At 32.7% G+C, this 144,179-nt stretch overlaps 1 protein-coding gene across 1 annotated transcript; it reads right to left on the bottom strand.

Annotated features, from left to right (window-relative positions):
- Positions 1 to 76,448: 76,448 nt before the first annotated feature.
- On the bottom strand, positions 76,449 to 127,589 carry LOC129216765 (protein sidekick-like). The gene is made up of 26 exons (XM_054850982.1): positions 127,508 to 127,589; positions 122,422 to 122,694; positions 120,981 to 121,265; positions 117,985 to 118,090; positions 111,852 to 112,057; positions 109,888 to 110,166; positions 109,688 to 109,807; positions 108,432 to 108,587; positions 107,745 to 108,026; positions 106,331 to 106,474; positions 105,113 to 105,298; positions 102,175 to 102,245; positions 99,835 to 100,069; positions 99,634 to 99,749; positions 98,159 to 98,369; positions 97,754 to 97,852; positions 97,218 to 97,409; positions 95,135 to 95,505; positions 92,922 to 94,836; positions 90,074 to 90,226; positions 88,513 to 88,638; positions 86,827 to 87,000; positions 85,152 to 85,295; positions 84,900 to 85,041; positions 83,098 to 83,224; positions 76,449 to 76,953 (listed from the first exon to the last, which is right to left on the bottom strand). The coding sequence occupies exons 1-26, from the start codon at positions 127,587 to 127,589 to the stop codon at positions 76,708 to 76,710; spliced, it is 6,441 nt and encodes a 2,146-aa protein (XP_054706957.1). The 3' UTR covers positions 76,449 to 76,707.
- Positions 127,590 to 144,179: the final 16,590 nt, after the last annotated feature.

Below are 144,179 nucleotides of genomic sequence, written 5' to 3'. Positions count from 1 at the left end.
TGTTTCGTTCAAAGGTAGAAGCAATTTTCACCCGTCATACCTTGACGGGCGACTTTCTAGTTTTAAGAGAATATTTAACATTTTAGGCGAAATTCAGGCAATTTACGTGCGAAAACAAACTGTGAGGGCAATAGGGCTCTTGCACTTCTGTTAGAAATTGAAACGCTGAGTATACGTAAAAAATGTTTTCACCAATATGTAACAAGAAGAAGACATTAAATACGCTGTTATCTAAACTATATATTTTGGGGCCGAATTGAAAACTTTAAGAGAAAATAACCGACTCAAATTCTTGTAGTTTTAAACTTCTACTTCCGACTCCAACTCCGCAGCCCTGTTTAAAAATGCAAAAGTTTTAACAGCCATGACATGTGGCAAAGGATTTTGTGAGATACGAAGTAGGTCTGCGGTTTGTCGTTGCTTAGAATAGTTCCTTTTTGTTCAACCAATGAAATGGACTAGATTATTTTTGAGGAAAACTTCACTTTGCGATTTTCTCTATATATTATATTGAAAGAGTTAAGAAAGTTTTCTGGTTTATACAAACTGTTTTACATCCTGGTTTTAAAGTGGTCAAGGAGTATTTAAACATTCTGATTTACAGTAGAACCTCATTAATACAGACTAGTTGGGAATCCAGGTCTTCCGAAGTAATGAAAGAACAGATTAAACAGAATATTCAACAAGTTGAGCCAAAGTATGGGGGGAAGCGGGGAATATGGGGGGAAGCGGGTTAAAGTGAAATAGCAGGGCAAAGTGAAATGTTCAAATATTTACTCTGCTTTTAGCGCCACCTTCCTAGTGATAATTTAACTACGTAGTAACACATGAAGTCAAGAAAACATTACCTCTCAAAATCAAAGACTATGATAATACAAGCAATTTTCAAAAATTGATCCTCATACTCTGCCGTGTGCAGGTAAACGGCAGTATCTGTAGAAATGAGTTTTCGATATATTCGAAGAAACGCGTCTTGGATTCAACACTAAAAATCGAGAAATGTTGGAATTAGACGTATTTTTCGCGCCTTTTTTTCAGAGGAAACCAAATAGCTTGTGCAATAAAGATAACGTACAATAGATGACAAAAATGCAGAAAAATGAAAAGTTTGCAGTTACTGCCCTTTACCTGCACACGGCAGTATTGTAACATTTCGTTGTAAGTCAAAAATTATTTTTGTTATTATTAAATGATAAAGTTATTGTTATTAATATTTTAAATATTAACTGAGAGCAACTAATATAAGGTGCAGTATTTATTTGGTAAATATTAAGCTTAGTTGTATTTCAAATGCTTTGAGCAGTTACTCAATGCATATGGGGCAAAGTAGATAGGGCAAAGTGAAGTAGTCCATCTCATTTACTTATTCAATTTTTAATAAAATCATTTACGTCTTAGTTAATAAGTTGTTCCATTCGCATTATTTCATTTAAAACTTTCCTATTTGTTCATTCATTCATTCCTTTATTTTTTTCTTCATTCGCTATTTTATTCATTCATTTAATTTTTCTCATGCATTAACTTATTTAGTTATTTATTTATTCGTTTACTAGCAAAAATACCCGGCGTTGCCTTGGTCAGTAATAATTATGAGAAAAAATCGTTACTCGCTTTTGTTTTCTGGTTTAAGTGAAAGAATTTAAAACACATCTTTTTGACATGGTTAAAAATCGAGTTTCTTCCTTTCCCATAAAAGTAAAATAGCAATAAGTATAAAGAACAAAATAGTACTGATTGAGAAACGAAAGCACTATATTTAAACATATACAAATTTCCAAAACATGAAATTATTCTTCTCATGTTTAAAAAGATTAATCTGTTGATCCTTTTTTTTTTAACATGGAGTCTAAAACCTTCTCTGTATTGCTATTGAAGTTGCTCGTAATCCCTTTATACTTGCTTTATTTATTTTGGGAAATTTCAATCATTGTGGGCTCTTGGTGCGATTTTACCGAATTTACGGGAATCGTTTTGGGATACCTTCGATGATGCTCCCTCCTTCTTTCCTTAGTTTGTAAAACGATATGATATTCATTTTCGTTACAAAGATATTATTGCCAGGTGCTGAGATACTTTTGGTCACCATAAAATGGCGTTAAAGAGTTTCATCCGAAATGTTTCCAAAATAAGTAGTAAAATTTGGAGATTGTTTGAAATTGTGCAAAAAGGAAAATTAATGGAAGTTTTTGTGCTGTTTATGGATTTGCCTAATTTAGTTGCTGGATTATTTAACACAGTAAAAAAGGTTTTTTAAAGATTCTTTGATTGGCGATATTTTGTTTACATGGTGAAAGCTGAGAAACATTATGACGTGGTCTTCGGCTTCAAAAACAGCGACGTTGAAAAAAACTGCCAAATGCATCAGCTACGGAAATCTTTTTGCAAAGATTTTGGCGATCTGCTGATTGGTTGGATAATGAGTAAGTGTTCAATCAGCATAAATAATAATAAAAACCATTAATTACATTAAAGTTCCGTTTAAATGGAAAATGATCAGCCAAATCATATATTATTTGACAATCTTGTGCAAAAATCTTACTTCAAGATTTGACTTGAGAAAAGCCTTGAACAGTCACGAAAAGCAAGATAGTCAACAATACAACAATTGTCGCTATCGACAGGGAGTTGAAATGATACACTAAATACTGTACTGAGTTGAGGAAAGCCTTCGAACATGGAACTAAAAAGCTCATAACTCGTTTTTTATTCTACTTAGAAATTTCGAATAGGTGCCATCTTTAGCAGAAAAATCAGAGCTTTCGATGAACATATAATGTAAATATGTGCAAGTATTTTTTCATCCCTATATTAGAGAATTTGTACGAAACTTGTATTTTATTGCTCCCCTACAGGGGCGTAGCTAGACCCGACTTTCGGGGGGGGGTTTCTTCTTATATATATATATATATATATATATATATATATATATATATATATATATATATATATATATATATATATATATATATATACATTTTTTTAGTATTAAAGAAATGAGAGGGACGTGTATCTTACATACTTTGGAAAGGGGTGACCCTATTCCGATTCTTGTGTCAAACAAAACAAAAGCAAGGAATTTTTTGTTTTTTTAATGTTGTGGAAAATTCAACTTTTTTTTCTTTTTCCTTTAATTTAAAGTGAAATTTTCTAGCATTCTCTTGTCAAAACCAGTCTTTCCAAATCAAGGGGAAGTCAAATATCTGATGAGCGTGTTCCGTTCATTTCAGTGTGACTGCTTAATTTAGAGGCTAACACACATCTACAAAAGCTGGCATCCCTGAAAGCTAATAGATACTTCCATTTCTGCCTGTAAATTGGATGTTTGACTTTCAATCTCATCGGTGGTCAGACTATAAAGACTATTTTTACTAACTTGGTTTGCACTAAAAGTATGAAATAAAATAAAAAAAGACTTCTTGAATTATAACCCACAAAAAATAAAATTGCTTTTCATATCGTTATATTTATATGTTGCTTTTTATGTATTTACATTTATGCTAAATCTAAAGCAGTTAATAAAATTTGAGTAAAAAAAGTTAGGGAAGAAATATAGGCGGTAGAAAGTTATTCGCTCAAATGCATACCATCTGTTCTCCTCTCAAGTCTTTATTTTTAATTTTATTAGCCGCTTTAGAATTTACATAAATATCTATTTGAGAGTGCAACAGCAATTTTCGGGTATTATAAGCAGAAGTCTTTCTTTCTTTTTTTTTCTACTTTTTAATCCGAACCAAGCTAATAGAAATAATCTAGATTCATCTCGTTTTTAAACATTTTATTCATGTAATGCTATGCAGTTTTTCTTTTGAATTAAAATAAAACTACCTTCAGAAGGGTTCGATGGGACTGATGTTGCTTCGCAGACTGTACTTCGTTTTCTTCAGACGACGTTAACTTTCTCTTTATAGAGCAATCCTTTTCGTCATTTTAATTTTTTTTTTTTTTTTTGGTTGAAAAAAGCTTGTTATCGGTCTTGCTCGCTTCATTATGCAACAACTTTCACTTAGAATGTACTATTTTAAACAGACTGTACGTTTCCAAAAGAATATGCAGTAAATACTGGATGAAAAATCAATGTGATTGCTAAGGATACTCTGGTTAGCAAAGGTCGTTTTGACTATGACCTATGACACACACGAGATCAGACCAACAAAAACCTCTATCGTCTCGAATTCCGGTTAAGCTACCATTTTCGGATTCAAAGCAAAATGATCTTTAAAGCAGCAAACAAAAACAGTTTCTTCAACTCAGAAACAGAGGAATTGTCTTCAAGAGCTGAGGAGGCAGTGGAAAAAAGGGAGAAATGCGTTCCACGAATAGGCTTTCCAGGAAGATTAACCAAAGGACAGTCGTTTCGCGCACTTTCTTGGAAGAAGAGTAAAGGGGTGAAATTCACAGGTTTGAAATGTTAAGATGAACATATCAATTTCATGTTTAAAGATCATTCAAGTTAAAAACCATTTCGCTCTGTTATCCGGATTAGTACTGTTCTTTGGTAGCTCTCTTTCTCAAAATTGTGATTCCTTAGAAAACCGAAATGATAGGAGTGAAAAGAAAGTATAAGTTTTTTTCAAGTGATGAAAAAAGGAAAATTGTAGAATACTGACCAAGTTAGATTTGCTGCAATTGCTAACCTCAAGAGCATAAATAATGAATCCAAAAAAAAAAAAATCAGGGACCAAAAAGCAATAAAAGACTTCTTCTTGAAAAAGATATGCTTAAAGTTTCTTTTACTGTCAAAATGATTCCTTAAACTCTCAATAAAGCACTAAATAATGTAATAATAGAATAAATACCTAACAAAACTAATAAAGAGGAATTTTAATCAAGAGCCCACGTTGTCTTTAGTATCGATTTCAAATTTTCACCATCATATTTCAAATTTCTATAAAAAGTCTCTTAAAGCACCCGTATTTCAAAACGTCTTTATCTCGATTTTTTTCTTTAATGTGAAATTCGAAATATACAGATTCGACTGTATGCAATATTCCCACTGCGCGGCTCATAAAATTAAACATATTTAACAATTTGCAGAATCAATGACAAACAAAGGCTGCATATACGTGGATTTAACAAATCAATCTCATTTCTAAAGCGAAGTGTCAACTTTCACTCAATTATCAAAAAATTGTCGCAGCTGAGGAAGGCGTCTTTATGCTTGAGGGTCACACATGGAGCAGATTTTCAATGGCATTGGAGGGGGGGGGCGAAATGAATTTTTGACCTTTGTTACTCAGGAAAAAGTCGTTTTGATTTTTTTTCTTTTTCTTCTTTTTTTTCTTTCTCTTCCCTCTTTTTCTCTTTTTTTTTTTTTTGAGACTAACGTTTCGGGGGGGGGTTGTCCCCAAACCCCCCCCTTAGCTACGCCCCTGCTCCCCTAAGGGGGGTTTTGCCACCATAACGGGACGAAAACTACCCTATGTGTTATTCTGATGCATAAGCTATATTATTGTAAAGTTTCATCAAAATCCGTTCAGTAGTTTTTGCGTGAAAGAGTAACAAACATCCGTCATCCATACATCCATACAGACAAACTTTCGCATATATAATAGTAGTAAGATTGCTTCATTTTATTTTCATTTTTCCATTCATTCTTTTATTCACACATTTTTATTGTATCAAAAATATCTTTTAACAATCGAATCTTTACTAATAATAAAGCTGAAAGTCTCTCTGTCCGGATCTCTCTCTGTACGTCAGGACCTCTGTGGTGCACATAGCGCCTAGACCGTTCGGCCGATTTTCGTGAAATTTGGCACAAAGTTAGTTTGTAGCATGGGGGTGTGCACCTCGAAGCGATTTTTCGAAAATTCGATATGGTTCTTTTTCTATTCCAATTTTAAGAACAAAATTATCATAAGATGGACGAGTAAATCACGAAATTATCATAACGTGGAACCGTAACATGGGTACAAGCCAATTGGCGAGAAAATTCACCATACAATATTTGTAAATGTACAGGAAAACCAAAAGACCTTTTAATTTTTCTATTACGGGCAAAGCCGTGCGGGTACCACTAGTAGAAAATATTTCATTAGAAAAATATTTTATCTCTCTCTTTGCCTCATGAAAAAAAGAAAGGATAATTTTCCACCTTTTTTAAAGGTACTAATTTACTGTCAAAAACAAAAAAAAAATGTTTCAGCGCAAGTTATATTATAAAATATAGTGTTCTTTCTTTATGTACCGTAATTTTCAAAACAAATTTCCAATTTGTTCAGTTTGAAAAAAGTAAGTGATCTTAACCATTTCACTTTGCCCCACATTCCTCTACATAAACAAGCTATCGCAATCAGTAAAAATTGTATTTTGAATTCAATAGAATGAAATATATACGCCATTCGACGTCGCCGGCGTGACGGTACAGGCCTACAAGACATAATTGCGTACAAAAAGACACTCTCCTTTTATTTATTGGAGTGTTCACATCTAAATGGCGGTTCGGATTAAGCGAAGTCCGGTTTAATAGGATCCGAATTAATGAAGATTTACTAAACTTTTGTAGTTTTTCTGATTGAACTCTTTTTGATCGTCATCTCCTCAAAAGAGATAATTCTACATGATTGTAGCTGATCATAATGGGGTCGTTTCCAAAATTTTAAAAGTGTTTTTTTTTTCTGAAAGAGCATGCTTAAAAACATAGCATTTGACCATTTTTTAAGTAATTTAACTAAGTTTAATATTTTTTTAAAAATATATATTTTTAATCCGTGTGCTTTCATTGTTTATGCTTTTGCCTGATGACATCACAAATAATGAAGTGCCGTTCATTGATGTCATTCGTAGAGCGCAATATTTAATTCGCATCTTAACTCAAGTGTACTGGCAACGATATGGTTGATAGCAAGAGTAGAGCGCAATTATTTAATTCGCTTCTTGATTATCATAACCACGCCTTATTTTCAAAATCGAACAAATTAAAAGAATAATTAAAAATTGAGCGTTAAGCGTTGGGAAGATGAAAAAAAAATTTCTCTCTCCATGTTTTTTTTTTTTTCTTATTCTATTAATTTCAGTGATTAAAAGTAATACTTTTGACTGAAGGAAACTACTCCATCATACACATGTTTCGGGTTTGTAAGGAATTCCAGCAAAAATTTACATTAAACATTGATTACTTTATATTACCTAATTAGATACAGGTATGAGTAAAAACTATCTTTTGTTATTTTACTGACAAAAGTAAAGTAATTCAACTTCTACTTTAAAAATTCCGCGCAAAAATTACTAACCATTTAAAGCTGCTAATTATTATTTTTCAAGTGTTTTTGTTGCATCTTATTGTTTTCAATATTATTTAATTGATTTTTCACGAAAGTTAAACAAGGTAATTAAAGTCAAACAATTCACATGTCATATTGATGCTCAACTAAAATTAATTTTTCTCGAAATATTTTGCTAATGAGAGATTAATTGCACATAATTATGAAGCATCTTTAATCTTAAAGCTATTCTTGGTGCCAGTATTTTAGTTTTTCTTTCCATTTAGTTTTTGTTTCTTGACGTCGCCAAGAACTTAATTAATGCCTTTTTAAGTGGATACTTTTTTTCTCTATTGTATGTCTTGCATAAATGAAATAGATTGGGTTTGTTAAGAAGGAAATAAAACTCAGAAGTTCAACATTCTAGAGCAAGAACCCGTCACGAGTCATTAATTGCGACTGCGTACTGGGCAATTAAATTTTGAAAGAAATAAAAGATGTAAAAATGTCATGCGATTCGCCTAAATATTTATAGCAGTCATTGACAGTTAATTCAATAAAAAAGTGGTATAGCGTAAAAGCACAAATAGTATCTCTAGCTTGCTTTTCTCCCCCTTTTAACCCCCGACACACAAAGAAAGGGGGTTATAAGATGACGTGTCTGCGTATTTGTGTATCTGTGTGTCTGTCTGTGGTACTATAGCGCCTAAATGGATGGACCGATTTTGAAAAAAAAAGAAATTTGTTCGAAAGCAGAGTTGACCGAAAGTGTTCTTAGCTAGGTTGCGTCTTTGGATGACATTAATTAACGAAGATATTAATTAAAATCCTCTAAAAGTTTTTTCGCGATTTTTGCAGTGAAAACGTAGTTATAAATTTTAAAATTTAATACCAAAATAAAGATAATTTTTTTCCGCCTCTGATAGAATGTGTTTGGAACTTCCATGTTACTTAGAATTCGAATTATAACGCTTTTTAAAGCGCATTTAATAACGGCTAAGCCTTTATTCACGCAATTGATAACCGAATTCATTGTTGGCCGAAACGGAAAGAAAACCCGATGATTTAAAATTTTTATCTGTTGCCAGTTTCTATTTAACAGAAATGAAATACTTGACATTGATTTTTAATAATATAAGGCTTTTAAAAGGTTTTTCAATTTTTCCTCTTGATTCGACGGTTGCGACTCAGTCGGGAGGTTTAAAAATTTTTAATTTTATCGTTGCTAGTTCAAGCTTGCTTTCGCGTATAACTAGGGGAAGGGGGGTAAGTAAAATAGTTGGACAAAGTGAATCGGTAAAATATTTTTGCAATTTTCAGCGCCATATATCTAGACATACAGGGTGTCCTGAAATAGACTATTTTCAAAAATTTAAAGCATAAAAACAGTTAATGATTTTTAAAAAAATTGAAGAAAATTAATGTGATGGGCCGTAAATATTTTACCCCATAAGTTCCAAATTTTAGTTCAAAAATTTGTTTTTCAGAAAGTAAGTCCGTAAATCAAAAAGGAAAAATTGAAATTCACCGAATTTTCCTCCGATTGCGACCAGTGATTGTATTGGAATTGTAATCGACGGTAGGCATTTTGAAAATATTGTTGTCGTTGTTGTTCATTAAAAACATTTTTTTTTTTAAGTATGATGTAATTTTCCAGCTTTCTTCGATTTAAAGGGTTACTATCTGCGATGCCATCTATTGGAACACTTCTGAACTAAACTTTTCAACTCGGGGGTAGAAAAAGCTTACACCACACCATACAAATTTCCAGCAGGAATATTTTTTTTAATCAGTAACCATTTTCCTGTCCTAAATTTTTTAAAACAGTCAGTTTATTTCAGGACACCCTTTATTTTAGCAACGTTATTAAGCACTGTATTAGTTTTTGCTAAGGGGTCATTCATTAATTACGTAAGGATGATTTGGGCAATTTTTGACCCCAATGTAAGGGTGCGTAAGATTTTTCGAACCCCTCCCCCCTATTCCTACGTAAAATTCTATTTCGTTTTTCAAAAAAAAAAAAAAAACGAACCTTATATCACTGGAATCGTTATTGAATTAATTTACTATTTTTAAATAAACCTTTTTGTGTAAAAAATATTTACAAAAATTTTGGAATCTAGACCGTTTTTTCGGCTTTTTTTTTCTTGATGCGATACTAATTAAAAATAAAACATGCAATATGTAGTGTGATTCTTTTATTATATTTCACACAATTCTTTCTCTCTAAAACAAGTAAAAAAATAACTCATCCTAATACGTTTTTTACCTTCCAGACGCAAATGGCATAGATCCCTGCCAAACCACTTGACCGCGCGATTTCTAATGTAAAATATCAATTTGGAAAATGTTACGTATTTGTGGGTTTTACCCCCCACCCCTAGTAAGGTTATGTAGAGATTTTTGCAACTCCCTCTCCCCCTCGAGACCTTTACGTAATTAATGAATGTGGCCCCTAATATTGTTATTGATATTATCAAAGGCCAAATGAATTCTGTAAATGTGTTTTCTTTACCGACAGTGTTTCGATGGAAGAAAGCAGCCTGTCAGGCTATGCTGATATGTTTTCGTTACCAGCGAATGCAAAAAAGGAATGCATAAACAGAATTATCCGTTGAGAAAACGGTGCTTACTATGAAAGGTAAGTGAGCCAAAGTTAAGTTTTGATAATTTTCTGTTCAGCTGAACTCTTTTATGCAATTTGTTTACATTATTTGGTAACATCAGGTATCAAGTTTAGTTATATTTGTGATTCATTTTTTCGTTATAAAATTTTAAAAACTGTAGCTTTGGAGCCCGCAGCGTTCCAAAGGTGACCCTGGTATTGAAAACAATTTTAAAATGTGAAATTTTAGGAACGAATGCTTCGACAAATATTATCTGAAGGGCTGAAGGAAACATTTCAGAACTCGGAAATATTCAGCAGAATCGCAGATGAAATAAAGTACATAACGAACAAAGTCCGAAGAAAAAAAAATATCCTCTTATTTCAGCATATTGGATGAAATACTAAGACAATGTGTTTGACTTGCATTGAATCCAGTTCAACAGGAATATGAAAAATATATCGTTATTGTTTTGACAACAAACGACATCGCATCAAAAAATGGCAAATTACGATATTTGAATTAACTTAGAAAAAATGCATCCTTTCGAAATAGAACATTCATGACAACTACGCCATTTTACATTGAACTGGACAACACTAACATGCAGACGACACACGCAAAAAAAATTGAGAGAGAGAGAGAACACTCAAGGGGGCGGGGGGTGGTGCAGCATTATATATCCATGAACTCACGTGGTGGAACAATCAACATTCGAAATCTTAATCATATATGCAAAGCAACAAGAAATGTTGCCACACACGAAAACTTTAGAAAACCTCTCATGGTTATCACATGAAGGAACTAACCAAAACCCAATCCAGTTCAAATTAATGAATCGCTCGAAAGACGTCACTACCGATTCAATGTTTTTTATTTACATCGGAGCAATTTGTCCGAACCGATCTGGATCTGCATGAGACTAAAACATATTTTTAAAAGAATAACAGCAGGTTATTTTAAATTCCTTTTAAATTACGAGCTTTCCAACCAAACCAAGCTCGAAGCATTGAAATGCATTTTTCGTGGAGAAAAAGCGGTTTAAAAAACGAATTAAAACTTAATGTTTCTCGCTCCCAACAATGAATTTTAACAATGGAAAAAAGATAAAATTAAAATTTTTGAGCTTCGATAACTAAACACTTATAACTTTTTTTCTAGTGGATTTAGGTTATTGGACCTTGGGCACGCTGACAATTTCTTCAATAGGAGTATTTTTTAAAGACCATTCCAACCATATTAAATTTTTAAAAAATGGACCATCCGTTCGCGTAGAAAGAGCCCTTTACTACGAAAATGCGTTTTTAATTAATATCTCCGTTAATTAGCGTTCGATTTCAAAAATTTTTATTGATGACACTAAAACTCGGCAATAGCTACCGAACAAAAACAGAATGAAGGAAATTGGTTCACAAACAGAAGAGAAATCGGTACCGAAAGAAAACTGCTTGCCTATTAATATATAAAGATAATTTCATAATATCTTTTAAATTTTCACCTGAATTATACAAAAACTAAAAGTCAGTTATTTAATTATTAATACGAAACGAATACAGAAATTTGTAAAAATTTTCAAAGTTGGTAACATGCGCACACAAAAAAGAAAAAAAAGAAAGAAAGTGAAAGAAAATGGAATGCATAAAAAGCTATTGTTCTAATATACTTACTTCCAACGAAATAACATGGAAGAATGAACAAATTATATTTGGAATTCAAATTATTTCTAAATGTCAAAAATATTATAGTGACCTAAAATATTAAAAATAAATTTAATATAAGAATTGTAGTATTTTTAAATCAATGACTTATTGGGAGTGAGGTACTATGATTAAAGTTCATATATATATCTCATGTTTATACTTGGGGAAAACTTTAGAAACACTCAATATTCTTCTTAACAGTGTGCTGGGAAAAGGATTTTTCATTTTTCTGCGATGTATGCCTGCTTCTTTAGACAACTAATAATATAAAACTCTTTTCAAAGTGATAGCTCTCTTAATAACTAATTAATAATAAAGCTTTTGTCATAACTGTTAATATATTCACTTTTTTAGGATACTTTTTGGTTCAAATACAAAACATCGACATAACATCGAACGCAACACATCGATGATAAAAAACCATAGATCCTCTAACATCGATGTCGATATCGCACCACTACTGGTTAGTCACTTAATAGTTAAAATAGTGGACATCGAATTTATAAGACAGCATTTGTAAAAAAAAAAAAAAAATCACTATATAAAACATCTCTTTTAAGTGAGAAGAAAAACACTACTTTTTAATTCAAGTAAGAAGTTTTTAATTTCTCTTCGACAAGTAAGAATCGTAATTTTTCGCAATGGACGGAAACTGCCTCCGCAAAGGCGGAAATGAAGTTCGATTCTGCCGATGCGGAAGATCAGGGATTTTCGTGAGGCGAACACTAATTCGACGACTCCGGTCAATGTTCTAAAAAACTTACAAAACGAGTAGAATGTTTGCTCTATGTAGTTCCAGAGTTGTCTTGACGGATTAGAAGGGTTTTAGCGAGTTTAGTATCAAAAATGATTCTTCAAAACTATGACGTCATCAGGGGCGGATACAGAAAGTCATTTTAGGGGGGGTATGCTGAAGAATGCCGCCCCCCCCCACATAAACGAACCTACGCTTTTGGATGCGAAAAATTTCCGAAACTGCTTGGAGGTCAAGAAAAAACACCAAATCCGCCCGGAATTTAACGCACCTATTGGGGACAAACGATGCAAATTAATTTCATAAGCAATGAAACGAAATAGTAGTCCAAATATTTACTTTAAAAAATAAATAATGAATTGAAAAGATAATCATTACATTTTATGCATAAAGTGCTTGAACACAAAGTGGACGGATACTATTGTCGGCGGTTTAGGGAGAGGGGGTGTATAACCCCCAGACCCTCCCCTTGTATCCACCACTGGACATCACAGATAAATTTGGAAGGAATTGATCTCAATCTGGTCTAAAACATGGGTGCAGTATTAACTAAATGCACAAGAAGCCAGTTCCATGGGCAACCGAGCCCTTCTAGTAGACGGGCAAGCGTATGAAAAGCGCATTCACGCAAACAACTTTTGCCCGAATCTGATAGGATGAAAAGAGCGCTGTATCCTCTTAAGTTACTTTTTTACCAGTTTACTTCATGCTTCGCACTTTCAATGGCGCTTTGGACCTGTGTATCTAGTTATACTGCATCTATGGTGGAAAACCGCTGCCAAAAGCCGGTTTTATTTCATACTTGAACCGAAGAGCTGTTATAAAAACGTGCGGGCATCATAGTATTCATGGCTAGAAATTGATGGCTTAATTAACTCTCATTTTTGATCTTACAGACTTACATAACGTAAAATCGAAATACCGCATAGATTAATTTGAGTTTGAAAGGAAAATGAAAAAAAAAAGGAAGCTCAATTCATTTCAAAAACCGCTTAAAACAAGCTTTTTTTATTTGTAAATAATTAGACTGCACTGATTATTTAAAATACAACAGAAAAAAAGAAGTTGTTCACCAAAGGTTGTTCAAACAAAACTCTTTTGGGAAAAATAGGTGGACGGAGAGTGCAATGTTATTTGAAGAGTGATTTATCAAAAGAGAACATATCCACTTTTAAAAAAAACACGTGTTTTGGCATTTTCTATGTCTTTCAGATGGTCTTAATCAAACCCCCTAGTCTCCGGAAGTCCAAACCTATCAAATCCTAGTTTATTGAAGGGTCAAGTTTTCAATTTGTCAATTTTAGGTAACAAATCAGTTCTCTACATGTTTTGCAGATCGTAGCAAACAAAAGAGAACATATCCCAATTGAATGTGTTGAACGAAAACTGGGTATTTTTTTCAAAGGAGCATATATCCAAAATCTCAAAGATGCTACCTGTTGTTTTAGCTTCGAATTAGGAAAGGGATAAAACATCCGGGCGGTAGTAGTGTGATAAATAGAAAAGACAAAGTTTGCTATAGTTATACTGTATTCAAAACCTTCTTCGGCAAACGAGTAATCAGTTAAGCCAGTCTACAGGGTGTACCAAAAGTGACAAACTAGCCATACGACTTTTAATTTTGTTAAATATCAGATCCAAAAAATTGCACAACCTTGATTTTTATGTTGAAATTCATTCCAAATTCAGCCCTAATTTTTGACACAAACATTTTTACTTTCTTCTATATCTAATATTTCCGATCCGATTCCGAGTCACAACTGATTACAACTGTATTTATGTCGAAGTCTGCATACTAAGTGCCTTGCCTCCATTACTTTTTATACCGATAGATGGCAGCACCATCACCGGATCGAACAGTTAATAAGAATTTAGAACTAGTCCAGGAGCTAATAGCTACCTGGTGCTTGCACCCCCAGAGATATCGTTTCACTTGGAGGACATTGAGACCATGAGCATATTTAACGTCGCCCAGTCCCCTTTAATGACGACGGTGGATCTTCGACCATCGAGGTTCGAACTCAGGACCCTCCGGCCCCGAATTCGACACTCTACCGATCGAGCTACCACGGCCCTATATCTAATATATAGAAGAAAGTATTGGATTCGTGCAAATTTTCGAATTTCGAATTTTGACGGATTCGAACGTTTTGATGTGTGCTGAGTCCATTTCGACTATTTTTGGAAAATGTCTGTGTGTGTGTGTGTGATCAGTTTTTTGTGACCGCTCTACAGCAAAAAATACCGCATGAAATCGAACGAAATTTGGTACACATATGTGCCTCTATGTGAACTTGTGCCCATTGGTTTTTGGCGCGAATTCCTCCAAGGGGGGTGGAGCAATGGGATGTTTTTTGAGTTACGCGTGCTTGCTATTCCTCAGGAAGTAAATGGCAGAATCAAACAAAATTTGGTCCATATGTTGCCATTAACAGGAACAGGTGCTGATTCAATTTTGGTGTCAATAACTCAAACGGGAGTTGAGCTATGGAACGTTTTTTGTCGTCAATTGTCACTGCTGTATCTCAAGAAATGATGAACGGAATGAAAGAAAAATTTATCGGCACGTAGCCCTTAGTGGGTATAAGAGCTGAATTTATTTTGGTGTCAACAGCTAGAAAGGGGGGTAGCGCAATCGCCCGTTCCTTTTTTCCATTGTGAGTGCCCTATCTCAAGAAGTAATGCTACGTTCTGGTTGAAATTTGGAATATATGTGAATCCATATGTAAACAGGCTTTGGTTCAATTTTCGCGCCAAGAGGTGCTGATTTATTTTTATTATCATTATTTTTTAGCGAATAACAATAGCTTTATTAATGCAACAATAAGAAAGATAAATCGCAATAGATTATCGTCTGCTTATTTCTCGTGACTTGAATTGTATGGAAATGATCGGAAATATTATCTCAATGATTTAAAATTTTTAACGGTTGCCATCTTATGTTTGTTAACAAATAAAATATTTGTAATTAATTCAAGCAAGGCTTTTAAAATAACTTTCAATTTTCGCTCTTTGCTTTGCTTTTGCAATAATTCATACATTGGGATTGTCGTCAAGTGTTTTTGCATGTGTAATTTTGTTTTTGTTGGGAATATTGCTTCCTCGTCAAGCATGGGGAGGGATCAGAAAAAAAAAGAAAAATATAGAAGAAAGTTTCGTGATGGCCACTACATACTAGTTAGTTTATGCTTTTGGTGGGATTTCTCTGTCCATGCAACATTGCGTGTAGTGATTGCAAGACCAGCATACGTTATACCGAATACCGGTATTTTGAGCTATTTTGCAATTTCGTAATACCGGTATTTGCAGAAATAAAATACCGGTATTTTCGGTATCAGCTGAAAATAAAAAAATATCTGTCAATTTAAGAGTTTTCAAATAAACTTATTAGATGTTTGCTGTGATTTTAAAGGTACACACCTTTTTCGATGAGACAGTACCAAATGTAAAAAATTGGCTTCAAAATCACGAATTATTAGAATATCATTAGATAAAAGTTTGTCGTGCGTTTATGTACACCACATTTTAATTTTTTAACTATCCCTGTTTGCTCACTTGCTTTTTCAAGCGTAATTACGAATGCATTTGTGCTATGAATAATTTTATTCCAACCATAAATTACCACAATATTTTATGACACATATTTTTTTAATATTTGATTCAACTATACTGAATTTTGAAAAAAGCTTTTCCTTTTTAGTATAACAAATGCTGATTTGCTGTCACCGATATTGGGTGTGCTTTTCTCTTTAACTTTTTAGATGTATACTTGGAGGGAAAACACTTAGCAGTTATATAGTTTCATAGTTCAAAATTAACATAGAGGAAAGTCATAATCAACTGGCAAATATTTTCATATGTGTACACAAATGTACAGAATTTTAAAAGGAAAACCAAAAAGAGAAACTAACAAAAAAGATCAAGTTAAGTTCATCATAAATTTCAAACCAAAGGGGTAATAAATCACAAACACAAGCCTATCTTGATCAAGAGAGAATTGTTGAAGGTGATGTTAATATTGGAAATTGTCTCGAGAAGGGAAATTACAATTGGTGTATTAAAAAATATATATACACTATACACAATGGAAAAGAAACAAACTCTCACAAAATGTGATTTATCCAAACTCAATAGGCAAGAGACCAAATTATTTAAAGATTGAGGACTCCGAGGCAATTAGAGGAGATGGAATGCGCATTATTAGAAGTACCGTTGACCAGCGGGAAATCAGAAAGAGTATTTTCAACTACAGGTACTAAAACGAGTTCCAGGCTAATGACAATTTAACATATGCCTTTTATCATTGATTTCTAATTATAACATTTTTTCCTTCATTTTATAATTTGTTTCCTCATTTTATAATTTTTTTCAAAATATTGTCTTAAAACATGTACTTTTTACACAAAATTATGAAATATTTCAAAGAAACAATGTGTTATTGATCATTTATTGAGAAATTCCGAATACCGGTAGTAATACCGGTGTTCCGGTATCACGTTTTAAAAATACCGAATACCGGTACTGCATATTTGGTCCAGTATTTTGCAATCCCTAATTGCATATATCACTTATTGTAATATGCACAGTAAATTGGAAAATATGATTTTTTAAATCCGGTACATCATTTGTGCTCATCCTGTAACTCCTATACCCGAGCATTTCAAAAGTTTTAATTCTATCCAATCGGATCACATTTTCTACAATGAGAGATTACAAAGTTCCGAAAATATATCCTTATCAGACCTTTTATCCCTGACAATAATATCATCCTATTCCTTAATTGCTTATAGATAGCAATTATCTTAACTTCGTAACAAACGTTAACAATTAGGAATTGGAAAAGTTTAATTGCAGCAATAAAACTAATTTCAGACAGTTACATAGCTTTTGGAAATGAGAAACGGGAAATTTAATTCTAGACTCCTGTAAATTGCTTCCTTTATTGTGCGAGTTCGGAAACTAAACTAACGGATATTTCACATGTCGTATGAACTTACATGTGATAACATAAGAATATTTATCAAATTCCTTATTTGGCCAACTTTAAGTTCTTAAATTGAATAATAATTTAAAAATGACTTCTTCTAAAGAAACTGAAAGTTGAAAATATTATATTTTTATGAATCATGGGGGGAGGGGGGTAATGGAAGACTGCTGTTTAACTGTCTTACCAGGATTTCATATGAGGTAGTGAGAAGCAAAGGGATGCAAGTGGCAAAATTAAAAATTTGGAGATAACCAGTACAAATGAACCAGTACAAATGGTAGGTGAACCTCTCCTCTGTCTTAGGGCAAGAGATTGTACTAGTAGCCCTGGTAGGTGCAGCTGCACAGCATGATTTAGAAAAAAAATTCAATTAAAGCCTACCTAAGATCTGATCTTTAAGTTTCGTTTTTCTCGAAACTTAAAATAGTCCACTTGCATTCCTTTGCTTCTCACTGCCTCATGTGATAGTGCACCAATAAAAAATACCTAGATAAGTAGCAATTAAAAGACCGTAGTGAAACATGTTTCTGGATGCATAAATTATCTACCCTCGTGTCCCCATTGTTGAAATATGAAGTCTTCGGAAATTTTGAAAAAGTCGCCAGATTTAGCGAGTTTCGGTGAGTAATGGAAGACATATTTTGCACGCTTTGCAGATGGATGACTTGTCTCATGCAGACGGTGAAATCGTTGGTGAAATATTGGTACCTTCAGTTTCCAGCCTAGTCTTTAAATTTGGCCCTTTTCTTGAAAGCAAGAAAAAGGCGCAGCAAAGAAGTTCGGGGGGGGGGGGGGGAATCTAAACAATCAAATGTCTATGAAATGAAGAAATACTTTTGCGCAAAAAGTAAAATAAATATAACAACGCTAAATCGTACAAATTTGTAATGAACTGCATACAGTTAGTTCACTTCAAAGTGCGGTTTAACGTAGTAGTACATTCTTTTACTGTCTGACCACGGATTGAATGGAAAGGCTAACTTCCGGTTTAAAGGCGGAAATGGACGCATCTATTAGTTTTTAGGGATGTCAGCTTTTGCAGATGTATGTTAGCCTCAGAATCTCATTCAAATGAGCGGAACACGGGCATCAAATTTTTACTTTTCCCCCTCCTCCAGATAGACTTATCTTAACTGGACGTTTGCCAATTCTATACAATTCGTGGTTGGACAATACCTCAAATTCTGTAAAAGCACTTTTTTTTAGCGAGGCTGTAATTTCAGTGAATTTCGCGAGCCCGTCGTAATCGTGAAAATTTAAGCATCGTGAAGTATTTTTTTATGGGTAAAAGTCGCTTTGTTTCTGAAAATCGCGCAATTTTCAGTTCGCTAAATCATATTTCTTCATTTTCGAGAAAATCGCAGCTCGTAAAAATGAATACCTTTCCAGTATCTGATTTTTTGCCCATATTGCCAATCCTAATGGTAATATAAATGTTTGTAAGTGCCGTTTTGATCAACCTTTCTTCCGAAGAAAATTCTGACTTGTTTTTACCAAACACCACCTTTTTTCTTTCCCCTTCAGGAGAAATTTCTGGCAGCGCTTGTGTTCGAGAATGCAATCAAAAACTATTTATGGGAACAAATCTTCGTTTCAAAATGTGTTTGTCTTACTTTTAGGGATTTTATTTATTTATTTTTCAATTTGTTAAAACCTTTATTTTTTTGTTAAAAATAATAATCATTCAGTCGTGTCGAATGTATTAAACAATAGTTAAGTTAAACTAAAGCTAACATAATTTCAGAATTAAACAAACAGAATAATATCTTTGATTTTTGTGCCTTTGTTTTAAATATGTGTACCATAGGACGGGGGAGAAGCAACTTTTAGTTAAAGCTATAACAAATTAAACGTTTGAATTTTGTGCACGTGGGGATTTTTCTATTTTATTGCAAACATAATTTTGATGTCCTAATATTTTTTTTTCATTCATTCATCGTTTTTACTTTTGTTCTCGTTTAGCTTTTCTTTTATTTTCATAAAGTAACGCTGATGCAGATGAAAAACTTCTCTTCATTGCCTGATACAAACAGCTATTAATTTTTTGCTGTTGCCAAAAAAATGCAAAATATGTTTTTATTTAAACTATTTCACATATATAAAGATGAAAAAAAAATGTTTGAAGCATTATTTCTTCAAAATAAGTTATTATTACTGCTTCCTTTTTTAATTATATAGCATAATATTTACGTTTATATTATGCAAGGCGTTTCAACTTCAATACATTTCTCCGTTAAAAAAAAATAACCTCCGTATTTAATTTCAAAAACCTGCTGCGTTTCAGAAACAAAAATAAAAATATTTCATTTTAAATAGATGATTATGGGGTACTTATTCTTTTTAATGACGATAACTGTTACCATTATTAAAAAAAATAAAAGGAAGAAAGGAAAAAACATTAGAAAACCGAACTCCTTTTTTTTCTATTTCAACAATAAGTTTCATCTTAACAATACTGTATATTATGTATCTTGCTGCTATTCCCATGCGTATTTAACATAGACTAAATGTTCATTATTTTAGAGTTATTTTTGTTTTATGTTTAGCTCTTACTCGGTTTTTAAAAATGGTATTTTTCTCAAGGGAAGCAATTAAAAGCTTATGGACAGAAAATTCTATCTTATTGGTAAATAAGTTATTGTGTACTTTAAAATACATAATAACTATTTATCAATATTTCATTGTGTTTCCTTTTGAAAACACTATTCCAGAAATAAAGAAAAGTCATAATTATCGTTTTAATTGCGTCAAAATCGTGAATAGTTTTCCCTCCTAATGCAATACTTTTTTGGACGTCAGCATAAGAAATTTTAAAACGTGCATCAGTTAATTTTGTTGTTTCAATTTTTCTTTTTACTCAAAGTCTTATACTTTTATTTTGCCATTTTTTTTTTCTTTCTGAGAGTATGTTATAGCAAATGTGGTTGAATGAAGTATTACCCCTTCTGCAATTTTACTGTTTTTGAGCTTTTTACTCCTAAATTCCTGCTTACATTGTTTATGATTTGAGTAATGTTCCTTCTCAGGAATTAGTATATTAACAAATTGCTGAAAATAACACTATAAATATCTATATGCATACACAACAAGCCGATTGTTGTAGGACAGCACTAGAATGCACTTCATGCCTGCCAAGATTTTCCCTTATCATTTCAAATTTTGCATACTTTAAGTAAAGTAATGTTCCTCGTCAGTAAATAGTTTGCGGTTAAGATACTGAAAATAACACTAGAAATATCTATCTTCATACGCAACATGCCGATTGTTGGAGGACACCATTTGCATGCCATGAATTTTCCTTACCATTTTTAATTTTTCATACTCTGAGTTAGTTAGCTAATGTTCTTTGTCAGGAATTGGTATGCAATGAAGTTACTGAAAATAACGCTGTAAATATCTGTATGAATACACAACACGCCAATTGTTGCACGACAGCACTAGAATCTTTCATGTCTGCCTTTTTCCTTATCAATTCAAATTTTGCATACTTTGAGTAAAGTAAGGTTCCTTGTCAATAATTGGTTTGCGGTTAAGATACTGAAAATAACGCTACAAATATCTATCTGCATACACAACATGCCGATTGTTGGAGATCAACATTTACATGCCAAGAATTTTCCTTACCATTTTTAATTTTTCATACTCTGAGCTAACTAATGTTCTTTGTCAGTAGTTGGTATGTAAAGAAGTTACTGAAAATAACACTGTAAATATCTATATGCATGCACAACACGCCAAGACTAAATATATCTGCATACACCAACATGCAGATTGTTGCAGGTTAACATTTGCGTGGCAAGATATTTCCTTATTATTTCTAACTTAGTCAAGTTTGAGTAATGTTTCTTGCCAGTAACTTATACATAATTAAGGTACAGAAAATAGCACTACTGTTTGCTCACACAGCACGCTAATTGTTGACAGACAGTGCTTGTATGCCAAGAAGTTTCCACGTCATTTCTAATTCTGTATATTTTATATAATGTTCCTTGCCAGTTCGATTGCAGCAAAACACTTGAATGGCTACCTTATCATTCCAAATTTTACATACTTAAGTTAATGTTTCTTGTCAGTAACTGGCATATAATTAATTTTCTAAAAATAGTATTGTGAGTTTCTATCAGCATACACAATACGCCAATTGTTCCGTAACAACATTTGCATGCAAGGACTCTTCCTTATCAGTATATTTTTCATACCATGAGTTAATTAATGTTCCTTGTTGGTAATTGCAATTGGCTACTTAATATGTAGAAAAGTTACAGTGTTATGCTGAAAATAACATTGTAAATATCTATCTACAGACACAATATGCCGATTGATGCAGGACACGACTTGCATGCCACTAGTTTTCCGCATTAGTTTTAATTTTGTATACTTTTCGTAATATTCCTTGTCAATAATTGATATGTAATTGAGATAATGAAAATAACTCTACAAATATCTATTTGCATACACAACACGCCGGTTTTTGCAAAACAAAAATTTCATGCCCAAAAGCTTCCTTGTCATTTCCAATTTTGCATACTTTAAGTAATGTTCTTTGTCATTAATTTTATGTTGTTGATAATAACTATGGAAACGTTTATTTGCGTACACAACACCGTAATGGGATCGTTTACAAAATTTTAAAAGTATTTTTTTCTGAAAGAGCATGCTTAAAAATGTAGGATCTGACCATTTTTTAAATAATTCGCTTAAGTTTCATATTTTTAAAAAAAATTCTTAAATCGGAGCGTTTTCATTGTTTACAGCTTCTTCCGATGACATCACAAATGATGAAATGCCATTCAGTGTTGCCATTCACGGTGCAAAATATTTAATTCGCATCTTTACTCACGTGTATTGGCAACGATTGCGTTGATAGCAAGCGTAGAGCGCAATGTTTAATTCGCTTCTTAATGCTTGCAAGACAGCACTTGCAAGTCAACAATTTTTCCTCGTCGTTTCAAATTTTGTATAATGTTCTTTGTCAAAAGCTGATATGTAATTTGAAGTCAAGTTGCTTGTCAGTAGTTGATATGTTACTGAAAAAAAACTTTATAAGTGTCTGTTTGAGTGTTTCTTGTCATTTCTAGTGTTCAAGCCAGAATTACTCTAGCAACAATTTTGATTTATAAAAAATGCAACCAATTGGAATACCGATACATTTTTTTTTTTACATCCCGTTACTTTTTCACAAACGAAAATCTCTTTTAAAGTCCACGCCGCATTTTGCACCATTCCTGCATCCTCGTCCCAAATCAACCTTTTTCTTTCATTGATAAATTGCTTTCTTTTTGCTACCATAATTTTTGACTTCATTCATAAATCTTAACATTTTCATCATATTGCAACTAAAATGAGACATTTTTCGTTCTTTCAAAAGTATTTTTCATAAATATAATTTCCATACGGCGCATGACGAATAAAATAGATTTCACGTAAAATAATACTTATTGAAACAGAGAATATTTGATGCTGAAACAAACGCTGATTTTCTGAAATCTTTAGATGGAAGCTTAAATTTTTCTATATACTTGCCTCCGAGTTCGTAACTTAATTTCAACTCAAAATCAAACGGACGGCAAATTGAATTTTGCATAGCAAGAGACTTAGTAAATGAAATTCTTCCCATTTGCTTTAGTAGAGCCCTATTTCACTTCTGTTCACAATAAAGATAGAACAGAACATTAAACCTATAACGTATAATATATGTGAAATTTAAGGCTCTTAGATTTTCTATGAGTAGAAATATAATTATTTCAAGTACTGTAAAAGCACTTATTTTCGCGAGGCGTAATTTTCTCGCGAGTATGAAGATATCGCTGACTTCGTGGGCTGAAAATTTCGCGAATTTTATATGAACTTAACCGAAAGTTGGTTACATATATGGGTCATTTTCCAGAAAATGTAACTTTTGAACGCAAATATTTTTAAATTTAGAAAAACCTTGGAGGTGTTTTTTTTTTCTTTCTTTCTTTCTTCGTTCTTACATGAAAGTTTTACCTACAAAAAGTAACCAAAAACATTGGCCCAGCTAAGTTCCAATTATTTTACTCATAAATTAAAAACTAAAAAAAAATGCTTTGTTCACGGAAATAAAAAAAAAGAAAGAAACTCTTCATGTTTAAAAATCGTTGCCAATTTAATATCAAAGTAGTAATTTTGTTAACTGTGCAAACAACGAGCAATTTTAATGACTAGTAGGAATCTAATATTAAGCTCTCTTAATTAAAGTACGGCTTAATTTTTGCTTTTCCTTTTAGTTCAAATGTGTGTAAAAAATAGAATTAGTAAATTTGAGAATATACTGGCAATTCGTTATTTTGGTAGAATGCCTAATATTGATATATTTTCCCTCCATCATTTATTTTCACCTCAGAAATAATGACATTGATAAGGTCTGTCACGGAGGTGAGGAATTTTCCATTAATATAGGCCTAACTAAAGGATACATTTTCCAGGGAAATATTTTTTTTTCTTCGTTGCTACAATCTGCACATGTTGAACATGTTTTCACATGTTCACTTTTTTTTACTTCCTTTTACAAAACAGGAAGTATTGTATTCGCAAAAAAATATCACTCAAAAACCGGCCTTAATTTCCATTTTTCTCACCCACGAATGAATGTTGAGTTTTTTTTTAGACCCGACCACACGTGGATATATGCCTAGGAACCTACAGACACCCGAAATATCCATTTTGATGACCCCCAAGTTAATTACAACGAATTTTCTCGTGACGTCTGTATGTAAATATGTATGTGTGTATGTATCTCGCATAACTCAAAAACGGTATATCCTAGAAAGTTGAAATTTGGTACGTAGACTCCTAGTGAGGCCTAGTTGTGCACCTTCTCTTTTGGTTGCATTCAGATGTTTCTAAGGCGATCTTTTGCCCCTTTTTGGGGGGAAACATTGTTAATTTCGATGTAAACTCAAGTGGTGTTATACTTTGTCGGACATTTGGCGATATATCACCAGTCTTTTGATCGCCATGTTTTGTTGCCAACTTGGCGACCAATTTGGCGGTGTTTCTTTTTTTTTTAATTTTAAATTTGGTTTCAATTTGGCCACTGTTGGTGATCTTTAGAGAGTAAACAATTGAATCACATTAAAATTGCCAATAATGGGGAAATGACATTAAATTGGAGTAAAAGGAAGTCATGTGATGCACACATCAGCTCGTTTTACATTAATTTACATCCCTGAGATTCAAGTTCACGGAGGCGAGAGTTCACAATAACCACACCTAGTTTTTTAAACAAAATATATATATCTTGTTGTTCGACAAAAATGTCACAACTTCTTTATGGCTCAAAATTAATACGGGGGCTTCCTTGTATCATGGAAAATAAAATGTGATGTCATTACTGCCACACGTTAATGAGAAATGGCGTTTTGTGTTTAGGTAACGGAGGTGGGAATTAAGTGTGTGACACATTGAGAAGGAATAGATGGATAGAGTGCAACCCTACTATCCCGATACAGCAACAGTACCATGTGACTTGGGGAGCAATTTCGAGTTGACCGTAACCGCTGAAGAAGTTTTCATTAGCTGAAGCCATGCATGATAACAACCTTTAACTGTAGAAGGGAAAAAATAGATTTATAGTAATAGTGCAGTATTCTAGCATTGTAAACTGTGAGGAAAAAGCCACACCAGGAGGTCCAGTAACATTTCCCTAGCATGTACGAATGTTTTTTACTTCTAAATAAAGAAAAAATAACATTTATATGCATTCAACGAGTAAATTTCCCACAATTGCTTACAATTTTTAAATTTTTTTACTTATTGTACCTATAACAGTTATAAAACATTGTATATCTTGAGTGCAAATGACATTTTAGTTCCATAAAAACACTTTTTACTTAACTAGTAATTATTTTAACGGCTCTTAAGCATTTTGTGTATATTTGCTTTGTTGGCGAGAATCTTCTCGCCAAGCTCCTGTGAACAGCAGATGCGCAAGAATAAAGATTTGCTATTTTTATGCTTCAATTTAAATACTAGTATGCCTGCGTATGAAATCATTTCAAAACATTGATTACAATACATATGAATCCATTAATTTTCAGTCAATAACAGAACACTTTAAACTATTTGTACATGCCCGTCATTTCAGGGAATAAACATCAAAATACATGAAAAATGCAATTACATTATGTTTTAAAATCCGGAAAGAAGTGGGGAGAGGGAGTTTGAATGATAGGCCTGTATTTGTATCCGTTATGGAGCAATCACGATTGCTTATTGCTTTCATTTGACTGTTTTTGACGTTCCTATCATTTTTCCCACCGCCACCCTCCGCAACATCACCGTCGACCGGGTCCTCACGATGCTGCACCTCTAGCGAAAACCGTCTCCAGGTTTCGTCAATATCCTACACTTAAACGCATACATACACGCACCTTACACACATATACATATGTACACCTACACACACATACATACACCTACACACATACACAAACACATACACACACAAACACAGACACACACTCACATACACACAACTATTCACACACTCATGCCTGCACACAGATACAAACACATATGCCTACAAACACTTACACATACCCCCACACACACATACACACAACTACCCACACACTTATGCCTGCACACAGACACAAACACACATGCCTACACGCACACATACCCCCCCCCCCCCCTACACACAAACACACACGCTACATATACACACACACTCGTGATTGCGAAAAACATAATTTGAATTCAAGATGACAAAATTCAAATTAATTTTTTATTTATTTATTTATTATTATGCGGTAAAGGAGTTGGAGTCAGAGTTGCTCTGAGTTGTAGCTCCGACTTCATAATAAGCGCCGTCGCGTCGTTTGAAAAATATTTAATGCCAAAAGAGGGATTGCGTGCCAAAACGCGACAACTTCCCAGCCAAACAAGTCACCTGACCTGGGAAAAATTAGGTCCCAAGCTTATTTCACTGAGACATTTGCTATGGCTCCCTCCATTAGTATTCCTTCTCAATGGTGTGACATGATTCCTTATCCTACTAAAACGAACTAAAACACAATATTAAACAATTAAATGTACCTAAACAATTAGTATTTGGGACACTTATAATAGGGATATGACACTTGTAATAGGAATAATAAATATATATGTACTTTTAATTAAACAAGTTATTAAGCAACCTAAACAGTCACGCCAAGTGTGACATGCCACGGGGGTGAGAATTCACATGTTGTGAACCAAAAATGTGTTAAAATAAAAATTATTATTAAAAAAATTGTTGGAAGGTATAAATAGATTTTTTTTTGATGGAATTAAAAAGCATTGTTAAATGAATTGTTCATTAAAGTTTTTACAGTGAAAGGCGTCTGGCAGAAAAATGACACTTTTTGAAGAATGACCCATGCATCAAATTGAAATATTTCACGAAGCTTCGGTTTTCACAACTACGACCGGCTCGCGAAAATTAAAGCCTCCAGAAAACAAATGCTTTTACAGCAACTAAACAATCAAAAGTTACTTTATACAACACTTCAAGTCCCCCCTCCCCCCTTTTGTTTCTTTCTTTTAAAAAAGTAGACCATGGCAACCACATTACATTTTTATCTAGTGCAAGGCATATCCATAAATGAAGAAAAGGAGGTTAGGATCCGATAATAAAGATGATCTAGAAAATTACCAGTCATAATATGACAGGTGTACATTACCATTCCATTCCATCTGTAGAAACCAGAAACCCAATGAGTAGGATCCTATCTCAATTTGTGATTGCGAAAAACATAATTTGAACTCAAAACGTCAAAATTTACTTTTTTTCGATCTTTTCTTTTGTTTTATCTAAGCGCCTATATCACCAATCTGACGCCAAATTTGCTTTCTTATTTTTGTCGTCAACTTAGCAATTTATTGCCAAGTTATAGACAAAACTTGGCGAACATAAGACTTGGCGATGCATCGCCAAGTGGTATTAAAGAAAAGTAGAGAAGAGAACGTTGCGCGGTTATATGAAGCGATATACTGGAGCTATATGGGAGAACATACAAATACCCTAAATAAAACATACAACAACTAAGTTAAGCCTAGCATCAAATGTGGTAATAAAGTTTTAATTTTTGCTCTTCAAGGGAAGATTGACACTCTGGAAAACGTTCAGACAGAGTTCTTGAGATAATTACCGGAGTGGTCAAAACGAATCATATAGCTGCTATGCAAAGCTGTACTTCAAAAAAAAAAAAAAAACCTCCTACTTGGCCACAGCGACTAAGAACATTTTAATCTTTTACGGCCTATTGTCTTTAAGTTATGTGAGAAACGTACGCGCGTACAAACGTCACGAGAAAACTCGTGATAATTAAACCGGGGATGGTCGGAATGTACATTTTAGTTAACCTTTCGTTCGTAAGTGCACAATCACATGCAGACGGGTCGAAAGGGAAAATGAAATAGTCAACATTCTTTAAGGCGCGAGTGAAATGAAAAATAACGACAACATTTGAGGGGTAAAAAAGTTGCGAAAATACAATACTTTCTGAACTTTGTTCGAGAAAGTATAAAGGATTACGTACCGCTATCGAATTTTCACAACCTTGAGTTACACGTCAAATATTTTTGACAAATATATATTAAAATTAAAAAACTTTCTGCAATTAAAACATGAGTCTTAACTAAAATTATTTTTATCGTTGCATACTTCCTTTTTTATTTTGATTTTATGTTGAATATTTGAAAAAATATTGGACATTGAACTCGAGGTTCAGAAAATTCTGATTTAATGTCGACATAACCCCATTTTCCTCTGATGTGGAACAAATATTTCACCTAACATGTTCTTTGAACTTCAAACTGCTCAAAAAAAAGTTCTGCTTTCGTTACATGTAAGTTTTTAATGAAACCATGAAACATTGTATTAAACTGAAAAAAAAAAGACTTCAAAGATTAAAATCTGTTTGAAAAAAAACTTCTCAATTTTAACATGATTTCCATTAATATTACTCGTACTTATGCTCAAATATAACTACGAGTAATTACTATATTTAATTTCCAAAAAACTAGAATCAACTGAATACTTTTACTAATTAAGCAAGAAAATCTTCATTAAGATCTAAGTAGTTACCTTTTTTTGTGCATTTAAAAATCAGAAAATAATTTTTAAAATCCTTATGGAAGTGCAAATATTTATTTTTTCTTAACTGCATTCGTGACGGATAGTAATTTAATACCTTTTCTTCAGGATAGCATTTTAATTCTTAATTACAGTGGGCGTTTTAAATTAGCAAACAATGTATCTTTTGACGAAAAAAGAATCTTCAGTTTTAATTTTAACGTTCCTTCCCTATCTGCTTTTTTTTCTCCAAACACTTTCGTAAAAATATTGCTTGTTCTAAAATTATTCAAGTGTATTGTGTTGAAAAGAACCAGCATTGAGAAACATTGAGATAACATTGATACGTTCGTATAAGGAAGTATAATTTAGTTTCTGATTGTGGAGCTAATTAATTTTCCTCATTAAAGGTTTATGCATTGTATTCGTTTTCCTTTTAGTTCACTACTCATGTTAGTGTGAAAGAATAGCAATTAATATTTTTTCCCCTTCAATATTGAGTTACTTAAAACAGATGTTTTCCACCTTTTCAGCTAGACCCTTTGAACCTTGCTGTGAGGGATCTTTGAGGTCACGACGCTGCCTCTCACTCTGCTACCATATTTGGTCGGTATAAGTTGCAAAATCGAAATTTGAAACTGGTAATTGAATGAAAATACAGATTGGGTCGTATACACAGTTTACACAAAACTTTTTTTTAACATCGTGTTTATTAAAATCAAATACGAATTAATTCAAGGTAATCAAGGATTTAGGTGGGAGGTTGGTCCCAATCACTTTCATTTCATCAATGAAAGGGCTGCTACGTTTTGTCCTTGACAGGTATTTATACCATTTTTTGTAATGGTGAGAAAGTGCACTGCCGTATGCAGGTCAACGGCAGTATCTGCAGAAATGAGTTTTCGAGATATTTGAAGAAATGTGTGTGGATTCAATATTAACCATCGGAAAATCTTGGAATTAGACTTTTTGTGTGTTTTTTTTTTTTTTTTTTTTTTTTTTTTTTTTTTTTTTCAGCGGGAACCAAATAAGCGAGCTTGTAAAATAAAGCTAACGTACAATAGATGACAAAAATGCAAAAAATAAATAAATAAATTAATTAATTAATTAATTAAAAGTTTTGCAGTTATTGCCCTTTACCTGCACACGGCTTTGCACTTCAAGGCACTTCCAATCCTTGCTCGATATTTTGACTTCATGTGTGCCAATGCTAAAAATCCAGAATTTCAGATGTATATGGATGAAAACCGAACTAAAAGCTTCAAAATAAAAAATGGCAATGTTGAAAATATTTACATGTGAATGCAAAATTAGGTTAATTATGTTTCGTTTTACTTTTCTACGTTGTTTTTTAAAACATTCACACATCACTTGAAAGATTTTTCAACTCACGGTGAAATTAAATGTAGCTAATTTTACTTCACGACATCTATTCCAAACGTATTGTCTCCAAGCAGCATAGTTGGTAGACCAGAAGAATCCCTCGTTGTAGGGCGTGTTCAAATTTCTGCAAGAGCCCTGAAGCGCATTTTTTTAAGACATAACTTACAAGTATCTTCATCTCATTAGTAGCTTAGTTTAAAAAATGTACAGCTCTATAATTTCATCAGCACACGGTAACGAACGCCAATGACTGAAAGGTCTTGGGTTTTTGACAGCGAGATCAGGGTCACATTTTCGTTTCAGTTTGACATCGACAATATCCCTCAAATACCTTTTCTTGCAGTTTAAGTCAGTTTTTGAAACTTCGATATCGAATCGAAGTTTCAAAAGATTGAAAGAATTTTTGCCGATCGAGTTCTGGCAAAGGTAATAACAGTTGGTTTCTCAAAAACAGTTAAAGTTTTACGAATGATTCATTAAATGTTCCTTTTTCACACTCCGAATTTTGAAGGGGTTATAAAACTAGGCTTTGAATCGGTAGATGCGTATTTAGGGAAGAAGTAAGATGTTGATTTATATGAAAAACTTTATACTCGCGATCATTAATGCCAAAACGAAGTCCTAAGTCCAACTTCAAACCTCTGCTGTTATTTTTACACAGAATTTTTTGAAACACAGTAACAAATTAATTGCGTTCTTTTTTACACACTAAACTTAAGATCGGCGATTTCAAATTTAGATTACACTAACATTTGAGTTTTTTATTCAATTCTTGAACACACTAATTTTTGTGCACCTTTTGGAAACTTTTTGCATACTTCCAGAGATACACATACCATCAGTTGAGAAAAACTGTGGTAGATGCATTTACTTTAGATTGATTTGACCCTCTTGCGATGCTCACAGCTAAGAAAAAATCATTTCGTCACAATATTAACTAAAGTAACATCAATTACAAATCGAATATTCTTTTCAGTAATAGAAAAACAACTGAACTAAATACAAACTTGCAAAAAATATCGACATGTGTATGATTATGCTGCAAGTTAAAACAATAATTTTCTTCTAGCCTTAAGCAATTAGATTTTGAGTGGTCGAAAAGCAACATAAAAAAAATCATAAATTGAAATCAGAACATAAAATTTTCAACCCTATTTTTTCCTCTAATTTAAAGTAAGATAGTTTCATATCCATAAAATAAATAATAGAGCGAAAAAAATACGAATTTCTGACAAAAGGGGAAAAAACCTTTTTTTTTTCTCCGTAGTTTCATCGTCAGCTTTTAATCTATTTTGTTACTGAATCTTTCTTTTGCTACTTTTTATACTTTTTCTTACACACTCCACAAAGAAGAAAGGAAATCCTATCCAAGTTCTCCTATGAAAAGAAAAGCCGCGAAACAAGAAGAGAAAGAGGGAAAAAAAAAAGTCGAGTTTTTAAGGTGGTGTGGGTAAAAACGTGAAAGAATTTCCTATCTTAGAACGGGGGAAGGCGCAAATCAAGTGAAAGGACTAGCAAAAGTTACTGAATTCTCAACCGAAGTTTATATACTGTTATGAACCTGTTTATTTTCGGATTGCTGCAAGAAAGATCTAAGCTAAGGAAAAGTTGAAAATGATTTTCCACTTCTGTTTTGAAAAATTTTGCTCTGTTAGATTTCAAACGTGTACCAATATTTTCTCAGATCGTAGAAATATGTTTCGGTACATAGTCGGAAATATTAGGACAATATTCCTTGTGCAACATTTTTTTTTTTTTTTTTTTTTTTTGAGGTTTGACTTTCTTAAACAATAAGAAGGTTTAAAATTTCTCATTTTATGTGTTTTGGTTAGGTAAATTAAAATGATTTCACCTTTAATTTAGCTTTTTATGTATGGAATTATACGCTTCATTGGATGCAAACATTCTTTAGGGCGTTTTTACTTGTGCATTTTTTTAACTCTTAAAGATATTTGGATTGTTTTAAAATGATATACTTTGGAATTAAAGTATGAAAAATAGCTCAACTCTTCGTATAGCTTTACAAACATGCTTTTTTATTAGAAAAATTTACTTTGACCCTTCTCGAAACCATTTTAAAGAAATTTGTCGAGTGATCAACATAAGTGTACGGGTAGCGCATAGCTTAAAAACGATAATTCGCATTAAATTAAAATTTTGTATACATCGGATACGGATTCATCCAATATTTTGTTGTTCCTTTTTTGAAGCAATTGGGTACTCCCAAAGTGTTCTTTATTTGGTCTAATCTGTTCTATTCTGTACTTCAGTGCAATAAAGTAACAATAGTAAACAACAAAATTAAGCACAAATTAGCAAATTGGTTGCAGATACACGTTTCAGGATTTCAAATATTTCCTTTTTCGATTGAGTTTTCATCTTAAAGCTTACACTTCATTGAAAAGGGGGTTCCTTCAAACCCCGAAACACGTGTCTGTAATCAATTTGTTAATTTGTGCTTGATTACGTTGTCTACGATTTTCAAATGCATTTTTTAGTTTTATATTGATTTGTGCACCTTCAGTCAACTAAGAAACCCGCGGTTTGAACGAAAAGCTCATTCTCAGCACGTACGCCCCAAACTGAAATTTTTGGGTGGATGGAAATGCTCAATTTGATGAATGGATCCCAAAATTTTGCCGAATGAAACTCCAATTTTTATCGAATAGATCTACCCATTTCGCCGAATGATGACAATTTTGCCCAATCATTAGACAAAATTTGCCGAATGAGGACGCTTTTGGAAGATTATTGGGACTTCCCATTACCTCCCATCGCACAGTGCGGCAGCGTATTGGACAAAAGTGGAAACAGCGACCTTTTTTCTTTTTTTGACTTGTTTTATTGAGCAATCACGATTGCTTATTGTTCTCACTTGACTGTTTTTGGCGTCCTATCATTTTATTTTCCCACCGCCACCCTCCGCACCATCACCGTCGGTCGGCTCCTCACGATGCTGCTCCTATAGCGAAAGCCGTCTCTAGGTTGCATCCATGTCCTACACACACGCGCACACATACACAACTACACACACACAAACACATACACCTGCACTCACATACACAAACACATACACACCCGCATACATAGACACGTACACACACAAACATACACACACATACACACAACTACCCACACATTCATGCCTGCACACAGACACAATCACATATGCCTACATACACATACCCCCCCCCACACACACACATTCATACACACAACTACCCACACACTTATGCCAGCGCACAAACACACATGCCTACATACACATACCTCTACACACAAACACACATACCCTCCACACACAAAGACACACGCCTACACACACTCGTAAATGCGAAAAACATAATTTGAATTCAAGATGTCAAAATTCAAATTATTTTATTTTTTATTAATGCTTTCATATTGACCTCAGTGAAAAGGAATTTGAGCTTATAATCCGATAACATAAAAACAAATGGATAGAAATCATGTTTGAACAAGTAGCAGATCTCATTTCTCTATCAGTGAAACAAGTTTAATTTAGTGGGCTCTTATTTCCTGTTGAGGACACATCGACAATTTTTATAAATTTTTCATATTCCATTTAGTATGGAAGGCATCAAAGAAGTAAGATCCCTTTTTCCATTAATATCTTTGAAAAAAACTTTTTCGTTAATATCTTTAAATAACGTTTTAAAAAATACTTCAGATAAATATTTTTCAATTTTGACCCAAAGCATTCTGCGTTTCTGACATATTTGGATTTAATAATAGTCATACATCATAAATATACAAATATTTCCTGCTTTAGTCTGCTTTGAATAGTTCTGGGTGGTTCTCCAAAAACCTAACATTTTCCAATCACTTTTTTTTTTTTTTTTTTGAATAAAAATGCTGAAAAAAAACTGAAGAAATGTATATTTACTATTTGATAAGAACTTATTAAGAGAAAAATAGAGGTAACTTACTTTAACTATGCAAAAATAATAAATATAACAAAATCCCGTCAAAAACGACTTTTGTCCACTTCGACCGAAAGAGCGCCGCACTGCGCATCGGGGCGCCCATGACGGACATGACCTGAACTAAAAAAACTCGGTGTCCGACACCGGTAACTGGCTTGGCACTTAACAAGTTAGAGAAATTTTGTAACTTTGAGAGTCTTAGGTGCTGTTATTGTTATTTATTATATGTGGTATTATTGATAAAACCATATCCAGTATCAATTATTAAAAATATGCATTATTTAATAAGCGAACAAGAAAGTTAGTGGTATTTACATCATATATTTTTTGAAAATACACGGATTTTACTAATGTAATCTTCTTAGTTTATCTTTCAACTTAATAAATTCCGACAAATGCTAGGAGCTGCAAGCACTTTTCCAACTAAAACAATAATTCTGCTTTTGAAATGCTGCATAAAGCAAAAACTTGCACCGTTTTATTCAGTCAAAGGAAGCCTTCGTGTTCATAACTTGAGGCAAAAATCAACTAATATATTGAATAATTCATTCTTGAGAATAACTTACTTTTTCTTCTTTACATTGCAAAAGCTAAATATCGAACAGGACTAATCATTCACAAAAGAATTCTCATTCTTTGCAGCTGAATAATCAATCGATATAGAAATATTTTCCTAATTATCCCTTTTATGCATCAGCAGTTCGCAAAATTCTTCCTCCACCAACGTTCTAAATTTCTTAACGAAATAATCTATTTAAATGAGTCGAATGTGCTCTCAGAACAGAAAAATTGTGTTTCTCATTATTACAGTGGTACTTGTAACAATTTATTAATGACGTGAAATTAGAATAGGAAGTAATTAAATTATTTCCCAGAATGGTGTTTCAAACAGTGTACATGTTTTGGCTCCATTAAATGGCAAGTCGGTTTCATATTTTGAGCATTTCTGTCGGAAACAGGTTTCGAATATCCTGAAATTTGATATTTGTTAAATTGTACTTAGAGGCTGTTCATGTGAATGATGTATCATTTTTTTCTACAAATTCGACCCCCTCACCTCCACCCAGTGTCACTTAACCTCACCCTTCCATACCTCTTAACTTAACCCTTGTCCAGGGGCACCCTGAACTTAAATTTTTGGAAAGGCACAAATTCTCAATTTACCGAATGGAACTCCAAATTTTTCCAAATAATGAGAATTTTGCCGAATGATGATAATTACGCCAAACCATTAGACAAAATTTGACTAATAAGGAAACTTTTGGGAGGTCACAGTCACGACCTTTGAGACGCATCTGCCCTTCCCCTTTTTCGAAATTCAAGTTGTTTTTCATTTGCACATTGTTATTAAAAATTGTGATATCACACTTCCTGATATCCCCTCCCTTTCTTTGTAACAAATTGTCACAATTTCTAGACCCCCCCCCCCCTCTTAAATCATGACATCAATGGTGGAGGACCCCATACGTTAGAACCTGCTATTTAAGTTAATAAAAGACAAAACTACTGCGAAGCATGTTTCAATCGAGTTTTAATTGTTCTTGGTTTTTTAGCTGTTTTAATATTTTATCGAATGTTTTCTTTAAAATGCTCACATATTTATAAAATACACATATTTATATATATATATATTTTTTGTATGTAATGTATGTAATTTACGTTTGCTATTACAGCAGTGCATAACGTCTAGAAATAGTCGTAATACCTATCCTTTTGCTATGTACAAATACAATATCAGTGTTTTACTTTCTGTGTAAAAAAATATAAGTTAGCAACACTAGAAAGGTAATCCTATAATCCAATAATTTTGAAGTTGATATTTAGAAGCTACTCTTTCGCGGGCATTTTTTCCAAATAAAGTCCTAAAATGCAAGTGTAGGCTATCTTTGAAAACGTCAACAAAAGGAATGGCGCTCGAATCTCCCTCCCGGAAACTTTTCGGAATTGAAGCTCTAAAAAGACAATTTCAGGCGATCTTTGCTGATGTTAGGAGGAGAATGGAGGCTTATTCCACCAGAACATTTTACAAAAGTGAAATCTAAAAGACGTAATTGTGGACATATCTGGTAGTGTTAGGGGAAAAAATGAAATCATTGACTTTCTCCGGCAATTTTTTGAAACTGAGGTTCCGAAAAGCGCCATTTGCAACGAAATTTGATGATGTTAGTGGGAGGGGACTCCGACTTGCTGTAGGGATACATTCCTTTTGCTATTTTAAGCTAACTGAGATCGAAGTAAAAAATATATTAGTATTTTTATTTGAAAATGATTTCTTGAAAATGTTATGCAACAAACCAGTTTGCAGACTGTTGCTATTAGTTTAAGAAAGTTATAAAACAAGCATATGGAACGGCTACAAAAAGTTCGATAAACTATCAAGTCAGCTGTGTAATTTTTTTATTAGTAGCCCTTTATACATGTATTCGAACCAATTGGTAATCAGGTTTTTAAAAAATGCAAAGAGAGTCAGTGAGATTTAAAGAAAAAAAGAAGCGTGGAGTCGGAGTCGGCATGGTTTCTTACGACTCCGACTCCTTTACTCCAAAATCAATCCGACTCCGACTCCACAGCCCTGGTAGTAAGTTCTGAAAAAATCAACCGCACCCTTCTTGAAAAAGTTCGAGATCCGTCCTTAGCTCAAAAATACCCTAAATGGTTTTAACTGTTATGTCCTAGTTTTGGATAACTATAACATTTTTTTAAGTTCTTTTTCTTCAGTTTATTTATAAAATAACGCTTCTAAGATAAAAGTGGGGCAGTTAAAATAGAGAAGTTCTTGATACATCAAAGTTACTCTGATTAACTACAGCCTCCCCCCCCCCTCCCCTCGTGACAATGATACAAATGACTCTCGCTCTAAAACCGCAATCCCGGCAAGACACAACAATGCAAGATCATCAATTTCATAACTCATCCATCTTATATGATGTAGAATTCCTTAGACAACAGTTGACACTTCAACTTCTACGCCATAGGTAAACTCAACGCTTCCTGACATTTCGACAGGAAAAGCTTTCACTGTCTCTAATCCTGTAACATGTCTTTGTTGTGTGGCGTGAGCATACTTACCAAGCGTTATCACTTTGTCTTCATCAGCTGAAACTTGATATTTGAAGCATTTACAACCCTTTATTATTCAACCATCAAAAATAGGAATTTGCATACAGAAAGCTATTTTTATTTTTAACTAACAATTGTTTCGTTGATGTTAGAGTCAACATTTAAGGCGTTATATTGCAGTGGGCAAGCAAATGTCAGCATATGTCTGCAGAAATGAGTTTTCCAGATATTTGAAGAAACGCATTTTTGATTCAATACTAACAATAGGAACATGCTGGAATCTTAGAGCAGGAATTAAAATGGAGAGATCAAGTCCAATCATTGGCTTAGTAAAAGCTGACCCAAGGACCCCAAGTCACGTGACTCAACATCCACGAATGGTTGGCACGTTTTTCGTGAAACAAGCGAAAGAAACCCGATTACTTCCAATGTTTTGCTCTATCACGTGTCTTGGGGTCTGGTTTTCATGAATGAAAGTCTTCACTCCTTCCATTTTATCTTTTCTCAATGACTGGAATTAGACGTTCTTTTCACGGGTCATTCCATAGAAATGTCAACCCCTGCCTCAGAATTTTTTTGTACACAAAGCCCTAATCGTGACCTATTATTTCATTCAGCATACTTTTTAGTACATAAATCCAGTAACAGTTTTCAAAAATTTAATTCGGTGTTTTTCTTCTGGCTCTAAACGTGCGAGGTTGTAGAAAAGGCTAAGCATACGCAAAAAAACATGCGTCTAAGTTTTCTTACGTAATGTAAATATTTTTGCAAATGTTTAAAAGAACTATGTTTATTCTAGGCCATAAGTAAAAATAGGTCTAAAGTTTGGGAAGCCCTGCTCTAAGGGCTTCCCAAACTTTATCACAACAACTCATCCGTACCCTGAAATGTTATTTTCGAAACTATTTCTAAATCTAGGGAACGTAACGTCATACTTGGCAGGGTATCATCCGGTAAGGATAAAAAATTATGTAGAAGCCATTTTATCAAATTATAATTGCACATCGAGGGAATTAATTATCAAATATGTCAGCGCGAGAATGTCTCAAAAATTGCCGTAAAAATTTTCATCACCAAAAAAAGAGGGAAAGGAGGACGTTTTCCCTTCCTCCTTTAAAAAAAATTCTTTTATTAAAATTCATGGTGGAAAACAAAAAAAAAAAAATTAAATGAACACAATAATGGTTGACTTACACCGGACTAGTTCCCTTATCCTTGACTGCGTGTGTGTGTGTCTGCCTGTCTGTCTGCGTGTTGGGCACAGTCAAACCACTCGTTTTTGCATTACTTTCAAAATGAAGACTTACCAACTGAATAAAAAGTTTAATAAATTATTAAAAAATGTGTTAACATTGTGTACGCGTGTTTAGGATAAAAGGGATACTTATTTTTCCAAACCAGATAACGTATTGAGGTTCCGACAAGAAACTACCTGAAAGACGTTCCCTCCCCCCCCCCCCTCCTTTCAGTGCAGTTATTTTTCATGAGCCGCTCACCCCTTCCCCACCTGCAAAAAAGAAGATGTGCAGTCAACCACAATTCAATGCTCCATAATTGGTCTCCAAGACGTGTACTCAACATTGCTCAAAGAAAATTGGACAACAAGGAAATATTTAAAATATTAAACAGCACAAAAGAGTAATATTCAGGCACTACTCATTACGCCGTCCATGTGACAGCATAATTCCAAAACCCAAATAAAGATGATACGGAAGAATGTGCTCGAAAGTAAAGTCTTCCATAAATTTCCCGCGAAATTCATTACCCAGTGCCTCGAGATCAAATTTCAAGGCTGATACTTGAAATCATTTGCAACGGTGTCTGAGGCAAGTTGTTAGCTTAAGTATCTCGTAAATTTCGGGACGCCTTCATTATTTATCCGAAACCAACGGGTCTGGTTTCAAAAGCAAAATGTTACTTAGTATTTGCTAATTAACGTGGAGTAAATTAGTTGTACATAGCTTAGAGTCTTTATATACATTCTAGAGTGTTTACTAGTTAAGGAAAGTGAATTGCTGCGGTAATGGAATTGGGAATAAATTTCGTTGATACTTTATGTGGAGTAAATAAATTGGGTTGCATGTGGTAAAATGAGATTGACTTCTTTTATACTCTCCGAAAATGAGTTTTATTCTCTTTTTTTTTAAATTTATTATTACAACAACTTTTAAAATCAGAACAAATAAATTTCTGAAACGTACTGGTACTACAATTTTAGTGCTAGTACTAGTAAAGTGCGACTCAAGTCATTTAAACCAACTTTCCTAGAAAAATATACGTGTTTCAACCCTCACATTTATGACAAAGTTAGATAAGGATAAGAAGTCCTTTGACTGACTTGAGCCGCACTTTTCCCCGTTTATGGAGTCATTTTCTTGGAATAATTGAAAACTACAGGAATGCTTAAATATTCTACTTTCTGACCCAGAAAAGTTATTTTGTCCTTTTGAGTGCATTATGAAAAGTGCTTAGTATTTCTTTAAAAAAAATCTGTTATTTAAATTTATTATTGCAACAACTTTTTTAATAAAAACAAATAAATTTCTAAAATTTACTAGTACTACAATGCTTGTAAGTTTTGTATTATTTACCAGTACATAAATAGTCAAAACCAAAATAGTTCAGGACCGTTTTTTCTTTGCTTGTCAGCCAATGTTTTTAGTAACTTTTGGAGATTTTTTGAGTTATCAATAAAGCTTTTGTGGAATGAACGCTAGTTAATGGATGTGTTAACAAAAAGCACCCCTTTTTTAAGTCCTAAAACGATCTTTCTACACGAAGAAATCATCCTATCATTCCAAGTTTGGTATGGTTCGAAAACCCATGAAAACTTAACCCCTTTGAAATTTTGCACATAGATCAGAAGTCAAAATTACTCAAATTTACTAGAAAAAGACTTACGAGCATTTTTAAGTTTGCGAAGCTGATACTATAAACATAAGAAACATAACCATAAAAAACTTATGAAAAAGGATAAAGTTTTAAACGAGAACTTAATGAATGATTCGGGTGAATTGATTCAGGAATGATTCGAGGATTCGGGAATGATTCGGGAATGATTCGAGAATGATTCAGGTTTCACCACATCTTGAAATGACATTTTATTTCCCTAAGTTCTTGATAAGCAGTTTTTTCATTCATGTTTTGTAGGTGCTACTATAGAAATGCGCCCAACCAAATCCTTAACTATTGAACAGAACTTTTCTCTCCCATTATTTTTTGCTTCTAAAAATTCAATCAATTTTTAACGAAATAAGAAAGAATCGCTGCCATTTACGTAGCAAAACATATGAAGGACTGTCCTTTGATCTGATGCGACGAAATAGAAAAAGTGGACGCTGAAGGGAGAAGGTAAAGTAGAACAAAATCCACTTTCTGTTTACAACACCCCAGAGACGAATTTCCGCGAGGATTCGATTTCATTCCATCATTTTTTATCACAGCTACTGGTTCTAAAGCACACTTTAATTTTAAAACTCCTTGCACGTGCACATGTGTATAACCGAATGGGAGTGGCTTTGATCCCAGTGAACTCCAATTCCCATGTGAGGCAGTGAGAAGCAAAGGGATGTAAGTGGACACTTTCAAGTTTTGAGTAAAACAACTTTAAAGATAACATCCTGGGTAGTTTTCATTCATTTTTTTTTTTTCGAAATCATACTGTACAGCAGCATGTACCAGAGCTACAATTTGTACTGGTTACTTCCAAATTTTTAATTTTGCCACTTACATCCCTTTGCTCCTCACTGCCTCGTGTGTTCTGCATATTCAGAGCTCACAAATATTTAACTATGGTAAAACTACGAAACTAAACTCCCTGTGGGACACCTCCCCCCCCCCTACTTCTCCTTCGGGATTAAATTTTAACTTTCCAGAACTTGCGCCAAAATGAGTGGCAATCAGAGAACTCGTGCGCGAGAATTTTTCTCTCAACACCCAGTACCTCGAAAAAATGTTTTAAAAAATATTTTAGTGCAAAATATTCCATTAACAATTTATTTTAAACGCCAAGCGTTATACAAAATAATAGAATTTGATGAAAAAAAGAAGTATTTAATGGAAAAAAAATGAAAAAGTTATCCTGTTGATGTGTGTATTTCGGTATTTAGCTCCCTGCACAAGTCCTGGTGGATTTTCGGGAAGGAGTAAGTTGACCATTAAAAGCAATCAATATTATTTCTTGGTAGAAAAAGAAAATGTATATTCAATTCACAAATACAGATACTTTTATTGACACTTCCCCCCCCCTTTTTTTTTTTTCTTTTTGAGCAATGACGAATTGATAAATAAAGGGTGTCCCAAAATTAACGCAAGATTTGAATTTGCCGCCATTTTTGCAATAAATGGTTGGCAACCCTGAAAAAAGAACAATTTGACAGCTGAGAGTTTAGGGTAATCAAAAATGGAGCGTTATACGATACAATAACGCGCTTTCATTATTGAAAAATTGTTTCAAAAATAATGAAAGTTGCGGCTGGTCAAGCAGTTACTGTTATTGGCGCTCGGTATCGCAACACGGTAATGCACGGGTGGTTGTGGGCTTGTTGACATGGACCTTTGAATTCAAATAACCCCATAAGAAGAAATTTAAAAATGTTAAATCACACGATCTAGGGTGCCAATTCTGATCACCGAAATGAGAGAGTACGCGACTAGGAAATGCCTTATGCAATTATTGAAATGTTTCACTCTCTCTAGCTGTATGGTACAATAACACCCCATTATTACTAACCCTAAACTCTCAACTGTCAAATTGTTCTTTTTTCATGGCTGACAACAATTTATGGAAAAAATGGTGGCAAATTCAAATCTTGCGTTAATTTTGGGACACCCTTTATAACTCCAACATTATTTTATATTAAAAAAACGAGTTCTTTTGTAAAATCTCTTTTTTCTTTCAGTAGAAACACCTGTATCGATGAACTTAAATTACAAAACTTCTTCTGAATACAAAATTTCCAAATTACTAATTCCCATCATTTAAGATTGCAAAGAAATAAAAATACTACAACGGTATCAGCTGTAAAAAAATCTTTATTATAAGTTCGCGGGTGTAGCAAATTAATCATAATTATTATATCTTCATAACCGAATGGTAATTACCTTTTTTACAATGGATTATGTACATGCTTCGTATTACCTAATCTGAAAAAAATCACCAGTCGTAATATGACGGGGGCGAATTTCTTTTTCATTTCATTTATAGAAACGAGAAACTTAAAGACTAGGGTCCTAATTACATTTCCTGATTGCGAAAAACATACGTCAAAATTCAAATGATTGCCAGGTGCTGGATGCTTTTTTGTTTCCGTTTTCTTTTTCTTTCTTTAAAATCACTTTGAATAGTAGCACCTATCGTAGTGTCCCACCAATATCTCTTGCCACAACGAGATTGGTGTTTCACCTACCTTTTTTTTTTTTTTTCATTTTCGTCCATTTGTTTCTTGTTGTCTCTATGTCTTGACTATTAGCAGACTATGTCTTGACTATACTACTAGATGAACTAAGTAGAACAGCTGCTCCGCAGTTCTTGGTTGAACATTTTCTAAATAAAAGAAAAATCTGAAAAAGACAAAAAACTGCATTGTTATATATTTTATGATACATATTGTCACGTAGATTAAGTACACACTACACTGTACAGATGAAAGCAAGTTTATTCTAACCAAGCGAGTTATCAGGCTACAAAGTCGCAACCGCCCACTCTCAGCTCGAGAGAGGGTTTTTATACAGAACTGAGGAACATTCTAGAACAATTAAGACTGTTTACATAATTCTAATTTACATATTTCTACAACTTATAGAAAGGAAAAGACGTAAAAGAGGAAGGGAACCAAAGACACACCTGAGGCTCGAACTCATAAGCTTTGGGTAATCAGTCCAGCGCGCTAACCATTCGGCCAGCCTGGCGCTCTCCTTGTAGTGCGAATTACAATAATATTGCTATTAATTTTTTTTTAATTGACTTATTTTCAAAAGCAAGCTGCAAAAGCTGTAAAATTAAAAACAACAACGTTTTATTCTACAAAACGTGCAGATTACTGCAGACACGTATTTCGGCTATACAGGGAACGCTTTTTTCAATACAAAAAAAAAGTGAGCTTACGGATGAAATAAGCTTTTAGTAACCTTTTCATCCATACGCTCATTTCTTTTGCATTGAAAAAGGCGTCGCTTGTAACGCCGAAATACGAGCGTTTTATTGTACACAAGATGCAGATTACTGCAGACACGTATTTCGGCGTTACAATGAACGCCTTTTTCAATGCAAAATAAGTGAGTTTATGGGTGAAATAAGCTTTTAGTAACCTTTTCATCCATAAGCTCACGTCTTTTGCATTGAAAAAGGCGTTCCTTGTAACGCCGAAACACGTGTTTGCAGTAATCTGCAAGTTTTGTACAAAAAGACGTTGTTTTTAATTTCATTTTTCTGCAAAAAGGTATTCATTCATTTCTGTAAAAGCTGGTTAACTGAAAAATTATTGAATTTATTATGGGCTCTCAGTGACTTTCTAAGTGTTTTCCTTCGAATCTCCCTTCCAAAAACTTTTCGGAGTTTAAGTTTCAAAAAGGCAAGTAAAGACGATCTTTAACGATGTTAAGAGGATCAGAAGTTTTCATTCCTTCCCCCGAGCATTTTACCCAAAGCGCCCAAAATTTAAGTTATAAAAACACAATTGTAGAAATCTCGGTTAACGTTAGGGGAAAGAATGGGTTCATTGACTATCCTCTGGAATTTTTCCGAAACGGAAATTTCAAAAAGCGTAATTTTAGACGACCATTAAAAATGCTGGAGGGAGGTTCTTTCGAAACATTCCCCTGGAATTATTACAAAACAGAAACTCCAAAATAAATTTTAGAATACCTCTTTCAACAGGAAAAGAAAGGAATAATTTCGGAGACCTCCTTGACTAAAGCTCAATATTTCAGTTGTTTTACAGAAAAATACTGCCCCCCCCCCCCCCCCACACGAGCAAGCATGTATAAACCAAATATGTGGTTAGAGGTCAGTTACAATATCAACCGCCCCCTCCTTGAAAACTTTCTCGATCCGTCCTTGCTCAACGTATTGCTAAACTTGCTCAAATTGTTGCTTAATTTTATTACAAATTTGCGTTATTAAATCAAAAATCTTGAAAACGTTTTAAACTTTGCTATGAGTACGAAGGAAAGTGCATATAATATGTTTTTGAATGTAATTTGATGGTTAAATCTGAAATCCTTTAGTAATAAAAAGTATAAAGCATCCTTATTCAACCTATCACAGCAAAAAATGCTCAAAAAAAATGCTTCTATATTTATCAAAATTAAAGCAAATTTTTCACACTAAATTACATTATGCTATTTATCTAGGAAAAGAAAACATTTTAGTTTCAGAAATATTTGAGCCATTTGGCGACGACTTAGTCGCCAAACGTGCCGTTATTCTTATAATGTTTGTGTGATTTGACGCAAAATCTGATTCAAATAAACGGTAAAATTTGCATTTTTGGGAAATAGTAAACAAAAATTGAATTATTTTAAGATTCAAAACTAAAATATCTAGCTATATAAACCTAATATCGATGAATTTCTTACGTAATTTGATGTTTACAAGAAGACGATTGTGCTAATGCAAAACCAACACTTTGCAAAATCAAGTTTAAGAACTTAAAATCTTCCAAGTGTTGAACATCCGTCAGCATCGGAAATTTAAACACGAGGTGTAAAAGATTCCTTCGTCAACATGTAAGTCTCAAATCTCATTCTCTTTAATTAGAAATAGAAGATTGTTTTTTCAACTAACATTCTTGCTTAATGAGATTGCTTTACGTTTTTCAAATGCAAAGCGGTATCCATTTCAATACCGCTTTAAGTGCAAATATTTAATGTTTGATTTTGTAGTGAAATTGATGTGTTAATATGTTAGACTTTGAAATCAAATACTATAAAGCTTAATCATCATGCTACGGGGGAAGGGGGGGGTCGGAGGGGGGTCCGCCCCGGGTGTCACTCGGTGGGATTGCAAAGGGATTTGCTTTTGAAAAAAGTTGAAATGCCATTTTAAGACTACAAATTTGAAAATTTTCCGGGGGCAAAACCCTCGACCCCCTTTTTCCTCCACACGTCATACAGAGAAGACTATACTCGGGATTATGTTCATATCGCCAGTTCTTATACCTAGTATGATTACACCAAAAAACGGAACCCTGTTATCTTTCTCTGTGTTTGAGATACATTTTAAAATAATTAAATGGCCATCAATTTTGTACACCCATTACTTTTTTGAGCTCTCGACGGAATGCACATTTGCTTCTAGGGAAAAACGTTCATAGTTTTTATTTGCTTTATGAACATTAAACCTTCAAAATTTCGTCATGTCACAAATGTATAGTTGTTTTTAAAAATTGTATAAATTTCATGTTTACATAGAATTTTAATTTTTTTTTTTTTTTTTCGTTTTTCTTGGGGAGGAGGGGGGACACCACAAATTACCACCCCGGATATCACCCATAATAATTATTCTACTGTATACATACTGTATATTGAACTTAATTATTCGTGGCTGTATTTCATTTCCAAGTCCAACAGATTTGCACTTACGTTGCAAAGCGCACATCCAGTTCAATACAGTCATTGGTGCAAATTTTTAATTTTTGATTTCATGGTGGCATAGCAGTGCTAATATGTTAGACTTTGAAATGAAATTCAGTGAAACTTACAAATTATTTACATATTGTGTATAGTAAACTTCATCACACGTGGCTGTATTTCATTTGTAAGTCCAGCATAATTAGCACTTGCGTTGCAAAGCGCACATCCAGTTCAATACTGTCATACGTGCAAATTTCTAATTTTTAGTTCCATGGTGGTATTGCAGTGCTAATATGTTAGACTTTGAAATCAATTACAATAAAACTTATTAATCATATATACATTAGTGTGGTTCAAAAAAAAAAAAAAACAATTTTCGAGCTTAATAATTCGTGGCTGTATTTCATTTCCAAGTCCAACAGATTTTGCACTTACGTTGCAAAGTGCACATCCAGTTAAATACAGCCATTGGTGCAAATTTTTAATTTTTGATTTCATGGTGGCATAGCATTGCTAATATGTTAGACTTTGTCCAGGACACAGTCCCGGACACTCCTATTTTTTTTAGACTTACTAATAGTATTATGCTGGAAAAGTTTTAGCTTCTTGCTCAAATTTTAAGAGGGTGCTCAATGACTCCTTAATTTAACATTAGCCATAGAAAAGAAAATGCCACATAGGCCGTAGCCGGGTTTCTATGTTAAATTTGCCCTTGCGGCGTTTTGGCTCGCACTTGGGGGATCATTTTGGTGTCGAATAAAAATAATTTAGCCAAATTTGCAGCTCTTTATGTCAAACCACATTCGAGTTTTTCAAAAATAAACCTGTTTTTCGATTTTAATTTTTTTTTTCATAGTAAAATTCAAAATTAATGAATGGTAATTTTTTTCCCTTATTCTTAGGAATAAATTACATGAAAAATTGAACTAAGAAGAATCATTTGTAATGAGGGATGAAAGAACAAGTTTCTCTAGAGCGTTATTCAATCGTAAAACGCAAGAATATTCTCAATATAAATGCCGCAGACGACAAGTTACGAAAGAAATAATGGTTTAGTTTGAAAATACAAACAATTTTAATTCAGCAGACCAATTCTTGCTGACTTAGTTCAAACGGTATTTTTTTTCTTTTTTTTTTTTTTTTTTTTTTTTTGGTAATAAAAATATTTAAACTTGTTTAAACGCAAAATTATGAAAAAAATGATCACTTTTTAATTTTTTTCCCATTGTTACACCACTTCAAAAAATTCGAAAAAATTCCTGAGTGTAGATGAGTATAAAAGAGATTTTCTGACAAAATTTGGTGAGTGACACTTTTTAGAAAGTCATTGAAAAAAATATTTAAATTTTATTTCCGTCGCCAAAAATCGGCTTTTCGTTTGAAAATTATGACTATTACAATTTTTCATGCAATTCATTCCTAAGAATAAGGAAAAAAATTACCATTCATTAATTTTGAATTTTACTATGAAAAAAAATTAAAATCGAAAAAAACAGGTTTTTTTTTTTTTTTTTTTTGAAAAACTCGTATGTGGTTTGAGATACAGAGCTGAAAATTTGACTAAATTATTTTTATTCGACACCAAAATGATCCCCCAAGTGCGAGTCAAAACGACCGCATGGGCAAATTTAACATAGAAACTCCCCCCCCCGGCTACGACCTTTAGAAACATTAAATTTCCCTACTGTTTTTTTTTTTTTTTTTTTTGTAAATAATTATTTTATTGCTATGTATATGGATAATACCCGTGTACATTATAATATGTAGCATTGTTTTTTCAGTTCAATGTATTTTTTAACCCCCTTCCCTCCTTATACTTTTGAAGTTTGGGGGAGAGGAGTGAGCTACCTCTTTCAGTTAAAATAGGAAGCTAAAATTATTCCAGTATATTACTATCCACAAGTCTAAAAATATTGAGGGGTGGCCTGTTATCTTTTAGAAACTTTTTTTTACGTGTAATTTTGAACCACCCTAACATACATGTTGTATATATTAAACTTCATCACTCGTGGCTGTATTTCATTTCAAAGTCCAACATGTTAGCATTTCAATGCCACCATAAAATTAAGAATTAGAAATTGCCCTTATGACGGTAGTGCACTGGATGTACGTTAGGGGTAACTAAGGAGCCTTGACCATAAGGGAGGCTTGACCCATCCTTCAATTTTTGTATTTAAAAATATTTTAGCTGTTTCTCACTAGATGGCAGTCAAAGATAGTGATGTGATCAGGCATCCATCTTGATTTTATTCATCTAGCTTTTAGGTGTGTGGAGATATTCAGAAAAGTGAGTTTTTGAACCTAAAATGTAAGAATTTTGAGCATAATTTGTAAGACCTTTTCAGCAAATGTAATTAATTTATATTTTTGCAAATGGGATTTTCTAAATACTATAATATTGAACTTTTATTATAACTATCAAGTTTGTTCCTTGAATTAGGCTTAACCTCACCATGTGCTATTCTGTACAAAATGGGTAGGTGGGGAGGCTTGACCCACTGGGTCAAGGCTTCCTTATTTAAACAGTTTAGGAATTCTAGAAATACTGTTTATCAAAAGCAATTTATAATTACAATAGTTACTTTATGGGAACAATATATATGATTATTATATATTTTGTATTACAAAAAAACCAAGACATTGATTGTTGAAAGTCTTGAAGTGGAAGAAAACCAACAAGGTCAAGAATTTTAACCGACACACCAGTAAAAAGATCAGCTGAGATTGAACATGAAGAAAGACAAAAGCGAAAAAATAAAAATATTCAGAAGAACAAATTTCCAAGGGTAAAGAAAGTAAAAAAAGAAATTATCACTACTGACACAGAGGAATCCAATATTGATACACCTTCTAGCTGCACTGAAGAAGAAATAGAAGATTTTATAGTAAAAAATAATAAATTTGAAGTTGGCGACTTTGCTGTTGTAAAATTTACAACAAAAAGAAATTTGTATTATTTTGTTGGGCGGGTTACACGAGTATTGATACTAAATGATGAGTATGAAGTCACCTTCTTACGACGATGTGAACAATCATTTAGTTTTATTTATCCTGAAAACAATGATTCATCTGTTGTATATTTTACAGATATAACTAAACTGCCATGTCCTATATCTTCTGGTTATACTGAAAGAGTAGCCACGAAAGTTCAATTTAATTTTGATTTTTCCCAATTTATGCCATTTAATGTCACATCTTGTACATTTTGATGTATGCAAATTAAATAAAATATATTGAAAATAAATAGGGGTTAAGTCTGTTTACTTGATTCTATGGACAGTATTCTTTATTATTTTTTAAATATAATTCGTAAAATATTATAAGTGTCATATTCTAAATATTACTATATACATGATCTTAAAAATAATTTCTGAACATTCAATCATCATGCTAAAACATGTTTACTTAATATTTACATAATTAATAAAAGAATATTTTCTATTTCTCATTTTACAATTATATATCATTGCCCGGGTCTAGCCTCCCATACCATGGGTCAAGCTCCCTTAATAAGGGAGGTTTGACCCGCTAACCTAAGTTTTAAAAAATATTAATTTTAGAAAAGAAAAAATGTATTATTTACATTATCACAAATATATTCCTGTTGCCAATAGAATGTCCTTCAATATGTGCTATCATATGATATTTAAATTTTCAAAATAAAATTTACAAAAATGTTTATCTGAAAACGTGGTCAAGGCTCCCCAGGTTCCCCTACATATATATTTTGTGACAAATAACGGTATAATTTCAATGTTCCTGACGTCATTATAATTTATAAAGTCTTATTTTATTATAGTTGTGGCCAAATGCCTTAATAATGTCCATGAATAGATCAGTTTTGCACAATTTAGCATAAAAAGTATATAATGTATTCATTTTATCCGTTTTTAAAAGCAGAGAGCGATACTTTCACCTCTAATTTCCACATTACAGAATTTGAAAGCATGTAAATATTGGTTATAATTAGAATTTGACTAACGAGGAAATATTAGTCATACTAATACATAATTGAAATTTGTCTATTTAATCTTGTTTGCTGCTGTAATTTCGTCAAATCCATACTTACTACTAGAATAATCACAAAGAAAGAGTATAATTAAGATTAACGCATAATCAGAAATCACAGATACACATATATAGCTTAGTCGGAAATGTTTGCCTTTAGGAATGTTATCCAGAAATGTAAATATTTATAACAGCCCTCGAGTATCTTTAGGATTCTGTGCAACTGTTTTGATGAACGGCGAAACTTTTATGTTGACTGAAATACAATTTTGAATTGAATATTGGTTTAATTGAAACAGTAATATGTAAACTCTAGTACAAACCATAGGTGTTAAATAGCATACAATACCATTATTATTTAATGTTGTCTAAATACAAAGTGCCATTCAACGTCAACCACTTGATACATTCCCATCGCGGGACAGTTCAATATGATTACTAATTGAGTACCATACAGTAGGAATTACTACACGAAATCAGGACAGAAATCTGCTCCGTGTCGCCTATTGGCTGATATGAAATCAGCCGGTATGCTTCAGCCTGAGCTAATTAATTGTTAAGGAGCAGCAAAGCACTGGTTTTGAACTTCCAATCATTCGAACTGCCTTATTATCCGAAAGCTCTCTCTCGCTTTAAAAATTTTGTGAGCAAAATGGAAACCCCCCCCCCCCTTCTATTTGTCACTGATCAGTGTATGTTAAGAGCAGTAGAAATAAAAAATGAACTTAGGGTGAAATTAACAAATTGAGAACACCAAAAAAATTTTAAATAATTTTTAAAAACTTAAATGTGCTCAATATTTTTTTTTTCACTTTCCACTACTGAACTACTCTCCCATTAAAATAAATAAATACCTTTGTGCAGAATAGTAAAGTCAGACCAAACAACGTAAGTAGAAGCACAAATTTGTAAATTACAGCAGACACGTGTTTCGGCGTTACAGGGAACGCCTTTTTCAATGCAAAAAATAATGAGCTTATGGATGAAAAGACATCCGACAAAAGGCTTGTCGGATGTCTTTTCATCCATAAGCTCATTATTTTTTGCATTGAAAAAGGCGTTCCCTGTAACGCCGAAACACGTGTCTGCTGTAATTTACAAATTTGTGCTTCTACTTACGTTGTTTGGTCTGACTTTACTACTCTCCCATTCACCAGCGCAGTCATAATCTACCTATTTCGAAATAAGGGGGGGGGGGTGATTATAATATTTTCTATATATGGAATAAAAACTGGGATTGGCAATTTGTATTCTGAAAGATTGACACCCTTCGCTGCTATCCACAACTGAATTAGTTAGAAAGATGCATTTCCTGTGTTAAAAAGTCACTACGCATGAAAGAGCATGTTTGAACTATTTTAGTGTGTTCAGGAGTATCCCATACATTGCCTGTCCAATCATCCGAATTTTTGCTTACCTGAATTAGAGCCTACAACTGCATTTTTAGGACTTCAATTCCAAAAATTTCGGTTCTGAGCATCACTAAAAGTTTCTAAAATTGCGTTTTTGAAGCTCTAATATAAAAAAAGCGACTGGGGAAAATTCCTGAATTTCATCCTTCCCCTTCAAGCTACCAAATGTAGCATAAAAACATTGTGTTTTCGAAAATATACCCTTAAATTTAAAAAAATTTCCGGAGAAGGACCTCCAATCCTCCCTTTCTCCTATTAACCACCAAAGAGTCTAAAAATGCGTTTCTAACAAAAATTTTCGGGGAAGAGCCTGCAAACACTCTTACTTATGCGTGAATATTAAACAGCTCAATCAACAAACAAATCCATAACTATCTTCAAATTTTATTTACAAACTAGCTGCGTCGCCCGGCTTTGCACGGTCCACCTCGAAAATAAAAGTTATCTCAAGTGACGCGAGTTCAACACTCAGGCTTGAACCAAAAAAAAAAAAGTCAGTGAAATTTTGCGGCAGATTGCGGAAAAACCCCAAAAAGTAAACATTTTAAATCCCCTGATTACAGGAAAAGCCTCAAAACAAAAACAAGAATTTTACCTGTTCATATTCCAGAAAAAAAATGGCAACAGATCTTTTATCTCAATGATTTTCTTCACCCGCTATTCGCAACTCCAGCGCTCGAATACGCTACCTTGCGGTGATTTATAAAACTGCCGGGAAAACTAAAACATTGCCACGTTGCGTTCCACGTATGTCTGCTGACGTAAACACAGGCAGTTTGTTCTGAGTATTTATTAACGCAATCGATGTGTCTTCGTTTGCTTTCAGCTACGGAAATTAATTCGCCCCTTAGTAGTATTCTCGAGCTTCTCAAAATAATGTTAGTTTTCATTATTTCCTTCTAAAATATGGAAATGGTGAAAGCGAAAATTGTGGATTAACAAACTTGGATAACGTCATACAAGGTAAAAAATTTTATTGTTTTGTATGAATTTGTAAGAATACGGTTTTTTTTTATTTTTTAATCTTAAATTAATTAAACTAACCATATTTTACAGCAACATTTAGTTGGAATGGACAGTATGCAAAATATTTTCTTGAATATATTATCGTAGAACAAAATGAAAAATGTTTAACCGAGAAAGAATTTACTTTATTCCTTTTATTTTCAGCTGAAATGGTTCGCCAAATTTGTTTAGGGTTATAGTTTTAGTATTGTGCGAGCAAAGTAGCCTTGGCGAGATTTCGCGTTTTTAGTTAAACCATTTTTAATTTTTATCATGAGTGGAATAAAATGGTAGTAAGATTACAGAATTCGATAAGTAAAAAGAAATAATGGTCAATCAACTGAAAAGAAAACTACCACCATATGTCCGTGAGAATTTTGTTGATGATTTGCATAACATGACATAATTAAATCGTAACTCAGAAATTAGAAAAATCGAAACAGAAAAATTTTTAATTAACCGATTCGGGAATTTGAGAGAAATAACTCAGATAAAAATGCAAAACAATAAGCACTAGCCAAGCAAGGCAAAAAAGTATCTACTTTCGATAATAATTTGTAATGTCATATTGAATTTTCTAGCATTAATTGTTATTCTTGTCAGGCCACAATTATTATTTAGTTTTATCAGAAATTGATAAATATCGAATTCAACATCGTGGAAATAGCTGCTTAGAACTACGAACTACGTAGTTTGCATTAATCTTTGACGTTTAGTAATGCTTCTTGAATTCTCATTTCTTTCTACGTGGGCCAGAATATTCACAAGACTTTGAAAACTAATTTAAAAAGAATAAAGCGAAAAAATCACACATACGAACAAAAATCACAACACTTTTAGCATTTTCTTCGTTACCACATGCGTTTGTTTTAGTTTTTTCGTCTGCCATTAGACAGTGCCCCCTATAGTTCGTTGGAGTTGCGAATACATTTTAATAAAAGCGTTGTTGCGGAAAGTTGAGATGAAGCACCGAATAATAATTTGAATGGAGGAAAGCCTTCGAAAAATAGGGATTTTATGTCGAAATCCAAGCTTCATAATTAAGTTTTTAATTGATATCTCCGCTAATTATTATCCGAGGATTATGTTAAATAGCCAAACATGAAGACGGGATGATTACGAATCCATCGATACCTGGTTCGATGGTCAGTTCACTGTCGTTCGGGAGAAGCTTGGACATACATAGATACGCTCAGTTTTTAATTATATAAGAGATGCAATTTTTGTATTTCATTATGCTCGGTACGAAAACTGGTGGAAAGAGATGCTATCCTTGATGCTGCAAAGTACAATTGAAGCACCTGCATTAGCTACTGAAAATACTTCTCGAGTCCTCTAACGAATCAAAAGTTGAAGGGTTTAGTTTGGATAATAGATCCAAAATTTTAGTAAAAATTCTTCCTTTTTTTTCTGTCGGTACTCGAAACACTTGTAACTTTCATTCAAATTCTTTGAATAATACACAATATTCGGGTAAAAATTAAAAAAACATTATGCTTCAGTTTTTAAAATAGTTTTTAAATTTTATTTTCATTCTTCGCCCCCTCCCTCCCTCTATAATATATTGCTCATTGCCCCTCCCAACGGGATCGTCTGGATCCGCCACTGTATAGAATTCAAGTATATCTTTATAGTTACACTGGGATGCTGCGTAATATTTATTCAGAAGATTTATGCAGCGACAAATTAATCTTTCAACAAGATACTTCTTCCTTGCCACATTTCGAAATCAAGTTTTACGTTAGCCGTAAAAGAGTTGATATAGTTTCGGTATCCGTAGACTGAATACGAAAACTTTGGTAGACTGAAAGAGGGATTTTGGTTTTAGAGATTGAATAGGTAACTCTCCCCATGGTCAATCCGATCAGAATTCTGGACTTCGTCCAAAGAAAAGGGTTCAAGACCTAGTTCCTGTTGCTGCATTGAAGAGAGCGTAGAATAGTATCATTAGCGATGAATGTGAACAGCTGATACAGGGGTGCCCACCCTCCTAAAACAAAGGGCGTACCATCTAAATATCGCGAAAACTCCTCCTCAAAAGCAAGAGTCCCATAAAATTGAGAAAAACTCCCTTAAAAACACCCCATCCCCCATAAAAATTTCAATGGCGCAATCTGCACCATGACCCCCACCCCCCTTAGGTGGGGCACCCGTGGCTGATAGAAACTGAAAGGATAAGAGCTGTGATTCTCGTAAAAGGTGACGTGACAAAGAATTGATACATTCTTTGCTTGATTATTTTTTTTTTATGTTCCAATTTTTTGACTGTATATAAATCGTCATCACAGACAACTTTTATATTTTTCTGATTAAGATAAATTTAAGTTCAATATATTTGAAATGCCATGTGCACTTTAAAGTCTACGAAAGGTCACATGTTCATTTAAATACCGACCATTTGCTTACCTTTCGTTAGATTCAACTTTTTCCAGAAAAGAGGCAAGTATTCTATTATTTTGAATTTGGCTTGTATTATTTTGACAACATTTATTCTTAGATATTGATTTTTGAATTTTCACTATCACAGTACAAACAAAAACTAGACAGTACTTCTAAAAACAAAATAATATGCATTAAATGTTCGTTATGTTCACAATAAAAAATCGAATATTTGGGGGAACGGCTTTCTCCGTGCCCCCCCCCCCGCCCATGGCACTGGTTACATAAGCCTCACCTCACTATTTGCAGGACTGACACAGACTATCTTTCAGGATGATGGAATCTGTATCCCCTCCCCCCTCCCCACCATGAACCATGATCGGTACGAACCTACGCTTTTGGGTACGAAATTTTTCTGAAACTGCTTAGGCGCCAATAAAATGCACCAAATCGGCCAGGAATAGGGCACTTAATAAGGCACAAACGTTGTTTTCATAAGCAATGAAAAGAGGTATTTCAAATATTTACTTTCGAAAATAATTTAAAAATTGAAAAGACGACTGAAATCGTTTTCATTTTTTTTCATATAGTGTTTTGAGCATAACAAGAACCAATACTGTTGTCGACGGTTCAGAGGAGGGGGGGGGGTCATGATCCCCATGACCTAAAAGCTAAGAGAAAACTCGTCGACAATGAAAAAAATTTCTCACTATATATTGGTGACTAAGTTCAGGTATTAAAACAACTCTAAAGTCTGGAACTAAAAAAATAGCCAGAAAATAAAAGCACAAAATATCTTTATTTTAACTCTGGCTTGCTTTTTTATTGCAGCTTACTTAAAACTAATAATGCGTTTGAAAAAAAATCTGAAAGCTCTTCTAGTTCTTTACAAATTTGAATATTTTTCTACTGTTTTCTCCTTGCGTAAAATATAGCTCTGATGCTAGTCGTTAAATATTATTCATTTTGGATCTGTATTCCAATAGCAAATGATATCAATTTTTAACAGCAGGACCCAATTAGTCTTTGACATCTCTAGAAGAGAAAGAGCCCAAAAACGATAATTATTATGGTCCGATTTTTTTTTTCCCCACTTTTAGTAATTATCACTCATAACTGACTCATAAAGAATACAAAAAAAAATTCGTAGATCGTTTAAATACTCTTTTTATTTCGCCTCGCTTGAAGTGTTGAATTTTATTCGTTTTTTATTTCCGGCACTTTTATTTGTATCCACCCAAATTAATGACAAAAGCGAACAAAGTTCGTGAACTTTTATCCTCCATGAAAGGATTTTCTTGTTTAAAATTTTGATACAGTAAACCTACATCAATTCGGACCCTATTAAACCGGATTTTGTTTTATCCGGGCAGTCATTTAGATGTATTATATATTCTTTACTAATAATAAAGCTGAAAATCTGTGTTTATGGATGTCTGTTACGTGCATAGCGCCTAGACCGTAAGACCGGCTTTCATGAAATTTGGCACAGAATTAGTTCGTAGCATGGGGTGAGCACCTCGAAACGATTTTTTTTTTTTTTTGAAAATTCGATTTTGTTCTTTTTTCTATTCCAATTTTAAGACGATTTTACCGAGTAAATTATCGTAACATGGACGAGTAAATAACCATTACGAGGACGAGCAAACTACAACACCATAGGCGAGCAAATGAACATAGCAAATTGGCGACAAATTCATCATCCATTATTTGTAAAAATACAGGCGAACCAAATGACCTTTTAATTTTTCTTCTTCGAGCAAAGCCGTGCGGGTACCGCTAGTGTGTAAATAAAAAGGAAGTATAAAGGAGCAATAATGAATTTTTGTGGTTCGTATTGGTATTTTTGTAATTTTCTCCCCGTATTTTTATATCTTTTATTCACTCGGATTCAAAATACAGTTTTTACTGCGTACAGTACTCTGTTTATGTATCTTGTTACAATTTATAGGTTATTTTGTTTAATCCGTACTTGCATCATTTCGGACAACCTGTTTCCCCTATTAGCCCGAGATGATGAGGTTCTATTGTATTGCTGTTTTATTTCGGCTAATTTCGTCTGAAGTAATTTTTTGCATCAGAGATAGATACCGTTAGTGGCTTAAACGAAATCGTTAGTTAAACAATTCTTTTCATGCTGTCAGTCCTTAAAGAATTTATGCAGGCAGAGGCACCTCGAGGGTAGGTCACGGAAGGTCACAATGACTCCTCAAAAATGTTCTTACTTAGCAAATTTTGTCTTAACAGTTCGGCACATTTGAAAATAGTGTATTGCATTACTGCAAACCTTTTTTTTATTTAATGGTGCTTAATGTATGTCCCTTTTAGATGTACGTAGTAGAGTTTCTGTTCGAAGTAGTGTGTGTCTGTGTCTGTTCGTATTTTATCAGTTAAAATTCGGAGAACTTGGAATTTCATCTGACAAATTGAAAGTTTGCCCCTTCCAAATATTAATATTCTCGTAAAAAAATAAAAGTAAAATATAATAGTTTCTCGGCCTAGAAACGAAAGTAAGTCTTTAATTGTAAAAAGTAGTCGGTCATTGAGGTTACAACCAGGGGCGCCCAGATGGGAGGTTACTGTGACTTTCCAAAAATTTCTTTATTCGGCAAATTTTGTCTGAAGATTAGGCAAAATTATCATCATTCGGTTTCATTCGGAGCTCTATTCGGCAAAATTATCATCATTCGGCGAGCTTTGAAGTTCCATTCGGCAAAATTATCGTCATCCGCCAAAATTTTGTGTTCCATTTGACAAACTTATCGTCATCCGCAAAAATTTGGAGTTCCATTCGGTAAACTTATCGCCATCCGCCGAAATTTAGAGTTCCATTCGGCAAAATTATCGTCTTCCGACAAAATTTGGAGTTCCATTTGGCCAACTTATTGCCATCCGCCAAAATTTGAAGTTTCGTTCGGCAAAATTATCCTCATCTGCCAACATTTAGAGTTCCATTCGACAAAATTATCGTTATCCGCCAACATTTGGAGTGCCGTTCGGCAAAATTATCGTCATCCACCGAAATTTGGAGTTCCATTCGGCAAAATTATCGTTTTCCGATAAAATGTTGAGTTTCATTCGGCAAAATTATCGTCTTCCGATAAAATGTTGAGTTCCTTTCGGAAAATTATCGTCATCCGACAAAATTTGGAGTTCCATCCGGCAAAATTATCGTCATCTGCCAACATTTGGAGTTTTGTTCGGCTAACTGAGATTTCCACCCTCCCAAATATTAAAGTTCGGGACGCCCCTGGTTACAACCAAAGTTTCAACTGACCCAGGGATGACTTTTCCCGTACCGACCAAAAGATCCCACTAACCAAAATTAGGCTCCATTTCTGCTTACATGAAGTATTTTGGTGTCATACAATGTTCACGACAAAAAGCTATGTAATCTCGTGGTTTCTTTTTTCGATCAACATTATAAAAATAATGCCAAATACGAGTACCAGAGCAGTTAGTTTCTTTTTAAACTCAACTAAAAAACAATCCTTCATATGTGCTTAAACGTGATGCATTAATAAAACTTTTAATGTTAAAAGAAAAAGCTTTATTTTGCCTTCAGAAGTTAATGTTTGATATTAATTTAAAGCACTGTGAAGCTTTTTGTATTTGATGAAAAAGAAGAAACGCATTTAATTAAAACCTTTTGTTTGGAATGTTACTTTTTTTCTTTTCTTAAGAAAAGCTTTTTTTTTATTAGAAAAATTACTTTTAATTATGATTGCGATAATAATTGGATCATTTTTCAGCATTTTAATATTATGTGTTATTTCTTTGCTTGAATGAAGTGCGTACATTGCAATTCATTTCTATCTATCTTTCTTTTTTTCCCCTTAAATGTGTGAGAAATACGAGGATTAAAAAAAAAAGAGGAAAGTTTGTAGGTTTTTTTAAACACACGACGTGAAGTAGAATTCCCGAAACTTAGCATTTTGAATATTATGATTGCATACTTTTACCGAAAACAACAAGTTTTAAATTCTTTTTGTAAACAAAAAAATACAAAATCCTGAAGTAACTAACATTTTAGGTCTTATAATTTTATTATTTATATCTAAAAGAACAAGTTTAAAGATTAACTCCCTCCGTCCAGGCAAAAAGTTTACATCAAATAAATTGTTGCATTCGAAAACTTTTGTCTCAACATTGAAACTGATGATTATTATTTCATTTCAAAATTTCTTAGAGATTTCAGGGTTCTATGCTATCAGTTGATGGTCAATTCTCGAAACAATGTTCTGTGCGTAACGTTAAGTTTTTTATTTTTTCCATCTTACCAAAGCCTTCAAAAAATTATGCTGTTGGGGAATAATAGATACTTTAATATATTATCGAAGCATAACAATTAATCCCATGTTTAATTAATAATTACTTGAATAAAATAAAAAAACTTAGCGTTACGCATGTTACATTCTTTCGAGAATCATCCTAATAACATTTAATGTGATCGTTTCCAAAATTTTAAAAGTATTTTTTTCCGAAACAGCATGCTTAAAAACATAGGACCTGACCATTTTTTAAATTATTTGTTTAAGTTTAATATTTTTAAAAAATTACTGAAATTTGTGCGCTTTCATTGTTTACGCTTCTGTCGTGTGACATCACAAATGATGAAATGCCATTCTGTGTTGCCAACCACAGAGCAAAATATTTAATTCACATCTGTACTCACGTGTATTGGCAACGATATGGTTGATAGTAGAGCCGCTATATAGATAGGCCGACGCATCAGCTTAAGTTTAGCCATTTTGGATCGGATTTTTCATTGTTGCACTGCTTGGGTTACCACAGCAAAGTTTCAGATTTCGCCAAATTTGCAGAAAATAATATTTTGTTTTATAAACAATTCACGTGCCGCTAATAATTGCGTACAGTGAACAATCACCAACGCGATAACTCGCCAGAAAAGACAACCTTTCAAACACGCGCTCCGATCCAAAAAGGCTGACCTTAAGCTGATGCGTCGGCTCGTATATATAGGGGCCTTAGTTGATAGCAAGCGTAGAGCGCAATTTTAATTCGCTTGTTGATTTTCATTACGTGGAACCGTGGTAGAAGGATGCACCAAAATGCATCATTTGTCATAAAGACCACGCCTTGTTTTCAAAATCGGACATTAAAAAAAATTATTTTTTTTAAATAACTGTTGGAAAAATGAAAGTATTTTCTGGGTCCATGTTATTTTTTTTACTCATTCTATCAATTTCAGTGACTAAAAATAGTACTTTTGACTGAAGGAAACCACCCCATTATCAAGTTGTTCCTCCTTTGGCAAAGGGCGTAGCTTAAAAACATACGAACCCTGAATTTTTGAATCTAATTTGGTTCTGGTTTGGGGAGGAAAAGTGTGAGTGCTAAGTAAATGTTGTTGATATCACGCACCCTGAAATCTATGGAAAACGTTAAAATAAAATCATAAAATCATCATTTCCAATATTCAGTACAAAAATATTCAAATGTAGCTACTAATCTGGGGCATATTTTCGACTTAAATGCAGAAAGTAATTTGGGACGGAAGGAATATTTATTTACAAAATTATTCGTCATTTTTTTCCTAAAAAAATAAATAAATAAATAAATAAAAAGAAAAAAAATCAATATAACTTCTTCATCCAACTGCATATTCACAGGTACTAATTTTAATAATCTTACAGCCTCTGAAATTTGTTTACTTGGTAGAAAATTCATCCATTCCCTCATGTATCATGGAAGAAGTATTTATTTACTTTGAAACCTCAGGTTCACGCGTTCGCATATGAAACTATGCGGGAATTACACCTTTCGTTGCAGTGCCACGAGTCGTGGAAACATTCATTCGAATCTTTCTCGTCAAAAGCCAAATTTCATCGTCGCCCCTTATTGAAGCTTCAAAATATTTACAAACTCCCTGCCGCAGCCGGTTGTAATAAAGGTCTCGTTACTCAGGGCAGCAATATTGGAATATTTTCAGAATCATACAATACGTATAACTTCTCCTGCGATCGAAGAACTAATCAGTTTAAATAAACAATCTGCTGCATTTCGAGCACCGATTTGTGGAAATATTTATCTCTTCTTGAATTTTAAATCAGAATAATATCTTTCTTGAGTTTATCGGTTTTAATATCTGGTTTTTGCCAGAAAATTAATTCTCTAGCTGTAAAAAATCGTTTAAAATAACTTTGAATAACTTTAAATTTCGGTGTCTTTGGCTTGATAAAAAAAAATCAGGATGGCCTTGTGCTGCAACGGGTTCGTCATTTCGAATTTTTCCAGGGGGAGGGAAAATAGTAACAGCGTGTTCCCGCTAAACCTGCCAGATCTCTATTTTTGCAATCATTAGTCTTAGATGCATACTTCCAATTGCAAAAATGGTCAAAATAAGATGCCGAGTTAAGATATAAAAAGTTTGAAGCGAAAAAAATTAGTGAAAATATATATACGTGGGCAAAAGCTTAAAATACAGTTCTAGCACAAAAGGTTTGATATTAGTTCGACCAATGTTCACCGAGATATGAAACGCAGCGTTTTGTAACTTACACCACTTTTCATTCACAGTCTAAAGCACCTTTTGAGGGGAAATAAGCGGTTAACAAGGTTTTAAAATTATATGTGTGTATACAGTGTGTTTTTTCAAACTGTACGAATTTTTGTAGTGTTTTTACGCATCATAGTGTTAGATTTGCAATTGTTTTTCAATAGCAAGGAAAACTATAAATATTTTGATTTTTTTACTTCGACAACCTGTTATTCTTCTAAAAGGGCGGTGCCTTTCAATCTCATTTTCTGCGCGGTCCCTAAAGTTTTAAACTCGAATATTTCCTTCAGTTTTGGTCACAAATGATTCAAATTTTTTGGGTTGGAAATATACTTTTAAACCAAGATTATCTCTCTCTAAATATAAGTTAGGGAATCACGGCGCCGGAAAAAAGTTAGATTTCGTATTTTTTGACAAGTTACCTTTTCCGCTTCTAACTTTTAATATCTAAACTCTACACTTTATCTTGACCGTTTTTGCAGTTCGAAGTATGCATCTAGGACTAACTGTTGCAGAATAGAGGTCTTGTAGATTAAACTGGAACACGCTGTGTAATCAATGAGAGTTATACCGAAAAACAGTGGCGGGCTCCGTGCCTTTGTAATAGAAATTTTGGTTCATTTTCCGGAGATTGTGGGTTTGATGCCTACCACTGCCCTGGGTGTTATTTGTTCTCTTTGTGCTGTAATTGAATCTTGTGTTGTCTTGTTTGTAAAAAATACAGAAATATGCTAGAAGGGGACGAATCCCCCAAAGTACACCTGCAAAGGCGGTGTACACCAACCACCGCAGGCGGCTAATTTAGTCGTCCTGGCCGCTAGTAGTTTTATATTCGGTTATAAGACTCCGTCCCCTATTCGCGTTTGCTCTCCATCCCCTCGACGACTATTACATTATATTTGCTTAGCGAACTGTGCATGGGGTACATAGCAAGGGCGCCCATATGCAAAATTTTAAGAAGGGGCTCAAAAATATTCCTCATAATTTAGCAGAATATTTTCCCCATAGACACCGATTTCGGTACAGATTAGATAGACTAAAATTTGACATTTTTAATAACTTATTCATCAATGGCTGGAAAATAAATTTTATACATTTTTAAAGAAAAAAGCACTTAAAGCAAGGATGTTCTCATTTCTGAGGGGGGGGCCTGATCCCCCCCCCCCCCCACTTGCCCCCTTGTTTTGGCATAGGGCGCAAAAGTTGGGTAATGCACTAATTAAAACATTATGTATGCTTGAATAGTCATTCTTTGTTAATACGTAGAATGAAGTTATTGAAACTAAAAATAATATGATTTATTTCAAATTCTTCCTTTTTTACTTTTCTTAGAATTGAAAAAGTAATTTTTCCTTAAAATGTAAATTAAAGATTATTTTCTTGGTGAATTTGTTCTTTTCGTGTTTTTGTTCTCCATTTCGGTATTCAGAGCAGTAAGATAAGCAAGTCCCATATTTCTTTTGCCATCACTATGAAAACGAATATGGAAACATGAAATGAATTCAAAAAGCGTAACCGTGGAAACGTGAAAATAAAATAGTTGACAACCTGAATCAAAATGACATATTTCGAAATTGATTTAAAAACGCTTGTAACTTTTTTTCCTTTGAAGATAGAAGCTAATTTTTCCAACCATAGGTCGAGATGTTTCTGGAGTAAAAAATGTCGCTTTTTTCAATGGTGTCAAAAAGAAAACTGTGGGACAATTCCTTCACTTTTTATTGATAGATTTAATGAAGAAAGTAGTGCCTAAATTTTGGCTAAGCCTAAAAAAGTTCGAGCTAAAAACGCAAATTACTCCCTTCGTAATGAAGTTAGAGCATCGAAACAAATTGCTTAGAACGCGGAAAATTCTACCCTTTTCAACGATATATAATATTATTATGTGCAAGTAATTTTTCACCCCTTTAATAGCCAACAATAGGCAATTTACGTGAAATTTGGACCTAAATTTGAATAAAAAAAGAATTATTTATCGGATTTTTTACGAATTATAGCCTATGTTACTCAGTGAGAAGGCACCTTTCATATAGTGAAAGAATTTTTCAAATAGGTGCAGTGGTTCCGGAGATTACCTCGAACATATAAACACACAAAAATTCGTCCTCTCTCTCTTTATAATATTAGTAAAGATAGTGCATCTCTGGTTAGTTGAGCTGTGACCTTGACTATGTCTACCTGTTTTAGAGGAGTTTAGTGAAAAAAAGACTCGTTGTTGGCTCGGATTTTAGTTGGAATATTTTTGAAAAACTACTGAGTTTCTCAACTCAACTTAGTTCTAATAACCCCTGCCTTTTTCCCGAAACAGAGGTAAACATTTTCAAAGTCGGAGCTCAACTTCTCAGAGCCTCACAATAATATTTTTTTTTTCAACTGATTGAACCATTAAAAGTTTTGTACTTTTTATTTTCTACCTGAAATGTTAATAAATATTATCAACTCACAAAACTTTCTCAAATTAATCGTCCGAAATTGGTTTTATTTCATGCTCCGCAAAACGTATTTTCATTTCCTACTTACACAGTTCCACTTTTTATTGCTTTGTTTGAACAAAAATATGCTCATTTAATAGAGAAACAACCGAATATGATCTCCACTAAACAAAATTCTAACATTAACGCATTTTTGTTAAAAAATGTTCTACTGCTATTACACTTTGTCTAGATGTTAAAAAAAGTTGGCAGCATCCTTTGAGATAAAAAATTTGTTTCATTGCTCGCCACTATCGCAAAACTTTATCCCAAAATAGTTGTAAAACAGACATTAATGCTTATATATTTTTCCCATTCTTAAAACCACTTTTAGTTCAGTTCTGAATTGCACTTTTTCCGCATTTCCTTTACCTTATATGAAAAATAAAAATATTGCGCAATTTAAAACTTGCGAATGTTGTGATGAAAAAGCATTGAAATGTGCCGTGTAGTTCAAATGCCTTCAAAAAGAAAGAAAAAACATAATAAAATTCCCAGAGAGGTTATCATCTTCCAGTGAAGATAAAACTTTCCGTGGCCATTTCCAGCGGCTTTTTATTTATAATTTAATTTTCGGCAACATGGAATGCTTATAGCTCAAAATTTGTTTCGCTTTATTTCGAGACGAATGCTGTTTTCGATGGCTTGAATTACGATGACGAAGCTGCGGGCTGAAAACTTTAATAGTTCGGGAATGAAAAGGAGGTGAAATTTATGTGTTTGTTTTGCCCACGATGCACTTTGAAAACAATTCAGATGGCTGTCTTTTTTTTTTTTTTTGGAGACTGTTATCCCTCGTCGTGAGTGATGCCATTTCAGACATCCAGAACCGCAGAGAGCCAAGGCGGGCCCCTTGTCTGTTATGTCACCGTGCCCCCTCCCGTCCCCCCCCCCCCAAAAAAAAAAGAAAAGAAAAGGAGGAGAGAAAAGAAAAGGGGGAAGAAAACGGGGGAGAGAAAAGAAAAGGGGAAAAATTAGAAAAAAGGGGGAGGGAATCAAAACTGCTTACTAGACGCTATTTTAAATACCATAACAGTAAATAACAAAAGAGAAATTTTACTTAATCTTTACGTTTTCTCTTATTCGGAGTTGTTCCCTCCCTTTTTTTTTTTTTTTTTTCCTTTCTTTTTTGAGCAATCACGATTGCTCATTGTTCTCACTTTGATGTAAGGTTCCTTTTTCAGCTTGGACCAGGACCCTCTGCAGCACCACCGCTCACCGTCCTCTGCAGGCGCAGCTCCTCCGGTCCTGAGCACTGTCCCCCGGAACCCGCTCCTCCTGGTCGTGGCGTCCATGTCCTACACACACGCTCGCTCGCACACTCACACCCGCCTTCACACACATACACGCCTACGATCGTACACACAGGTCTACGCACGTACACAACTATATACACGTAACTGCCCAGGAGGAGGGTGCAGGCTTGGTTAAACGGAGCCGTTTCTAGAAACAATAACTCCAATGAGTAGGGTCCTGTCGCAACTCGTGATTGCGAAACACATAATATGAATTCAAAATTTCAAAATTCAAATTAATTTCTTTTTCTTTCTTTCTTTCCTTCTTTTTTCTTTTTTTTTTTCGCCAGTGTCGCCGAGTTCCCAAAGGCCCGGGCCCCTACTTCTCGACTAGGCTGATATGGTCTCTCGTTGGGCTTGCAGACATCTACTTTTGATTACGCGACTGAAATCGCTAAACAATCTGAAAAAAAAAAAGGGATTTTAACCTCAACTGCTCACAACGGGAAATTTAGAGGATTTTGGGAAGTTAGTTCGAAAACAGATATTAAAGTATTTGGACCATAGAACGCAAAATCCGGCGTATTGTCTCGCACGCGACAGTACATATCCCCATATATACAATAGCGAATTCACAGATCGAGTAATGCTCTGACGTTACCAACAATGAAACTCGCTCCATAGCTTGATAATTTGATGATATTTTTTGGCAATGTTTGACATGCAGGGAAATGCTTTTCTTTCTTAACAAGGTGGGCCCTTAATTGTTTTACTGGTAAGACTCTTTGGGAGAAGGAAGAAACGAAAAAGTGGTTAACAATGAACGCTAACTTCTGGAGTTAGAGTAATCCACAGGAGTTAGGGTTAAAATTTCAAAACAATCAAACTATTATTGCCCCTTTGTTCGGTGCGCCCCTTGGGGGAGGGGGTATTCTGTCAATTACCTTCTAATTGCTAGAAAATAACAAAACAGTACTTTAAAAATCTGAATCAGTGAAACTTTATCATTATTTCATTTAGTCCATTCCATTGCTGTATGATAGAAAAAAAAGGCTGAAAAAAATTAAAAATGAATATTTAGAACGAGAAAACTTGATAAAAAATCAGTGGCGTCGCTACCGGGGGGCGGGCCGCTCCGGATGTCACCCGTTTGGGGGTAATACCCAAAGTGGAAATGCAAGTGTTTTAAAAATATAAATACTTCAATTCAGAAAATTTATTAAAAGCATTTCAAAATCATATGTACTCTATCGAACGCAGTTGCATCACTAGAACTTCTTCTCCTTCAAACCTTATCAAAGATCATCTAAAATGCATTTTTAAGACTACAAATTTGAAAAATTTTCCGAGGAAGAAACCTCCAGACCTCCAGAAGAAACCTCTTTCCGCCCCTCTCCTCCTCCTTCCGCCCCCTCCCTCCTCCACCAATCATCGAGTAATTATTATACTCTGCACTAGAATCATTTTATCAATGTTTATTGATGTCAAATGGTGAAGCCAAAAAACCGAAACCTATTACCTTTTCCTGGGTTTGAAATAATTGAGGAGCGATCAATTTCATACACCCCTTACTTTTTTGATCTCTCGACGACCCTGCGCATAGGCACCTAGGGCAAGTTCCATAAAAAGTTTTTTTGAGCAATCACGATTGCTTATTGTTCTCATTTGACCGTTTTTGGTGTCCGTGCCTTTTTTAACTTGCACCAGAAGCCTCTGCAGCACCACCGCCCACCGTCCTCTGCTGGCGGCGCGGCTGCTCCGGTCCTGAGCTATCCGCTTCTCCTGGTCGGAGGCGTCCATGTCCTACACACACGCACGTTCACACATATACACACACACGACTTCACACACATACCCCCACACACGCCTACGTGCATACACTCAGGTCTACGCACACACACAACTATACACACGTAACCGCCCAGGAGGAGAGGCAGGCTTGCGGGGAGGGACAGGAGCCGTTTCTAGAAACAATAACTCCAATGAGTAGGGTCCTGTCTCAGTTCGTGCTTGCGAAAAACATAATTTGAATTCAAAATTTCAGAATTCAAATTAATTTCCTTTTTGTGTGTGTGTTCATTAGCTAACTTAAAAATTTCGTTTTAAAAGAGTAGTTACTTCTGAATAATATATAATTTCCATGTTCATGCAGAACAATATTTTTTTTCCTCTTTTTTTAACGTTTTTGGTGGAGGGGGGGGGGGGGTGACACAATAAATTACCGCCTCGGGTGTCACCCATGCTAGGTACGCCACTGGTAAATGTGTTTCAAATTTTAATGCATATTAATTTTCATTAGTTTTCAAACTTGCCAGGAGAAATAAAAGTAGGACATTTTCAGATTATAAATCAAATATTTAAGAATCATTTTCACATTTGATAAATGTAAATTAATCCCTCTAGTAACGACTGCCGACACAAATTTAAGTTATTCTTATTTAATAATTGCTAATGTGTCAATTTGAAACGATAAATAACTTGTCTGAAATTTGTAGATACAATGTAAAAAAGTCCGATTCTGTCAAAGAAAAATGAATTAAACTTAAAAGGTGATCATAACCTTGCTTCTGAACATTGTTCCCGACAACTAAAAGACCATTAGTCAAACTTTAGCTTTACTTAATTTTAAGTTAAAGAAATTACAAAAAATACTGTCATGAAAGAATTTTTCAAAATGGGGAAAAATGCAAGATCTGACAAGTCAAAAATAAAAATTCTTATCAATCAAAAGATTAAAGCAGCATCTTGAAAAGATTTTACATGAAATATTGCATTAAACAAATTGTGACACCAGCTTCTTTTTAGTTTTTTCTTTCTTTATATATATATATATATATATATATATATATATATATACTTTTATCTTTTTAAATTACTTTATGATTAAAAACTTAGTTGAAAAGATTAGCGGTACTGAAATATTGCGTAGAGTTCGTAAGATTATTAGTGAATAAAAAATGATTTTTTTAATGAAGGGCTTTTAGATAGGATTATTAATTTGAAGAGTTAAGTCGTTTTCAAAATTCAATAACGAAAATTCTTAGTTTTTTTTTTTTTTTTTTTTTTTTTTTTTTTTTTCCCGTAAGCTTTTTAATACTCTTATGAAATTGCGGATTGAACATCAAAGTAAAGAAATGTTGAAGTTTTATGAAAATGAATGGGAAAAATTTCATTGAAAATATTTTTTCATCAAAAAAAAATAAATTACGTATTCAAATATGGAAGAAATTGTATAATTTACTTACAAAAGCGGTTCAACCATTTTTCATATCATGTTTGTTTTTCAGATTAAAGAAATGTTATTAAAATATGTTGAAGCTTAAAATAAAATTTCTAATGAGCACTATTTTTATGTTCTTTTGAATATTTCTGTTATGTAAATTAGTTGCATGATTTACAATATGCCTAACTAATTTCTGATTTTGAGAATACTACTTTTTTTTAAATGTTAATCAGATGTCAAATTCCGGTTAGCGTATATCTGTTACAGTTGGGCTGAAAAGTTCGTAGGCTAGCGTAGTAAAACGTATTTTTTTGGTAAAATTCAATCATATTATTTAATGTATTTGCCTTCGAGGGCGATACAGCAATTATAGCGATCATACCGTTATTCAATACCAGTTTCATTAAGATAAATAAATACCTTTGTGCTGAATAGTAAAGTCAGACAAAACAACGTAAGTAGAAGCACAAATTTGTAAATTACAGCAGACACGTGTTTCGGCGTTACAGGGAACGCCTTTTTCAATGCAAAAAATAATGAGCTTATGGATGAAAAGACATCCATAAGCTCAAAGCCAAGAGCAGATAAGCATGCAGCTTAAAAGATAAAAACAGCGGATTAGCCAAACACCAATGACAATTTGGCTAATCCGCTGTTTTTATCTTTTAAGCTGCATGCTTATCTGCTCTTGGCTTTTGTCGGATGTCTTTTCATCCATAAGCTCATTATTTTTTGCATTGAAAAAGGCGTTCCCTGTAACGCCGAAACACGTGTCTGCTGTAATTTACAAATTTGTGCTTCTACTTACGTTGTTTTGTCTGACTTTACCAGTTTCATTGTATAATTTCTCTTTAGCCTCAGTTTCGTTTTTTTTTTTCCCTCTGCAGAAGTGCTTAATTTCTTTCCAGCGAGCATTCTTTTGAGGTCTGCAAAAAGGAAAAGTCGATGGGGAGCTAGATCTGGAGATCAAAGTGGATGGGGAAGCATTTCGTAGCATAATCCATGCAATTTTGCCGTAGTTTTCATTGATTTGTGACATGGTACATTGTCTTGATGGAACAGAACTTTTTTTCTTCTTCGGATGAGGCCGTTGTTTCGTGATTTCCTCGTTCAAACGCTCCAGCAACCTTATATAATAAATGCTGTTGATGGTCTGACTATTTTCGAGGTAATCTATTAATATAATATCATGTGCATCCCGGAATGCTGATGTCATTACCTTGCCACCCGACTTTGGCGTCTTTCCACGCTTTGGATTCGAATCATCTCGTTCACTCCATTCGGCTGACTGTCGATAAGACTCTGGAGTGCAGTGTTGTAACCATGTTTCATCTGTACCAATATATCGACGGAAAAATTCGATTTTATTACTGTTGAATATCGATAAACACTCTTCCGAATCATCAAAACGTTGTTCTTTTGACCGATTGTGAGCACGCGCGGCACCCACTTTGCGTACAGCTTTCGCATGTCCAAATATTCATGCATGATATGCCCAACACGTTCCTTTGATATCTTTAAGGTTTCGACTAACGACTATCTCAGTCAACTTCACTTTACGATCATTCAAAATTGTTTTGTGGACCTTTTTGATGTTTTCGTCGGTAACAGCCTCTTTGGGGCGTCCACTGCGTGCATCTTCTCCGATGTTCATTTCGTCCCGCTTAAATCTAGCAAACCACTTTTCAACGATTGAGTTACCTGGTTTAAAGACCAAATAATGTATATCAAACCAAACATTAGCTTCAACGTTTTTTTTTTTTTTTTTTTTTTTTGCCAAAAAGCATTGCTTCATTAACACACGAAATTCTTTGTTACTCATTTTTTACACAATAACGAAAGTTGCTTCACTTCCAACGTTATAGCTCACAAACCAGATGTCCTACATCTGTGAAATTAAAAAGTATATCTTTTGAAGGTTGGTACTATAACTAGAAAGAGCATGGATTTAACTCTATTAACGTCCTCTATATGTCAGCCTACGAACTTTTCAACCCACCTGTTACATATTATTCTACTTTTATTTTTTAAGTGTTTTCTTTCTCTTTAATAGGATAGATGTCAAGTGAAGTGTTGTTCTTCCACTAGTTGTAGTATGTTCATTTCATAGGCAAAATATTGTAAGTATTTTTTTAAAATTATTATTTTTATTATTATTGAGTGCTACATACGAAAATGTTGCTTAAATATGACTTTTTTCGTAAAACCATCAAAAAGGGTCACTTAACGATTAATTCTACGTTCCGACATCAGAAATAGCATGATCTATACAGGGTGAGTCTCAATTTTCCCGGTGTTTAGAAGGCTAATTAAAACAAACTTATTATCACTATTGCAAACTTTAGCCATTTTGCCATGTACAAATAGTTGCCTAGAACGAGGCATAAACGATAAGGTTATTGAAATTTCTCTGATAGCCAAGCTGTGTTAAACTCTCCATCGAGACTGCTTTTCTACCAAGACAGTTTGGGAGTGTCATAATGCACTAAGACTAGATTGCAGTAATAAGGTTTCCCTATACTGGGTTCCTGGTCACTGTGACATTGTAGGCAATGAATTGGCTGATCAATTAGCTAAGCAGGGTTTCAATATACTGAGCCTGCCCTACAAGGCAGTAAGGATTACTTCTAAGAATCTACTTATGGGTGAACCGTTTGGTAGGGGTAGGCGACTTCAGCCTGACTCTCAAAAGACAGGCCAAAGCTCAAAACCAGCAGCCTCCCTGGTTTAGATCCAGGGAACTGCTTAATTTGAGTAGGAAAGAGATCGAAAAGTCTGTTGGGAAACTAACTGGACACTAAGGCATCTTAATCTGAGTTGTGTTACTGACGATTCATCGTGTAGAGGATGTCATATGGCAGATGAAAGCTCAATTCATGTACTGTGTGAAGGTGACTACTACTCTGCGCAAATTTAAACACTTAGGATACCACTACGTGGATCCCTGGGAACTGCCTAAACTATCGGTTACACAACTCCTGAAATTTGCTTCTGTTATTAGGCTCTATTAGTGGGGGGTATCATCTAAGGGATGTTGGGAAGACATACTTAAAAATGTAAAGTTCGTCAATTGATTCTTTCCCGTCAAAACTTTGTTTTTGAACAACAATGGTCATCAGGCGCCCAATCCTTTATATCGCTTATCAGCGCTATCACGTGACCAGCGACGTTGTGAATCTAAAATTTGCATACTCACAACACATCTTACTGTGCCCCGAACTTATGCTAATTTCCATATTTCCTTGCCTTCCATTTTGTGGTTGCTAACACTGCTATTGCCATCCGTCCTTAGCAATTGTCCACCAATTGTATTTTCAAAACAGGAATTAGTTTTGTAAATCAAACTTAGTTGCTCAGAACTAATTAAGTGTCCCAATCATTGATGCTTGATAACCCCCCCCCCCCCCCCCACACACACACACACCAAAAAAAATCAAAATTTATTTTTGGCTACCGTTGGAGCAATATTAATTTCCACTAAGTAGCTTTGCATAGATTGCCCTATTTTTTTGTCATTTGTGAAGAGTAAAATATTTGTTTCATATAGTTTTTTAAAGTAAAATAAATCTAGAAGCAAGTACGAAACGCTGGAATAAGCATTTATTTTGAAAATGTGCCATTTACAAGCATTGCCATCCGAAGATACCCAGCATACACAATTGCATATGAACATGCACATTTGCATACAATCTGTGTTCTACTCATTGGTAACTGAAAAAAATATAGAGAAAAAAACAATTTATTTCGGCTTTCTGCAATGCTTAAAAAACAGAACCAGCAGGTCACAAGACAGAGATACTTAAGAATTAGTCTTTAAAAAACAGTATAACTCAAATTTATTTGCAGTTTTTGTTCTTTTTTGACGAGCGATTTTAAAATAGTAAAATTAATTCAATGTAGTGCAGCTCTGGTTAGTTAAACCTTGATAATGTTAACCTCTTTTGGGGGGAAGTTTGGTGAAAACAAAAGTGCTACTGGCGTGGATTTCAATTGTAATATTTTTGCAAAACTACTAGGAAAGTAACCCGACTTAACCCAAATAAACCCCAACTATATTTCCTTTTCCTTTTACCGGAAACAGAGGCAAATATTGTCGACTTATCACAGTGGTGTACCTAACATGGGTGACACCCGGGGCGGTAATTTCTGGTGTCAGCCCCCTCCCCCTTACAGACGCAAAAGAAAACCAAAATTTACATAAACATAACCTGAAGTTTATTCCATTTTCAGAAACTACATTTGTATCATTTCGAAATTTCAGGTAGGATAGTGTACAAAAATGAAATTAAAGTGGTGTATCCGGGGGTGTCCCCCCCCCCAAAAAAAAAAATTTTTAAATTTGTAGTCTAAAAATGCATTTTAGCTTCATATTTTTCAAAAACTTGCAATTTTACTTAGGCTGTCACCCCCCCCCCCCGACGGGTGACCCCCGGTGCGGACTGCCCCTCCCCCCTCTCTCCGTAGTGACGCCACTGCTTATCAGAATCTCCCTATATTTGGCATGGTAAAAAAACTTAAAAATAACTCGCAGAAAATACATTAAATATCTATCATGCATGTTTGACATTTCAGACAAAAATGAATTCACACAAATTTTAAGTTTCACTATTCCAACTTTATTCAGCAAAATATTACAAGATCATAAATAAGTTTTAAAAACACTTAATTTTCTGTACACGTACAAGAGTAAATAAAATCACTGAATGTTCTAGTGTAAAAGCAAAGGACAAAATAATCATAAATATGTTAGTATTTTCAGAACTTCTGTTACAAAAAAAAAGTGAAGTTCTAAGCCCCTAGTCAGTTGAAGAAACTGAACAGTTTTAATTCGTTTTTCATGCATAAATAGGCTCCGCCCGTTCGATGGGAACTGCAAGGAGTTCCATTCTGAGTTTGGCATAGCAAACAGAAATTACTCTAATTTAGGAAATAAGAATGTGAAACATTGCAGATCCACACCATAAAATGGAATGATAGCTATGTAAAAGTATAATGAGCAAATAAGAAATTTTGATTCTCGAAAAAATGTCCTGTGCATAACTCAGTTTTTTTTATTTATTCAAGTAACTATTAATTAAATATGGGATTAACTGTTATGCTTTGATAGTATATTAAAGCATGTATTATTCCCCCAACAGCATTATTTTTTGATGGCTTTGGTTAGCTGGAAAAAATAAAAAACTTTGTGTTACGCACGGGACATTTTTCGAGAATCTCCCATTTGTCATTAGAAATATTGAAGCAAAGTACAAAGTAAAACTTTTGTTTACAAAAATTAAAAGTAGGAATGTAAAATAATAAAAACAGAAATATCAATTACAAATTGGTACAAATCAACACTTTGATTTTGGTGTCATAATTTGCTGTTACAGAAAATGAATACTTATAAAACACGTTTTAGGTACACATACCCAGGTTTTCTAAAATTTCGAAAATATCCAATATTTTGATATATATCTGATATTATGAACACACACTAAATTCTTTAAATAGTAAATGCATGCTCATATCATGCTGTTATTTATTTTTCAATATAGCTACTAGCATTAAAGACGTAATTATTCATCTATATATTTCTCTTTTTTTGTAAGCGGCATTTATGTTTGTTAGATATTTACAATTATCTGTGTAACTGACAATTTAACACTTTAAAGATGATGTATAGCATAACAAATTTGGCTAATGGCTTTTTTGACTATTATATACATGTGCTATACAAAAGTGATTTTATATACATAATAATAATTATAGAATGATATTGTAAATGTGTTGATAGTTATAAAAATATAAAGTAATACATATCATTATATTAAATCATATTGTAAATAACCTATAGTATAATTTTTATTTTTTAAATTATAATTTTTAATAATAAAAGAATTATGTTAATAAGTGTGATAATCATAATTTTGAGACAGCAAATATTGTAGTTGCAAAAATAAATGTAGAAATTATCATTGACATTTTCAAAATAAATACTGGATGTATTATCATGATGTCTTTCGCTGAGCAAATTCTGCACATACATAAACAATTTTTAAGTACCAATATTTTTTAGCGTCAAATTAATTTTCATATTTTGTAATAATATATTCAAATTAAACAATTTAATTTCACAAAATTGGAATTCAAGATCTAACAAATAACAAACAAGCAGTTCTAATGATATTCTTTTGTAGAGTAATCTGGAATTATTGCTAGTAAACAAACCTGATAGCTTTATCAGAACTTTAAGTATAACTGCAAAATTTTCATCCATCAACTTAATTTAAAAATGGCAGTGAAAAGTGTGTGTGTGTGAAAAAGTTGCACCTGTTTTAAAAGATGATAGTTATTTACACTAAAAAAAATACAGTATATAATCAAAAATAATAAATATTTACAAGCAAAACGACAAATTTTATAGACATAATCTGCAAAATAAGGCACGAACGTAAAAAAAAAAGCACAGAACTCACTTCTCTAAATGAATTCAACTACGAAAATCAAATAAAAACAAAATTCAGTGAATATAACTTTTAAAACAATGCTTCAAAATAATGCTATGATGGCATATTTTAACAATATACAACAGAAAACATACTGCCGAAAAACAAAGCTAAATTTTAAATAATAATACAAATACACCCTATTTAAAGTAGCATTTAAAAATCAAAATATAATTAGAACAGCAAATTTGAGCTTCCTTTAACAAATTTCAGATTTTGTTGTTGCATTAGATAAATCCGTAATGAAGTGCACAGAATCCACTAAATGGAATTAAAATAATGAGGTCTTTAAAACGTGAAGACCTCGATTACCGTATTTTCTGGAAGAAAAGCGGCGATTTATAAGTGATAAATTTCAAACCATGGGTGATAAATTTCAAACCAAGGGTACCATGGTGCAGATGGTGTCATTGAAATTTTAAAGGGTATTTTTCTTTTCTAAGGGGGGGGGGGCTTTATGGCATTTGGGGGCACCATTGTTCTTCCAGGGAGGGAGGGACCCTGGTTATGACAACAGAGGGTTGTATGCTGATATGACATACAAAATGGAAAAGTAATTTTCTGATTAGACCAGGGTTGACAACCTTTCCGGAGCTTAACAGAGCATTTTTTTCTGAAATGTGATAAATTATTTACTTATTTGAGGCATTGAGAAGCAAAGGGATGTATGTGGGCATTTTCAAGTTTTGAGTAAAACGCGTTTAAAGATAACATCCTAGGTAGGCTTTCATTGATTTTTTTTCTAACTCATACTGTTCAGCAGCACCCACCAGGGCTACCAGTACAATATCTTGCTCCAAGACAGAAGAGAGGTTGCCCTACTATTTGTACTGGTTATATATAAATTTTTAATTTTGCCACTTACATCCCTTTGCTTCTCACAGCCTCCTCTGTTTTTGAAGAGCCAAATCTGTGTACAGCAGACAGTAAAAACTCTGAATGCATGAAGTTTTAATAAACTGCTAGACACTTGTTAAAGAACAGATTCATTTCCTGAACTAAATAATTACATACAATGATTTAAGAAATGAAACTAAGTACATATGAGGTAGAGTATGATGATTACCATGCACAATGGTACGGATTTCACCACGTGGGAAATCAGCATTAAGAAAAAATTTAGCTTGGTTCTATACACAGCGAGAAAGTAATCAAGCTCGACTTGTACTACAAAAGCGAATGAAGGACTTGGCAGATAGGAAAAATGTTTCAAACCTCTCTCAGTCAAAATTTGTTTCAAAAAATTTTGTTAGCTTTTCCTAACAGTCTGCGAGTTGATTTAAGTTGCTAAAGTTTATTAATCTTAGCTAATGATTTTTTCCCCCTTCTAGGCTAGTGCAATTTATATATGCCAATGTATCAGAGCATCTCCCAGAAAATACGGTTCAAAGGAATGGCAGACAGCTAAAAAAATCTGAGGTAAAAATAAAATTTATTTCTTTTACCAAGATTTAAAAAGTTTTTTAAAATGCTGTTCATAAATTTATCTATCCATTTATCTGTATGCATATATATGTTCATTTGGACGGATGAAAGATAGAAACGTTTATATTTGTTGTAAACATTTTGTGAAAAATTAGTACAGTATTTAGCCATGGACGGATGCTTAAATGGAAGCCAGCAGTTTATTTTCTTTAATATTCACAAATATTTGTATTAAAACTAGCAACTGTAATATTATATTATATAGATAGTTTTTCTGAGACAAATTACAAAACAGCATCACATAAATTTGAAGCTAATGCAGTTTGTTTCAATTACATTTCTATTAAAAAGTTCAGCTGAGTAAGACATTAGTATCCTACTCCTTTCTCTTCACCGCTCCCACAGTGATTTGTGGAATTGTTTAACAAAAATGTGTTAAAAAATTTTCATTTTTTTTCTTACAAAAAAAAAAAAAAACCTTTGAGCAATCTAACTGCATGATATTACAAGGCAATGCCTTTTCAGTAAAATGAAAAGGGACACTTATTTGGAAACGGAAAAAATCTGGCAAAATGAGTGAATATCACAATAATACTGAAATCAACAAATGGATGGCATCAAATGTTTTTAACAAGTGACAAAATGATTATCAATTATAAATCAGATAATTGGTCCCAGAACAGGTATTGGCACTGATATAGAATGTTTTAACATTTATGTGTATGAGATGATATTTTTCAATCAAAATTTTTTGCAAAAACTAAAAATCTTTTATTTTTCTTTGTTTGTAACACTACAAACTGAAAACAAAAATACTTTCAAGCTTTGAATCGGAACAAAAGCAATATTATAGATAAAAAAAATTTTATCATTAATTGTTCATTGATAGGGAAAAAAATATAGCAATTTTATCAACATGTACATTGCTAACTGAAAAGGTACTTTGCCAAAAAGAAAAACTAATTTCTTTCTACAAGAATTGATATTCTCAGCATAAATCACTGAACAAGAATGTTTGGATCTAATCACAGTTTTTAAAATTTTAGTTTCCCTTTAAGAAAATTTGACTACATCACTTAATTTTAGAACATTACTAAAAGTACACATGACACAAAAAATACAAAGACAGTTTTAAATATCTCACTTATATACAGCATATGAAGGCACATTTATAGTCTAAATTTTTCAGTTCAATAATGCAATAACAATATGTGTCAATTACATTTTAGCTGCATATTCACTTGTTCCTTTTCATACAAAACTTGAAAATCCCGGCAAAGGAGCTCTGGATCCTGCCATATTATTCATAACAATATGTCCTCCGTTCAAGCTAACTTGAATGCTTCCCTCTGGTTCGCTGTCTGTATAACTGGGTGGCTTGACGACGGGCCGTTGTCGTTTCCACGATTGCCGTAGGGTGTCGTTGACATTGGCGTAATGATTAACAAAAGAATGTGGTTCTGCCTTGCCATCACTTTCTCTTTCGCTGTCAGAACCCTATGGGATATGTATAATTATTAGCAAAAACTTTAATATTAGACTGCACAAGTAGGTTTAACATGGGGGAGCATTGAGAAAAAAAATTACACCAGAAGTCCTTTCTTTAGAACTTCAATAAAATGTAATTGGTCATCAAATGTGTCAAAACATGTTTTTAAAATCTAAAATGTTACTAACTTATTTATTATATTAATTAACTACCTTATAATCCTTTAATCATTCTCTTTCCTATTTGTGATGAGTGTTTATTAAATATTTGTTTCATAATAAAAATTAATGCATTTGGAAAACTTAAGTCGCAACATTTTAGATTTATAGATTCTGTTGTGACAAAATGCTAAGAAAGGTTACTGAACAATTCTAAGGCAGAACTATATGCAATATATCAACAGCAAAGTTATCATATCAAGAGACTACAGTTTCATCCTTGTGCTGGATTCATTAGTCTGGAATAGTGAATAACGACACTGCAGACAAAATATTTTGCATGTAGTTCTGCCTTAGCCCTGGTATAGGGGCAGTAACTTACTGCTCAATAATGAAGCTTTGCCTTCAATTTACTAGTTGAACTGTACCATGGCTGGTGGACTCTTGCTGCTGTGGTAAATTTACTTCATCTACCAATTTGTTGGCAATCTCTGCTTCATTGAGATGACATCTGCTTCCAGCTTGGTCAACTGTTTGAGACTGATGAGTCCACAACAAGGACAAAACTACAATCTCTGGATGTGATGATCACACTGTCAGTATATTGCATGCAGAATGCAATTAGAAATTTTGATTCACAATTCTCTTTAGGTTTAACAAGAGAAGTGATCTGAAGGAAGCCAATGCACAAAAGAGTCTGCAGTTTTCCACATTCATAATTGCAAGCCTTAAATTTTGTCATTTCATCGTAAACGAGCCTCAAAAAAATCAAAATTCAACATTTCCTGATTGAAGGTTGGAATAGTAGACTGATAGTACACTAAAAGCAGGGCTGTCTATTATTATTGCATGTAGTTCTGTCATAGCCCTTGTTTAAGGCCGGTAACTTACTGTTTAATGCAAAGAAAGGGTTGTGAGCATCATCCATTCGACCAAGGTCACCATTCTTGATATCCGTCCCCCCCCCCCCCTTCAAATAATAAAACCTTATTTTGAGTGGGGTTGGTGGGAGTTTTGGGAATGGGGAGAAATATAGTCTTGTATCGGTAATGTATTTGTCCCCACTCTCACCTCAAGTGGGTGAAGTAAGTGTAAATTTCTTTGGTGACCTCGAGTTTTTCCCTATTCCAGAATGATGAGTCTGTAACAAGGACGAAACTGCAATTTCTGAATGGCATAACCGGGCTGTCAGTATATTGCATGTAATAGGGTTGGTCAATATAACGAGTCAGAGGCTATAAAACAGATTTTATTCATCATTCTAAAGTTGTTTTAACACTTATCGCACTGGGAAATTAATCATATAATTCCGTGCCTTGTTTATAATATTTCCGTAAAATCCTTTGGCTGCTGCTGTAACCAATTACCCATGCACTCCTTTGCTTCATCGTCCGAATAAAATTGCTGTTCCTGAAGTGCCTCCTTGAGTTCAATAAAGATGTGGAATAACATGGGGATAGATATAGACAATGCCACAAAAGTTCTTTTGTTGCATTGGCTATGTGTGGTTACAGTAGCTGCCAAAGGACTTCTATGACCACGGAATTATACAACTAATTTCCCAGTGCAATAAGTGTTTAAACAATTTAGAAGAATGTCGAAGAAAATCTGTTTTATAGCCTGTGACTCGTTACTTATTGACTGACCCTATTACATGCAATATACTGACAGCCCGGTTATGCCATTCAAAAATTGCAGTTTCGTCCTTGTTATGAACTCGTTATTCTGGAATAGGGAAAAACCTGAGATCATCAAAGAACAAAGAAACTTACACTTACTTGAGGTGAGAGTGGGGACAATGAACTATTCTACAGAAGACTATATTTCTCCTTTCCATTTGCAAAATTTCCACCAACACCACTCAAAATCATTTTATTATCTTATCTGAAAGGGGAGGGGGGTATCAAGAATAGTGACCTTGGTCGAATGCAGGAGGCTCACAACCCTCTCTTTGCGTTAAACAGTAGGTTACCGTTTCTTATCCAGGGCTAAGGCAGAACCACATGTTGTAATAAACCAGAATAAGCAAGAAAATTCCCCTCGCAACAGGACACATACGAGTCCCGTTTCATCACGGGTATTTTATTGCTTATTTTTTAATTATTTCATTTTAAAACAATCACTTTTACTGTTCAACAAGATTCTTATGAGAGACCCTTATTGTTGCTATCAAAAATAAAATTTCTAGACAAAAGTACTCCAAAAGTCCCGTTCCGTCATATCGAATGGTCCTTATGAGAACCACACTATATAATTATCATATGAATAGAATTTTTCCGCCTGCCACGGGTTAATTTTGACAAAAAAAAAACTGGAGGCTAAAATAAGTGATACCTCAAACCATCCTGCAAATGGATAAGTAACGAGAGCGGATAAAATGCTCAAAAATAAGCTATGCTACTCCATCTTAACAATGCTTTCACACAAAAGAAATGAAAATAAGGTTCAGCTTACATTTTTTAAAAATATGTTATTGTGGTATAGCTTATTTTACAAGTGTTTTGTAAGTTTAGTGCAATACTCATGTGCAGGATGGTTTAAGGAACTCACAACACATTACAACAGCATCCTGTAAGTACGGTACTAATAATTATAAATATATTCATGATTATCTCCACAATTAATCACATGTGAGCTTTTCACATCTCTTTTCCTTTTGTAGCGGTGGCCCAAGAGCGTGCCCAAGCAGATGTGATGTTCAATTGTTTTCATATTATTACTTATACTTTGTATATCTGTGTTTTCTGAGTAAAGCATGTTCATTCTAATAATTGTCAGGTACAATAGAATATTTTTATGCAGCTAACAAATATATCATAACATAATACTGATCAAAAATACCATAGAAATGCTAATTAGCAACGCATGAAGAAAATAAATGACAAACTGGTGTCAAAAAATATGCAGTGTTATAAAATACTACTGAAAGACCACCAAGTTTCGAGTTTTTTGAAGCAAATAATGCATTTAATTTAAAAATTCATTCATAAATGAATTCCATTCTTCATTCCTACAAAATGCTTACTTCTTGAAATATCTCCAAGCCTGGAACTGACTGCTTGGTTTCAAATCTGAAGAAGTTAAGTCTCCTATCATTGGATAAAAGAGCCATTGTATTGTCATGGCAACAACCCTTCATTCCTCCTTGTGCTTGGGTTCAACATTCCTTAAACTTATTTCCAGTGTAAGAAAAGATAAGAAAAAACATATATAGTAGAAGAATTGTTATAACCTTTTCCCACTAAAATGAAGGCATAAACCCTGAACTAAGGAATTATTTTAACAACCCAAAGAGAAAATTGTTTTGTTAATTTGAGTCAAAAAATATTTTATTGTCTTCCAAATCATATATACATCATGCCTGAAGTAAAAAACGACTTTTCTTGGAATCGGCTATTTTTGACGGGCAAGGGAGCAACCAATGAATATCAAATTATGATGAAGAAATCAATAACGAAACTCCCATTAAAACCTACTTTTTCAAATGCTTAACATAGACTGGAAACTGTAAAAACATCTCATGCAATAGGCTGTAAATGACAGTTTTTCATCTTCCCATAAAGTCGAAAGAGAACTATCTCAAGTCAAGTATCAAAGAAGCTGTCAAGCACCTGATGCTCGGTACTTGAAAATTTCAAATTAACTGGCGTGTAATAACTCGCGAAATGCTTAATAAAAAGTGAACATTTTGAAATTACGGTTATTTTTGTGCAGTTGCTTATTGGAGCTTTTAGATAAGATAGGAGCTTTTTTTTTTTCTATTTTCATGACCTGATATTACGAATAACCCAGATTTTACATATAAAAGTTTCGGTCCCGATAAATTCGTTAAATCGGGGACCAATTCCATTTTATTTCTGAAGTTCCAAAGCACTGCTTAGTTTGGCAGACCACACGTCACTGCTTTTTGTAAACTCTCGCAAGAATCTCTTTTTTTTCCAGTTCTTAGAATTCCCATAGGCCCTTCTTTAAATCAGATCTTACATCTGGTCGGCAAACAGGGGTCAAGAATGGAGGAATCTAGGATGATGCAATATCATCAAAAATAAGATTAATGCCTCATTCAATATGGATCATGATGATAGAACTTGGAAGACTAGAATTCTTTTAATTCATTGGTGCTCTGAAAAAAAAAAAAAAAAACCTGAGATATGAAAGTTAAAATCCTAGCCAGACCACATTGCTAAAGGTATATGGTCCATAGGATTGGAATGAAATAACTCTAATATGGATACTCACTGTGAAAACCTTAATTATTCATAAAAACATTTCGCCAAGAAAGGATTTTAAACGGGTACTATAAGTAATTTTGCTGACAGTACTTGATAATCTATTTATTTTTTTGTATATAACAATATTTTTTTAATTTGGAATACAGCAAAATATTGTTACCAGTCTCTCAATTATACATGTTTTACACTTATACATAATTTCCAAAAAGTCCCAATTCATTCCTATTTATTTTCATGGAAAAATACATGGTTATATAGGTAGGTCACTAAATATCAATTTTGTGTCTTTACTTTTCCTAAAATTTGCAAGTTTCTTGCTTGTCTATTTTTTTTTTTGGTTTCTATTGAATGAAAAGATTCTCTTTGGTATCGGAGGTCCAAAAAAAGGAAGGGGAGGAGCTTATTTAATTTATTAAAAGATAGTGAAAAAACATTTCCTGCACTTAGTTCTATTCCTAATGCTATCATTCCTAATGCAAAGACAATCATCATGTCAAACAACTATAAAATATTCTTTTTAATGAAATATCTATTTGTCAGTGATGTGCAGTCTGCCCAAACAAATCAACCAGTGCTTGGGCACTCTAGAAATTAAAAAAAAAAAAAACTCACTTTTATGCTCATAAAAGACAGGAAGTATGAATTTAATATTTTTTCTTCCCTTTTCTTTCACTGGAAATAAAGTTTTAGAAACATTTATGAGTTGCTTGAACAGCAATTTCCTGGAACACATATTCCCAGACAAAGGAAAGAGAAAACTTCACTACAACAAGTCAAACCCAAGCACAAGGAGGAATGTAGGGGTGATGCCATGAAAACTGTCGCCATGGCTCCTATCCAATGACAGGAGACCACTGTAGGAGCTTCCTACAGTGGAATTCCTTCATTTATAAAAGAATGGAAATCCTTTATAAATGAACTGTTAAATTAAATGCATTGTTTTATTCTAAAAACTCTAAACTTGGTGGTATTATAGTAGTAATTTATAACCATGCATATTTTTGACATCAGCTTCAGTTATTTGTCTTCTTCCTGCGTTGCTAATGTGCATTTCTACTGTAGTTTTGTAATTAGTCCATACTATGTATGATATGCATTTGCTGCATAAAAAATGTTCTTTTCAACATGACAGATATTAGAATTAACGTGTTTTACTTGGAAAACACAGATATTCTAGACAAATATTACAAAATGTGAGTAATGCTAATAATAGGAAAATAGTTGGCCATCACATCTACTTGAGCACTCTCTTAGGTCACCACATGTACCTGCTATTTGTACAAAACATTACAGAATAAATCATACATTAGTTACATAAAAAATTTGATTAGATCCTTAAAACTGATATTCATAAATTTTTGCTAGTATGGTTAGATAGAATGGTAAAATTGTAAGTTATTTGTTAATGTTTTGATTATATGTCATTTTCAGTTATATATCATTTCACATCAGTCCCTTGAAAGACGTATGAGGTAGTAAGAAACAAAGGGATGTAAGTGGACATTTTCAAGTTTCAATTAAAACACGTTCAAAAATAACGTCCTAGGTAGACTTCCATGGAATTTTGTTTTTAAATCTTGCTGTACAGCAATAACTACCAGGGCTAATAGTACTATATCTTGCTCCAAGACAGAGGAGAGGTTCCCCTACTGTTAGACCTGGTTATCTCCAAATTTTAAATTTTGCCACTTGCATTTTTTGCTTCTCACTGCCTCATATAAACACTGTAAAACTGTATACGAAAAATTGATTCAACTCGTACCGGATCGGATGAGCTCATCTCAGAAGGTTTCTCTGTTAATGAACTACTATCACAGTTTTCATCGTAGCCTTTGGTGTCATCATCATCAGAATATGTGACACTACCTGGACTTGGGCGTGGGGGAGATCTAAAAATATATAATGTAATTTTTATATAATAAAAATGACATAACAGGTAGTAACTGTCGATAAGATTGAGTATTTAGTCAACAATTCAACAATTTCAATATTAGGAAAAGATATAAGAACTTAAATTCAGGGGAAGTATAAATAAGTAATAATCATTATGTATACCCATAATAATAGTTTATAAAACTAGAAAATTTAATAAGTAAGCGAAATAATATATTATCCGGGTAAGAAATTTATTATGCGTTTTCCATTAAGGTTTACGTCAGTTAGGTAATAGCTTGGAAGATAATCAGTTAAAAACCTGGGATAAAGACATTAAAAAAAAAACATGTGGACAGCAACAACATAAAAAGTCATGTATTTACAGCAGGGGGGGGGGGAGGGGGACAGACTTGTATTTCATCTTATAAAATTTTCAGAATTTATCATTTAAGTTATTTTTCTTCAAACTAAGTAACATCAAGCCAGAACAAACCCTCTAAAATTCACTTCAAAAGTTACATAACTTTTCACATAACACAAATATTAAAAATGTAACTTATTTGTTTTTAAAAAGACTTTCTTAACATGCATGAAAATTAAAGTTGCAAAAATTCAAGACGTTTAAATCTATTTAAGGAAAGAAGAATATAAGCGTATCACATGCTTGCTTGTAAAACATAAAACCAAGTCAAGTACAGTAATCTCACAATATACAGTGAATTGAAAATATGAACAGACCATAAAAGTGCATTCTTCCTAACACAAGACAAAATACCAGGAATGGTTTCAAAAATAATTTTTATAATGAGTCACTACATTGAAATACACAATGAAATTGTTTAATAAAAAAGTTATCCTGACAAATTCATTGTATTTTTTGAAATATATTTTTTTTCTTTTTAAGGTGAAGAATATTTGGAAAACATTAGTTGATTGTACATTTTTTCTTGCAATTGAGTGGTATGAAATAGCAGGACATTGATCTAAAAGGCAGCAAACAATTACAAACAATGGTATGTCTTAGACTCACTTAAAGGCACCTCCAATGCTTTTCGGGATACATGTTAATCTGGCAATTTTGAAGGGTAACAAATCACCCTGAATTTACTGTATTAAATGCTCACTGGTAAAAGCAGTACTAAGAAAAAAGGTAAGTTAATAATTATTGTTAACTATATACTTGTTTTTAAAAAATAAAAGCCATAACAAAACTAAGCATTAATGAATATAATTAACCTCCATCTTCAAAAGAAAAAAACATATTAACTAACAATGACCATGTAATATATACTACCAATAAAGTGAAAGCAATTGATATTATTTATCAATTTTATAATGATAACCATCAAAACTTCTTAAAATTATGTTTAGTAGTTACAAGAATTATCAGACATATTTGAAAAAATTATTTATTTTTCTTAAAGGGTAGTGGATATTTTAAATAAATTCTAAGCATTAATTAAGAAATAGAGTATTCAAACAGCACCAAGCAAAAAAAAAAAAAAAAACAGGTTACAGTTAAGAATTCAGAATGAAAATTATAGCTTCAATGTTAGAAGAACAATTAAAAATAGTACTGCTTAAATAAAGCTCTCCCCCCCCCCCCAATACATTAAACATTATCCCTACTTTATAACATTAAAATTAATATTTCTTCAAATAACTGCATTTATTTGCATCACTACTTACTTTGTAAGCATTGCATTATTATTTTTTCTGGCCAGCGAATTTTTGCAAAGTGTCCCTCTCTTAGACTGCCTCAGTTCAAAAGTTGCAAATCCTCCATCATCCATGCTCATGTGGTCATCGTGAATTGATTTCTGTGCTTCTTCTACAAAATAAAATATTTTTTAGTTCATTAAATAGAATTTCAAAAAAAAAAGTGCAACAAAATGCAACTTAATGGTTTTAAACATACATAGTTGAAGACGACAGTCTTACTTTTGTATTTATAGGCTTTGCTTTTGACACACAGAACAGCAACAACCAGAATAATGATGACAATGCTCACGGATGCTAACGCCACTAAAAACCAAACTTCACGGTAGAAAGGCAACTTAGATCGATATTCTGAGAAAAGTTTACCTGTAAAAAATACAATGAATGTCATGCATTTTTTTGTTACACTATACACTAAAAATATATCAGGAAATAGTAATGTAGCTAACTTTCTCTATTGAAGTTTAAAGTTAAATAACAAGGATTAATTAAAAGTGCAAATAATTTGACACATAATTTAGAACTAAGTAAAATCCAACGTAGGTGGATTTTACTTAGTACTCAATATCTTTATCCATACATTACTCAATATTTTTTTTTCTATTTAATCTTATAACACAAAAGCATGTTATAAAGACTTGATCAATATTACTAGTGTGATAATAACTACATAAAATAACAAGCTCTATTTGCATTAGAGGCATGCAACCAGAGAAAAGCATTCAGCTTTTTAATAGCTACTGAAGCTTCCGAACTCATTTCAAAAGCTAAGAAAAATAACAGAAGAGTCCTAGGGCAGAACCATGCCTCAGTTCAAAAGTTATTGAAAGGACTTTGAATGATCCCTTGCATGAGAATGAATTTCTACGTCCTAAAAGGCAGAGACCTAAAATGCCTTATCTAACAGAATAGGCAACACTTATTTTGCTCTCCTTGGAGTGGCAACTGTGATTCTTTGTTTACATATTGTTTTTGTGATACAGTACTTGGTGCTTTCCCTGTGTGATTTTAGTTGATTAAAGCTTATATTTAGGTCTCTGTTGATATGTTTTAATTAATATATATTTCATATTTATCACATTTTCATAAAAATATTATATTATTAATAGTTTATTGTAAAATGATACTATTAAAAAATATAAAAACAATATATTCTATGGATAGGCCTTTATCAATATACAGCTCAGAAAATGCAAACAGTTTGATACCTATCTTGTATGACTAAAACAGATGTTTATAAGTTCAGCAAAAATAGATGAATACAAAACATAGTTTTCCTTGATCCAATATTAAACTATTTAGTAGTTAATTTTAGTAGTTAAGTTGTTCATATTTGTTATAAGCAATTATCTCGAGGGAAAAATAACACAGTTGGACAGAATTAAACAATTTTCAATTTTCATTGTAACTTTCTAATAAGATGTGTTACTAACACTCAATCTATATTCAGTAAAATACCGCCCAATAGCTAGGGCTAAAGCAGAATTACATGAAATACACCGCCAGCTCAGTCATTTCCAGCCGAGGACTGCAGTTTCGTGCTTATTAGCACTCATCAGCCCGGCATAGGAAAGTGACTGAGCTGGAGATGGAAAACCTAAACGACTGAGCTGGCGGTGTATTTCATGTAACTCAATCTATAGTTAGCACAAAGCTATAACATTGACTAATTCAACTGTATATTGTGCAATGGTTACCAACATTATCAACGAATGGTAAAAGAAAAAAAAAATAGCCTACAACAGAGTATAAAACTATGGTAAAATAAAAATTAGTGATAAAAAAATAATTAACTCTAACTTTTCATACACATTTTCACTTTAAAAATAAACAAATTAATAAAGCGGAAATAAAAATGCAAATTTCATTTACAAACTTTATAAATCAAGGTTATTACTTGGTGTAGCAAATGGTTGTGGAGACAAAGCTGGAAAACTGATGCCATAACTATTGCGGGAAAATAGACGAAACTGATAAGAGGTTGATGGAAGCAAATGCCGAAAACCAATAGAGTAAGAAGTCTGTGGGCCATTGTCTAAAAGAGCCATGGTTTGCCAATCATCAATACCATCTAAAAAATAAAAATAAATAATTATAATTAAAAATTACACATAACAGTAAAGCTGAATTTTTTATGAATTGCAAAGGAAATTAAAATTACAGTAATTTAAACAATTAATATAACGTTTTATACATAAAGATAGCAAAGGAGCTATAATGATCAAGCAGAACAATTAAACTTTTTCCTGATTAGCAGATAGAATAACATACATAAAATATTTTCTAGTAATTTAACAATTATTTTTGTTGCAAAACACCTTAGTGAATTGTTAGAAATGTCTATTAGATATATTTTTTGTTTAAGTTATAAAATGAAATATTGACAAATGAAATTTCAAGATTACAAACTGCATAAAATAAAGATCTAATCCATAGTACAAATTTATATCAACAATGTTCCAACTAAAATTAACTTGTATAAATAACATATTTAAAAACTGAAATCATTCAAAAAATAAGTAATCACTTTATCCATGAATTTAAATCAATGAAAAAAAATAAGGTTGTTTGTGTAAAAACATAATCATGGTAGTTCATATGTAACTGTACAAAGCACTTTATTGCATTAAAAGGAAATAAAGCGATTAACTTTACTTTTGATGAATGAGAGATCTCATAATCAAGGATTGCAGCTACATTTTCATTTATTTATTTTTTACTTTTTGAATTTGGATATACATTTCTAAAAGCTATCGCTCAGCATAAATTTTAGTCGATATTTTTAGATTTTTTATTCACACAGAATATCAATTAAAAAAGGGGCACTAATAAGTTGTAATATTTTTTTAAGTTTACCATAACACAAGAAGAAATCAAATCAATCATAAAAAAAACATGCAGTCAGAATTGTGTGCTCAATTAAAAAAAAAAAAAAAAAAAACTAATTATTTTGAAGTAGACTAAAAATGAAAAACACATTACAAATGAATTCACTTTAATATCTTTGGTATATGAGCTTCAGTTTAATGTGATTTAAAGATAACTCATTTGTAATTACAGTACAGAAGCATTTAAAATTAATCCAGTGCAGTGCATGTTCATAACTTGAAATTTCTTGAACAATAATTTGAATTCTAGAGCAATAAATTTCACTATTTGTTCAAGGAATATAAAAAGGAATCAAATTCCATCACTGATGCAACATTGCCTTTCCTAAAGTCCCCTTGCCACATACAGCAGATCATGTGAATTGCTATTGATTAATGACAATTTGAATAAAAATAGTGCTAAGTCATAGCAAAAAGAAGTCAGTAAGCAATCTTGATTGCTCAATAAAGAAAACAAAACAAAATAGTAATATGATTTGTGATACAATACTACTATTATCAATCAAAATGTGAGTCGTGTAACACATATGAAGACATCTCCCCCACAAAGCTCCTTAAAGCTAAAACAAACACCATTATAGAAAAAATACCTGGATTAAACAAAGGACCAAAAAAGTTATTTTGAAGAATCAAAATAAGTAAAACACTAAAGAATTACAGCAACTCATTTGATCATTTTTCATACAAATACTTACTTGTCTGTCGCTTTTCAATAAGGTAACCAATAATAGGAGAAGCTCCTTGGGGGCCATTTTTCCATTGTAACATCAAAGAAGTATGGGAATGTTTTAAAATTAAATCTTCTGGAGAAGACGGAGACCCTAAGAATGAGAATCAAAACAGGAAATCAAAGAAATGAATGAATTGCTACTTTTAATTGACAAGTCGTAAATATTATTTTTTGTAGAAACACGTGAAACAAATTCATAACGAATTCCCCATAACTCCTGGACTAACTAAATCAGGAAGAAAAGATTTAAATGTCTATTTTAATGATTAAAATATCTATTTTAATGACATTTTGTAAAATTAGTTTGAAGTTTGATTAAGCAATTTGTAAGTAAACTTTGTAAAATTTGATTTCATCCTGGAATTTAAGAAATTCATTATCACAAATGGATAGCCTTAGTCTTGTGAGGCAAATCAACTTATGTGTTTTAGAGTACAAAATTATACATTCAGGCCACAAGATATAGCCTGGTTTAAGCATTTTTAAGGTGGCAACGAGAGGTTATTGTATGAAAGAAGTTGAAGGAAGTGAAGCAGGAGATATAAATATTTGTTCCGAATTGGATGGTAGAACGCAGAACATTTTATCTTTCGTGCAAAAGGGCAGAAGATAGGATTAAATGAGGAAAGCTTCTCTAAAATGCAGAAGGTTTGGTAAGTCAGCTTTTAAATTTGATTGAATGGGGAGGGGTGGAGGTATGATAAAACACTGTTCTAAAATGATTCCAAAAATTAATTTTTTGGGAGGGTTTTTTACAAAATGTTTTGATAAATCAGAACTTTTAAACTTTAAAAAAAATTCCAAACAATTAAACCAAGGAATTTTTACTGATGAATTTAACATTAGTATTTTTTTTTTTTTTTTTTTTTTTGGCAATAGAAACTACATTAATTGAAGACAAAACAGTTTTACTAAAATTTTAATGGAAAAAAACCTAGAGGCTGTTTTTCAGCCTAAACGCAGGTGAAAATTATAGTCAAATATGCAGTGTTCTCAAATGTTGAACTCAAATTTACACATTTAGCTGAAATGTAATATGTCAGTAATGTTTAACCTAAAGCCTATCAAGATTTAGTGTGTGGCCTGGTAAAAGCAGACAAAAAACTTGGCAAGCTGCCACATAAACTTATTTTTATACATTTAGATTGTGAAAAACTTTTTTTCATAGTCAATAATTGCAGGTTTATTTCCTCATTATTATTGGCCTTGGACAGAACGGTGTGTTAGATCTGTTAAGTGACACTATCAAAGAAACACTCATTGATTTTAATGTTGCTCTTAATGTAAACTAGTTGTCTTTTGTATGTGGCTGAGAGGAAAATGACTTGAGAATTGTTCATCTGTGTTGCATTACACTTAGGGCACAAAAAGGTCAGATTTAAATGATGGCTTTGCAAATGCACTAAATCCTTATACAACCTGAAAATATCTCTGCTACTAATTACACCTGTGCTTAAAATTTTACTAACACTCTCAAACAGAAATAATTAAATTTCTACAGAATACTCTTAATTGAAAATACACACCTTCCTGAGGTCCAGTAGTTATATTTCCAACTGACTCAGGGCCATAATCAAATGTTTCTGCTTTAACTCGAAAAGTGTACGCCACTGCTTCAGCTAAACCATGCACACTCAATGAAGTGTAAGTCACTTTCTGCTTTACCTGTTTACTGAAATCTGAAAAAATTAAATGTCACTTAAAGTTTAAAAAAAAACTCACATTTTGAGTACTAATTTACTATTAGCATTTTAAAGCATAACTCTTATAAAAACTGAAAATTTGGCAAAAGTGGAAGAATATTTCAAGATTACATGCAACATACTGACAATCCAGTTATGTTGTCCAGGCTGTCGATCAGGGTTCGTACTCAATTTCAGAAATAAAATGGAGGAGTTTTGAAGGAGTAATATTAGATATTGAAGGAGTACTAATGCGCTGTCCTTAAACGATGTCACACTTTTTTTCAACATATTTGACGCCCTTCCGTCTTTTTTCACTTACACTTCACCTTACTCCTCCTTTTGTCACATGTCATATTCTTTATAAACATATTGTTATAATAACGGTGTAATGTCACTTTTTGCTACCCTCTCTCTTTCCTTGTCACAATTTTATGAACCTGTCTTCCCCTCAAGGCATGACATCACTTGTGGATGACCCTTTTTACATTATCATAACTACGATTTACTAAACAATTATTTTTTTAACACAATCACTTGACTTATTACATCTACTTAAGTATTTTTAAATAGTTAAATAATAATTAGACAAACTGACTTTTGCGGATGAGAGCGTGGTAGAGGAAAAAACAAATATAATAAAACTTGAAAAAATAGCCAAGCACCATTTAAGCATGTTTTTGTTCACTTATGAAATTAAATGTCTTAGTCATTTCGTAATGTTTTCACCTTCAACTTTTATGACTTCTGTGATTAATTTGTAAATCACATCTTTAAGGAAAAAATAAATGTACGAAATTACAGCATTGAAATTGCCTTTATACCTTCGCTCTTGTGGCAAAGTTAAGTTATCGGGAGAAGTATTAAGTTACTGACATAGAAGAAGATTATGCGGCCTTGAACTAAAAAAAGGAGTTTTGGAGGAGTTCAAACCAAAATGAAGGAGTTTGAAGGGCCCTTCAAAAAAATTTCCTAAATGAAGGAGTATTGGAGGAGTTTTGAAGGAGCGTACGAACCCTGATATTGCATATAGTTCTGCCCTAGCCCTGGCTGTAGTGCGATAACTTACTGCTTAATATTGGAAGGTATTTAAAAGATAAATCATTCTAAGGACAAAACACTGACTCTTTTTGTTGTTTGGTTCTAACCCACTTCATAATACTAACAATAACCACAAAGAAACCAAAAAAAATCTTTGTAAGAACATTTTAAAAGACCCAAAAAACAACTAAGAGTAGAAAGAAAAGAAGTTGAGCACAATACCAAACATGTCAGTTACAGTACATCTCGATACAGCAACAGAGATTTTTGGCATCTTCACTTTCAATTCTGATTTAGCTCCTGCTATAGGACAGTAATTTGTGTAGCTTTATACATTAGAGGGCTTTTTGAGCAGCAGAGATGCTATATGCAAAAACCTCATACTGAACATGAAATGCATTCAGAAAGGTATTGCAGGATATGGAATTGCACATTAGAGAAAAACAGAAAGTATATTACTAGCAAAAAGAGTCCCCACTTATTATTTGCTCATTTAAATTAAGAATTTTGACTTGTTTAATAAAACGAAGCAATTTTCAGGCTCTTGTTATTTGTTTTCATAGCTAAGACAGAAGTATGCTTCTTTTAAATGCCTTAGCTGTTATTCCTTGAAAAACAATCTAAAAATGATACTAATAGTGGCAAATTGTCCCCCCCCCCCCCTTTTCAAAAACCTAATCTATTGATAATACTAATAACACATTAATAAAGGTCCTTGTGTTCATTTTCGTCTTTTTCATGCAAATATTTATGACAAAAAAAATTCATTGTCAACCATGCGAAAGGGAGGGGACTGGCAGTAGTAGTACAACTTGATGTTTCTTTCTTTATAATACTTACATCACAAATTTACTAGGTATACCTAACACCATTATTTCTGGGCTTTGATCCAGATTTTACCACCCACATAAGACAAAAAAGACACTAAAAGTTGGAAGTAGGGAGAGGGATTCGGTTTCCATTTCAACACGCATAAAAAAATTTCATACAAAGCAAAGTTCAACACACAATTTCACTAAGCAAACTTCATTACCAAATTTCAAAAAAGCCCCTTCTCCCGCCCCTTTTTTCAATCAAAACGGGGGGGGGGGGAGGGAATTCTTATACATGATCAGGGGTGCGTTGAACTTAAATTTTTGGGAGGGCGGAAATTGTCGATTTGCCAAACGGAACTTTGCCAACACATTTTGCGGAATGATGACAATTTCGCCAAATGGTCAGACAAAATTTGCCAAATTAGGTCATGGAAGGTAATGTTAACTTCCCATTGGAGAGCCTTTGTACATGATTAGCATTCTCTGCTCTGTCCAGCGCTAAGGAAATAAAAAAAGATGAACTATAATCATTCACAATAACAGTTCTGCACCATAACAACATTAAGCTAAAATTACACAAGTTTAGGTTGATGAAAAAAACTCAAAAACTAGCTGAAGATGTTACATTTCACAAAAACCAAATGAGTATGATCAGTGAAATTTTTGATGATATGGCTCCATAAAGTAATGGACTCTTTTTTGTCTAAGCTACTAAAAGATTTTACCCTAAGTATTCAAAAAGATCTTTTAAAACATTTATAAATGATGCAAAGTACAAAAGTGTTGGGCTTTAGACACAATTAGATGTAACACTCTTTAGAATAGGAAAAACTCACCTATATCAGGCAGAGCTGTCTCATATGTGACTAAATAACCAGATATCACGCCATTTGGTTCAGCTGGAGGATTCCAACTGACATTCAGGGATGTCATGGTCACATCGCTGAACACAAGACGTCCTGGTGGGCCAGGTATATCTTCCATCGTAGTGACACGCTGTGGAGCAGATCTAGGACCATCACCGGCAGGATTGAATGCAAGTATTTGAATAGTGTATTCTGTATACTTTTTCAAGTCTAGGAGAATGAAAGATGTAGTTGCAGTGGGGACTGCTTCCATTTCTTCAAACCCATCATTTGAGTGTGGTTCATAAAATATTTTGTAGCCTAATAAATCGCCATTCTGCAATGCAGGTGGAGGGGGCTTCCAGGTTACTTTGATCTCTGTGGCACTGATAGCTTCCACACGAATTTCTCTGGGTTCACCAGTTGGAACAGCCTCCCCAACAAATACTTGAACTGTTTGACTAGCAGGACTGTCACCTCTGCTGTTATAAGCAAATACTCTGATTTCATAAACTCTGTCTCTTTCCAACTGATGCAAGGACAGTCTGGTAGTATTGGCTCCTTGAATTTTATCTGCAGGACAATCTCCACTTCTCGGAATGGAATATGCAGAAACTTGGCAGTATTCAACACGATATCCGGCAGAGCGAACATCACCATTCCAATCTTCAGCACCAAGAGCATCCCAATTGACTCTTACCGATGTTGTGGTATATGGCGTTGCTGTAATTTGCTTTGGTGCCCTTTCTGGAGCAGCAGGTAGAGTCCACGTAACATTGGATTCTTGGCTCCAACCACTGGAACCAATGTCATTGGTTGCTTGTATTCTAAATTTGTAGGAAGTAAATGGCTTCAAATTTACCACAGTAAATTTATTCAGATTGGGATCTACTTTGGCAGCAACTGTTTTCCAAGAATCATCATGCTTAGCCATTTGCACAGTGTAATATCTCAATGGAGCAAAACCATCTCTTCCAGGAGTCCAACTAAATGTTATCTGACGAGCCTGAACTTGAGAGTTGCTTATTCTTGGTGGAGATGGGGCTTGAGGAGCTTCTCTATTATTAGTCGTAAATACTTTGGCATAAGCAGTTTTACCCCAACCTTCATTAGTCTGTGCAGTCACTGCAAACATGTAATAGCTTTCTGGAATTAGATTAACTTCCTTTAGAGTACGCTCAGTTGGAGGAAATTCTTTCACAATTTCGGCATCTACAGAATTATCTAACTTATATGAAACCCGATAAGCCAGAATTTCTCCATTGGGTTCTTCAGGAACATCCCATAAAATGCGTGCAGTGGTGGTAGATACATCAGGAAAAGAAATATTTGAGGGAACTCCAGGAACGTCTTCAAATGTGCGCACAGAAGTAGGTGGTACACTTAAAACTCCATCTCCAATACGGGAAAATGCCAAGACTTGAACACTATACAAAGTATATTTTTTCAGTTCTGTCAATGTTGTAGTAAATGTGCCATTACTTTCAATAACTTTAAACAAAAATGGGACATTTTTTGCTCCATAATAAACTTTATAGCCCTCAATAATCCCATTTTGATGAACCTTAGGAACTTCACCCCACTTTACAACGATTGTTGTTGATGATGTTGCATTTATCTTAACTTCACTTGGACCGGCCGATGGAACAGCTTCTCTAGTTTTCTCCCTAGCAGGTGAACTTGGCGAACTACTACCGACATCATTGAAAGCCTGAACAGACATTTCATAGTCTGTAAATTCCTCCAAGTCTTTTATAACAAAACTGTTGGCATTGTGATCTTCAAGTATAATGTGTTTAAAAGATTCATTTGATATAACCTTTTCAGCTTCTTCATCAAAGATCATTGGACGGTATAATATGTTATAGCCTCTAGGAACACCATACCATTCTACTTGTTGCAAAGGCTAAAAAAAAAAAGATACAGAAAATTAGAATGTCCACATTACTTTCAATGAAAATAGAATTTGTTAATAAAAGGATTACTTAACTGATTCGTCTCATTGAAACAATTTAATCAAAAAATGGGAAAACTATTTGAAAAAAGCATTTTGTAATGATTTCGATTCCCCCCCCCCTACATTTAACTACCACACAAATAGTTTTTTTATTGCTTACACTGATTAATGCATTGATTTTCTGAAATATAGTAATAATTTAAAACAATTAAATAACACAAATAATGAATAAATAAATCTAAATTACCGTCCAACGAACTCTTAAAGCCTTTGCATTGACAGCTCTCACAGTAACATTATATGGTGGATGAGATGGAGGAGCTTGAATTGTTTGGAAAATTTTCGATGGTTCACTAGCGTCACTAGACCCAACAACATTTGTAGCTATGAGTCTCAACCTGTACTCCGTAAAAGGCATCAAGTTTTTCACCATGATATTGGAGGCTTCCGGATCTGAAACTTCATAAATCTTCACCCATGATTCATTTCTTCGAGTTTGAGCCTCCACAGTCCATTTGGTGATGGAAGTATTTCCATCAAATCCAGGAGTGAATTGAAGAACAACCGAAAATTCCCCGATGTTCGAAACGGCTAGTTTTGTTGGTGGACCGGGTAAAACTATAGGGAAAGTTTTCTTTGGTTAATACATGTAACTAACAATTATTTTACAATATCATATTAAAAATTACATTATTTTTGATTTTGTCATTCACATTAAATGGAATATGTAGTTGGAAGATTTCAAAATAATATTAACTGCAAAACTTAAATTAATAACTTATCTTTTTTCCTCTTTTTCCTTTCCATTTCTTTTGAGGTATGAAAAAAAAACCCTAATGATGATCCTTTCAATCTACCTTTTAGTTGTTTGAAAATGTTGAAACAAAAATTTTTTCAAGGGAGGGGAGGGAGAAGAATGTTCAAATAGTTTTTTAAACATTAAAGAACTATTCATTAGACAATTAAATGTAGTTTTGCTCTCTTATTGTTATGTCTCATTTTGAATAGGGGCAATGCAATAAGTTTTTTATAAGGATGTTTTAAAACATTTACATAGTAACAGATATATATTATAAACACACACACATACACATATATTTATATATCACTTAATAACAATAGGAGTGCATTTAGAAAAAAAATAGCACTGAAGAAAAACAAGTTTAAGTAAGAGCACTTTTAACTGGTTTATCCTCAAAAGCTACATTAAATGAGGCTGTGAGAAGGAAAAGGATGAAAGTGGATTTTTTTAAGTTTCAAGTAAAACACGTTTAAAGTTGAGATCCCAGGTAGGCTTTCATTGAAAAGATTTCTTAAATCCTACCAGTACCATCTCTTGCCCTATAACACATGATAAGTTCTCCTACCATTTATACTGATTGTCTCCGATTTTCTTATTTTGGCACTTACATCTCATTGCTTTTCACTGCCTCATATGATATATGTTTATGACGTTATGTAGGTTGGTGTTTGTAGTTGACACGACTAGTGTATACTTAAATATTTTAGTTTTTTCCATCAAAAATAAAATTTTAATGATATTCCACTATTGATTACATTCAAGGCATTCTGATTGTAATGTCATTATGATATCATGAATTCATAACTTTAATGAAGAAAAATGTATGAAAATACTTTTAAATGACTAAAAATTAATTCTAATGAATAATAATGCTTTTGCATTGCATCATATATATTTTGTGTTAAAGTACTGTTGCCAAGTTCATTTTGCTTGGGCAAGTACCAAAACCCACCAAATTACTTTTTTCTAAAATGATTTTTTTATTTTATGTATTTTAAAACTTTTTTATTTATTTATTTTCTGGCAGAATAAACATAGTAGGAAAAAATACTCTCTTCTGCTTGAACAAATGACTATTCAATTGAAGTTATGTTACATCGAACTTTTTTAAAAAATTGTTTCCTGATGTTTCAGCAAAATAAAATAAGGTTAGAAAAAGACTTAAATTGAAGAAAAGCATTCTAATTAATTAAAAAGAAATTTCAGCATTCTTATAAGACACTTTATACTTTTCTTTTGATTTAAGATATTTTCAATAATTATGTGAAGTCACTAAATAGAATTGCAATTCTTCCCTAAAAATATCTGAAATCAAAAGAAAATGAAAATGAAGGACTTCAAAACTTCAATTAGTTTATCTAATAGAACCTTTTTAAGATTTGTGTGTGCACAGCACTTAAAATTCCTTTTTGCCCTATGAACTGCTGCAATGTCAAGGTACAAGATATATATTAAAAAATATACCATAATATTTTCAAACAAGTTCCTTGAAACAATTGTTAGAGTCTCAATTAGTTAATTCATTTACCGGGAGGAATTCCAGATTGAATTGTGGCAGTTTTCACCGGTCCAGGTCCAACAATAGTCCAGGCAAATATTTCAAAAGTATAAGCAGTCATTGGTCGAAGGTCTGTCACTAAAACTTGAGTAAATTCAGCAGAAAGGTTCTTTATCACCATAGTTTCCAAAACATCTTTGACATAATACTTTAAGGTGTATCCTATAAAATTTAAAAATCAAATTTAACATTTAATAAATTCAAGGAATGAATACAAATAAAGCAAATTACTGTAGCAATAAATGATAGTTAAATAATATACATCAACAAATTTGAAGCAACAATAAATAACAAGTTAAAAGTATCCTATCTTCCTACACAAAAAGAATTTTATTATAATTTTTACTATGGCTTTGGTAAACTTATTAACATGAAAAACCCCTTTTTTTCTACTGATTATGTAGTAATTATGGTTATAATCAACCCTTATTTTGCATCTAATGATATCTTTTTTTAAACACTTTAACAAAAGACAAGTATTTACAAAAAGTTTGAATTGAAATTACCTTTTAAAATGCCATTGACACGCTCAGGTTCACTCCAGATAACTAGTATAGAAGTATCCAATATGTTGTCAAACTTCAAACTTCCAACAGCATCAGGAACTATTGAAATAAATTTTTTTGTTAATTAAAGTGGTTTACGAATTTTACTGTTAATTAAAGTGCTTCAATTTTACTAGTAAAATATTGATGCTATGAAATGACAATGTTAATATGCAACAAATAAGCTACAAAGTCAGAAGGTTAATATTTAAAACACTCATTTAAATCTGCAGGAACTTACAGAATAACTCCTGCAATTGTTTGAAATATAGCACCTCAATGAAGTGCTACAGCTATCACATTAAAATAAAGAAAATTAATAAAATCTATCCAAGAGAATTAATATAATAGAAAACTTTAACACACCATCTTGCATAGTCGTAACTATAACAGAATCACTTCGAGGGCCATCACCAGGACTTGTAAAGCATAAAACTGTAATGTGATATGAAGTGTACTTCTCTAGACCTCCAACATGTGAATCTTGCTCAGCCAAAGGATCTAGCGGACTAGGAGCAACTAAAACAGTATGAGTTGGAGTGGCATTTGAATCTGGATTGTCCAGCCAAGTTTGAAGCTGAAAGTAAATAATAAGCACAGAATTCTTCAGTATGAAATTATGCATTGCAAGACATAAAGCAAGTTAATAAAGGCTCTGTTACAACGTAATTCTATTAATGATAAAACAACAATTCAGTTCCATTAACCCCAAAACAACACATTTTGATAGCTTTAAATGTTCTAAGACTATACTGTAAGCTACTAGTAATTTAAAGTAAATTTTCAAGAAAATATCAGAATGCTTACATATATACTATTTCAAAAGCTACAATAGTAGTATTTTATTATAAGTGTGATAATAGTTATTGAAACTGAAATCTTTTTTTGGGAAGAGTCGTCTCAGCATCAACCTGAGGCAATGAACAAGAAGTTAGCTATTATATACGTTAATGTATCAACAGAAACAAAAGTATATTACATGTACTAAAAAGAGTTTCATAAACAGAAAAATAGGTTTAATATTTAGTGCACAATTCGCAAAACAGTTATTCAAGTGCAGGTTGTATCGTCCCCTTCTTATATCTTGAACTGATTAATAATAAGAAAAACATCCAAGATAAAAAATAAGTTTCAGAGATTGGGGAACATCTAAATTGGAGTGGGAAAAAAATAATAATAACAATACTGCTATAAATGCAAAAACAAAATTTCAAGAATATTTTCTGCCTCTCTTTATGAGTTATATTTCCAGACCACTTCATTATACAGTACAGAATCTTTTATCTAGTACTGAAAAAAAGAATATTTTCAACAATTTTCCTACCAATTTTTAAAAATGCACACTTTTCCAAAAACTTTTGAAAAAGTACACATATTTCTAACATAATATGATATAATCTTTAAAAAAATACATTTTTCTGCTGTAACTATCGTACATACTCGCATATTATTCAAGCATTTTAGTGCAAAAAAGGTTTAAAGTAGGCGAATCAATTTGCATGGCGACCAAAAACTGAAAAATTACCTAGAACAAAACTTATCATAAACAGGCTCAATTAGGCTGTAAGAAGGGACATGGTCAATCAAACCCATTTCTTGATGTTATTTCAAAAAAAAAAGACTTAAGCAATCCAGAAAATGAGGATATTCAGATAACAGGGAAAGCAGAGTTCTGGAGTATTCCAGATAATTGGTTCTCCACTGTATTTAATTGAATATCCACCACTAAAACTATACAGTTGACAGAGAAAATACTTGACTATTTTAGTAGATCATAGGAAAACCTTCAATAATAATTTTTTTTTTAAGTCATACGCATACTTGCACAGCATTTAACTTACTTTATATCCTTGATTAATTCCATTTATTAATTGAGGATCTGGAGGCTTCCAAGAAACATAAATAGCAGTTGAATTAACGGCTTTAACATGAACATCAGTTGGAGCTGATTGAGGTACTATTTGAGAAATACACATTATTATCAAAGTTATAATTTAACAGCAATTATTAATGGAATCTATTTACGACAAGCAAATAATCACCTCCTTCTCTGGTTCGAATGTAAATGCTACTTGAGTACACACCAACTCCTTTCTCATTATATGCAGCCACTTGAATTTCATAGTTTTGCCACACAATCAGATCTTGGAGAAGGAAACTATGTTGAGCTTCATTTGTCACATTGTGGTAAGCCCATGGACTCGCAGCATAACCTGCCAGCTTATAACGAATCACGTATCCAAACAAATTGCCATTTCGATCGTCTTCAGCAGGGTTCTAAATTTCAAAAAAAGTAATTATCAGCTAGAGCAAACACATACATAACCAAATATAATGTACACAATAAAAGATAAACTTTAAAGCTAGAAACAAGCTACTGTATGCAGAGTAAAAGCATTTGATACCAGTGGGCGCTAATGGCTCAGGGTTAAAAGTAATTACTATGTTCACAATAGTTGACTAGGTTTTAAGTCTGAATAACCGAAATGAGGCGAAAGTTCTCTAACACTAACAATATTTATATGAAATAAATATTTTCAACTAAAGGTTATTTCTGAAGTCTCTGCACAGTTAACACCTTACAGCTGCGTGAAGTTTAATAGTTCCATTTTGCAGAAAAGGATTTGGGATTCTTCAAGGAAAGCAAATTTCACTCACACTAGTCTAACCTTATTGTTACCTGCAAATCCTAAGAGCAATCACAACAGCAAGAGAGTGAGTCCAATTTTAATAGCACACGTTTTTGTCAGATTAGCAATTCATATTTTGTTTCTAGAAATCAGCTTAATGGGTCACAGTACCCATTGAACATTTTTTTTTAATGTATGAATATTTTGTTTTTCTTTGAAACCATAACATACACACTCATTTCGTAACCAATAGTTTTTTTCAAAATCTTAAAATATTGCCCACATTTTTTAAAAATGCAAAAAAATTAGGGAAATTTCAATTTTTTTAAAATCCCTAAGACTTTTTTGTTTTTGCACTTATTTAAAAAAAAAAAAGATTTTTGCAAAGCAATCACAATAATCATCTCGAAAAATCTGTGCATTCATTTGTTTATATATGTATTGGAACATTTTCTGTGATTAATTATGTAAAAAATCATAATTTTTTTTAAAATTTTGTTTTTAAAAGTATTACATGCTCTAAACATTTGAGTAATTTATAAAATGCTTATCCAATGCACAGTTTTGTTAAATATATTACCCTGACTGCGAAAAGTATTACTTTAAAGCTGTATCTTTAATTTAAAAAAAAATCCTTAGGGATTCTAATGACATGAAAACACAAAAAAAACGATCACCGAGAAAAAGCAATTTAAAATTTTTCTTTTGCATAAGAACGCTTAGCGAGAATGACTTAAAACTACTCATAACTTTTTAAATATTTGAACTAAAGCAATGAAACTTTTTCCCTGTGTTTGGAATAATTTGCAGTTTTGAAATATGTAATAAAATATTTTTTGATTGTTTGATCATTTCTGAGGTACTGTGACCCCTTAGAAGATTAAAAAGGTATATTTCACTTAATATGCAGTCTTACTTAGTTTATAGAATATAGATTAAGGAACTGGAAAGTTGGTGTTAGTAAATGGGAACGTAGGCTTGTTAAGTTCTGGACAGAACTTCTTGTTAACACCATGAAATGCTTTCAATACAATCAAATCTGCTTAACCTAAAAATCTACCTTTTTTCAAAGTTTCACTATTTATTTCCCTGCATTCGTAGTACAGATAGATTCAGCATTATATATATGTTTACCCCAAACTTTTCTCCAAAAAACCACTGTATCTTGAAGCTCAACAACCGTCATTTTTGGATTTGAGCCTTAACAATCTTTATCAACAACAGAAGAGGCAAACAAAAAACCCTCCTTCTTAAATCAGGAGCTATAATGTCCTCAAGTCTTGGAGAAAAATGAAGCCAAGGGAAAACTATGCACAAGATGCAAGTTCTCTAGGAATTTCATTTAATCAGGAAAAAAAGGGAGCTGTTGTGGTTGAACAGTGGTGAACATAGGGTTTTCATTATGGGTTGATCCTTTTTTGATGGGTTCTTCTTTTGGTTTACACCACTCTAGTATTGAAATTATTTCAATTGAGGATAAAATAAAAAACTTTAAATTTTTCACCAAATCAATGAAAGATAAGTTTTTTTTTCTAAAGATACATATAAACTCATTAACAATGTAGCCACTAAAATTAGAAAAATCTGTAGTAACAATAAACTGTGAATTAAAATGTTTGGCAATATTGAGGGGAAATTTTTAATCTAAAAGTATGTATTGTATCTCAAAACCTCTTTCAACAGTTCTACATATTTTACCTCTGTTAAAAGAAAATAACTGTTCAGAAAAAAGAAAAAAGTCATTTTAAGTACCTGCCACTGAAGCATGATTGATGTAGATGATCTTGCACCTCCAACAACTCCTTGGGGTGGTCCACTCGGAGCTAATGAAATAACAATCACAACTTTAAAATAAGATTCATTATGAATTATGTAAACAGCAATCATTTCAAAACTTTAATTTAGAATTTGAATATAAATACAGTTGGACCTCCCAACATTGAAGTAGCAAACTGTTGGAAAAAAAAATTCAATACAGTAGACCCTCATTTTACATGGGGGTTACATTCCACGGAAATGCCGCCGAAATCGAAACCGCGTAAATTGAGACCTAATACTAGTGTTAAAATAGGGGTTTAGTTCCATAAATAACAAAATACTTCATTCTAGTAATAACTAATAGTATAATAAGTGTTATGTATACTTATATCGATTTTTATGCACAACATGCATAAAGAAAACATAAATTAATTTTGTGTCCTTTTTATAAAGAGGAGCTGGCTATGACAGTCTTTTGGCAGCCATTAAGAATTTTTCGCTGAAATTCTTTGCAGAGCATTAACGCATCCATGATAACTTGCGTCATTTCCAGGATAGAATCTTCCTTCACAAACAAATCAGAAAGATCATTTCTATTGACTAGGAATGGCTCAAAATTTTCAATGTGAACATTTTTGGTTGTCCGTCACCAATGTTGGTATCCTCGTTGGTTTTGGCCTCCTTTGTCACCCCTAAAAGCTCTTCTTCCATTGAGTTCTGAACTGAGTGAGTTTAATAACTTTACTTCTTTAAAGAGCCATGGAACCAATCGCACAAATTGTCTCCAGTGGCCCAAGCTCGAGTATTAGCACGCCAAAATGCAGTTGACTATGTGTAACCTGCAATCTTTAGGAGTTTGGATTTTGAAAGAGGGGAAAATGTTATCTGTTTGCACTGCCACCTCCGCGTAAAACCGAAACTCATGCGCGTAGAATAAAATAAAGGCGTCAAATCTTAAACTGCGTATAATCGAAACCGCGTAAAATAAACTCGCATAAAACGAGGGTCTACTGTATACAGAAATTTTGATACATAGAAGTGCTTTAAGTTTTGTCATAACTGTTCCTGAACACAAAAATTAAAGCTAATTTTTGTGTGCAAAACTCCATTTCTAATTTATATACAAATTGCTTTAAATGAAAGATTACAATTAAAAAATGAATTAATATGAAACATTTACTGAGTACCACATAACTTCCAAGAAACACACTATATCGTATTTGCATGTGTCAGAGCAACTTTTACTACTGTAAGGTGAAATACTTTCATTGCAGCATTCCGATTTCTTATAATAGTAGACACTCTCCTTGCAGAAATGTGTCATTTATTAGAAATGACACATTTGCACCTTCAACTGTCTATATTCCTTGTCAATTCAACTTGATCCGCAACATTAAGAGATTTTCATTTTGACAGTATTATTGTGAGAAAAAGTTAAAAATGAATTTATAAAACAATTTTTAATTTGAACTAATTGCATTAAAGATAAAAAGACTAGGAATGACAACTGTCAAATAAAAGGGATAAATAAACTGGTTTTACTGGTAGACTGCTTGCAAAAAAAAGAGAAATAAACTTGAGGGAATTAAGAATTCCAGAACGAAACAATAATCCATCTGCCCACCCCTCAACCTCATTTTACTTGTGAGATTTGTAGTGACGTTTACTGACATTCACTTTTTGTGAGGCAAACAATCCAAGACGGAAAATTAAACTTCCGACATATAAATTTTTTTGATACACAGAAACCATTTTTCTACGTAATGATCACAGAAATTTGCTGGGAGTTCGATAAATAGAAAATTTCTACACGAGGGAAATTTGACAGCATGTCACTACATTATTATTCAATAACAAGAGTTAATGCCCCTTCTCCCCCCCCCCTCCCAAATGCTTATCAACAACCAACAACATATATTTTTTTTAAATTTGTTTAAAATTATTTTTTATTGGAAAAACAATTCTATGCTGAAAGCAAGTTTTTGAATGCATTGCCTTCATGTGCTTCAGGGTTATAAGGAATTTCCTTCTTCAATGTGAAATTTTCATTGATTGACACTAAGTACCAATCACTAAGCAGGACTTCTGTGTGACTATTGCTTAGTATTAAATTTTATAAACTTTAAGGCATTGAAAATGGTTCCTAGTTGCCTGAAGCAAGTGTAAGCACCATTTTTCGTTTTTTCATTTTTCCCAAAAAGATAAAACAATTTACTCTTGCACCCTATAGCTTTGAAAATGGAAAAATTGGTTTTTAATATTCATTTGTCATAGCAGAGCTACAGAATTTTTAAAGGACTTTTTTTTTCTTTGCATAAATGAACATTTACCTTGCAGGTATTACTACTATTTTTTTTTAAAGATTATAGCTACAAATTAAAACATCTCTCTAAGCTAATTTACTACAATACTGTTACTAACAACCATGTAATTTAAAACTGCAAAGCCAAAGCTTAATTTTTCTTTTCATTAATTCTCTTTACTATTGGTAACATCAAGGAGCTGGCCGACTGTGTATTGCAGACACATGGATTTATATAGTTCTTCTCATAAACTCGACACCACCACTGTTAGTAACTAATATTGGTTAATCTTATTTACTACATATGTTTGAGATATAAGACCAGCTACTCTCATTATAATCACAGAAATAAATTTTATACAATATGCAAATACCATAAGTTTAATTTCGACAACTTTGTTTCAAGTTGGAAAATATGCATCTATTTTAAGGAGTTTAAGAATTATGACCAGCAATTCATCATCTGTGCATATTAATAAATAAAAATCTTAGTAATGGAAAGATTTTGTACAATGAACTTACGGTAAAAAGTAACAAAAAATTAATTAATTTTCAATAAGAACAGCATAATATATTTTTATATGAAACATAAATTTCAGAAACACAAACAAATGTTTAATAAATGCTTACGTTCTGATGGTAAATGAATCACTTCAGTGGGAGCACTAGGATTTCCTTCACCAACACCATTGATAGCACTTACTCGAAATTCATAGCTAGAAGCTGGTTTTAAATTGGTCAACATTACATGACGTTGATTACCAGAAATATTGGCTTTTGCAGTAACCCATGGCAACAGGTATTCCATCTCTGCATCTGAAAAGGCAACCTGTTTTTAATACTTATAAGAAATTTTGAAAAACAGGAAAATGTTTACTGATCTCTATAAAGAATTATTCAAGATCCAGAGATCCAGAGAAGAAACAATTGAGCAACTAAACAGTATTCAAAGCAAGCTAACTACTTAAAGTGAATCTTCAAAATTACTATCAGGCACCAGACCACAAGTTCATTTTTAAAATTAATAAAATCTGTTTTGGTGCAAAAAAATTTTTTATTCATAAAATCTTAAAATGTTTGAGCAGAAAAATTACACAGTGCAGCTAAAGAAAAAAACTATCAAAATACTTCTGACCTAATTCTTGCTGAGAGTTCTGTGAAATAACCCCAATTCCAAATATCACAACTATTTTCTCCTATCATGTCTCACTTTTTAGAAATAACACTCCCTTTTTTTATAGGCAGTTTCATAGACATTTTTATTAGGAGGGAAAGGAAGCATTGTACTAGCATTTAACATTCCTTTAAAGGACTAGAGAGGTACAAAGTTTAAAAGCATGAACATTTGGAGCAAATTGGGAGACGCATGGAGGTATTCTGCTCTAAAATATTTTTTAAATCATCAAAACAGATCTCTTTTTTTCAAGGGGTCTTTTTTTTTACTTATTTTTTAGCATGAAACCAGTATACTGGAAGCATCCTATTTTGCACAGTCAGAGTTGCATTACAGATCTTCAGTAAAAAACCTTCTTGTATTATTCAACCTGCATTCAGGGATATAATTTAGATTAAAATGAAATTAAGTATGCTTATAATATAACATTAATATAGTTACATTTCTGGAGATGCATTGTCCCCCCCCCCCACCCTTTTTTTTTCACTATATCAAGAAGTGATTCAAAAAATGGAGCCGGTGCATCCCCAGAAATATAAATAAATACCTTAATGATACTTTCCTGTCAAGCAACTCCTGAATTTTTTTTTAAATGATTAAGCACTACATACATACAACAGTGAAATCTAGGTAGATCACATCACACAATACACAGACAAAATATGACAGCTTACCTGTTGATGGCACAATCCTCATTTGCACTATGTAATTTGTTATTGGACTGTTTCCGTCAAAAGCTTTAGACCAACTGACATTCACAGCTTTAGGAAATGTGTTTTGTAGGGTTGCTTTCACATTATTGGGAGGATGAGGAAGTTCTGAAAAAGCAAAATACCTAAATTTCAGTAATCTTTACTAATACTGAAAAATAAAGAGTATTGCAGTCTTATAAGTTGTTGAAAAAAGAAAATAATGTAGTACTCCTAATAATCTGAAAATAGATTTAAACTATTTTCACACTAATACGGGGGGGGGGGGGGGGGGAGAGAGAAAAAAAAGGTCACGAGAAACATTGACTAACTGCCTTTGACAAAATCTTCTAGCTTTTTTCTTTTACAATCTTTTATGCATTAAAAATTCTAAAAACTGCAAATTTACAGCAAATCAACTATCGTTGATTTATGTATTAAAAGCAGCTTTGTTTATTTATTAATTTATTTTTCAAAATATATTCAAAACATGATTTATTTTTTTAACATGATTTACTTTTACTAGTCTCAATTGAAAATGCTATGCATGAACAAGACGTATGTTGCTAACGTTCTTAATTTCAAGAAATTAAAGTTTAAATCTGGTGAGCAATTGTTTGAACTAAGTTCTAGGAAAATTAAATTCTTGCTAATTATTATAGTTTAGACTCCTGACACATACACATATATCTTTAACCCCCTTGCAGTTGGACAGTCCCAGAATTACATGTTAAATGGACGAAATATCTCATCATAAACTGCAAGGTGGTTAAATAAACACACATAGAAATTTACTTTCTAAAACCCATGTCAACTAAGTCCAAAATAAACATAGAATTTCAGTTGTGAACAATAAAACTTCATTTACATGTTGAGTACAATTTAAAGTTACTATAACACTATAGAGAAGAATGTTTTAAAAAATGTACTAATTCCCACTTTACACACACTTCGAGCTACACAAGCAAAGAAAAAAAACATTTCATTGGACAAACAGAATTAGTGGTCCAAGGGACCAGTAAAATTTTGTAGTTACTGGTCCATTGCACCAGTGTTTTTTTTTTTTTTTCTAAATTTCTACCCCTGGAATAAATAACTTTCTAAGACATTTCCTATGTAGCAGTAAGTTGCCGCCCCTAAGCCAGAGCTAAGGCAGAACTACATACAATATACTAGAAAGTTCAGATGCGATAACCAAGCTGTCTGGTACATTGCATACATTTCCTATGGCTTATAATGTTTACATATAAGCCATAGGAAATGTATACATTGCTATGGCTTATAATGTTTACATATAAGCCATAGGAAATGTATACATTGCTATGGCTTATAACGTTTACATTCTGCAACTAAATAAGTGTCTACACAATCTCACAAAACATGTTAAAATGATACCTACCTATCACATCCAGGCGGGCATTACGAGTTTCATTCCCTCCGTCTGAGAATACTTTGCAAGTATACACTCCAACATCCGTATTTCTTGCTTGTCCGATGCGCAAACTGCCATCACCAAGAATCTGTATCCTGCTGTTTGGTGTTGAAGTGATTTCTTTGCTCCCAAAAAACCAATGAACAGAATATGGCACTGCTGGATCATGAGAAACTTTACACTGTATTTCAGCAGTAGAACTCAGGATAACTCTTGTATCAACTGGTGGCTGGACAATTTGCGTTCGAACTAAATGGGGAAATTAACAAATTTTAAAAAATTGGACAGTAAAAGAACCTTTTTAAACTTTTAATAATTTTCATAATTTAAGTCCATACAAAGAATACACAACATTCCTTGATTTTTCTATTTCTTATTCTTTTTCTATTTATTCAAAATGCATTACTACCTTTATTTCATAAACAAATTTGAATTTCTAGAAAACATTCAAGGGTTATAGTTATAATCATATTTATTAGAAATTATCTTAGAAACAAAAACTTAAAAAATGCTTCAGTTGAATTTAAAATAAGGTGTAACTTTGTTTATTCCAAAGTATGCATATGGATGGACATAAACAGAAGAGAAAACAGAAACAAGAATTGACAGAGTTCAAAAGTAATAAATCTAACTAAGTAGAAAAGTATTACTTACTTAAAACAGTTAAATATGCGAAACCTTGCACAGATCCAGCAGAATTGTGTCTGAAGCAACTATATTTGCCAACATCAGTAGATTCTGCAGATGCAATAAGCAAGCTTCCAGTGTCTAAAATCTGTATACGGCCAACACTCTGGATTTCTGAAGAATCTGGAAAAAAATATAAATCATGAAGTAAGTCATGAAAAAATTCATCACAGAAAACTCATAGTTAGTCTCAGTAAAGATTGTTCTTGCTATAATGGCTAATAAAATTTAACTTTTTCATTTGATAAATATTTTTAATACTTGTTGCTTTATTAACTTAAGTATAAATGCTTGAAATTTCTTCAAGAAAACTGATAGATGACAAAATATTAATTTCAACGTTTCACTTTTTATAAAAACACATAGAATGAAGCAACAGACCTCATTTGCCAATGTACATGAACTGTTGCTTTACATCAACTTCTAGCCTGATGCCTTAGGACTGCTTAGTTGTGTTTTTATCAAAAAAATATTAAGGACAAAAAGGCTACTACCCATTAAAATAAATCAGCAACTTAACTTAACACAGTTGGCTCTCTGTTTAACAACGCTCTATTTCACGATTTTCTGTAATTAAAGACGGCTTTTCACAGTTCCGGAGGCTTCACTGTAGTTTTAAAAGCATTCTGTTTAAGGACGCATTCTACTTAAGGACAATTTTTTGTGGTCCCTTGAAAGTCGTTAAACAAAGAGTCGACTGTATTGTCTACTGGCTACTAATTTGATTTTTCAGGTTGAGTAAAAACAGCGAGTTAGAGTAACAGTCAAGTGAGGATTAACCTTAGAGACAAATTCAAAACCTGGATGAAAGGCTGCACTGACTAAGATAAAGGCAGAACTGATGAAATTTATAATTTTCAAGAGCATTTCTAGGACTTCTTAAGTTAAATGATTTTTTTTTTAAATATTTTGACTAAACTCTGATTTAAAATCTTCACACCCCTTAACCAAACATTTTTCAAAGTTGCAAGCCTTAAAAAATGAGACAGTATGAAGATATGAGTGATTTTGCAGGCTGAAAATTTAACGAATTTTATATGAACAGAACCAAAAGTTAAAACATCCGTCGCAAAAAATATTTCGTAAGGTTTAAAAGTTTGGAATTATGACGGGCTTCCAAAAATCTGTGAAAATTAAAGCCAAGTGAAAATAAGTGCTTTTACAGTAACTTTTTGTAAATACTAAAAATAAGATTATAAAAGAGAAATCAAGCTCATAATTACCATTATATAACCATGTAACATTTGGTGCAGGAGCACCAGAAACTTCACAGGATATTTGAGCATCTTTTCCAACCAAAACAGTTACATTAGAAGGCGGCTTGAGAAACGTAGGTGCAGAAGCTGGAAGTAAAAGCAAATGTTTAGATTTATAACCAAAGAGGTTCTTTTACTTGTTTTACCAATAAAAATACCCAACTTACTTTTGACATGGAGCCAGGTACTTGCACTTATTTCCCCAGCAATGTTCTTAGCTGTACACTGGTATATTCCGGTATCTGACCCAGAGAGAGATGATATCAGCAGAGTGCCATTTTGAAGAATCTCATAACGCCCACTTACATTACTGTCAATTTTCTGTGCGTTGCGGAACCACGTAACTTCAGGCTCAGGAGTGCCAGACGCAGAACAGGGCAATTGAACGGTCTTGCTAATTTCAGATATGGTTTCCCGAAATGGTCCACGCACAAGAGCAGGCTCAACTGGAACAAAACTTCCATTTAGATTTTTTAAAGACCTTTTGGCATCAAATATTGCAACATCTTTTGAAATTCGCACGCACTCTTTTCTCGACATAAGATTTAAAGTAACGTTTGCAAAGAGTTTTAATAAAATTCTTATATAAAACAAAAAATACGACACAAACATGAAACTTAGCTAAAGAAGAAACACCAGTTAATAGTGCCTGCATTATTACAGATAAAACTAAACTCACTATTTTTACTGTTGTAGAATTAAAGTTGAACAACAACTTCAGTTATTTTTTTAAAAAACTGTTAATATTAAAAAGGAAAATCATACTATAAAAAAATATTTAAAGCATCAAAACTGTACACTTATAGTTGCAACTTGAAAAAAATAAGCTGAATATTTTGCATTTAAATTACAGTAATAAAATTGATCCAAAGATAGACACAAATGGTTAAAGCAATAATTGAAGTCTTGTCAACATAAAGGCTTATCGAAAGGTTCAAATTGGTTTCATCTTTGACCAATGTAAAAAAAATGGTACACACAAAAAGATAAAGGAAACAATTTTCACCCTTTTAAACATGAATTTAAATAGAGAGGGGAAAAATAGAAACTTCAAAATATTTTTTAAAGAGAAAATATGGAGGCATTACTATTTAGTTAAATATCTATAGTTTCCTTTACTACACTTTTTTTTTCTTCTTCGTGGCACTTAAATTTTATATATTTACTAGCATTCTTGTACTTGGCATTGCTCGAGTAATGGAATTAGCATGGGACAACAGTGCTTGGTGCACCTAGTTACAAAAATCCCCTATAATAATTACTTATTACCTATAACTTTTTTCTAATTTTGGGAAGGTCCCGGGGACCCTGGACTCCTTATCTATATATGGCCTTGTCCTGAAACAATCTTTAACTGTCATTAACGATCCTTTTAACGTATTGATTTTCTTAGCAAAAGCAGGACATCCACATTTTAGTGCAGAAACATTATTATTTGATTTTAGAAAAGCCTCAAAGAATCACGTGAGAAAAAAAAAACAATATCAAATTTAAAATTTGCTATTGACCAAAAGTTGAGATGAAGTACTGAATAATGATTTGAATGGAGGAAAGCCTTTGAAAATAAGGGATTTAAATTTCAATTACAGATTTTAATTTCACAGTAATTAGGGGCTTTAGTTAATTTCTCCCGAACTAGCTGATATTTCAAAAAATCCTTTCTTAGTGGATACTTTTGTAATCATGTGGACATGCCTGCAAATTTCAAGTCTGAGGCTTGAGCGGTATTGGCTGTGCGTTTATATGTTATCTCAGGGCATTGATTTATATATATATATATATAGATTTATTTATTTTAAAAAATAGTAATATATATCAAGCTGTGTATGATTGTCCTAGTCAGTTGCAAACTAATCGTGCCCATAATAGGTTCAGTTTTAGTTGTGTGGCTTAAGCCTCGATTTTGCAGGGGGAAAGGGATGTTGTTCCCTGCTATGGGGGTACTGCTATTTGGGATGTACTATGAATAGTAGAGGCAACACAGTTATAAATACTTTAAATACTATAAATACTGCCTAACACACAACCAAGAGATGATATCTTTACATTATATGAGAAAGAACTGAACTTTCTTACAGTATATATAAACATGAAACACAACACTGATTTTTAAAAATTCATATTTTCTTACCAATAACAGTCACATTAGCTGATGCTTTGACAACAGGCGATGCCCTTCCCAGCATATTAACTTCACATTCATAAATACCACTATGCATCGGACCCACACTCAATAAAGTGACTGAGCGATTCCATGGAGACAAGAGATGAGAAATGCTACTCATTGCCAAATCTTGGCCATCTTTTTTCCAAGTTATTTCAACAGAATCAAGAGGCCTAAAAGAAAACAAAAAAAAAAAAAAAAAAAAAAAAAACAGATATATCTTGAGCAAGATTTAATTTTTTTAAAAACATGTTATGAAAAAATTATGCGAAAGACAAAAAAAAGGCAGGGGGGGGGGGATAAAAGACTATTTCCTGATGTTGGATTAACAAAGTTTCCTGTCGGAGGTCAACATAGCAAAGTACAAAATGGGAAAAAATGTAAAAATAAATGATAAACTTATGAACAAATCATACAACATAAATAAATTATTAATCCAAAGATTATTTACTAAGAAATCCATTTCGACAGACAGTCCTCCAAAGTCATTATTTGCTAACTGCATTTTCAGTGCACATTGTGAGAAACTCGTCGACTCTGGTGGAATCAATATTTCTGAATGCAGCACTATGAGTTATATGAAATCTTAACTTACACCAACTTATAAGCTAAATGTTAGCCTTATTTTAATGAGAAACTGCATTGCAGTTCTCCCATAAAAAAGTTTTATAATTAAAGTCGTACTACAAAGTAGGTTTGGTTTAATGAGGTAACTTTCATACTTAGATAATTTGATGATTGTTAAAAACGACCCAACCAAACAAAATGATAAGTTTGAATGGCACAAATATATAATTCTTTTTTTATTATTTTTAATTGGGAAGTTGTAAACTGCTTTTAAATAAACAAATAAGCGCTATATTTGGCAGCAACACACAGTTTTTGTGAAGGTTCTATTTTGATTGATCAGATTATTGTGAAGGGTACATTTTGATTGATCAGATTATTGTGAAGGATCCGTTGACAGACTCAAATTTTCTCTGGTCCTGATTTTGTAGTAAAAAGGTTTTGTAATATCATCTTCCCACAGCAATTCTAGCGGACAAGAGAAACAAGAGAGTTACATTTCAAAGCCATGATGGAGTGATTATCTTTCGAGCAACAGAATTTGCTTTTGTGATCAAGTGTTGCTAAAATTTGAAGGAGAAAGGAGGGAGCATTGAGAAATGCAGCAAGGAAGGTAAAGTGCAGCACTAGGGGAATATATGGGGAATAACTTTTTTCAACTAATCTTTTGCGGCACCCCCCTAAAATGTGCCAATAGATTAGAAAATGTGATTTGCAAAGTTTCAAGTCATTTCGATGATATTAACACGTGCCGTAAAGAGGCTAAAGTTACGAAAAATGGCAATTTCTACCAAAAAATCGCAGTTTTTCATCTGTAAAACCAAAACTATTCATTCTAGAAACTTTGTTCCGGGAATTTTATTCTCTTTAAGTCTAATTTCATCTAAATTCTTTTAAAAATTTATTGAACATTATTCAGGATTTTTCAAGACAGGTCGTAGCTAAAATCCTCAAAATCGAGTAAAAAGAATGAATCATTATAATATAAATTGTATTGCTTATTTTAGTTAATGGTTGTAACCCTCTTACAATGTTAAGCTATCAGAGCAAAAACAGCAATATTATCAGAAATATATGCAGTGAAATCCCGTTACAACGAATACCAATACAACTAAATATCTGTTTCAACGAAAGAAATTTTCAGCTCCTATTTGATTTCTATTGCGTTGCTTGAATTTCATTACTACTAAAACCTCCTTACAACGAAGAAAATTTCTGGTAATTTGAAGTTCGTTGTAACAGGATTTCACTGTACTATAGTTATGCCTCTAAAACTCAAAGTTAAAACAAACAACTGCATGTAAAACTTATGAAATTAGCTGTAGAGGCCATGAATACGGAACGTTGCTTTCCTCCTCGGTGGTCAGTGCTAAACACTAGCTTAAAAATCCCAGTCTTGTAAGGGTTTTCAACCCCCCAGAGAAAGGAAAAACTACGATTCCCAGGATAGTAGCTTGTGCTCTTAGACAAGGGCTTGTTAGGGCTTTCATTAAAATGAGTCATTTTATGGCTCCTTTCTGCAGTACAAACCTGTGTTTTGTGAATACAGTTTGCTACAGAAAAAGTTTTTGTATTTAGCTTGTTGCTACCATATCTTAGAAGTTGGTTTGAAAGGAGTTTTGATTTGCAAAGTAGGTACGCCCACTAGTCCTCAACCAGATATTTTTCAAGAATTTTAGGATGAATGATATAGATAAGAAGTAATTCAAAGCAAGTATAGAAGATTAAAAACAAAATAAGCAATTAAGGTGAAATTCCAAGCTTTCTTTTTGAGAAATAAAAACAGTAGCAGCTTAGGGATGCCTATAAGAAGTTCCTTCCACTTTGCTTAACGTATTTAGGGAGTCTTTTTCCAAACAATATTACTTTTCAAGTACCTAGCATTATTCATCACACAAGATGGATGGCCAAGGCCATATGACGCAGCGAAAAGCAAAGGGATGTAATTCGACTTTTTAAAGTTCCTTATAAAATGCGTTTAAAGTGCAGATCCTAGGTAGACTTTCATTTAACTGTTTTTCTAAATGATGCTATATAACAGTCCCTACCAGAGCTACTGTACCATCTCTTGTCCATAAGCAGAGGACACGTTCCCCTATTTTTTGTAATGATTATTGTGAAAATTTTAATTTTGGCAATTACATTCCTTTGCTTCTCACCGCCTCATATACTCTTTAAAAATATATCTTCTAAGGGATGAGCTTTCCTTAATCGATTTAAAGATAAAAGGTAAGGAAGATATTTGGTTGTTTATCAACAATATTTACAGAAAAGTACGGTTTATTGTCTGCGATCCAGCTTTGGCCCCCAACCAAGATCTAGAATTAGTAAAATCTTTTGTTCAATACAAGAGTATTTATAAAGATGATGTAGGCACAGAACTACCTAAAATAATTAACCATTTGTAGTCCCTGAACTCGGAGAAGGTTGCATTTCCCTTTTTTGATGATACTTTAGGGAGAAAAAAAAAAGATCAAAACAAAGAAGGCTGCAAAATTAAAATCCGAAGTAGGAGATAATGAAGATGATTGTGATAATAGATAGAAACCAATCTGAAAGAAGCTTAGTTTATTGGTCAAAGAAGTAGATTTTTTTTATTTCTCCTCAAACTTTTAAGATATACAATTTTTTAAAGAGATTCGAAATCGATACAAAATTTTTAAATACTGATCTGATCTGTGAAAACCAATATTATATTAAAGCTAAAAATATAATAAACAGTTTAAGGGTTGTCAATCGCACATCTGAAACAGGTGTAGTGATGTGGATTGGGTAAATACCCAGTGGGTAGGTAAATATTTTTTGGGTATGTACCCGGGTATTTACCCATTTGGGTAAATACCCAAAAACTGGGTATTTTACAAAAAAATGCAAAAAGTAAATGAGAGTTTTTTTTTTAAATCTAAATATGAAATAATTGGTAAAACTGATACATACATATGTATTACACAGTTTATAATATTTTTTATCGAAAAACTTAATGAAATTATGAAAGAAACATATCGCGAAGCAAAGAATTTTTCTTTTCAATGCCATAATTGGAGAAGATGTTTGCTTTTTTTTTCTTTTTTGTAACCAGTTAAGCTTTTTACTTTTTGTAAAATTGCTTTTTATATGTGAAATTTGGCTATCAACATTGATTAGGCATATCCAACACATTTAATGTGAATATCATATTAGATTGCTGAGTTGTTTCATACAATAATTCTTTAAATATGTGATCAAAATACAAATTTTAGGGAAAAATTTATTGTTTTGTATATGGTTGGTTATACAAGGTGTTCCATTTTAACCTGCAAGACCTTTATTTTTGCAACCGTTAGTCCTAGATGCTTACTTCCAATTGCAAAAATATTCAGATGCAGAGTAAAGATATCGGAAGTTTGAAGCAAAAATAAAAATGAGTCAAAAACTACAAAATTTAACTTTTTATACGGCTCTAGGTCCCCTAACTTATATTTAGAGAAATGATCTGCATTTAAAACTTACTGACACAAAAAAACTTGACATTTGTGCAATGAAAACTCAAGGAGATATTCCATTTGAAAGTTTTAAGGGACCATGCAGAAGATGAGATTAGAACTTATTACCCTTTCAGAAGAATGACAGGTTGGCAAAGTAAAAAACACAAGGTACTTACATTTTTCATTTCTACTCAAAAATTCATGCAAATGTTATGCCGTGATACGCAAAACAAGCTGCAAAACCTTGAACAATTTGAAAAACCACACTCTGCACACATATAATTTTATATAAACACTCATTAACTGCTATATTTTCCCCCAAAAGATGTTACTGACGGCGAGTGTAAAATGGTGTAAGTTACAAAACGCTGCGTTTCATATCTCAGTGAATATTGGTCGTACTGTCAAACTTTTTTTGTAATTGTTTTTCAATGGAGATTATTTCCCTAAATATCAATAAGTCAGAGGACCTGGGGCCTGTGTAAAAAGTTAAAATTTGTATTTTTTTACTCATTTTTATTTTTACTTTAAATTTTCAATATCTTAAGTCTGCATCTGATTTTGAACATTTTTGCAATTGGAAGAATGCATCTTGGACTAACGGTTGCAAAAATAGAGGTCTTGAAGGTTAAAACAAAACACCCTGCATATATACATAGAGGAATACATACAGAAAAGTATTTTAGTTAAGTATAAATTTTTGAAATAAATACCCGGGTAATTACCCATTTTGAGTATTTACCCAGGTATATACCCTGGGTATTTAACCCTAAAAATAAATACCCGGGTATTTTACATCACTAAACAGGTGTAAAGCTAATTTCTAACTAACGACAGTTTCTATTGCAAGTTATGTCCGAATGCAGGCACATTTTTCCATTCATCAAAATCTATCATATCAAAGCCATTACCACTTTACCTTCTCAATAAAAAATAATAACATAATGAAGTATAATTTAACAGTGTAAGCAATAAAATGCATTCAATTTTTTTTTCTTTTTTGTAATTTTGACAGTTTTTTTCTCTTCTGAACTACTTAGTTCCTTTATTTTAAATCAGCACTTTGTTGCACTTAATTTTTAAAATACTTCCAAATGAAGCCTTTTTAATGGATAAATTAAAATCAACAAAGAGCAAATAAATGTAATTGAATATTGAAATGCTTTTAGGTATTTGCATGAAAATTCCTTATTGATGATATCTTCCAAGACCTGGCCTGAAAAATGCTAAGTACCATTCTATAAATTTTGTTTAAAAAATGGATAAAATAACTCATCACGAGAATAAAATTTTCTATAAAATGAGACCAGAACGAAGTTTTTAGGATGAAAAGTGTATTCTTTAAAGGTGTTTTAAAGAAGAAAAACTACGATTTTTTGCTAAAAATTACTGTTTTTTTGTAACTTTAGCCTCTTTGCGGCACGTGTTACTATTATCGGATTGAGCTGAGATTTTGCAAATCATGTTTTCCAGTCCATTGGCACATTTCAGGGGGGGGGCCCCACAAAAGAAATTCGAAAATTGATTTTTTGTGACCACCCTAGTGCAGCACCCTCTTAAAAAGGTCTGGACAAAATATTACTACATAACCAAAAAGTATTTTACAAAAGCAGTACACATTCAACATTTAGAATACTGTTTCAATAATACATTGAATATTCCAAGTTGAAAAACATCACAAAGTAATGCATGATTGTCAACTTCACAAAAGTTTAAATTGTTACTTGTAAATAAAATAAAGTACGGTGAAGCACCGTTTCTACATTTTGGAAGGGACTGTATGAAAAAAGCATACAAAATGAAAAAACATATAATAGGTATAGTAGGTTAATGTGTATTAGACTTCGTAGGGACCAATTTAAAAAACGTATAATTGATAAAAACGTATAAAAGAGAAACGTATAAACGGTACTTCCCTGTACATCTATTTTTGCCGCTGGCAACAAGTGGCAAAAATTTATTTTCGCCACAAGGGTTTCACCAGTTTCTCCATATTTTGCAAAAATATATTCTCCCCTTTAAATAACTGCCCATTATTATATAAAGACAAAAAAAGAAAAATATCATACCTAGCATTCACAATACATTCTAAATTGGCAGGATACATCCCTTGTTTAAAAACAGAATCTTTTGGAGGAATGATGATTTCAGCAGGAACAAAATCTCTAGTATCACCTGCTCAAAAAACATGGAATAAAAAGCATTAGTAAAGAAATTTTAAAACAGAGAAAAGGGGGAGGGGGATGATTAAGTGAAACAATAAGTAAACTTGCATAGGGCTCAGAGTAGACTTTTCCAAAATTTTAGGGGAATTTTAGGAACTTTTTGACAAAATTTTAGGAAAATTTTAGGGGCATTTTAAGTTACAATCTCCTTTAAACAAGCAGCCTGACCATAATTTATTAAACAACAACCAAACTTAAATAAATGTTATCTCATAGCATGCATAAACAACTTACTTCAATTACTTCTGTAAAAAAAAAAAAAAAGCAAAATAATTTTTTAACCAATTTACATCACATATTAAGGTAAACAATATTTAAACTAAATCAATCATATGAAGTATAAATACATTTAAACACAACAACTTTTCTTCATACCTTCTTAAAACTAGTGTTGAACTAGAATATGATTCTATAATAAATTTTAAAGAAAAAGCCATAAAAAAAACTTTTACATTTTATAATGGTGAATTCAAAATTTTTATTTGCATCTCATCAAAAAAAAAAAAACCGTAATCTGCTACTAAGAAAAAACAGATCTGACCACACATTTGATTCATCCAATTATGTTTTCAAAAGCAATTTTGGGGTTACATTACACTGATTAAAACTTCTATTTTATCTTTAGTAGTTTTTTCAAAATTTGTTCTTTGTCAGTTTCGAAGATGGATAACTCTGATTCTAATTTTTGTAACTGACTAGTGCCTTCAAGAATTAGGTTCTGTGCAACTGTCATTCGTACAATACTTTGAGTTACTATAGCATTCTTTAGTCTCTCTGTTCCCTCTTTTATCAGGCCTAAAGCTAATTCTTTATTCTTCTTCAACTCATTGATCTTTTTGTTATTTTCACTTATCTGTAAATCAAGATCATTTTTCCTATTTTTAGTTATGATTTTGCCACATAAACTTTTTCAAGTTTTTCCTTTGTCATTTGTTCCTTTTCTTTTTTAAGCTTCTCTTCTTCTTCTTTCAATCTGTTAATATACTCCTGGTATGATTTATGTAAATCTTTCACCACTTTTAGTAATGTTAAAGTGATAGGTACATTCAGTACCCCTCCATAACTTCGAATAGTATCTTTCACTAATCTGAGTGATATAATAGTATGTTCACTTTGATTCATTTATCATAGCTTTATTGAATGAAAAACCCCTCTCAGGGTCTGCATTCCCATGTGGCAAAATCATAACAGTTTTGATTACTTCAGTTAACTTTTCATATTTTAGCCGATTGCTAGATCTTTCATAAGAAATAATTGTCTCCAATATCCATCTACTCGTGTTTCTTCAGATAGATTTTCACGAGCAGTAACATCAAATATGAAAAGTTTCCACTCTTCTCGAACATTATCAATAAAGTCATTCGAAATGTTTAAATAACGAGCAATTCGTGTAATTGCATGAACACTGTTGGAGCAATCATAAAACTTTCCAAGGTGAAACAGTTCTAAGTCCGTGAAAAACTGATCATCAAAAGGCAAATTCGATCTTAAATACTTGACAGTTTTTATAAGTGCCGAACGAACATTCAAGAGAAAATTTTTCTTCTTGCTTTGAGATAATTTTTCTAAAAATCCTTTGGCTGACATACCAATTTCAATTGAAGTTAACTTCTTCCAATTGCTGCCGTCGTCAACATCAACATCTCGTAATGCTGCACCTTCCTTGGAAGCAACAACTTCATCCTTCAAACACTGCATCATAACCTGTCGAATCAGCTTGTTCATTTCATCAAACAACAGATGTATTTTTGGTGGTTCGCTTTGAAAACAGAGTGAAAAGGCTTCAAAATGCTTGTGCGAATAAGCAATGAGAGCTAAAAAGCATAATGTTGATTCATCCTTCAAATTTTCACAAATACGCTTATATCTGTTGGAAGCAGTGAGCTGTTTATCCAACAACTTTTGTTTAGGCAAAAAATTTAAAAAATTCTCAGTAATAGGCATGCTTCCCGGCAGCAACGAGCGATGCATCTGGCGCATGGCCACTAGACATGCTCCGTGCGCAGGAAAGCTCTCTAATCAGGGAACGGCGAAAACCAAGTTACCTTCCGGAAGCGGGTTAGGAATATGCGTCAGAAGAAAAGCGGGAGACTTATTTCGGTCAGCAAATGGCAGTTTTTACGTTTTTTTTAGGAACACCAACAAAATTTTAGTATAATTTTAGGAATTTTAGGGGGAATGTGAGCCCTGCTTGCATCATAGTTGATAAACAATATATGAGTCATTCTCAAATCAACAGGAAATTTTGATTACATTTTTGTTTGAATAATATTTGTTGTTGTTTTTTTTTTCCAACCAGTGCGATTGTTCATGTACTGTTATATGAAAAGAAAAGCAATAAAGGCTGTTTGACTTAGTTATAGCTTTTATTAATTTAGTAAGCTTTTATCAATGGGATATGCTGATTCAGACAAAAAGTTATAATAGAATTTGCAAGCACGGTACTGAGAACCAGTAGCAGGCAAATGATCAACGGCTAAACTTAAATAAATTGTTAACTTAAAATTTTGAAAAGGAGTCACTTATAACTATGTCCCTCAACATCAGTACTATGATTTCAGAACACAATGATTAAAGTTAGCCTATGGATGAAAAGACATCCGATGTCTTTTCATTCATAAACTCCTTTCTTTCACATTGAAAAAGGTGTTCCTTGTAACGCCGAAACTTGTCTCAGCAGTAATCTGCAATTTGTGCTATTTGACGTTATTATTTCTCATTTGACTTTTTATAAAAAGGTATTTATTTAAATAAATAATTATTGTTAAATTAAAGAATGCAAAATTTAAAAAAAAATTAACACTTTAAATATATGTTTAAAAATTGATTACTAAACGTACCTTGAACTTTTAACTCCACCATGCCTCCAACAACTTCTTCTCCAACTTGGAGATTTGTCAGTGTTGCCTGATATGCACCTCCATCTTCGTATCTAACAGCCAATAAAACTAAATCATTATCTAAGCTCATTGCATAGTTAATTCCATGCAAGCGTCCAACTCGAATCTTTTGCCAGGATACGGATACTGGTGGAATGCTTTCAACACTAGGGGGTTTCAAAATAGCTGCCTCTCCTTCGTTTATAGTCAAGCTGATGTTTTCAGTGGAAACCAAGTTACTCATATCTATAAAAGAAAAAGAGAAAATATTAAAAAATTAATATCAAGAAAATTCCTCTTTCATTTTGCGACTCTCCCCGCCTGAAAGTTGAAGACCCTATGCAATTTTTCCTTGTAGCCTTTCAATTTGTGCAGCTTTTTTAACTCAGCAGAAACACTGCTTAGTTTAATGAATGACAAAAACTATTTAAGTTTTTTTTTAACTTAAAATTATTATTAAAATTGTGAAAATCATTCATTCAATTACTTTTTGTTTAAAGTAATCTTTTCTATATTTAGGGCCATCTCAATATCAGAAAGTAATGCTCTTTTTTTTTTTTACAATCCAGGGTGTCTACTACATTAAGAGTTTTGAAATTCATGAATTTTGTATTAACTTTCTGTGACTCATAACTGTGTAACTTGGAATGCAATGTTTTCAGAAGAAAAAAATTAATATTCTTCAAAATGAATTTCCTAAGCTAATGTTTTGTGAAAATAAAATTGCAACCACCTGACATCTGAGCTATACTTTGCACATGCTTTTGAAAATTTAAATTAAAGCAAAATGTAACACGCTGAGCTCCTATTATAATTAAAAGACAATTAATGCAACAGGATAAAATTTTCATATTCTATAGCTATCCTAAATGCCCTTAACTTTTTAGGACAATTTTATTTCACAAAATCTACAAAAATAGAAGTGGTGAACATTTTTAAGAATAGTGTGCAGATGGATTACAATTTTCTAGTGGCAAAATGACAAATGTGAATTTCTCCAATAGAACAACACAAAGTAGAAGGGTTAAAAATAATGGTAAACACAAAATTATCTATGTCCACTCAATAGAATCACATAGTAAAGAAATAAGAGCGAGTTTTATAGAAGCTGATGCAATTGGATTTCAAAATACTTTTTTTAATCGAAACTCATGGGTGAAAACAGAAAAAACAGCTAAGATGCATAAATTTTACATTCAATTGATAAAATTTGGTACTTATGCATGATCTAGATTCTAGAACTTAAAAACCATGACCAATAAGTTAGTTTCTATGACTTTTGAGCATGTTTTGCAGAAAATCATGACTTTCCAATTCAAATTTCAACCATGGTCAAAATCCACGACTTTCCAGGTGTGCAGGAACCCTGTGAGTCCCATGAACAAAATAAATCAGGACTTACAAGCAACAGTCAATGATGCTTTCTCGCTGAACACTGTACCAGCAGTATTACGAGCAAGGCACCAATACTCCCCACTATTTTCTCTAGTGATCTGTGTGAGGCGTAGACGAGGGTCTTGTGAGAAATTTCCCAGAGGTTGACCATTTCTGTACCACAGGAATTCTGGAGGTGGGAAACCATTAGCTTGGCACTGTAAAATCTTGGACTGTCTTTCTGTCACCACACCGCCAGTAAACGACGGTTGAACAACAAAATGAGGTGCTGAATACTGATCTAAAAAAATAAGATTTTTTTTTTTTGAATTTTCAAACAAGTATTTAACATTTTTACAAAAAACTTATTTGATCAAAATATCATAAATATATACTCAAGCAAAGGTTGGGAAGTTTTTTACAGTTGGTGGTTTTAAAATCATGGTTTTTACCCTCATGTCAAAACATAAATTTCTGTCCAAAACTATAATATTGGAAACAAAATTTCCTAAACAAGTAATCCTTAAAATAAAAAATAACAATGTGAAATAACACAAATTTCAGATTACGGCAGACAATCTACAATTTGTGCTATTTGACGTCATTTCTTTTTTTACTTTTTATGTACAAAGGTACTTATTTAACTTAAGGGGTCTAAGGACCTTCAACCTTTAAAATTTTGATTTTCTGGCAAAAAAAAAAAAAAAAAAGGTCATGCATAATTTAATTCTGGACAATTTGATATACCTTATTTATTACCATACACAGAAAACTTTTCAAGTTATCGTTAAAATGCGTGAACTTTCCACATAGAGATTTATGTTTACAGCAGCTGTTTAAGCCTCTTTTTCTCAGTGCCGGTTTCTCGTTTTGCGTGCGTGCTGTCTCATAAAGTTTCTTATGTATTTCCATAAAACTTTTCCTGCATGTTTTGTCTGGTTTATTTTTATGATCTGAACCTAAATTTTAACTAAAAATGAAAGTTAAAATTAAAATATTATACATATATTCGCCCAAAATTTTGGAAAATTGATATTAACTAATAAAATTTTACAAAAAAAAATATTTTTTTAAAAAATTACTTTAAAAACAAAAAAATAAAATATTCATCTTTAATCATCATTTACATATTATATTTCGATCCATCTAATATCTTTTTTTCCCTAAGACATGCAATAACAAAATACCAATTTTGAAACTTTTGGTATGCCAAATTCATTTCTAAGGTTTAAAAGGATCAATCCAAAACTGGAGAAAATCCTTGGGGATAAAATCAATATAGAAGAAGGTTTATACTGCATAATAAGATTTGAAATTTTCAAGAAGGTTCTCGGTTTAAATATGAAAAAGGATTATTTGAATCAATGACTTTAAAAATAAAAAAAAACTGTTAACACCCTAACGGGCAGAATGGGAAAGTGATGCTTGCCATTTTTCATTGGTAAAACAAATTAATTGTTTTTTGGGGAGAAGAAGGTTTTTTTAATGCAGAATCGGCACTAATATGTTTTAACAGCGAAACAAATAAAATAAATTCTTATAATTAAATTCTTATTGGATGAGTGAATTCTTATATGGTATTGTGTCAATTAGTTAAATTATAGCTATTATTTCAGAATTTTTTAAGTAAAGCAAATATTAAATTATATATGTATATATTCTCTATCCAATTACATTACTCCATTATCGTGGAAATGGTTTTCGGAAATTCCTGATAATCTAAACACTGGCAGCAGCGGATTTACTTTCTTAGATTCTTTTTATATTATTTTCCAAGCAATGAGGATTCAGTGTAATATGAGCCAACCTTGGAAATACAATTTGAGGAGCATTTCTGGTGATTGAAGAATTTTGAAATTTTGTGGAGCAGCTCGGTATTTTGCATAAAATTCAATTAAAAAATGAGAACCACTTGTCTAAAATTGCTTTTGAGATTTCATAATCATTTAAAGCACTAGCATAAAAATAAAAAAAATATATAGCTTTAAACAGTATGTCATGCTTGAAAATGCTTGGCCGGGAAATGCGAAGCAAAGTAACCTTTTTGTGGAGCTCAGGAATTTCACTATTTTTGCAACCCTGTTTGAGTTTATTTTGCGTGGTATACAACGGGAGCTCAGCTCCTGTACTTTTCAAATTTAGGTCGATGTTTCCCGGAATTCAATGTTTTTGGGTCAATTTATAGATATCATAGGTTTTCTTTTTTTTTTGAAGATTGATGATTTGAAACATTGTTTAGTTAGTTTTTTAAGTTAGTTTTAAGTTAGTTTTTAATCGATGTTGCTTCTCTGTGAGAAATTTTATTATAATTTTCAATTGAAATACAAAAACTTCAGCATTGAAAAAACATCGAACCAAAAACATTGATGATCCAAACCATTGAAGTAAAACATCAATGTTTAAAAAAACATTGATGTTAAAAACATTAAAATTCCAACAGAAACATCAATGTTTCCAAAACATCAACATCGATGTCGCACCCCTACAGGGTGGTGACAGGAACTGTGAAAAAAAGTTCCCCGACTTTTCCCTGATTAAGTTCACCAAATTTCCCTGATTTACGTTACCAATGATAATGGTTTTCTTTCTTTGCTCTACTTGAAATCCATTGTATGTTTGTATAAAATGCAGTATTTTAAACGTTTTAAGTTGTGAAAAGTTGTTGAACTTAAGATATATTTTTAAAAAATGCTAGTTTTTTAATAAAATGGTTTTTAAAAAAAAGACAATTTTTTTTTTGGGGGGGGGGGGGAATTTACAAAACAGTATATTAATTTTTTATACAATGGAAAGATTATAGAAAATTAAGAAAAAAAGAAAATACTTTACTTTCAGAAACCACTTAGCATAAGAATTTTAAGAAACTATTGAAATAACTCTTAAAAACATATGTGTATTTATGATAGAACTAAAAAGTAATTGAAATTATTTTGAACTAAGTTTTCAAACAGTATAATAATTGTTGCAAGAATAATAAGTAATAGTGAACGAATAGAAGTAATGTAGTTATTCTTATATAACTAATTAACATATTTATGCAAAACAGATGAAACCATTTGACATCCATTCATAGGGAGCTTTTCTCTAATCAAGAACATAGGTTTTAATGAATGAATACAGCATTTTAGCAATAAAAAAATATATTTACTTAAGTACACAAGTTAACTCTATTTCAAATGATTTCAATATGTAACGAAAAAAAAATTAGATTGCTTTTGTAACAAACAACTTTGAAATGCAAGAAAAAAAAAACAATTAGTTAATTTCAAAATATATAAAAGACGAATACAACTTGGTTATAAAATTAAAGAATTACTTAAGTCTGAAGAAAAGAAAACCTTTATAATCTGCAGTGATAACAAATAGTATAACGACAAAAAACAAAGTTTTTTTAATTGAAAGTTCAATTTTAGCAATTAAATTTAAAAAACCGAAAGAATTAATAACTTTTAAGCTTTTATAGTATTAATTCAAAAACCAAAGATTTCTTCTTGAAATCGTGATTACAGTACTTAATTACTTTGAGACAATGGAATGAAGGCAAAGGAGCTAACACATTAATAAAGGCTTCCTCTTTGCCTGCAGGGTTGTTTATTTTACCTAGCATTGAAAACGTAAAAGGAAATTTCAAGCTAGGTAAAATAAACAACCTAACAGACACAGAAGCAATCTTAGAAAGTTCATCCTGTGGTTAATAAGTAAGATTCAATACTTTGACGTTGAGGAAAAAAGGTGCACAAATATGTGGCAGTGTATAATCGCACCTCATTAATTTTACTTTTTTTAACAGATAATTGGTGGAAAATGTGTAGGGAATTAGAGTACCTAATTTTGTGAAGCAAAAAAAAAAATTTTATTTTCTTCATAAAATCAATTTTTCCAGATTTTTTGTAATTTTTCAAGATTCCCTGATATTTCCCTGATCTGTCACCACCCTGCCCTAGCGCGTGGTACCAATCCATTGACAATCCCAAACATATTATGGTATTTCTTTTCTTTCTTTCCTTTTGTGAATGGCTCTATTTCGAAAATAAGAAATTGCAACTACAATGGTTGTTGCTTATATGAATCATGTTTGTTCTAAACAGTTTTGATTCCATAAAGTAGCCAATTCAATAAAGCGGCTAGTTTAATAAAGCTAGATTTTGTTCTGTTTTTGATGATTTAATTAAAGCGGTTGATTCAATTAACTGGCATCCACTGAATAATTATTATTTTTCATTATATTTTCAGTATTGATAAGTAAACAAGAATATAATACAATAAACAACAGCTCTACTCAGAGGTATTACCTAAGATTTTTTCCAATGCATGAAAATACTCTTTGGTCTTAGATACTTCTTAGAGGAGTGAAATAAATAGATGAAAACAGTTAAAGAATAAAAAAAGGGATCAATTCCGAAAAATGAAAAACTTTCTAAGAATTAAATCAAACGTGAAGAGGAAAGAAGATGTGTGTATATATATATTTTTTTAATTTTTAGCCTTAAGAAAGTTTGGCATTTTGAATTTAAAAAAATAATTAAATAAATGTAATTCAGAAAAAATTCCAATTGCTCCCCCTCCTGATTTTTCAGTGCTAAATGCTTTTTAAAACACAGAAACATGCTTGACTAAATTTTTTAAGGTGTATTTCTAATTTTCAATGCATGAAAAATGTATGAAGAGATACTAAAAATATTTTTGATTCTAGCAAAATTAAGTTAAAAAAATTGTACATCTTTCATAAGAAAAGCATAAATAAACATTGTTCTCCTTTTTTTTTTACTTGGTAACAGAGCATAAACTAATAAATGAGGAAATTTAATAATAATTTACAACTGAAATAATTTTTAAGTACTCACCAGCTAATACAGATGATGAAAATATGGATGTGATAACGAAGAACAATGAAATTTTAACAAATAATTTACTGATGAACAACTGTGCTGATGAGATCAAAATGGACGGAGTTAAAAGGCACACTGTTCTCAGATTACAATGGCGATAACGTGAAGACATTTTATCACAATGTTTGGTCGAAGGAACTACAAATAGTATTAAAATTTTGCCCAGAATTGCGAGACCACAGTTCAAAAATATATTCCATGTGTAAACAATTCTCCTCAACCAACTCCTGTCATCATCTTTGATCGAATCACTGGGAAGGATCTGTTTTGTAGCAGCATTTTGGAATAATTTCTCCAAGGCCTCCATCTTTAAAAGGCTTCTTCCATTTTCTGTATTTTATAATTGCCTGCAAAATGAAAATATTTAAATTATGTTGTAATGCACATTATTGCTGCTTTTAGAATACAAAACACATTTACACTAATTTAGTTTTATTTTTGTTTTACATTTAATTTAGTACAAAATTGACTACCCTTGCTTTACATATACTAAATTTCCTACCCAGTTGGTAGGGTTTTTTAATTATTATTTATTTACCCAGGTATTTACCAGAGGTATGGGTAAATTCCCAAAAACTGGGTATTTTGCAATGATAATAATAATAATAATTAATTAATAAAAATAAAATAAAAGGTGAACAGTAGTTAAAATGTTATCTAATTATGAACTAATAGGTAAAATTGATTGATAGTGCATACACAAGCTTATAATTCTAGTATAGGGAAAAAATTCTGTGTAACAGAAAAGTTACAGAACAATTGTTCTCTTATTTTCAGAATGTTTGTAATATTATCCTGCATATTCTTTGTAATATTATGCATCATTACAAACAAAAACACATTCATACTGTAAAGGAACTAAAAATGTTAATATCCTAATAGTTTCAAAAATGGAAAAAGCATTTCATTTTAATTGAAATAACACTGGTGACTGAATATTTATATCTAGAATTCAAAATTAAAAAAGACAACATGAAAATATAAAATTGAGTTTATTGACAAATATCATCGCCTCTAAATTAAATTTTAACATTAAGTTAACGATGTATGTCAAATAAAACAAGTAAACGTAACATTGTTTTGGCACACTAAGCATATATATTTGAGCATTGATTTTTATTTTTAAAACCTCTGATGACTTTACAGTTATAAGTTTCATTTTTCTTAGCACAAGTTAATTTGCAAAGCTACTTTGGATTAGTGTGACTCTTTTTATTTTTCCTAAAGATTCTTCTGCTTCTCTACAGCTTCATGATCATGATATCTCACACATGTTCTTAGTATGATGAAGTAAATAATGTGAAAATGGAAAATTTAAGACTCCACTATACAAGCAAAGATAAAATTAAAAATTTTTAAAAACCCCGAGCTGCAAATGTAGAATCAAGAGGGAAAATTGAAAATCCTTTTAAAAGCTTTATATTATTAAAAATCTATGTCGAGTATTTTATTTGCTATTAAATTGAAACTGGCAACAGATAAAATTTTTAAATCATTGTGTTTTATTTCCTTGTTGGAAAACAATGAATTCGGTTACTAATTGCATGAATAAAGGCTTAACCGATTTTAAAATCTGCTTTAAAATTTGTTATAATTTGAATTCTATGAAACATGGAAGTTCCAAACACATTTATCAGACGCGGAAAAAAAATTCTTTATTTTAATATTAAATTTTTAAAAAAGTTAACTATGTTTCCACTGCAAAAATTGCAAAAAACCTTTTAGAGATTTTTAATTAATATCTTCAATAATTAATGTCATCCAAAGATGCAATCTAGTTAAGAACACTCTCAATCAACACTTCTTTCGAATAAAATTTTTTTTTTCAAAATTGGTCCATCCGTTTAGAGGTTAGAGTGCCACAGACAGATACACAGATACGTCAAACTTATAACCCCCTTCCTTTGTGTGTCGGGGGTTAAAAAGTATATATAATAGCATCATATTCTGTTCTCAGGCTAATCAAGAATTAGAATTAAATCCTTAGCAACAAAAATCAATTTTTCACAGTTGCATTTTACCATGTGTCACAGCTTCCCAAAAATCTGAACATTTTTTCAACATTATAATAAAATTAATCAAACTAACTTTTTCGTTAAAAAATTAATGGAACTGTTCTGAGTATTCAGCCTGAAATTTTCCAAGAAAACTTCAGACTGGACTTTTGAGAATTCTTTGCATGAGTAGAAGAGATTAGCTTCCTTGTTTTAACAGTAGTGAATAGCATTGCTTTGTTTCTAGCAACACTGCAGAGTTGGAAAAAAACTGACAAACGTTTACAAAGTCAAAAAATTGTCAGAAAGGTTCAAATGTTTTTTTTACACTCAATATATTGTGGATACACGCAATATCGAATATTGTTATCCACAAATGTGGATATTTTGTGCAAATACAGAACTCAGGAAAATAAATTACCTAGGCAAATACCCCGGATATAAACTTTACATCAATCACTATTTGTGTCCAATACTTCTGTTTTGATATCTTGTTTTCGATACTTAGAAGTCAAAATGTATGTTTAAAAGTTTAGATTTCATGGAACTTTTCCTGTTCTGATTTTTTATGAAAAAGATATGTTATTCAGGCTGATTAAAAAGTTATGATAGTGATATATTATACTACTGATAAATTTGTAGATGTTTTTTTTTTATATCAGGAAAACTTACTTCAGTCATTCCTTGTTCTAGTAATACAATAGTAAAGATAAGAAAATGTTATAAGTAATATTTAAGAAAATTGTTAAACAACAAAATTTAAATTTAACATTTGCTCTTGCATAAAAAAAACTTTTGAATCTGATATTAAGCAAAATTTTAAACTAATTTTGTACTATGGTACAATAACTTCAATATAAAAAATCCTGTATCCTCCAGGGGCATCTCTCCCCCTAACAACAAAGGCGTACCTCCTAAATATCACAAAGACCCCCCCCCCCTCCAATGAGAAAGATACCCTTCAAAACATCTCCCCCCCCCCCTAAAAATTTCAATGGTGCACTCTGTGCCCTAGGTGCAGGGTTGCTACTTTGTCCACTTTAATTTTGTAAAAAGTCCAGAATGGGACGACGGAAGAAAGTGGACAAAATGGACGAAATGAAAAATAAACCGATTATACATACATAAATTATTTGTTATGGTGTAATAATATTAGTATATTACAGTAAACTCCCGATTATCTGCGGAATAGGGTGGCATAGTAACCACGGATAATCCGAATAATAGTTAAAAGACGATGCAACTGGAAACATAGCTAAAAAATATGAATAACACTCACACATACATTTAAATTTTTGCTAAAAACATAGCTACATTCCATCTACTAAGATTGAATTTAAAAAAATATACATATGTGAAAGCTAAAAACGAGCAATAACATAATCATAAATTCAAAAAAATTTAACAACCGTTAAAAAAATTAGTGAAAAGACCCACGGATAATCCGAGCCGCGGATAAACCAACCGCCGATATTCGAGAGTTTACTGTATTCTAATACCTTTTCTACTATGAATTACTCATTTAGTTAAAATAGAATCATTAGCTTTAGAATTTCATTAATCTAAAAAAAAATAATTTTACATTGGTGCAGCTTATTTTAGACCATAATTTACTTAAAAGCAATAAAATTTAGCAATGTGAATAAGCTGTTGGGCATGATTAGATTATTATATACAATAGTAGAAAATAAACTCAATGGGAAAGTCAAGTGAAATGCTTAGAGACATACATACAAAACAAAAATTTATAAACTAAAAATATTTTATAACTGTTATATTTTTCAAGTGTTTATTGATGTCACCCCATAGGAAAATATTTATGTACTCATAGCATATTTTATGGATACGTTAATGTCATACAAATTAAGAAAATTACTACATTAGTAGGATTGTGGGTACTCGGAACTAGTGATGTTCCGGATATCCGTATCCGCGGATATCCGAGGGAAAATAAAGATCTGTATCCGTATCCGTTACCTTTTTGACGGATCTTAAACGGATCATTTCTATTCTAAAAAATTTCAAATATTTGAATAAAAGATTCCTAAATTGCGTTAAAATTAGGTTTTATTCCCTATTTAAATTATAAGGTATCATTTCAGAAGCCAATCTATATTCCCCTTCCTTGTTGCAAAAAGGAAGGGGAAATAAGTTTTTAAAGTGTATATCAGTGTGTCTTTTTGTGGCATCGTAGCTCGTAAACAGATGAACTGATTTTGATTAGCTTGGATTCGTTTATGTAGAACTTTAATTACCGGAGATATTAATTAAAAACCGATTTAACGTTTTTCACAATTATGGCAGTAAACATTTACCCGTACGTTAAAAATGCTAGCCCTAATTGAGAGAACGAAGTTTTCTGCCTTTGATATTTATTCGAAGCTTCCAACTTATATACAGTAGGAGCTATATCTTGTTAAGTAAATTTTAAATGCAATTCTAAGCCTTTATACGCGTGATTGCTAGCGATTTCATAGTCGGAAGATAAGGAGACAAAGTTCAATGATTTAAAATTTTTACCTGCTGTCAGTTCATATTTGTTAACAAATGTGTGTTCTGATCCGCGAAATTCAACTTAATATGAGGTCGGCTCTCTGGGACATGTTTTGTTTTTTAAATTTTTAATTTAATATTAATTTTTGTTATTGATTTGGGGTTTCTGTTATTCTTCATTTTTGTTTTTCTCAGCATCCTTCAAAAAAAGTGAAACTAAATTCGCTATATTTACTGTTTCTAAAGGTGTTCCCGGCTCTGTATTTCGTCGGTCGGAGAAGTTTGGAGGAATGGGTCAGCGCTGCATTTTGCTGAAATAAAATGGGAAAGATTATTTCTAGCCTGTCCAGTAGCAGCTTTACACTCTTGCTCCTGTATCCTAATCTACCGAGTAAGCTAGAAATAATTTTTCACATTCCATCTAAGCATTAATGCAACGCTGACCCATTCCTTCCAACTCTCCCTCAATTTTAACGGAAATTTCTTTAAAGAGTGAATCATAGTCTTGATTATGTTTTTGCCGCAGTTGACATTTTTTGAAGAAACTGCCATTGTTTTGACGGGAATACCTTCCGTGACAAATTTTACACTTAGATAATTGAATTGGGCCAAAAAAAAAAAATTGAGATCCGTATCTGTATCCGCGGATTTTGACACTAATGATCCGTATCCGTATCCGCGGATCTACTTTTTTAACGATCCGGCACATCACTACTCAGAACAGTGTACCGGAAGAGGCTATAATAGGCAAGAGGGTAGATAGCTTTAAAAAAAGGCCATTAATTTTCATTGGGGACTAATAAATTGACTAGGGAACAGCCTAGTCAGAGCCTGTTGCTGATCATCACATTTGTATGTGTATTGCAAGAACAGATTTCACTTCATGCCAACATTTCTTTTATTAATATTAAGTAGTTTTTCGTTTTCTTTTTTTTAACATGATTTTTAATCTTTTGAAACTCCAAACCTTTAACAACTTTTTATTTCTACTTTTTAATTTTATAAATGCACTTATTATGGGTAATAAACTTCCATATCACTGATAAACAACTTAAAATTTACAGCTGATGTGCTTGTTTTATAAATGCTATTACATACTTATAATTTATTTTAACACTCATTTGATTTATTAACACACTGACATCATTCCATGTCAATTCAACCAAGTCATGACACCCTCCGACTCGGATTTTGTGAAACTTGGTGAGTTTAGTCCTTTAATGTAGAAAAGTATCCACATCAATTTTTTCTTCTCAATCTGCTTTAGTTTTCATTTTACAGCCAGTGAAAATTCTGAATTTTTCGTATTTTCCGAACTATGACGATTCTGCTCGTTGATAGAAAATAATTTGTATTTCATTTATTTTTCAGGCAATTTTTGTGAAAATTTACAGTAATATTAATAAAAGTATGAGGATTTCAGAAAAAAATATTAAAAAATTCTAAGTAATATTTTAAAAATAGAAAAATATTATTTTCATAATTTTTTTTTTCTAAAAGTATGAAATACGTTAGTCAATATCAACCAAAGGGAATATGATAATCAAAAAAATTCTTTTTTCCTGATGATCTTAGATGTGTGTTCAACCATTAAAAAAATAAAATTAATGGCTTTTTCAGTTCTTTATATTTTTAGCTTAAAAATATATCTGCTTCATTATTATTATTTTTTTTTAAATTTATTGTTTTTATTTTTTTATTTTCCCATACTATTATCAAAAAATGAATGTATTAAAAAATATAAATATCTTAATAATTTGCACATAAAATACTCTTAATTTTTATTTTAATCACAAAAATGCTATTTTTTACAAAATTCATTACATAGTACACTGGTGCAGCCATCAATACCTGGGGAGCCCATCATATTCTGGAGGGGGGTTTTGGACCAAAAATACCTTCTGAAAGGGGTTTTTTGATTAACAATACCTTCTGAAGGGGATTTCTTGATCAAAAATATCTTCTGAAAGGGGATTTTTTCATCAAAACAGTCCTTTCATATGCAGAGACTACTGTATTAGAATACGCATATATGTTAAAACCAATGCCTTTGTGAGAATCTTATAAGTGTGTTCTGCCATTTAAAAAAAATAAAATTGATGGCTATTCCATTTATTTTTATGTATGTATGTATTTAAAACAAAATATTTTCGAAAAATTTTCATTATCCAATTTGTTTACATAGCTTATTATTTGCTAGAATAAAGAGCCTATAAACACAATTTTTAATGTATTATTTTAGTAAACATTCAGCATCTATCAAATCAGCATGTTATTCCTATTATTTACAAGATATTTTTTATTTACTTTTTCTCTGAAATATTGATTCAACTTAAATGTTTTCCCAACTTCTTTATGTAGTATGATGATTAATATTTTATTACCTTTTGCAGAAATTCAAAGTTTTTCAGAAATATTTTGCGATGCAGACAAGTAGTTTGAATTTTTGTTCTGATTCAGTTCGTAGCTTTAGGAAAATTTGTTCAGACAAATCATTAACATTTTCTATAACTTGTGTGCTCCATGACTAAATTGGTGACTATGAGTTAATATCAACTCTCCCACACTATAGGCGGATTTAGAACCGAGTTCCTGGGGGGGGCAGCATTTAAAAAAGATTTTTTTTTTAGCATTATTAGTTGTATTGATTACAACTGGCTGGATTTAGACTTAGCATACCCATAAGCTATTTCAGGTTTTGGATCTCTTTGGTAGTCTGGTCAATTTTTCTATCGGTGGCAAAAAAAGGCCATTCTTTAAAGCCCCCCCCCCCCCCCCATGCATTATTCATAAGGCCTAAGGTGGAAAATGAATTCTCCTTTAAGTAGGGAATAGAATATATCTAATTTTATGTGGTCCGGGGATTTCTCCCCCGGAGGATTTTTTGTAAAATAGATATAAAACTCTGCATTTTGAAACCTTAGAAGGGGTAATTAGAACTACTAAAATCTTGGAGACAAATAGCAAAATACTCTTTTGCAAATTACGATAATACACAGTAAAAATTGTTTTGGGGTTGACAAATCAATTACAGCAGTTCTCAGAGAGAAAAAGCGAGAAAGTATAGAAGATTATGCATTGTTATTCACTTACTTTGGTTGTCGGTTCAATTCAATCAGTTTTTGATCACGCCTCCAACCCACCGACAAATACAACAAGGAATTAAATGCAAAATGATCAATAGTAAAAAAATGTTTTAAAAGAAATGGTGTATAGATTTAGAAAATAGGCCCATTTGGACAATTCATAATTTATACACTTGATAAGAAATAAAGTTGAAGCACACTTTGCTTAGGAATTTCAAAGACTCATCTAATCCGTTTCATGGACTTGAAAACAGTTAAAATTATTTAAGGCACTTAAATTGGCCTTTCCAGTCTCTGAAATTTAGTACTTGATTGTACTGTTTTACAGTATTGTTCTAACTTTGTAAGAAACAACTATTTTAAGTTTGGGGCCTCGGTGACCGAATGGTGTTGCTCAGCAACTGCTTGCATGCAGAGAGGCATGGGTTTGATTTCCGTCTACTGCCCTGGGTGTTCTTCTGATTTCCTTGTATTGTAATAAATATGAATTGTGCTATCTGTCTTACGTGTCTGAGCAAACGTTGGACTTCCACCTAAAATGGGGCTCAGTCAAACGAAAGCCGCTCATATTAGCCTCAAAAGTGGATTAACGCCTTCGTTATTCATCACCTTGGGTGCTCCAAGGGGCATCAGGAACAACAACATTATAAGCTTAAAAAAAAACTATTGATTTCTCACTACAACAACTTTTTATTTTCAATTACAAGTACAAAAAAACAAAAAAAATAGAGGTAGTGTTTTTTTTTTTTTTCCTTCTGGACTGAACAGATTAACAATGTGCAGAAGAAGTAAGATAAACGCAAGTAATGCAAAATAATTTCCAAAATTACTGCATTCGGGATTAAATAAACAGCAATATCTGAAAAATGCGAGCCACAAAAATTTATCTCAAGTAATATGCTACAGAAACGCGAGAACCATGATTTTTATATTTTTGATGCAGGATGTGGCAAAGAGCTAAATTTGACACATTTCGGCATTTCTCCCCCTACCCCTAATCATTTGTTATAAATTTTTATGGTTTGTATCCACACTTTTGAAAATTTTCAAGCACTTTGAAATAGAATTTATTTTTTTAAGTACTTTTCTTCTTTTCTTTAAAGAACAAATCATGAAATTTTCCGGAGTTGGGGGCCTTCAACAAAGCAGGTGCCCTCAACTTTAGCTTGTTTAGTTTATAGATAAATCAGGTTCTTTTTTAAATCTTTGTTTTAGTTTCCAATTTGTTGAAACAGTCGTTGAATATTTTAAATATAAAGGCTGATTACTCATATTTTACTCATATACTTGCTCTAATGGTTTTCAATTCAAAGTAGTCGTTTCCAACACATTTCAACAACCCAGTGACAGCTTTACTCTTCGTAATACAGTGTACGGTGCCCCCCCCCCCCCATCAGAAAGGAAAGTCACTATTCTCTTCATTTTCACTTGTGAACATTTCAAAAAAAGAAAAAAAATCATGATTTTTTCTTTTCACATTTTTGAAGGTGTGTTGTTACCATGTATAAAGTCCTCCCAAGACTGGGGGGCATTGACCCCCCTCGCCCCCCCATAAATCCACCCATGTCCCACACTACACTTATCTTCCATTTTTCTTACTAAAACAGGTAAACATAAGCAGCTCTAAGCACACAGAACATCTAAATGCAACTTACTGCAATAGTTGTAGAATTAAAGTATCTCAAAGTTTAACTCGAATATCTGTCAGTTTCAGTCTTTATGTTCAGCATTTAATTTGCTTCTATGTGTGTGGGAAAATCCTTTTGCTCCTTGAAACATTGATCAAAAGGGGATATAAAATTTAAAAAAAAGTTTTTTTCTGACTCAACAGTATATTTATTTGTAACATTGAATCAGATGGCAATTAAGGAATAGTTTTAGAAAATACCCTTTAGAAACTCTCAGTTTAACAATATGATCCTTTTTCTTGTAATAAAACTAGAACAGTCTTTAAATTTATAACTTCTTGTACAGGACTATGAGTCTAGCTGTTTGGTAGGAATATACGGCACATAATTATCATTTGACTGCAATTTTGAGTTTGATTGCGTAAGAATTTTCTTTTATTTTTGAAAAACAATAGAACTGCTTTAAAATAAGATATTTAAAAAAGGGTATTTTTTTTATCAACAAACATATTTGTATGCCAATTTGTTAAGAGAAACTCCATCTGAACAATTTCATGAACTCCTTTTTTACATACACCACAAAGCAAGTTGCATAGTTTATTCCTTTGAATTTTTTTTTTTTTTTTAACTGTCCAATTCACACTGTAGCAAGTTTCACCCAGAAAATTTTTCTTAAGTAAAAATTTTTTTTCCCATCCCTGATGTATTTTTGGGTTGCCAATCATTCCTTCTCTTTTTCATCATTAAAAACTCATAGGAAATTGTTGCTAACAAACACAGCAACTCCTTGTCCCACTTTAATAGTGAAGCAGGCATTCGCTTATGCTCTATGTACTGTTTCCATTGACTTTAATCGAATTTTCCGATCAAAAGCTACTGAGAAAACGAAAGAATTTATATGCTTTCAATACCTTGTATCCATAAGTGTAACTTCTTCAGCACTCTATGGAACCCCGTGCCTTGCAAGAGACAAATGAATAAATGATGAGTAAACAGCACATGAATCATAAACTTCCGCCATTACAATAGTATTTTTGAGAACCCCCTATCTACATCTCAGCGCTCATGAACCCCTAGGGGGTTCACGAACCACTGGTTGGGAAACGTGTAGATGAAGAAGGATTTGTGTTTCACTTTTGCAGTAGGAGAACATTTTACAGGCTGGAAGAGGATGAGAAGAGAACACTTTTGAATAGGCTAATATGTCAGCAGTGCAGAGAAAGGGGGAGGGGGTGACCCCCCCCCCAAAGCATTGGTTTTAGCATACATGCGTATTCTAATACAATAGTTTATGCCAGTGGTTCCCAACGTTTTTAGTTGTACGGCCCACCAAGTTTGTAGAAAACACCACGGATGCACACTAACTAATATGTGGTACTTGCACAGTCAAAATTGACTGGGGGGGGGGCTGTATCTGCTGGAGATGCTTGCCTTATGCTGCATCACTTAATATAGATAAACTGTAGAAGAAAAATTTCCAAAGTACTTTATAAGAATGAAAATAACTTTATTGCTTGCACTTAGCTGACATAGCTGTAAGAAAACTCAAAACTAAGTCATCAAATTTGAAGCTCCATGGGAATTTTTACGCAGTTCTTCCCCTACGAGGGCGTTGGTATCTGGATTGAAACTGGATAGTTTTCGTCTCAAATAACTCGCAACATTCATTGCATTTCTATATTATGTTTCTAAGAGCTGCAACGAATCGTCTCATTCAAATAGGTAGGTCGTTCAAAAGCCCCTCAAGTGTCCCAATTCACTGGTTAGTCATGCCAGTTCAACAAAGGAGGAACATTTTTCGCTTGAAGCTAATACTAGTTTTTTGGCAATCTTCTGTAAAAGAGGTTCTGATTTATTAAATTTTATCTTCAATTATAAGACAAAGTTCCTAAGAAATATGTAACATGTTAACCTTAAAGTTCCTTATTGGCTATGAGACAGGGAGAGCTTTTGAGTGCATCTAATATGAATTTCCGCAAAAAAACGGAAATTAAGACTCCAAGATTTGTCTTGGTTCAGATTCTCGTCCACGGCCCATCTAACCCCATTCCCTTACAGGGAACCATGGCAACCAAAGAGGTACGTGGAGACATACCGTATCTCATGGTGAGCAAGGTTCAAACATCAAGGGGTAAACTCCCAGCTGGGCTGACGCCCAGCACGGGGACCTTCCCCGGCGTAATAGGCATCAAGCGCGTCCGTAGCACGTTACGACTATCGACCGCCGCACCCAGCCGTGCGGGGGGCCCGCTACGCGGACCCCCCGGGCGGTGGAACCTAAGGCTTACAGCTAAGTGGTGGTTGTTTGCGGAGAAAAGTGTCCACGGCCCAGTAACACGCTCTTCACGGCCCACTTGTGGGCCGCGGCCCGTGGGTTGGGAACCTCTGGTTTATGCATATAAAAGGGCTGTTTTTATGAAAAAATCCCCTTTCAGAAGATATTTTTATTCAAGAAATCCTCTTCAGAAGGTATTGATTAAAAGTATTTCACATGCAAATTATTGAGATATTTATGTTTTTAAATACATTCATTTTTTGATAATAGTGTGGGAAAATAAATAAAAACAATAAATTAAAAAAAATAATAATGAAGCAGATATATTTTTAAGCTAAAAATATAAAGAACTGAAAAAGCCATTAATTTAATTTTTTTTAATGGTAGAACACACATCTAAGATCATCAGGAAAAAAGAATTTTTTTGATTATCATATTCCCTTTGGTGGATATTGACTTTGACATCTTACTAATATTATATATGCGAAAGTTTGTCTGTATGGATGGATGTATGGATGGATGTATGGATGTTTGTTACTCTTTCACGCAAAAACTACTGAACGGATTTTGATGAAACTTTACAATAATATAGCTTATGCATCAGAATAACACATAGGGTAGTTTTCGTCCCGTTATGGGGGGGCAAAACCCCCTTAGGGGGGCAATAAAACACAATTTTTGTATAAATTCTCTAATATTGGGATGAAAAAATACTTGCACATATTTACATTATATCTCCATCGAAAGCTCTGATTTTTCTGCTGAAGATGGCACCTGTTCGAAATTTCTAAGTAGAATAAAAAACGAGTTATGAGCTTTTTAGATCCATGTTCGAAGGCTTTCCTCAACTCAATACAGTATTTAGTGTATCATCTCAACTCCCTGTCGATAGCGACAATTGTTGTAGTACAGTAAAAATAGGGGTCGGACCCAAACATCCAAAAAAAAAAAGCTAAACATGGTGCAAATTGTTTATTACCCTCCCAATAAGAACAGGTAAAAAGTCCCACCCCATTGTGCGTCGGGTTTTTGAATGGGGGGCATTTAAAAATTGCCGTTTTGGGTATTTTTCCAGAATTTTTAGAGTAAATTTAAAGTGAGAATATTATGTTATACTAAATTTAAAAGCATGAAATTAAAGGTGTTTGACCCCCAAGAGGGATGTCATAACCCACCAGTGCTACAGAGCCCCCCTATCCCCATAAAACGAAGCAGTACCCCCGAACCCCCCTCCATACATTTCATATGGAAACATTATTTTATGCTAAGTTAAAGTTAGAAATCGAGTGCGTCCATCCTCCAAGATCGATGGTGCACCTCAAAGCTACAGCACCCCCCCCCCCCTCCGTCAAATAAAATAAATCCTCACCCCCCCCCCCTTTATTTCAAGTAGAAGTATTATTCCATGCAAATCTAAAATGCATTAAATCAGGACTGTCCACCCCATAAGAACATAGCTCATCTCCCAAAACAAAATTATATACTAAAATATTATCCTCCCCCCCCCCACCCTCTCTGATGGTGCACATTCGATTAAATAACCAGAAAATTACGCTGACCTGTTTTTTGCTTTCAAATGATTTCTCCTAATCTTGTAACAAAAAGTCAAGATGTTTTTTGGAATCTAGATCCTCAGCAAAATCGTTATTGTTGCAGCTATGTCTAACACAGTTTGAGCATATAATTGAGCACTTCAGTCCATTTTCAGACTTTTCAAACATTCACTATATCCAATGAACCCTTCAGAGCAAGCACAAGATTTGAGACGCAGAAAGTCTTCTAGAGCAGAAGGCTTGGCTGTTGTAACAGGACGCAGATTATATTTCTGTGTTGCTTTCTTTGCACCCATCAAAAATGACACAAGCTTTCTCATACTTACAAGTTACCTATACACTGCATTGCTGGAATATTTCCTTGAAGTTTACAGATCATTACCAAAAATATGACCAAGCAGATATCTTCCATTTATTACATATGAGACAGTGAGAAGCAAAGGGATGTAAGTGGCAAAATTAAAAATTTGGAGATAACCAGTACAAATGGTTGGTGAACCTCTCCTCTATCTTGAGGCAAGAGATGGTACTAGTAGACCTGGTAATTGCTTCTATACAGCATGATTTAGAAAAGAAAATCAGTGAAAGCCTACCTAGGATGTTATCTTTAAACGAGTTTTATTCAAAACTTGAAAATGTCCACTTGCATCCCTTTGCTTCTCACTGCCTCATACATGACACCAGCTGTTCGTTCTGTGATGGTGGATGAACCTTTTGCTTCAGATAATAGCACTTTAACAATACAAGATTTCTTTCCTTCTGAAACCAGATTCATCGAATACTGATGGAGGATCAGCGCATAACTCGTACCAGAAGTTTTTAACAATTTGTTATTCCATCTTTACTGTTCATACCATTCGGTGTAAAAAATGGTTTGGGCTTACACATCTTTACAGATAGTAACTAGTCTCGCAACAGAAGCTAAAGACATAACTGTTTACCTCCTTTGCAAAGAAATGCCACAAAATTGTTTGCCTTCAATATCCTTTGTACCCGTACGTTAAAGGTCTCATCGCAACTCATCTTATCATCAGCGAGCAATACCACTACCAACTTGAGAGGGAAGAAACTTCTGGGGGCTTTTGAAACGGATTGTGATTTCCAAAATGGGAGACAAAAAGGTGTAAATATTTAGCATTCTATTGCTGTATAGCTCATTGCTCTCATCAAGACTTGTTCTATCGTTGAATCACTACAGGTTCTAGACCACCTGAATTTGTCACTGCGTTAGATCGTTGGATAGCTGATGTTTTAGCTGATGTTTGATGTGATCAAATTTTTTTTTTTATCGCATAATGTACTCAAAAGTTTGAGATAGTGTTGCAAGTATATGTCTGCATATTTAGCATAATTCACATAACCAGCTGCGTAAAAGAGAGGTAGCTCGGTGTTTGTCAATGAGAACCCCCACCGACTTAGAGGGTGCAGAATTGCAACATTGCCCGCCTCACTATTGGCAATTTTGATTTGTCCCCCCTTACGGTGATGGCAAAAGATTGTAGAAAAGTTGAAGTAAGTTAATCAAGAAGTAGGGAAACATTGGTCAATTGGACTTTTTTTAAGCTGCACAGGAATTTTGTTTTCCAGCGCTCTAAACAGTTTAATAACTCCAATCACAAATAATTTGGTTACTGAGCTCGCTTAGATCTTTTAGAATTATCATTCTGACATTACCATATCATTGTGTGGCATTTTGTACTTCTGAAAAATTTGAATCGGGGAAATTTTTTCGTGAACTTCACTGCAACAGTTCATTTTAGAATTTAAATTCAGGGTCCCCCCCCCCAAAAAAAAAGCGATGGCGCACCCCTTAATTGTGACGGAGTATCCATCCAGAATAAAAGCCCTCAAAAAAGAAAGAAATACCCCTTGAAAAAACTGCCTTAAAAATTTCAATGACGCAAAGCTGATCCATGAGCCCCCCCCCCCCCATCCCCCCCCCCCCGCTTGTGCACCCCTTTGTTAATTAGAATTTTTTAACGGGAGAGTTTATTATTTTACTATTATAGAGTGTGATTTCTGCGACTTTTGAGTATTTTTTTAAGTAATAGAAATTATTTTTATTTAAATAGAGGATTATTTCGTCCCCCCCCCTTCCCCCCAAAACCCGACGCGCAAAGTGCTGGGACTTTTTACCCCTTCTTGCTGGAAGGGTAAGAAGTAATTTGCAACAGGTTTCACTTTTTTTTTTTGGATGTTTGGGTTTGGCCATTTTTTGGCCTAATTTTACTGTACTATTGTATTGTTGACTTTCTTTGCTTTTCGTGATTGTTCAAGGCTTTTCTCAAGTCAAATCTTGAAGTAAGTTTTTTGCACAAGATTGGCAAATAATACATGATTTGGCTGATGATTTTCCATTTAAACGGAACTTTAATGTAATTAATGGTTTTTATTATTGTTTATGCTGATTGAACACTTACTCATTATCCAAACAACCAGCAGATCGCCAAAATTTTTGCAGAAAGATTTCCGTAGCTGATGCATTTGGCAGTTTTTTCAACGTTGCTGTTTTTGAAGCCGAAGACTACGTCATAATGTTTCTCAGCTTTCACCATGTAAACAAAATATCGCCAATCAAAGAATTTTCAAAAGACTTTTTTTACTGTGTTAAATAATCCAGCAACTAAATTAGGCAAATCCATAAACAGCACAAAAACTTCCATTAATTTTCCTTTTTGCACAATTTCAAACAATCACCAAATTTTATTACTTATTTTGGTAACATTTCGGATGAAACTGTTTAGCGCCATTTTATGGTGACCAAAAATATCTCAGCATCTGGCGACGATATCTCTGTAACGAAAATTAATATCATATCATTTTACAAAGTAAGGAAAGAATGGGGGTGCATCATCGAAGGTACCCCGAAACGACTTTCGCAAATTCGGTAAAATCGCACCAAGAGCCACAATGATTGAAATCTCCCGAAATAACTAAAGCAAGTATAAGGGGATTACGAGCACAGCTACTTTTTTTTTTAATCACTTCGTACTTCATTAGCCATACAGAGAAGGTTTTAGACTCCGTGTTAAAAAAAAAAGTATCAACAGATTAATCTTTTTAAACATGAGAAGATTAATTTCATGTTTTTTTAAATTTGCATATGCTTAAATATAGTGCTTTCGGTTCTAAATCAATACTACTTTGTTCTTTATACTTATTGCTATTTTAGTTTTATGGGTAAGGAAGAAACTCGATTTTTAATCACGTCAAAAAGATGTGTTTTAAATTCTTTCACTTAAAACAGAAAACAAAAGCAAGTAACGATTTTTTCTAATAATTATTACTGACCCAGGCAACGCTGGGTATTTTTGCTAGTACTTTATACTTTTAGAAAAAAAAATAATGAAAGTAATTTTTTTCTACTTTTAAAATATTACTTAGAATTTTTTTCAGACATCCTCATGCTTTCATTAATATTACTGTAAATTTTCATAAAAATTGGCTGAAAAATGAATGAAATACAAATTATGTTCAATCAACAAGCAGAATCGTTATAGTTTGGAAAATACTAAACTTTCAAAATTTCGACTGGCCGTAAAATGAAAACTAAAGCAGATTGAGAAGAAAAAATTGATGTGGATACTTTTCTACATTAAAGGACTAAACTCAGCAAGTTTCGTCAAAATCCGTGTCGGTGGGTGTCAAAATGCCATTTTTTTGGTTGAATTGACATGGATGACCCATAAACTTCAACTGATCATACTTTTTTATTTTCACTTTAAACTATTTTACAATCAATTGTTTATATACATATTTATGTATGCTCTATTTTTATATTAAAATATTAGGGTCAAGTGGGGTGAAATGGGTTATGGGGTGAAATGGGTCATGCTGTGTATTTTTATTCATAAAAATTTTTGGTCTG

Source organism: Uloborus diversus, chromosome 2 (assembly GCF_026930045.1).
Source record: "Uloborus diversus isolate 005 chromosome 2, Udiv.v.3.1, whole genome shotgun sequence".
Lineage (NCBI taxonomy): Eukaryota > Metazoa > Arthropoda > Arachnida > Araneae > Uloboridae > Uloborus > Uloborus diversus.
Note: the sequence above shows the minus strand (reverse complement) of the source record. Positions and strands in the feature narration are given on the sequence as shown.

Coding starts and splice junctions, on each gene's coding strand:
- LOC129216765 (XM_054850982.1), bottom strand. CDS start 127,589: ATGGAGGCCTTGGAGAAATTATTCCAAAATGCTGCTACAAAACAGATC. Junction 88,639..90,073: donor AACTACTGGACCTCAGGAAG/GTGTGTATTTTC, acceptor TCTCATTCTTAG/GGTCTCCGTCTTCTCCAGAA. Junction 85,296..86,826: donor ACAACCATTTGCTACACCAA/GTAATAACCTTG, acceptor TATTTTTTACAG/GTAAACTTTTCTCAGAATAT.